Source organism: Polyodon spathula, chromosome 9 (genome assembly GCF_017654505.1).
Source record: "Polyodon spathula isolate WHYD16114869_AA chromosome 9, ASM1765450v1, whole genome shotgun sequence".
In the NCBI taxonomy this organism is placed as follows: Eukaryota; Metazoa; Chordata; class Actinopteri; order Acipenseriformes; family Polyodontidae; genus Polyodon; species Polyodon spathula.
The window spans coordinates 22010187-22154365 of record NC_054542.1 but is presented as its reverse complement, the minus strand read 5'-3'; the positions used below and the strand labels follow the sequence as shown (position 1 = coordinate 22154365).

At 37.5% G+C, this 144179-nt stretch overlaps 5 protein-coding genes across 9 annotated transcripts in view; 3 read left to right on the top strand and 2 right to left on the bottom strand.

Annotated features, from left to right (window-relative positions):
- Positions 1 to 56950, top strand: part of LOC121320506 (CRACD-like protein) — a 57146-nt gene extending 196 nt beyond the window's left edge. Inside the window, exons 1-12 of one of the 5 annotated variants that reach the window (XM_041258895.1) lie at positions 22352 to 22383; positions 22507 to 22647; positions 32331 to 32407; positions 35163 to 35334; positions 35448 to 35583; positions 36714 to 36875; positions 42108 to 42176; positions 44178 to 44411; positions 44858 to 46430; positions 51777 to 51964; positions 53443 to 53590; positions 54428 to 56949. In XM_041258895.1, coding sequence (XP_041114829.1) covers positions 32359 to 32407; positions 35163 to 35334; positions 35448 to 35583; positions 36714 to 36875; positions 42108 to 42176; positions 44178 to 44411; positions 44858 to 46430; positions 51777 to 51964; positions 53443 to 53590; positions 54428 to 54588 — 2892 coding nt within the window. In that variant the 5' untranslated portion in view covers positions 22352 to 22383; positions 22507 to 22647; positions 32331 to 32358 and the 3' untranslated portion in view covers positions 54589 to 56949. Of the gene's footprint in view, positions 2 to 12257; positions 12580 to 22339; positions 22648 to 32330; positions 32408 to 35162; positions 35335 to 35447; positions 35584 to 36713; positions 36876 to 42107; positions 42177 to 44177; positions 44412 to 44857; positions 46431 to 51776; positions 51965 to 53442; positions 53591 to 54427 lie in introns of those variants that run through there. The other 4 variants (XM_041258892.1, XM_041258896.1, XM_041258894.1 and 1 more) reach the window with 4 other exon arrangements.
- A 5244-nt stretch (positions 56951 to 62194) lies between these two features.
- On the top strand, positions 62195 to 106187 carry mgat4a (alpha-1,3-mannosyl-glycoprotein 4-beta-N-acetylglucosaminyltransferase A). Its single transcript, XM_041258891.1, has 16 exons — positions 62195 to 62325; positions 63004 to 63278; positions 74528 to 74695; positions 75098 to 75238; positions 80643 to 80776; positions 82112 to 82158; positions 83026 to 83139; positions 87127 to 87202; positions 89316 to 89430; positions 91935 to 92065; positions 95589 to 95696; positions 97677 to 97870; positions 100169 to 100247; positions 101206 to 101266; positions 103743 to 103855; positions 104675 to 106187. Exons 2-16 carry the CDS (start codon positions 63185 to 63187, stop codon positions 104699 to 104701), a joined length of 1602 nt encoding a protein of 533 aa, XP_041114825.1. The 5' UTR covers positions 62195 to 62325; positions 63004 to 63184; the 3' UTR covers positions 104702 to 106187.
- A 1468-nt stretch (positions 106188 to 107655) lies between these two features.
- Positions 107656 to 121969, bottom strand: LOC121320503 (protein unc-50 homolog). The gene is made up of 6 exons (XM_041258888.1): positions 121843 to 121969; positions 116546 to 116829; positions 112678 to 112798; positions 109424 to 109560; positions 108920 to 109027; positions 107656 to 107904 (listed from the first exon to the last, which is right to left on the bottom strand). Exons 2-6 carry the CDS (start codon positions 116823 to 116825, stop codon positions 107768 to 107770), a joined length of 783 nt encoding a protein of 260 aa, XP_041114822.1. The 5' UTR covers positions 116826 to 116829; positions 121843 to 121969; the 3' UTR covers positions 107656 to 107767.
- An 83-nt stretch (positions 121970 to 122052) lies between these two features.
- On the top strand, positions 122053 to 125921 carry LOC121320504 (cytochrome c oxidase assembly factor 5). The gene is made up of 3 exons (XM_041258890.1): positions 122053 to 122319; positions 124371 to 124454; positions 125535 to 125921. Exons 1-3 carry the CDS (start codon positions 122218 to 122220, stop codon positions 125574 to 125576), a joined length of 228 nt encoding a protein of 75 aa, XP_041114824.1. The 5' UTR covers positions 122053 to 122217; the 3' UTR covers positions 125577 to 125921.
- Positions 125922 to 126916: 995 nt separating this feature from the next.
- Positions 126917 to 136333, bottom strand: LOC121320502 (inosine-uridine preferring nucleoside hydrolase-like). Its single transcript, XM_041258887.1, has 6 exons — positions 136203 to 136333; positions 135415 to 135605; positions 133446 to 133625; positions 130907 to 131018; positions 130465 to 130601; positions 126917 to 128720 (listed from the first exon to the last, which is right to left on the bottom strand). Exons 2-6 carry the CDS (start codon positions 135592 to 135594, stop codon positions 128373 to 128375), a joined length of 957 nt encoding a protein of 318 aa, XP_041114821.1. The 5' UTR covers positions 135595 to 135605; positions 136203 to 136333; the 3' UTR covers positions 126917 to 128372.
- Between the last annotated feature and the right edge of the window lie 7846 nt (positions 136334 to 144179).

Below are 144179 nucleotides of genomic sequence, written 5' to 3'. Positions count from 1 at the left end.
GGTAAATGAAATAACAAACTGAAATATGTCGTTATCTTTGCAATAGAATTATACTGGGAAGTCTATTGGGAAGTTTGAATTTTTTTCGGGTAACTTCAACGCAAAAGCCGAAATATTTGTGTAGCAAATTCAACAGTACAGCCGACATCTTATTTATTTATTTGTTTATTTATTACGTTAGATGTTTTAATGTTTACTGTGTGTAAACATTCTGCACTGTATTGTGTAATGAAACGTGACGTCTGTGTATGAATGAATGGCAAGTCATTGGCACACACACAGTATTGGAAAGCATTTCTTTTCTTCTGTACACTGTCTCAAAAGTAATACAATATTGTCAGTAGGCTACTCACTTTGCACCGTTGTTAACTGCATGTTTTTGACGACACTATCACAAAACTAGCAATACTGCCTAATGTAAAACCGAACGAAAGATATCGCCGTTGATTAATGTACTTTATATTATTATTATTATTATTATTATTTATATTATTATTATTATTATTATTATTAGTCGTAGTAGGTTTTTTTTTTTTTTTTTTTTTTTAGTTGTCGTTCCTTTTAATTTTTGTGAAAGTGGAGGTTTTTGAAATGTTGTATAGGGTATAGGATTATGTGGTTAAGTCAGATTACCAGAACATATCTAACCCCCAGGATCAAACATGAAAAATAGATGTATTCAAGATTTGGGGTTTTTACACATTTTTATTATGTGAAAGTACTGGAGCTCAGTTTTCAGTAGTCGTAGTCGTAGTCGTAGTATACACTGCATGTGTTCAGTTTCCAAATTTGTTTACGTTGAAGATGTTTAAGACGTTTAACTTTCTGTAAAACTTAAGAAATCAAGAATTGTAAACACTTTCCTCAAACAGACACTGGTAAAATGGTGATTATCTTCGTACAGCAGTGTACCGGGTAACGTGTTGGATCGATTCCAATTGCAGCTGTTGACTTTTGGTTAGGTGCTGCTGAAATAACAGGCGCATATAGCTTAAAACTGGTTTATTTATCGGTTAACATTCACATTTTGTGGAAATAAAAAGGCAACCAGTGACCAATAAAAATGGGGAGGTAGAAAAAAAGGCACAAAAGCAGATGGCTTGGGGTCCCCTTTAAACACATTTTCTACAATAGCCAGCAGCACTATTCTAATAAATGTAACTGTTACATTACAGTTGATTCTACCTGGCATAAAGTCCAGTACTTTAATGTGTGTGTTTGTGTGTGCAAAAGTGTATATTTAAACTTTAATTTTCATGTAATTAGTGCCTGCTCAATGAAACAACTAATTTCAAAGGTGTCAGGTTGAAGTAGTATAAAATAGCCAGTTTTGATAAATAAGAAAACGGTTTTAAACTTCACAGGTTTTGAAATACATATGGTTGTTGCTCTCCATCGCACTTATGTAAATAATGATATATAAGTAAAGAGAGAGAGAGAGAGAACTGATCTAGAGATTTTAGTGCAGGCTCACATCAGTTTGACTTTGCTCTTATAATTTGCAGGGCCAACAAACCAGTGATTTGTTAAAGAACACAATAAACATTTAGCTCATAGGCATGTGTGTACAGGCTTTACCACTGTTGGAATTTAGAACCCAAATGTTGACATTCTTGCTGTGTGACTCTGGGCAAGTCAGTTGATCTCCTTGTTTTACATATCCATCTAGTAGTAAGCAGGATCACCATCCAGTAAAAATGAACCATTTTGTAGAGACATTTATTTAACCTCTTGTCATATAGTGACTTCAAATTTCTGGACCTGGATTGCTGGTATTGTGTAATAAAAAGGAACTGTTTATTGACAGTCGATTTTGTAATTCACATATCAGAATCCTGCTTACGTTATTTAATTCATGTATACTTAGTCCTTACATTCCATTCATTTTTCCACATGTTAATTTAACTGTTTACACACCATTCTACCAGAGGTTGCTAGCATTCCCCTTACAGTGTTACCATAGTGATGATGTATGTTACTTAATCAATCCTGTTGACAAAACACTGAGCTGGCATGTTGTTTATCTTAGCTACCTACCTGCCTCTTCAGTACTGTGCCCCCTACCTACATTTTATTATTGCTTTCTTAAAAAAGAAAAAAAAAAAAAAAAAAAAAAAAAACTTGAACTGTTACACTGTGTCAAGTCTCAGCATTGTTGGTTTGTTTTTCTTTATGCTGTTGACTGAATGACTTTTATCAGTCACCTTATTCTGACCAGGTATGATGGGTACAAAATCTACCCTTCGTGTTGCACTAATATCCGACAATCACACATTTTATAATACATTTTCAGTTGTTAGACTATATGAACAATTATGGCTGGTTTTGCAGACACAGATTAGCGCTAGCATTGGACTGTCTAATGTTGTTTTAGGTAATGTTCGGTAGGTAGGTCAAGAAGTGCTAACTGAGGTCTGCGAAACTTATTTAAACGTATATCTGTATATTTTGGAAGCTTCTTGAGAGTATGTTTTTTCTCTTTCAAGAAACATCATCTAAATAATCTAAAAACTGAAACACCCAGAAGTCATTGCTAAAACAATCAAATTGAAATGCACATTCACCAAAAATGTAAGCCAATGAAGTGAAGAGAATTCATTTTAGGGAATATTTGTTATCTTTAAAGTATTTAGTTAACGCCACAGTGCCTAACAGTTAGTGGTATTTGCACATAACAGTTAAAACAGGCAAAATGTGATCAGTACCACCAGAAGCAGCAAAAGGTTATAAATGTAATTTGCAAAACAAAATAAGCAAATGCAATCAAGCTAGACTAAAGAAAACAAGTTGCTCTCAGGCTTGCCGGGTTCATCTTTTGAATTGAGCTGACGTGACACGGTAGAAATTACTAATTGCTTTGTTTAACCTGGGTTTTCTTTAATGGCTTTGGTCATGGGATTCACTTGCTTAAAACCAGCCCAATGTTGTTTGTGGTCTATATGCAAATGACATACCCTCACAGTGAAACAGCTGCCATAGTGTTCTGCAAGGGGCAAAGGTTGGTGTTGTGGAAGAGTTGTTAAGTAATATTACATAGTGTTCTCATCTTGAATATACAGTATCTTCAGACACAGTTATTTAAGGTGAAAGGTGACAGACAAGGCAGAGGCTCTGCAACTGTGCACGTGTGTGTATGTGTTTTGTGGCTGGCTCAGGCACAGAAGAACAGCCTGGGGCCAAGATGGATGCCTTTAACAGCCACCTAGTAACTGGAAATTGGATTATTGGAATGTTTAATTGTGTAATTATGAAAGAGTGGGATGTTGATTATTTTATTGGGAAATGTCTGGAACATGACCAGTTGGGATTTTCATTGATGATCAATTAACCCCTGGTCACACCCTATGAAAGAAACACAATAAATGGTGGTTTGGAGTATGTGTATGAGCGTGGAGAGAAGGCATTGCCCAGTCTGAAGAATGTAACAGAGGGCTTCCAAGTTGCACATCCAGTAAAGGTGCTCTGCGTGACTGCAGGATGCTCCCTATAGCCTGGACGTCGCCGATTCGAGTCAAGGCTATTCCACAGCCGACCATGGATGGGAGTTCACAGGAGGCGGTGCTCAATTGGCTGAGCGTCACCGGGGGGGGAGGGGCCTAGGTCGGCCAGGATATCCTCGGCTCACCGCGCACCAGCGACCCCTGTAGTCTGACCGGGCACCTGCGGGCTTACCTGTTAGCTGCCCGTGAGCTGAGTTGTCCTCCTATGCTGTAGCTCCTGGGCAGCTGCATGGTGAATCCGCAGTGTGTAAAGAAGCGGTCGGCTGACGGCACACGTTTCGGAGGACAGCGTGTGTTCCTCTTCACCGCTCCCGAGTCAGCACAGGGGTGGTAGCGGTGAGCTGAGCATAAATAAATAATAATTGGCCATTTCAAATTGGGAGAAAATCAAAAAAAATAATAATTGGCAACGACTACGTTTATAAAAAAAAAAAAAAAAAAAAAAAATGGATAAAGTTTTGTTTTGTTGTGTTATGGATTTATTTGGTTTTAACCTTTTTTGTTTGTTTTGTTTTGTTTTGTAAATAATAAAAGTGCACTGAAGCGCTAAACTGCAGTTCCTGACTCTGGGTTTGCTATTCCTGCAGCTGACCAGTCGCATAGGGTATTAACTGCTAAATAAGCCCTATGGTTTGGGGAATTTATAGCTGCTAGAGTGATAATACATTATTATAAAAGTTTTTTTGTTTTGTTTTGTTTATATACGAACAGTAGACCATTCCCATGACAACGAGGCGGGATTCTGTTTTCATATTTTTTGGTATTCCAATAACAGCAAAAACACCTCTGTGTTTGTGTTTTTTAAGCAAAGACTCTTGGAAATCTGTACATCTGCATATATGTGCTTTTTTATTTTTTTGCCCAGCAGCTTTCACACACACTACAGTACATCTTGCCGTCTCGATAAACAAGCCACGGATACTTCATCTCCCATTCAGAATTATAAGAACGGATTTTTCTTTTGTGTTTTTCTGTATTACTGCTGCTTGCAGCTGCTTCAGTCTCTGTGGTACTCATACAGTCAGAAGTAGATGGCTGACATGCAGATGGGTGATCTTCATGAGAATCCCCTGAAGATGCTGACTGCTCAGCAAAAAAACGGATTGACAACTGACTTGCTGTCAGTGTACACTCTTCATTTTTATGCATAAAAAAAAAATTGTCAGGACATTCCTAGTGGGAAAAATAACAAAAGCACAACCTTAAATCAGGCGACTGCAAAAATTAAATGCAAGTTAAAAGTAGGCTCAGGGATACAAAATTCACTTAATTTGTCAGCTCTGTTTGAAATAAAATAAAAAGGACCAGTTAGGCTCAGGCAAGATATGAGGGTAAAAGCAAAGATTGTTCTGTAATTAACAGCTTTTTTCTGATTCATTATGAAACAGAATCAGCTAGTGTGTGTGTTTGTGTGTGTGTGTGTGTGTGTGTGTGTGTTTACTTTTTCCAAAATACTGGTTTTATTTCTTAGCAATATGGACCTCTGTTAATATGGGGCATAACACATTTTTTTTAAAATAAAATACAGTGCTTGGTGGGATACTATCGTATTCATTTCCACTGTTCATTGCGCTTCTAGGATCTGTAACTAAACTATTTTAATAGTAATAGCATGTGTACGCATTACACCCGACTAAACATACTTCAATGTGGACGCTTTGAGCTGGATTAATTCAAACGTTTTTGGGTACAGTTCTTGAAATCGGATATCTAGTATGGACAGGGCCTAAAAGTAAATATCCTTAATATTACCGTGTAAACCAAATATGAGGCTTATTGCTGCCACCTACAGGACTGGAGTGTAACTTAATCAATGCTGTTATATTGCAGTTTTTTTTTTAAACAAGCATGTTTTTTATTGTCATTTTGGGCATGTCTGCGTCCCTTTCCCATTCTGTGCGTCCTGTGAATGCAAGACAAGATATTTTTTCCGTCCAATGGATTTATTTTGCGTCTAGAAAGCAACCTCTGTTGATTGCTTCATTGCCATTTCCCTTGAAACATGCTGTAATAAGTGGTATATACTTGAAGACACTGGCAGGGTTTCCACGATTTCCTAACACTATAGGAAGTGTGCGGCCAAAACATGGTACTGCTAACAAGGGTGGGTAAATCACATTTTCGCATTTAAAAACAGCGCAATTTAATAGTAATTAGGCCATTTGCATTTGGAAGGAGAATTTTTCTCCCAAAAAGAAAACTACATTGAAATCCAAATTACCTGAAAGGTACTGCCAATTTTTTTTGTTTTGTTTTTAATTTTTTCCATGGAAACCCCATCATTGAGAAAGATTGAAGTATTTGTTTTTGGATTTTATATGCTGCATTTACTATTAGTACATACACAACTATTTTATTGAGTTACATGCATGAATACTTGAACTTCAAAGTACTTCAGAAGTTGAGAAATTGAGTCATCAGGAAGTATAAGAGATCACAAAAAAACTAAGGTTTGAATAAGGGGTGGAACTCAATTCACCTTTGTTACCATAGAATTGAATATTGCAGACAAATAATACTACGTTGACAAAGTGAACAGGTTCATGGAACAAATCCTACTGTATAGCCTGGGAACTGGAGCTCTTATAAATGCCCCAGTTATCCCACCTACTGTAGTTGCATAGTCACATTGTACCTGGGAAAGAGCATCAGCATTATGTTACTAATTGTCTGTAAGTACAATGTAACATCTGAAAATATGGGTGTTTATTTGGCATGCGTTTCGTGTTGCTTCAAGAACATAGGACCTATTCACCTATTAACTTTGAACATCTTATGACTCCTCACAATATTGGTAATCATTACCAGATTAACAAGACATCATAAATAATGTATGACTATATGCTTTTTAATAAAAATAATGATGACATTTTTATATAGCCTGAAATATTTAAATGCCTTCCTGCAAAAGAACTATAACCCGCAGAGATGCCGTTTTGTCACAGTTCATGCTATTTGACTTCTGGTTGAGAAAAGGGATCCCACACTTCATGTGGTACATGAAGGGCTGCAATGCCAGATACCACCGAGTTATCCGGGCATTGCTATCCTTCATTGTGCTTAATCACTTGAGTGGGGCGTGGTCTGTGACGAAATCAAATGAATGCCCCAGCAGGTAGTAAAGTAAAGAGTGAGAAGCCCATTTAATGGCCCAGCACTCCTTTTCGACTACAGAGTCTTGGTGAAATCAGGTGTGATAAGGGTGGGGGCCTGGCAGTTTCCGCTTAATAGAATCAAACTCCCCCTGACACTCAGCTGACCATTTGATTACATTTGTAGCACTCTTTTTGGTGAGGTCAGCTAAAGGGTTAACCACTGTGGCGTACTCATGGATAAAGCAGTGGTAATAACTGGCTAATCCCAATAGTGACCTCACCTGAGTCTTGGTTTTGGGGATCGCTGCGTCAACCAAAGCCTGGATTTTGGTGATAACGGGTCTCACCCTTCCATTCCCCACCAAAAATCCCAAATATTGAGTCTCTGTTTTGGCAAAAGCACATTTTCTCAAGTTAGCCATTAGCCAGGCTTCCCTGCCGGGTTTCATGATCGATCAAGATCTCCTTGGGGATCCCTGCTCTAGCCATAATCTGTACTAACTCAGTGGCTATTGTGGCACTAGTGGATCTCAATGGAACTGCTTCCGGGTATCATGTTGCATAATCTACCACTACTAATGTATGCGTATACCCAGAGTCAGAAGATAGCAAGGGGCCCACTATGTCCATTGCAATGCATTCAAAAGGAGTAGAAATAATCGGCAGCGGAACCAAAGGGGTGAGGCTCACTTGACCCGGCTCTACTTGCTGACAGTCTGGGCATGTGGCTACATATCTCGACACATCAGTATGAAGACCTACCCAATAGAATCGAGCCAATATCCATTCCCTTGTCTTGTCAGCTCCGAGGTGCTCCGCAAAAGGGATATCACGTGCCAGCCTCATGACCTTAGTCTGACAACATGGGGGAAACAATAATTGTGTTACAGGCTGTCCAGTGCCCATGGCTAGATTTACCCTATACAGTAATTACCATTTATACTGAAGCGTGGATATACTAGCACCCCAGCGCCATCAACATCCTTACCTTTAATAGACTGGACCTACCCCCAAGTGTGCACTAGTGACGGGGTCATTATGTTGGCCCCCACACTATGTCCGCATGTGAGTAGTATCTGCACTGGATGGCCCAGTAACCTCGCCCTCTTGGTTAGACTGCGTTCCGACTCCATTTGACTGCATTCATTCTTTGAACTTTGGCCAGTCTCTGCCCAGAATAACTGGATGTGGCAACCTTTCCACCACCCCTGCTACCAGGTGCTACCAATAAATATAGTTTTAGGGTGGGGTATTACACCGTGTCTCCATGGATACAGGAGATGGCCACCTGACCTCATGGCCACCACGACACACCTCCCAAAAGAGCTGTTCTAATTAAGGTTTTCACACATCCAGTTTCCACTAATGCTTGGGTTTTCACCTCTAACCCAACTGGGGGCAAGGAGGCAAGGAGGCCGATTGGGGTATCTGCGCTGAACACATGGCAGAAATACTCCTCAACCACTGCTTCCCCCATTTGCAGGTTGGTTTTCTTTGCAGGTTGGTTTTCTTCTTGAGGGTCAGCCAGTGTACCATGTGTTCACACAACCACTCCGCAACCACCCTGGGGCGTGTCTCCGGGGATCTTCGGTACTCCCTGAACTATACCCGGTAGGTCTCTGCAGTTATATTGAGGCCGCGGAGAATGGCCAGCTTGACCATGTCGTAGCTGGCGACGTTGAGATCGCTCATAGCCTGGTAGGCTGCCTGAGCCTCCCCGATCAGGCAGGGTCCCAGCTGGCTTGCCCAGAACTCAGTGGCTGTGCCGCAGTGGTAGACAGCAGCTCAAATGCTATCAGGTACACCTCTGGGTCATCCTATGCTGACATCTTCATCGCCCGAGCCTTCGGTACCGCCATTGCTTTTGGTGCGGTAGGGACTGGCGCTGTGGGAAATGCCAGCCCTACCTGTTCAATGAGCGCAGTGATGCGCTCCTCTCTCCTTCTCTTCCTCTCTCCTCTGTGTCCCGTCTGCTATCCAGTGCCACCAACAGCTCCACTAGTGCATTGCAATCCATATCCCACCCTGACACCATGTGTGGCAAAGTAGCTGCTGATTGAAAACAGGTGCAGAGGTGATGCAGTGCAAGAACAAACACAGACAGGAAACTGTAATCCGTTTGTAAAAACGGTCTGTTATTTATAACTCCTAGTCTGGCGACCAAACAATAAGCTCTCGCCGCCTTCCAGACTGACGACTTCCCGACCCTGGGAAAGCACTGTCAGACCAGCCCGTCCAAAGGACTCTACTTTTGCTGCTTAGCGCCCTCACAGGTCAGGAGGGAGATTTACCACGAAGATTCGTTATATTTCTGTCACTAATACATTTCATACTTTTTTAATGGGAGGCAGGGCCAATGCTGGTTCTGTGTAACCAGCAAAACGAATTTCATACGATAGGTAAACTAGACAAACAAAACAATACATAACATATAATTAAGTACTATACTCGATAATTGTTTTAAATTTTAATTCTTACTGTGCATTGTCAACTTTCATCCTTGGGAAATGTGTTGTTGACAAGAAACACATTCATTACTTCTCAGTCATAAACATGCACACAGCTGCATGGTAAGTAAAAATAAACTGATTAATTAGTGTATTTACAACTACTATAAGTACACACAAATACACACAAAAAATGAAATATCAGATGAGAAGAGGGATATTTATTTATTTGCAGAAGATGCAGGGCAGGTTAACAAAACTACAGACCACGTTGACTTCATTTTACTGCGGAGAGTACCGCGCTGTATTTCAAATTGTTTTTAGCTGTTTTTGGCTTCCACGTAGCTGTAGACAGGTTTCTCTTGCTTCATACATTGTCGGATAGTAGTTTTTAGATCTGCCACTTTATAGATCAATTAAATAAATGTCATCAAGAGTACTGTAAATACCCACATCAAAATAAATAAATAAATAAAATAAACGAAAACATGAGAACTGCAAGTGATTCACGGGATTTGTAGCATGGAAAAATACCTGTTTCTTTAAATCTGCAACAAACTTTTTTAGGGAGTATAGTTATTGCAATTTGCAGCATGTAGTTACATTTTAGCAGTGGTTGATTAACTATAGCATGTGAATATTGTGTATGTTGTTAGGAGACAAAGGGCTTGTCTGTTGAGATGCTGTGTAAGGTGTAGTTTAAGAGACAGTTTTTGTGGCGGTGTCTGATTTTGAATTAGGGAATTTTATTAGGGACCATCTGGGATTTGCTCGCAGTTTATATTTCTGAGAAGACACATTAAATCAGTTTTTTTTTTTTTTTTTTTAATCAAAAATCCAACTGACAGGAACCTTTTTTTTTTTAAACTGAAACTGAGAGTCGATTAAAATGTAATCATAAGGCTGGTCTATCAGTGCCGGTTTTGTGAAAGGAAACTGAATCAGGTTGCAGAACAGTAAAAGTATTTAATTAGTCTTCCAAGTAGTTGGCTGCTGGACAGAATCCTTCTACTTCTGCACTGAGAGAAGCTATTCTTCTTGAGTTCTTTCTACCCAACAATGGCCGCAGTGTTACTTGGCCACTGAATCAGTGTTCTTGCCTGGTTCATTTTGGACCTTTGAGACCAGTGTTTGAGAGATTATTGGAGATATGAGATGTGACTTGTCTAAATAAATGTCTCTCAAGACATTTCTTTTCCCCCTTCTTATATACCAGTGGATTTAACATATTTCAAGATTAAGCTTTGGTTGCACATTGATTTTGTTTTATTTAGTGTGCACAATTATTTTACCACCAAATTTCTCCACAATTTAGCATGTCCAATAATTTTTTCCCCTCACCACACTAATTCCCCACATAGCTCAGAAGAACTGAAGGTTCAGTGTGTGTCATCTGATCCCATGACGAAACCAGCTTCCTCTTCTACTCAAGAGTGGATGGCAGCGAGCGACGAGTCTCTGAAGGACCAAGGCCAGTCCTGCATATGTCCACCTGAGCTCGCTGGGCGCCTGGCCGGTAGGGTCCGCTGTAGCATGATATGGAGAAAGTCTCTGCCAGTTTTGCCTCCGTAACCCGCAGGAGCACCAGAGCCAATCCGACGCTCCGGAATCCCCAGCGAAGACCGGCAACTTTGCACAGCCAGGAAGTGAACCTGCACGCGCCTGGCTGTATGACTTACCCTCCACACCATGCGGCTGTGCTTTTACCAGGTGAGTCACTCGAGGACCCCTGCACATGTTTTTTTTTTTTTTCCCAATATATAAAACTTGCTGAAAGCACTGTTCTAATACAAGTAGCACCTTTCCTCACCTACAGTAACAACACGTTTGTTTACACTGGATCTTTGTATACTGCAGAATCCAACAATACCAATGCTTATTCCTAGATTATGTAATACTGTAAATGCAGCGGTTGTCCTGAGTGTTGTTTTCCCCACAGTCATTTCCAAATAAACTGCCAGTGTAAAGCTTGATAGTTATGATACTTAGTTTATTGCTGTACCTGCTTCTTAAGCAAAACTGTGTAAAGTGGCTATAACACAAACAGCCAAACTATTGTCCCAACAGTGTAGACTGATAGGGTTTGAACAGTTTGTCACAATGTTACCAGTATATCTTTTTTTTTTCTCTTTTGATTATTTTTTATTACTACAAAAATATTAGCGATAAACACCACTGCTGCCTGTCTTTTCCTGTATGCAACCTACTTGTGTCCGAGTTCCAGTAGGTATAAAAATGGGTTATTTATAATTTAATTGAGCAAGGGAAATTATTTAAATTTGGTGAACAGTGGTATGGCTTATTTTAAAAGCAAAATTTTGTGTGTGTGTGTTTGTGAGAGAAATAATGTATAATAAATGTTATAATGTATATACATTAATAAATAATAAATGTTTTTACCAGTAACAGTACATTTAGAAATATTATTATTATTATTATTATTATTATTATTATTATTATTATATGTTCCTTAAGGTTTTATTCATTTATTTTTTTTAATTGTAATACTGCCAGCATTTTATAACCCTCTTTTGATTCAATGGTATGCAAACTGTGGTGGCAGTCTGGCATTGTAAACATGCACTGCATAGATTTCGTAATACACTAGTTAAGATAGCTGTGATTTCACACCCATATAAATTAGCTTTTTAAGTGCCAGCTGCCAGTTGTGTGGTTGGCAGCAAAAGATACCTACTATAGTGAACACATGTAAGCAAAAAGTGACCCTATTCATTGCCTTCTGCTGAAGGCTACTGCATGAGAACTTGTGCTGAGTGCTATGATATGCATCCAGCTGACGCATTGAGCATTACTATGCTGAGCAGAAGTTGATAGATAACGCTGTGTTTAAAAGTCCACTGTGTATCTAAAGGGAGGGGTGATAAGTTTGCAAACAATGACACACAAACAGCCCCTTTAGAAGGATTGTTAAACTCAGTTTCTCCTGAAAGCTGTTTTGTACTGTACAGCACTAGAGGATCTCACACTGATACCTTATCACTAGGTCATTATCCACAAAGGTCTTTACTGCTGTTTTAAAACCCTTAATGTGGTTCAGCCTGGTCTTTGACTACTGTCAAAGCCTTTAGTTCATTGCGAAATACAGAAGAAAAAAAGACAACATAGCTGGGCTTCCAGGGTAACACCAAACTTAGCTAAGAATTCAGGTCAGAAAAACAGTGTTTCCTAGCAACACATGGATAGCAGTGTTTTTTTCTCCCCCTTTCTCACTGGATCATCCAACGGCAGAAATGGGTTCGTTTGGTGCACAGCTCAAAGCAAAGTGAATATTCTTCACTCCCATTGAAGCTCTCTTGTATAGTGTCCAAATGAATTCAAAATTCATAAGGAGCTTAACCAGCCATTCATGTGCCTGCCGTTAACGTAACAGAATCTGTGTCGGGTCTGGATGCTTTACCACTTGGAGGCTGGCTACTCTCTTATACTTCAGATGCTGGGAAGCTGAGGGTTCTGTTTTAGGAACAGAAGGCCCTGTGAGGAGCTGAAGCTGGGAGAACAAGGCATTGTTGACAACTGGTAAGCCACCAGACTTTTTAGTGAAAATGTTACATTGTGTATGTACTTTTTAGTGGCTTTTTCAATTCTTCCTCTTTAGAATAGGATTTTCTTTGAATAATAGATACAACCAAAATGTGTGTTTCTCTCTATTTTGTATGTAATGTACATTGTTTACAGTATGTATGTACATTTTTTACAATGTGCTGTATGTTGCTATATCTTCTTAAACACTGATGTTAAAGTTATTATTTTCTCTTTCTCTGCTCTCTTTTCTATTATTGAATCATTTTGTCAGACAAAGGCCTTACCTACCTTACCTTTTGAATTTTAAAAGGTTAATCTGGTCATTGGTAATAGCCAAAGTGATCCTGTAGCAGGGCGTAGGAAAGCCCTGCTTAAATGTATTTTGTTTGTTTATGGTTTAGAACGGGGTTTCCCCCTCCGCCCCTGTACTATATTTTGTGTCTGTATTATGATTTGTTATTTATTATTTATATACATCAATGATGGCGAAAGCCATGTGGGTTGTTTATTATGATTTTGTGTATATGATGCGGTGGCTGTGTGTTTTGTTTTGTTATTGTTTTGTATATGTTTTGTAGCATGGATGGGAAGTCCCATCTACATTAAAAACCTGTGCAGAAGGTCACCTGTATAAATACCAGCTGCTCTCTGTACTCCGGGTGGGTGTTGGGAGGTGGAGAACAGGAGAGCGAGAGGAGAGAGATTAATATAAAAACTAAGAAAACTATAGGAACAGTGAAGGCGATCGCCCAGCCTGACCTATATGGTATTTTGTGTTTGTGGTTATTTTTGTTTAAATCTTTTATTTTCGCTCTGTGAGCAGTGTTATTTTTGTTTAACTATTTTATTTATTTTTGTTCTAAATAAAACGGTGCATACCTTGTCTTTGTTTAAACTGCAGTTACCTTACCTGAGTGTTCACTTCCTCCTTCTGGTCTGATGTCACCGCAAAGCCATTTCCTGCCACATTTCCATATACAATGTTATTAAGAAGGACGATTATTTGTTGCTGTTTGCTATGGGAATTAATGCTTTTCCACTGTGTTTGCAGTCCATGCTTTTATTCTAGAAATAACTTGTATTCAAAGTACAGTAATAGAATAAAATAGAATTGTAGTATCTACCACAGTGTGCTATATAAAAAAGTACAGTATATTAGTGTTGTATAATGTTTAGAATCTGTGAACACTTTTACCAGCAGATTTTTCAGGGACTAGTGAGTAAAATAGAAATTGAAATATGGGTTCAGCAGAGGACAAGTCGAAAAGCAGTCTAAGATTGAACCAAAACAATTGTTCAGCTTTGCCGCTTGCCTTTGAGACTTCTTTATTTAATGGAAAAGATTATTTGCAGATTGGAATTTGCTACCATCATTTTACAATTAAGAGTCTGAGGTTATTTTTTATTGCTGTCAGTTTGTCATTTAGGTGGAGTTAACTGGAATGTAATGATGATTATGCAGAATGATTTGAAACCATAAAACATTTATGCTGTCATCACTTATCTTATTTGTCATATTTTATCAACACAATTATTTATATAACCTTTGAGAAACGTCATCTAAAAGTCATTTCACTGTAGCTCTCTGGAACGGGTGGGAATTTACTATTGGAACAGTTGCTATGCTTTGCTTTACACAAGATGTTGGTACATCATCAAAGGTCATCGCTAAGGATCCCTAGCTGTACCCTCGAACCTAGTAAAAGATGGTGTTGACCGCAGTGCAGTGCATAGCAGTGTTTAACAGTGATATTTGGTTTTATACTAAAATACAATTAACAAGCCTTCTGTGTAGAAAGTTTCCAGTTTGTTTACATTTGTTCACATTACCCCTAAATCTGTTTGACACTCCAGCTATCTTTGAGCTAAGAAGGTATTCCTTGCTGCTGCGATTTAAAAGAAACATGTATTGGGGTGTTTTTACAGCTTGGCCTTATGTAAGAACAACTATTAAAAACGTACCCATCTCTAAACTGTTACACTGCATACAGTTGAGGTGTGAATCCAAACAAGTCAGGTTACAGATTTATCAGGCCGCTTTGGCGCATATCAGCTGGAGCTTATTGTTCAGTTCACAAACACTATTGTTTTCAGTGAAAAAATGGAGTAGGTAAACAGTGGCTCAAATACATACATGTACAATCAGGCTTAAGTTAAATTAAGCTCATATACCTATAAGGAAGGGCCCACAATTAATACTAAGTGGCATCTTTGCAGACTGTCTATCAGAGTTGCCACAAATGTGATGGGCATGGAGACTTAACCACTGTAACTAACATTTAGCAATTGTGTAATTAAACTACGTTGCTAAAATAATCCTCCACATTTAGCAAGGTATATAAAGTGAAATAAAGTGAACTGTTAATAATAAGCAAATTAATAGCTTACTGCATGAATTTAGGGGCTAATATTTCAATCTTTAGTATGGAGTAATGTTTAGTAGACGTAGTAAATGAAACTAAACTGAAATGTGACACCCCTAAAAATATAAATTCCTGTTGCATCCGTGTAGCACTACAGTTAACAATGAACATTTTACACATTCAAAATATATGAGCTTACAGGTAAGATTTGTAGAAATACTAAAAGAGACTATTAAAATGATTTGCTAAATTGTTTAAGTGTCTTCATGTAATATTCAGTAAATTATTCTTCACAGCATGATCAGTCAATTTTGAAAACTTTATTTATGAAGTGATATAATTATTTCAGAATGATTCTGAAAACCTGATTCATTAAGTGGTACAGTCAGATGCGAGCATTGCAACAAGCACTAGGCAGGAGATAAATCCCATCATTAGAAGGTTTATCAACATCTGGCTTATCCCATGTTGTTTGTAGGATAATTGCTTCCAACTGTTTATTTATTCAGATTTCCAACAAGTTTTAACATACCAATGGTATACTATGCAGGCTAGACCATCTACAGTATGGTGATATGAATAAGAAATGTTCAAAAGCTGAACCGCAATTGGGTTAAGTGTTTGAATGTTTTGTTTTTAGGTGGGAATAAATAGACTCAAACAAGAAGTGGTTCAAACAGTAGAAGTCCATTGTACTGGAGTACCTGTTTGCCTAATTTGTGTCTCCATGTGTATTGGTGTAATTAAATAAATGACATTTTATGAGAATGAAAGTGTTACTGGACAATGTAGTTTGTAGAGCAATCACATTATACTGTTATTTTTTTTTTTATCCTAACCCTGATTACTGTGATAATATTTATATACTTTGGGACCTTAATCAGCAATTGAATGTTTTACAAACAGTTTTATCAAGAGGTGCATGTAGGTATGTGACGGTATGGTGGGTGTGGTGGTGAAACAGATGTCACAATCCCTGGTACAGGTGCAAATAACCCCAATACCAACAATGATAGAGGGTGTGTTTTATTCACAGGAACACAGTCCAAAGCAACAAAAATACAAATCATATGTACCAATAGAGCGAGTCCCTCTCAGCCCTGTGGTGCACTTTCAGGGTGGTGGAAAGTGCAGGTGCTGACATGTCCAGTTCAGTTGTGCGGTGTGCGGTGTCCAAGGTGAAAGTGCTGGCAGTAGTGCGGCAGCTACTTGACGTGATAATTCACTCTGACCCCGGTCCTGATAAAAACAAGCAAAAGCCTAATTGTCACAGGTCACCTACGCATACAGAAAAGGTCAATCACAGGGGAGACACAGAACACACACAGGCTAGGATTACACAGACACAGAGGTAATGCAGAGCGGCAGAAATACAGAGCAGGAATCACAATAGAAACAGCAGGAATACAGAGAGGAAAACACAAACACACAGATCGCTACTATATATATATATGTATATATCAAGATTTGAAAGAGCAGTTTTTAAAACTGAAGATACAATGGGCTAGATTTGTATTTGGTGTTTTTTCAGTTCTGAAACACTTTCTCAATAGCTCAATAGCTAGTAAATAGTTTTGAGAATTGAGTCCATTGAAGTCTGCACTGGGAGTCTCTCATGTTTCTGTTGTGTGAAGACAAACAGTAGCACTACCAAATTAGTATTTAGACACTAAAATAATGTATTAGAAATTATTTTCTAAGGAGATCCGCTGGAGGATAGTGCTATACGTCATTATTTCTACCGTTTTTTTCTGTACCTCTGTTTTTCCCTCCAATTTGTGTATTTTCTAAAGCTGCAGAAAACACAATGGGAATGTATCTGCTAGTTTGGTCTATTAGTTGCTTTTTTTGGTGGAATATATAATGATCTATACACTTGTGTCTATTTTGCAAAGACCAAATTGGTGGATCATTTAAACTTCCACCAGTTAACTTTCCACCTGCTTCAGAATGGTCACTACAACAAAGCTGCAGTGTAAAGAGTGACAGCATTTCAAATCGATACAGGGGCACTGGAACAATTTTTATAATGGGGGTGCAGAAAGCCATTGAGCATAACTGTACCTATGTAGATGATGGAAACCATGCATTAGGTTGCTATAATGTTAAACAACTGAATAGTAAGTAAAAAAAAAAAAAAAAACTTTAAACACAGTCCTTGCTACAAAGTTTACAACATGTTTACCATAAACAAATAAAAATGTTGTGTATACTGTTATGACCCACTTAAATACTTCCATTTAGAAATGTCTTGTGTAGAAACAGGTTGAACAGTTGTATTTTAATTACAGTAGTTGGTGTATACAAGGACAGTCAGAAGGCTCCAATGGTTGACTTGCATTCATGGTGTCATGCATGTTGAAAATTTAGTCATGAGGGACTGCTAGCACGTCCAGAATGTCACTGTACGTGCGTCAGAAGCTTGTATACCAAGTACAGTAGAACAGTTATTGAAAATGTCCTAAAAAAGAATATCAAATTCTTTTGTAAATTCACAGTGGCACCACATGCTAAAATCAGCTTGTCAGAAATGCCGCTAACTAGAGATTCTGCTTTGTTATTAAAAGAAAGTTGGAATAAATACACCGTTTCTCATATGAAGAGATGTTTCAGACAAAAGTAGAGAGAGAGAGAAAAATATTCATATTTTTTAATTCTGTTGTTTTTAATATACACAGTTACTGATCCACAGCCCGGGGAGAGCGTATAGAGCCTATAAATAAATGTTTGGGATGCTCTATCAACCACAAAGTTGTAGTGAAATATGTATTTCTGCATATTTTATATTTTATATTTTTTTATTTAGTGAATAAAGTAAAAACCATTACTTTTTTTGTTCTTGGTACATCTAAATAAATAAGTTAACCATTTTTCGAACACGGTATAGTTTTGATAGGAATGAGTGAAAGCAGCTGCTTACGATTGCACTTTTAATTTTAAATATGCACGGTTTATTGTTCCCTTTTCATGAATACGGCACTGTGACAGAAGGATAATGAGTTCTGATTGTAAATCTCTCTCCCGACCTGTGAGGGTGCTAAGCAGTGAAAGGGGAAGTCCTTAGATGGCTGGCCTGACAGTTCATTTCCTGGGTCGGGAAGTCGGTCAGCCTGGAAGAAGGTGAGACTTAGTTGCAGGAATGTATTGAAGGTAAACAAGGTGGCAGCTGCAGGCAGTAGAGGCAGCTGCAATCATTTACCAAGGGATCATGCATGATAGCATAAAGGGGCCGGAGAATTGTAAATCTTTTTCTTCGCTTGGTTTTTATTGAGAGACTGGAAGGACTGTGAGAGACACAGAGAGTTGTGTGTTGTGTGTTAAGAGATGTTTGTTTGTTTTGTTTGTCATTGTTAGAAACTGTCTGTGTTTTTGAACCACCAGACGGCTAACATGAATCCGGAGCTGTCGCCTTGGGCCAGCACAAAACTGGATCACCATTGCACTAGAACTGTCACAAACTATAATAAATTGTTATCACCCACTCCGAGCACTACTGCACGCACCGGGACGGGTGACCGTGGCAAGTATTATTGTGGGGCAAATAACTTGTCTTTATTATTTAGGGCTGCAATCCCTGTTTTCTGTACTTCGTGTTTTACATATTGCTGTGTATTACCGCCGCTTATTATTTGGTCACCAGACCCGGATTATAAAACAAAATAAATCTTTTCAGACCGGATTACAATTGTCTGTGATTATTCCTGCACTGCATCACCTCTGCACCTGTTTACAATCAGCAGCCACTCTGCCACAGGCCCTGACACATATCAGTATAAAATATGTATTATAATAATACCAGGTTAAAAGTATTGTCTGTTAAGAAAATCATTTTAAAAACCTGGGTTTTATCCAAATCCCCTGGATTATTCTACAAGTAACTGTTCCTGTAACTGGATATGGATTCCCTCTGTCATGTCCTTGTGGGAGTGTAATTTGCTTGTTAGTAATTTCAAAGTATTTATCTCACAAAAAAGTATTCAACCTTCAATGCTGGTGAGGTATTTGTTGCCCATTTTACCACAGTTATAACAACCACCAAGGCATTCTGCATTGACAGGAACAGGGTAACATTTTGGGTGTCACTGCACTTGTGAGACATCTTCCTTCTAACAATATGTTGTTGTTCGTGAGATACTGCTGTTCGTACAAGACTGTATGCTCATTGAAATCACTACAACGTTTTTAAAGAGTGGAAGATTATGTAATTCAAGAACACCAATTAAAAATAAAAAAATGTGCTGAATGAGTGTATGTACTGTACTAGTATAACCATAAGAGACCTTTGAAAGATGACAATTATCACCTTAGTTGTAACTACTGTAATAATGAGCTTGGGGCTGATTAGTATAAATAGTTATGTTTTTAATTTTACATATTACGTAACTGTCTACTGGGAATGTATTCTCTATTTACCTATCACCGCACTTACATGGGTGAGTGATTCCCTACAGATGGTTTCTTAGGAAATGCTTCTAATTAATCAGCAGCCAGAATATGTTTACTCTGAATGTAATTCTATTTGCTGAGACGTGGAAAATATATTTTCAACGAAACAAGATATCACCATTTAATATGTGTAACAGAAGCATACATTGCGATACCTTTGACAAACAACTGTGGATATCGGCCAATTGCAATATACACTGAGCCCTCTGGAATACTCACTCAGATAAACATGTGAATGCACAATTAAAATAATAATAATAATAATAATAATAATAATAATAATAATAATAAATAATAATAATAATAAAAGCTTCTGCTTGGAAGTCAGATGGAAAAATTGGACCAAGCTCGGTGATGTCGTAACTCTGTTATGAGTAGTCGCTGTAATGTCTGTCGCTGTGATGTTGTAGCGCTGTTATGGGTAGTCACTGTACAGTGCACAATTTATTTTGGCCACAAGGTGGCACTGTTGTTACCAGCAATGTTATAAACGACTAACAGATCACCTTCAGTGCACACGCAGGTGCATAAAATAATAATCAAAAACAGAAGGTACAAAGAAAAGGAGGAAATAAAACACTAGTAATCAAAACTACAAAATAAAGGTGCTGCACTCTGCAGTGTTACCCCGACCGTCGCTATCCGCACGGCCCAGGTCTCCGTCTACGCTCACAAGTTCCTTCAACCTGTTATCCTTTCCGGGAGTCTGCCCAAGTTTTTCCCCGCTACAAAAAAAAACATTTTTCTTTCTTTTTATTTTGTTTTGTTCTCATTCCTCTCCGACTGTGCTTGGTCCAGCCGCAGTGCTTCCGTTGGCTCGTTTTTCGTCTTAAAGGGGCAGGTCTGAAGGAATGACAGAGCATTATTTTATAGACCCAGCAATACTCCAAGGTCCGCCTTTCAGCCACTGAGAGAGAGGTAAAGCCAACACACCCTCTTCCCTACCTCTACATATCATCAGCATGACTGGTGACAGGCAGATCTTACAAGGCTGCTGCCCTCTTCCTGCAGAACTATGCGTACGTCAGACAGTCAGCACAGATTTCCAGCCATGGGTGTGTTGACAAAAAACAACAAAAAAAAAATGTTTACAATGCTGAAAAAAAAGTTAACCTTAAATATTCTTCAATAAAACTGACAATTGAAAGAGAGAAAGAATGAAAGACTTACAATGTATCCCCCAAAAAAGTTAGCAATTAAGTAAATTACAGTTCTTTTTTGTGCTTAACACATCAATGGCCATACATGGAATTAGTGACCGATAGGTGGAGAATGATGCAGAGGAATATCACTTCTACAAAGTGGCTATCAAAGCAATGACCACAGCCATGGATAGGGAATTCTTAATATAAAAACAAAACGTTTTTTTTGTCCTTTTTCAGCTATAGGAGTGTCATTCATAACTAGTGAAAGCTCCTGCTCTTGATGGCCTATGAGGTCATTTTGAATATATTTAGCATCTCGCTCACACTTGCCCCTAATGTGTTGATACTATCTTCATAATTTGCATGTGGATCTGATAATCTGTTGTCTTAATAGGTGATGTTAGTAATCGTAGCAGCATGAAAGCACATTATATAAATGTCCATTTGTTACTGTAAAGGTTGTGCTAAAAAGAACAAGGGAGTATATTAGGTCATTTTCTTTTTGAAAAAAAAGAAAATGAAAAGGGAAAATTGCAATGTCAGACCTGGTCTGACATAGGACCGCAAAGGGTTAACACACTTGAACACTTTGCATCGGCATCAAACAATGATCTACTACTGCTTCTTTGGAGAGGTTAAAGGTCATGTGTTTGCTTAACTGTTGTATGCTTCAAACTCCATGGGCTGGAAAACCTTCCTTTCACTGCTGAAGATGGGCAGGTCAGGCTAGCTGAGTTAATAGCCAGACTCATTCTAATCTCAGTGCTGGACCTCAGACTTGTCACACTGGAACGCAGACGGTGGAGGCAATACATTTCAATGTCCACATGATAATTGCAAAGCTTTAGTAACAGAAATATCACCTACTGATATTGAAGCTATTGAGAAAGGCTTCTAGTTGGAATGTCAAAAAAATGTACTAATTAGATCTAGTATTACTACTGATATACTAGTGGTGATATAATAGTAAGACAACTTACTCCTTAATTGTTTTTTTTGTATGTGTGTTTTTTTTAGTTTTTATTTTTTTAGATATTTGCCATTTTTTTAGCTGCATGTACTTTGGCAATTCCTCTGTAGATTTTGTGCTGCTTACGGTATATATCAGGCTGGAGACTGGAGGAAAAAACGGCGACCATTCACACTGCAAGTAAGTGTCAGTATGCTAGTCTGCAGGTGTGGTTTTGTAGCTTTTTACCTCATCTCAATAGCGGGTCAGCATCCATAATGGTAGTAGTGCATTACGTACTGTGTGTCGCACTTATTTGTATTTAAGTTTGCATATGTCTTTCAATATATTTAAAAAATACAGTTGCCTGAAACCCCTAAAATAGTAGGCATTTACTTGTCTTAGACAGTTGTCTGAAAAAAGTCACTTAAATGAATAAGGTTTTCATTTTGCAAATCCATGGCAGTCTAGAGAAGTCAGTAAAGAGTTAAGCTGGAGATGAAGGGTGAGATACAGAGATTGTGTGCTGAACACTGTGCTGTATTTCCCTTGAACTACAGCTCTGAAATTCTCAGCAAATGCAAATAATGTATAACCTAAATCATTTTTAAAAGGTGTTTATTCAATGATCTTGTTTGCTGAAATAAAATTGTCTAAGTGCACTGTGTAACTAGTTTTATGAGTAACACTGTTGCAACATTAAAGGCCAGCAGTTCTATCACCAGTGCAATGCAAACAGTGTACTCAGTGAAAACTGTTAAGCAGTGCTCACATGACAGATACCATTATCGTCACGCTTACAGCAGGAAGAACAGTCTGCTTAACAAACAGGCAGTGTTCACTGAACTGTTCATCACTGAGACTCCTTGTAGTTGAAAAGGCAGCATCTCTGAAAGTGAGTGGATGTGCTAACTGTCACATTTTTTTTTGGACTTGGTTCTGAAAAAATGCTTTCACTTGTATGTCCAGCCAGCATTGTTTAATGTACACAGTAACATAATCTGTGTGGTAATTACAGAGGAATGCAGAGGTCAATGTAAAATCGCTTTCTGAGAATGGAGAGCACTGTGTGATCCAGTCTGCCTTCTAGAGAAACCTCTTAGACAAGAATGAGAAGGGAATTGGATGGCAAACCATAGCTTATCACCAGAGACTCAAGGTGAGGACATTTATTTTGCTCTGGTTACAGAGGGAAAAGTCAGGTGAATTAATACATTAGGTAGATTAATTTATTTGTTTAAATGGGAGAAATGTGTTGGTAGTTCTATGTTAAAGTATTTACTCCCTAAATATTTAAAGTAATTGATATGAGCAAGATTCCCATCCCACAAGCTGTTTGTCTTGTTTGACCTACATTTATTTGTGCTTTACTGTATGGGATATTAGGTAGGGCTATAAGTTGCTGTGTTGTGAATTAACAAAGCACTGTTTGTAGGGAAAATGGTACATGTGAGTTTCTTGTTAAACCTTAAATACAATTGTCAGTTGCATTTTATGTGGTATGACCATATTTATTCAACATACCGTACATATAATTAGATAGTTCTTTGTCACTCTGAGTCACCACCAATAATTGTTTTCCAATAATTATTTAATAAAATAAATTAGTTAATACAAATGACAGTTTGTAAAAGATCTCTGCTCATCAATACAATAAGTGACAGGTGCACAGCAAGGCATAATTAAGGTCATTTTAATCTAAAACAAAACATTTTGAATGCTACCGGTGTCCTGGGAAAACGAGATTTCTCACAATTTACAATTAACCCATACTTGCTTCGTATTATCCGTCTATGAACTGTTTTTCATCTGGAACAGTACCTTTATAGGCTTCGAGTTTGTTTACGTTCCTTAAAGGTAGTTTTAGCGAAAGGCTCCCAATTTTTTTCCCTCTTTGAAGCCTTCTTTAAACAGGTATGCTCCTGAAATTCCCTGCAACAGCAGGAGTATTTATGTTATCTGCATACTCTGCTGCAGCTCAGGTAACAAAAACTAAATGTACAAAATGAAAAAGGGATCTCCCACCATCCTTCGTTTTAGGTTATACTGATAACCTTTAACAGGAAATACCAGTGCCTACCAGTCAGATTGCTTTTTGATCATGGGTTCATAAGGTATTACATTTCTGAAATGTATCCAGATATAATTAAAAAAACAAATCAGAAGCAAATGTAAAAGGACTATCCTAGGGGGAAAACTACAGTTAAATACAGTTGCGAATTAATTGTTCATGGAAAACTTGCAGTCGAGGTATTCTTTAATCTGCGCACATAGCAGGCATCCAGTAACACACACAGCTTAGTGTAGCTGCTGTGTTTGATCTCACATGAAGGGGTTAAAATGCTGCTGACATCTATGACAGCTTGGATAGGTGTACTTGAGAAGGATGTCTGAAACATGCCTGTCTTAAGTACTGAACTACTCTTGAAAGCATTTACTGTGTATGGGAAAATGTGAACTGTGAAATGATTCCTTTTTATTGTGGTTTAACTAGATTTCAAGAGCTGATAAATAAGTAGCCGAAAGCAGAAATTATCCTTGAAAATGCATTTTGGTTAGAAAGCACCACTCTGTTTACAGTCTGCTGGTCTTAAAGAGTAAGTAGCGAGGTTCTGAAAAATCTAGCATTATACTCCCCACATTTTGCTCTTTATAAATAATGCACCTGTCATTTTTCTTTTCATTTTAGCATCCTGACAACTTTTTACACTTCTGTAAAGTCTGTTTCAAAGCTATTTTAAAAATGGCTACTGGGGTTTGAGATCTGTCCTCTAAATCACTGCAGGAAGAGCAATAACATTTTTGTTAAAAAAAAAAAACATAACAAGTGCTCAGGCTTTTCTCTTCCATACCACACCATGGATTGTTATTGCGGTGTTTCACAGTGCACTAGAGCGTTAATTTTGAAAAGAGCTTTGAAACAGAGTTTAACATTATAAGTGTAAAAAGTTGTCAGGATGTTAACAATGAAAAGAATTACAGGTACGTTATTTAAACAGTTGTAGCAACACATGGGATGTACTATGCTATATTTTTCGGAACCCCACTACTTAGAATTTTAACCATGATTTTGCCATTGATTAGGGAATATTTTAGTTTTTTGTCTATTCAGGGAATGCTATTAATTTTTGGCAATAATATATTGTAGCGGGGTGCTCCCGCCCCTGTGTGTATTTTGTTTTATATGTTGTATGTGGCGTGTTATTGTTGGTGTAGGTATTGGTACACAGAGTATGGGTTATGTAACAGAGGTGTATAATTGTATTTAGGCACGGGGATTGCACAAACACTCCACGTGCAGATTAAAATTGGTATTTGTATGGAAGCACAGGGAGTACAATTAGTTCAAGTGCAGATGTACCGAGATTCCAGTTGAATGATTGATTAGCAATCAAGTCTCAGTAGAGCTGCATAAAGGTGAGTGCTTCACGCACGTGGGGTTGTGTGTTAGAGAGTGGAGAACAGGTTTGGAGAGGAGAGAATTAGTTAAGAAAAAAAAGAGCTAACAATTGGTAAGCCTGCTGCTTTTAAACCAGCACGATACTTGTTTGGTGTTAATCCCTTTTGTTTGCTGTCTGTTTGTCAAAGTGCCGTGTGCTGTTTTATTCAACTGTGTTTTTTTCTGTGTATTATTAAAACAAGCAAGCACATTCACATTTCACTTGCAGTGCTGTGTGTGTTTCTTCCAGGTCTGACGTCACCCCTATAGCCAGCCTGTTCACGTATATACATTTTTGTATATATGTCTGAACAGTTATACCCAATATGGCATCTAATGACAATATGTAGAACATTGGGGTTTTAGGAATCCACAAGAGGCGCCCAGATTTATTTACGATTATTTACAAACAGTAAATTTACAGCTGAGCAGTGCCGCCACTAGGGTACCAGCAATGGTATTACCGGTGCAGGGTTGCTTCAATGTAAATGACGTGGCCATATGTACAGTGGATCGGCGCGGATACACAAACAAAGTTTAAACAAATGTAAATATAAAGGAAAAACAAACCACAGTGGGGAACAATGTAGCAATTATTTACAAAAAACAAACAAAATACAAAACTGAGTCTTTCCATGTGCAGGGCCTTAGCCCTGCCAGATCTCCCTTTCTAGAAACCTAGGGTAGAGGTACATTAACTCTAAAGTTTACTTCATATTTAATATATATTCAGTTTTGTATTCACATCAATGTGGTAGTAATTCATAAAAGAATCCCTCGGATTCTAAAACTGTGGTGGTGAAAAGTGTCATGGCTATTTATTATTTATCCAAATATATTATGTGATGACTATGTTTTATATTTAAGGTATATTGATGTGCTTGTATGTGGCTTGTTATAAAATGTATACAATGTAGCTTAATAGCAGTTACATTTAAACTACCTTACACTGCTACTCTGTTTGTAACCATTTACAGTCGCTTCTTTTCAGGTTCCCTGGTGCTCTTATCATCCCGCTTGTTTTACACATATGCACATAATCGCTTATCTAGTTGTTACGAAACTTGGTTAGGACTTTCTTCAGCACAAATTATTGAGTGTCTGAGGGTTATGGAGGTGTCTGTCTGTCTGGTTTTTGATTCACGCCTGCAGCATTGGAAAGTATGTTCCTACAATTGTTTATTTTGATCAGATAAATAAAATGTCCATTTAATGTTTCTATTGCCCCTAAGACTACTTATCTTATTATTAAATACTTCTAAGCATTCATATTACATGTTGATTTTGCTACTTGCAGAGTTCTAAAGTTTAACGTTTTGTGAATCCGACATTTTGTGTTTTATTCCTCCTGCACAGGGAACAAGTTAACATTGCCCACACGTTTCTATTCTGTTAACAGGGACAAAGCATGGTTACCACATGGTCAAAGTGAAATGCCATGGTTGTCATAACAAAGCATTCCTTTCCACAAGTAATCATTGAGTTAACTTGTGGACAGACTGAATGCAAGACAGAAAGGATTCTCCCCACCTCCCAGCCTTGAATCTGTGAGGATTTGTGCTCATTCTTTTATGAAGTGCCTAGCTGCTAGAAGGGGAATTTACATGGACAACAAGAACCACTACAGCCCCAGGACATTTTTGGAGAAAATATACATTCAGACAGCACTGAAAAAAACTGTGTCCCTCCCCACAACAGCACTCCACTCTTTTAACACCCAGGATTTTGACAACGAATGCCAGTCAGTTTGTTTTACATTTAGTTTTCTTTTAGGCAGAGAAATTCTACTTCAAAATTGAAATGACCTAATTAATGAGAATATATTTAAATGTTTCTGTCAGTGTTCCCATTTGGCCTTGCAAGACTTCTGATATCATTCACCTCTTGTATACAGGGTTTACAGGAAGATTTCAGGTTTGCAGCCTGCCTAATTTGGCCACTGGGAAAAAAATATGCGAGGAAAAAAACAACAACCCCCAAGAGTTCGTGTATAGATTCATGGAGTTTACAGCTTGGTACATGTGTTCCAAAAATAAAACCCACAGTGTTATACAAATACACATGGAGGATAAATCATTCATTAACAACATTTTCTGTATATCACCCAAAAAAATACCAACATTCCATTAGAGAGTGCACTGTCCATGCAGTTTTTGCAAAACATTTTGACCATGAATATGCATGTATGTTTTGGACACTCATCAATGTGTGTGATTTGAGTTTCTAAACTGCAAGTAAACCAAGGGGAAGTGTCTTTGAATAATTCAGTTCCTGTGCCTAGTGGTCTATCACAGAAACACACATTTCTAGTTGCTGTATACTGTACTATGGAAAGCAATAAGCAAGCCTCAAGTATGGACCTTTTTGATGTATGTAGTCTCGTGTGTGTTAAGAACTGCTGCATAGGTTTAGTGCTTTGTTGTTGCCCAATTTAATCTGAAAGCAGGGTTTCATTGAAGAACAGTGACACTTGATGTGTGGCCCACACAGTAAGGTCATGCAGTAGAAACAAGCTCTGTGCTGAATCAGTGTTTAACACTGGCTGCATTCGGTAGGGTTTCTCAGAGCACAATGAGGTTTGATCCTCATAGCCTGCACCTGTCTAGAGTTCTTACTACATTTTTAAAATTATTTTCTTGGCTGACCATATACTGCTGAAGGTATACACAGAATGTTATCGGAGAAATATGACATATTTAATATAATTGTTTTCGGAATATACGTGCAGATTTTTTGAAATGTTTGTAACATTGTGGAATGCTATACACAGGATGCACGCAGTGTACCTGACTGCATTTTACAAGTCACAACCTAAATTTATTTTAAGCCATATTCTTCTATTTTTTTATTTATGTTTGAGGAAAAAAAACACAACTAAAGCCAAAGATTTTATTTTGGGACTGTCTATGTTAAGTGTACAGTTTATTCTTAAAGGATATCTTGAGGAGATATATATATAGATATATATCTATATATATATATATATATATATATATATATATATATATATATAAGCACAATTTAAAGTATGATTGGTCCTACTAAGTATTCTACTTTTATTCTCTACTTTTAGCACAAGAGAGGTGGGCATTTTACAAGGGCTGCACATTATACAAGGGATGTTAATTGAAACTGTTCAGTTATGTGCACAACGAACTTAGTTATATTGTGAAAATCAGGCTGCGATTTGTCAAGTTTCCATTGGGGGGGATAAAATACAGAAACAACAAAACAGTAGGCAAGCCTATAGTAAAGATACGTCACCTTGATGCATCACTCATGTGCCACCATCTGCCACTATGCAGGTGCAGTTTTTGTCATTTTAACTTATTTATTTATAATTGTTCTCAATAACTAAAAAGCAGTAACAACCGCTGCTACACTTACCCAATCTCAACAGAAATGATGGGCAACTGTTCTTCTGAGGCGGCTTCTGATACTCTAACCAATTCTTTTGGCTTTGAGAAGACTGTGTAAGGCTTTTTTGTTAAATGCTGATATACGGTAAGGGGGCTTGAAAACCTGTATTAGGAGAGTGCACAGTATGAGGAGGTGTGCAGAGCAAAAGGGATAGTGATGCTGTTTAGTTTTGCTTGGAAGTCTCACTTTTCTCACCCATTCTCACTTCCTGTATCCCCTACATAACCCCAATCAATATAAATACAAATGTGCATTAATTTAATCGTGTAGTTTAAAGATGTGGAAACACATTTCAAACAAAGTGTAACCAATACAAATTACATATTTCCTGCCCTACAAATGTTTAAAAAAATGATTTCTGGTTGCTTCTCTTCATTTTTCTAACTTTAGTATTTTTAAAAGATTCAGTGCTGTTCTATTTTTTCAGCAGGAATGATTGTGCTTCTTGGCACTTTCAAGAACTTGAAAAAAGAGCTAATAGCAACAACAACGGTCAGCGCATTGACATTTTACAAAGGTGTGCTGTGTCTTATTGGCTAACTCCCCTTAAAAACAGTGTCGTCAGTGTATTCGCTGGTTCCCTCTTGGTGTCCGTGTGGCAGAAAGTGTTTAGAGAAACACAATCAGAGCTAGAAAACAGTCCATAGAGATGCTGACAAGCAGTGAGGCAGTGCACTGCACCAGGTGCAGCATAAAGGTATTTGGGAATATCATCTGTATAATTGACATTTCCGTGCAAAATCTATTCTTGCTGCCGTCAAATTGCGGCCTCCCAAAAATGACTGTATCACTACGGGTACAGTATCTGGCAGCCTCTTAACCAGGTTGTTATTTTACATGACCACTACCTAGTCACAAGGAAACATGTTTAATTTGGGTTTAGCAGGCTACAAAGATTCATAACTGGCAGTAGCAGCAGTTTTTGGTATTGAATTGCTCCCTTGTTACTTTCAGGGTCCAGACACTCGGCTGACTGCCCATACTTTGAAAAGTTGAGCCGACCAATCAGAATATTACAACAGCAAGATAACATTCAAAGAGGAGGTTAAATGTCTAAGAGATACAAATGGCAAAATCATAGATGAAGAAAAAAAATAGCAAATATATTAAGTGATTACTTTTCACAAGTTTTTACAAAGGATGATACGGACAACATGCCCCACATGTCATCCAGTTCCTATCCAGTTTTAAATAACTTTAGCATAACCGAGGCAGAAGTGTTAAAGGGACCAGGAGCTCTTAAAATAAACAAATCCCCTGGGCTGGATGAGATCCTCCCAATAGTACTCAAAGAAATGAAATAAGTTATTTACAAACCGCTAACCAAGATCATGCAAGTCTCTTGACACACTGGTTGTACCGACAGACTGGAAAATTGCAAACGTGATACCGATCCACAAAAAGGGAAACAAAACTGAACCAGGTAACTACAGACCAATAAGCCTGACTTCTATTATATGAAAACTTATGGAAACTATAATAAGATCCAAAATGGAAAATTACCTATATGGTAACAGTATCCTGGGAGACAGTCAACATGGTTTTAGAAAAGGGAGATTGTGTCTAACTAACCTGCTTGATATTTTTGAGGATGCAACATCGATAATGGATAATTGCAAAGCATATGACATGGTTTATTTAGATTTCCAGAAAGCTTTTGACAAAGTCCCACATAAAAGATTAATTCTCAAACTGAATGCAGTAGAGATTCAAGGAAACACATGTACATGGATTAGGGAGTGGTAGAAAACAGAAAGTACTGATTAGAGGAGAAACCTCAAAATGGAGTGAAGTAACCAGTGGAGTACCACAGGGGTCAGTATTAGGTCCTCTGCTATTCCTAATCTACATTAATGATTTTGATTCTGGTATAGTAAGCAAACTTGTTAAATTTGCAGATGACACAAAAATAGGAGTGTTGCAGCAGCAAAGGTAATTCAAAATGATCTAGACAAGATTCAGAACTGGGCAGACACATGGCAAATGACATTTAATAGAGAAAAGTGTAAGGTACTGCACACAGGAAATAAAAATGTGCATTATAAATATCGTATGGGAGATACTGAAATTAAAGAAGAACTCTATGAAAAGACCTAGGAGTTTTTGTTGGCTTAGAAATGTCTTCATCTAGACAATGTGGGAAGGCTATTAAAAAGGCCAACAAGATGTTCGGAAACATTCTGAAAAGTGTTGAATTTAAATCAAGGGAAGTAACGTTAAAACAGTACAATGCATTAGTAAGACCTCATCTTGAATATAGTGTTCAGTTCTGGTCACCTCACTACAAAAAAGATATTGCTGCTCTAGAAAGAGTGCAAAGAAGAGCAACCAGAATTATTCTGGGTTTAAAAGGCATGTCATACGCAGACAGGCTAAAATAATTGAATCTATTCAATCTTGAACAAAGAAGACTATGCAGTGTCCTAATTCAAGTATTCAAAATTCTAAAAGGCATTCACAATGTCGACCCAAGGGACTTTTTCGACCTGAAAAAAGAAACAAGGACCAGGGGTCACAAATGGAGATTAGACAAAGGGGCATTCAGAACAGAAAATAGGAGGTACTTACTCAACTCCCCAGTAATGTTGTTGAAGCTTACACCCTGGTATTCTTCAAGAAGCTGCTTGATGAGATTCTGGGCTCCATAAGCTACTAACAACCAAACGAGCAAGATGGGCCGAATGGCCTCCTCACGTTTGTAAACTTTCTTATGTTGTTCTAATGCAATATTTTTTCAAAATTGTGTAAGACAGAATTCACATATGACCACCTACAGCAATCATATCATATTCTGCATTGCAGAATATTTAAATATTTTATTGTGCACATTAAATGCAAATTGGAAATCCAACGTGTAACGGCACATGCAAATAAAGCTTAACATACCTGATACTTGTATTGCAAACACAGCAACGTAGCAAAGGTCAAATACAGTGTTGCTAGGCAATGACTAATGCTTACAAGGTAAATAACTGACTTATAAACACTATTTGAGAGAGAAATACAATGGTCTATTTGTTGTCTGACTTTCATTATATCAGAATCTATTTCCATAACCTGTTTTTCAATTATTGGTTTGTGAGAAGGGAACTGAAATTCATCTAAATGCAATAGCCCCTAACCTCACCTTATAAGATATACCAAGTTTATAGCTTACTGCATGACGATATACTAACCAGGTGGGTACATTGTGGCGTAATAGCTGTTATTGGTTTTGTCTGAACAGCAATGTTCAAAAGTGTTTTATCTAAATTGGATAAGGGAGGACTGTACAACTCTGTTCTTAAAATTGATGAAACACATTTGAGAGACATGTTTTTGCCAAATGTTAGGCACTGCAAAATTGAATTAGATATTTTAAATATGACCTAAAGGTAAATTTATATTTTGGAGAAAGCATTGCTTGTAGAAACCAAACTTTGTTGTGAAATACAGTATCTGTCTTACAGATTTTAGTTATTGTCTTTTCAACTTAATTTGACCAACACATGAAGATCAGTTCCAATGTAGCCTTGGAGTATTACAGGTTGAAATTACTTTTGATTGATTGTAATTGATGGTTAACCAGTATATTTAAACTGGAAATACAAACTAATGTTAAGAGCAACAAAGTATCAGGTGGTCATATATGTTTTTTTTTAATGTTATGTTTGTTGAATTAAATATGTTTTAATATTAACAAATGTTTTCAAACCTGTTGTTGATTTTATTATGGTCACTCACAAAACAACCTGAAACTTGGTGGAAAGGCAGATAAAACAGTTGAAAATGAGTTGTATCACAAGTTTCTAAGTGGGTCAAATTTACCATAAAAACATGAACATCTGTTTAATGCCTCTTTTAAGCTGCCAATAAAAGCTTTGTGAATAGGGCCCATAATGCAATATGGATAGTTTAAGTAAAATTGTATTTATTGCTGTTGGACTATACTACTGTGTGTATAAAAATTTAGCTACCCTCAACATGTTTTTTTTTTGTTTCAGTGAGAACCATATTGTGGCTACAGGGCTAATGGACTCTAAAATGGAGGAAGCTGAAGGATGCAGTGAAGATATTACAGGTAGGAACCTTCCTCCAGAGGTTCTCAAGTCAAGTGTGTTGGTGGCCACCAACACTTACTGGTGGCCTGTGATGGTGCAGTGGGTGTGGGTGTGGAGCAGACATCACAGAGTCACTTGTGAATTTGCAAATACCCTACCACAATGGTAGGGTGAACTTTATTAACAAAAAAACACAGTTCAAAGCAACAAAAATATAAATCATAAGTTCCAACAGAGCGAGTCCCTCTCAGCTCCTTGGGTGCACTTCTGGGGTGGTGAAAAGTGTAAGTGTCCAGTTCTGTTGTCCGGGGTGTGTGGTGTCCAAGGTGAAAAGTGCTGCAGCAGCTCCTTGGCGTCAGGGATCATTCTGACAATAAACACAAACACGTAACACAAAAATAACCAAATAAACAAACACACAGCTCAGGAACCTACCTCAACAAGCCTTGCACTTACAAAATGACAGCCCTTATATACCAGGGGACTCCACCCCATGATCAGCGCGACTCAGCACACCTGCCAGTTGTCTAATGCAACACAGCTGATCACAGTGATCTTGTCCCCTAATATGGTCATTCCGCCCTGCACCAAGATGGCCGACTTCCTTTTCCACCCCTCTCTCCAAGCCGGCTCATCTCTGAACAGGCATGCAAATACCTCTGCTTAGTGCCCTCTTGGGTCGGGAGGGAGATTTGCAGCTCAGCTCCTCACGCTCCCTGTCACATGGCCGTACTGCTATGTTGTCCTAAAAATACAAAGCATTTTGTATGAAAAATAAATAAAATATAGAAATATGCATGTAACAGGGATTGTACTGTTACGGTGTGGGTATCCACTGAGAAATGTGAGAGACACAGAAGGTTTGTATTTGAAACATCGCTCAGGCGTCCAGGTTTTATTTATTTAAACAGTTGCAGTGTTGGTGCTGTGACTAGGGTACCAGCAATGGTATTGATATGATATGGTATGAGACAGGGTATTAATGCTTGTGACAGGGTGTGGGTGCGTCAATTCGCTGCTGAGTGACAGGCAGAAGATCGAGAAGTTAATACGCCTCCAGGTGAACAGGATTTATTTAAATGTCAACACACTGAACAGCTCACGTGACACTACCAGCAATGGTAGCGCATGGAGCACATACAACACAATGTACAAAAACTTTGGTCTTCTGATCTCTCTCTGAACTAATCTTCTCTATTTAATAATAAACTAACGTTGCTGAGGAGATTGATCATGCCAGATAAACAGTTAGGGTGGATATATGACACTCGGATACACGACAGATTACTGTATCCACTATGTCATTTCTGCAGACACATACATGGATTTTTGCCTTTGAATTTATGTGGAGCAATGTTTGTTTTAATATTTTTCTCAGCACTAAGAAAATATTATTCCATAGCGCTATTTTCACATTGGAGATTTGTGACACATGGCAAAATGAAATATCATCAGAAACTCGGCCAGTCAACATGGAGTGATTATACTGACGCTAATGCTGGCCAATAGCAGCTAACAGAAACAGAAGCAGAATGAGTAATTAGAAGGCAAGCCACATGGGCTGTGCTGAATGATAGCTGGATAGTGAGCTGCAAGATATATGTTGAATAAGAGAACCGATGGAGTGGGGGGTGGGGATTGCTTGCCAATGCTATTTGCATTGGTGAAGCTAAAACACTGGTGTTCCCTTCAAGAGGAGGCTTGGCTGCATTCCAGTAATTTAGGCACTGTACCAGTGATGAGCAATTAAGCCTGTGACCAGAGTGTTGACAAAAATGTAAACTCAGAACTATTGCAAAGAAGAATTGAAATCATTTTACTATATTATCAATAGAGGAATGTGAAAATATTCTCCTTACAGAAAAATACCAATAGGATATTAATATAATGCTGTATCACCATATTACCCTGAAGAAACCCAAGCAGAATGCTTACAGCAGACATGAGCTTTACCAGCATTGGTCAGTTTTCCATTTTCTCGTGCTATTTTGGTAATGCCTTTCATGTAGTTTTATTTTAGCCAGAGACATTCTCCATCCAAAAGGAAATAGCCTAATTTAATATAAAATACGGGAAGGTATATATAAATGTTTTTGTCAGGGCTACTTCCAGCAGATCTCGGATAACAAAGGATTGCTAGGTATGGCCTTTAGTTATAGAAGAAAGTTGCAAAAGGTTAAATCACAAACAGTCTTTTCACTGCCGAAGTCTCATGAGCATAAGGTACAACAAACTTGAGTTTTTGATCTATTGTAGCATGAGAATGTGATTTACCCAGTCTTTAAAGTCGTACAATGTTTTAGATGCACACTTCTTATAGCGTGAGGAATGTGCTTGTCATGTGTGTGCTATGTCACAAGTCATGACTGTGGAGATAGAATTTTGAGTTTGTAAACCCAGCCAATGACAACACAATGAATATGGAACCAATATAGGTTTGGTACCGCACTGGCACTGATAAGGTACTTTGATACTTCAATGGATTACCAGTGTGTATTTTCTAGCAGTGTAGCTGTCCTTGAGCTTCCACTGCACATTAGTCCAGAACTATTGCATTGTAATTGAAGTTAATTTGGAAAGGGCCTTGCCTAGTGTGACAAAATCATTACTTATATAGGAAATCAGTTTTAGATTTAGCAAATTCAATTGCTTTCTTTACAATTAAAAAGATAAGCCTTTAAGTGGAACTATTAGTGTGAGAAGAGTAAGTAGATTTTTTTCTTTCTTTTGAAACCTCAATTATTTTCCTTTAATCAAATGGAAATTCTTTCTCAGGAAAGAAGAAGTCGAAGTTCAAAGCCTTTAAAATCCGTCTGTTTGGTAAAAGAAAGAGGAAGGAGGGCGCCGCTTCTGCTTTGAAGTGTGGGCTGAAGCAGAGCCAGTCAGCTAGTGATGTCATGGCTCCAGAGTCCATGGCAGTTCTTTCTGACTCTGAAGATGAACTTGGGTAAAACTTCCTATTGTATTCTGGGGGCTTGAAGTTTGTAATGGGCTGGGTGAGAATTGATGGTTTCTAACAAATATATAACATATGTGTTTTATAACTATATATGGTTTCAGGTGTCCCAAAGGTGTTCTGGCTTCAAGAGCTTTGTCCCATGACAGTATCTTCATTCCTGAGGCCAAGCCTGAGTCCCCCGAACCAGCACGTGTGTTATCCCAGGAAAATGTATCTGGGAAGATAAAAGCTTTACAGGTATCTTTTGTTCAAAGAGAACATAATTCAGACAATGGGATCTATTTTAATGATCTAAATAAACCTTTTGACTCCACTTCAATTTGAGAAAGTTCTGAGATCAATCTACTAGGAACTGGGCAACCTTAGATGGGCCAAATGGCCTCCCCTCATTTTTTTGCTTCACTGACCACCATATATATACATCACTATAGACAATGAAGTCAATGGGGTTATACATTTAGATTGTTGAAATAGACCACAATATTTCCTCACTCCTCAATAAATACTGATTAAGAAAAAAAGGTAATAGTTACATCCCAAATTACTTTTTTGGAGTCTTTTTCTAAAAAGGCAAGAATGCCTTTTGGGGAAAAAAAAAACAGGAAAAACAGGAAATTACGATTAATGAATCGTAAACCAAATAATATATATATATATAATATATATATATATATATATATATATATATATATATATATTTTTTTTTTTTTTTTTTTTTTGACGCAATAGCATTGTTCAAGAAACAAGTCTTTTTGTTTTCAAACGTTGTTCTAAGAGGGGTTGGGTTGCAGATTACTTACTGCTTATTATGTAGTGTTTTACTTTTTCTTCTCCAAAATGAATGTGACTGGCCTATAAAATGATGGTCTTGTCTCAGCACAGAGAGGTGTCCACCTAGAAATCTCCTAGCTCTCTTTCTGTGAGCTAAAAGATTTTAATTATATTCAATTAAATTAAATTAATTTAGAAGCTAGTCCCTCTACGGTTTGAGGTACATTGACAAGATACTGTGAAGAAGCTCACTCGCTCCCAGAGCTGTCAAACCACCTTATTAAGCGTAGTGAAAATAGTTTTTATGAGAAAATATTAAACAGAATAGTTATTCAGTCTGTGTAATGTTTACTTCTGTAAATAATAAACATTATTTAGAAAGCAGCAGTGCACATGCAGAATAACCAGATAGATATGTTAAAATAAACTTTAATGCTACATTATTGTTTTCTTTCTTTGAATTTTTATAAAATAGGGATGCTGTTCCCATGTACTGTTCACAACTGTTCAGTAGACAGAATTGCATGGAAGTTTTGTATTTTGGGAATTAAATGTGATGGTAATTAAGGCCCTTTCATCCTGTTTCATGGTAAAAGTTAAAGCTACAGCAGAACATCAGACTTGGCCCACCTCCACTGGTGATCCCTGGCAAAAGGACTGAGGACACAGGCACCAGCTCCGAAGATGATGGACTGCCCAGGAGCCCTCCAGAAATATCTCCACTGCACGAAAGCCTGGCACATGGCAGCGCTGCACAGGTAAGTGCAATACATTGTACTGATATGACTTTCTTATTCCAATGGGCTTCATTTAAACCTGGCTTGAGAAAGCTCCAGTCTGTGTTTTAATGTCCAACACATGGTCATAAACTGCGAGGAAAGACAAGGTTAATTACCTGTGGAAGTTGTGCTCCCTTATGGCTCTTCCAGGTCTGAACCTTTTCTTACCAGGCCCTTAATTATTTAGTTGTAGCTAGCAGGTATATTTCAATAATGAAGGACCTGGTTGGAAGGAGACCCTGGAGTGGAATTGACTGGAATGTTAGTACCACTGAACTAAGTCATTCCCCACTGTCGTGGTGTATAATTTAGTTTGGGGGTGAAGGCAACAGCTAGTTAGGTTAGATTTCGATATCGCTTCACTGACAGTTGTATTTATTGTTTTAGTATAACAACGTCTCAACTGTGTTATGCTCTGATATTATTTGTATTAGTTTTGTATGATGTGCATGAAAGATTGAAAGTAAATGGTCAGATATCTCAACCACAGTGCTATCAGCGAAAGGCAAACAGTATTACACTTTGCGGCCTGCCTCAGACTAATGCTTAATTGTAATATGGTTATGTGAGAGCCATGAGGTTTATAAAGAAATTTGTTAACCCTCCTATTATGTTTAGAATTTAGGTACATGTGTTATGTTTCCAGTCATGTTGACATTATATTCTATTACACAGAAACCAAAATTGTGTTTTACCATAATATCTGGAGAAGCTTGAACATAGTGTAGAATTTCATAGTGTAAAAAAAACCTTTTTATAAAGTACTAATAATAACTGTGGTACATTCACTTGCAATAGCATTTCTTCATAAATATCCCAATAAATATGGATATACGCAAAAATAGGCCATAAAGGCCCATATTCCTTAAATTCACCATCTCCTTTATCGTTCCAGTAATAGTGTTTAACATGACAGTATTTCATCGGACGATTCATAAACGCTATTTACCGTCACAAAACTTCACAAAACACTCGTGGTGACATTAGAATAATATGCCCGTACAGACCAATTTTCCCTTACTTGTGCCCTTACTGGAATTCTAGTTAGCATGTGCCTCAGACCAGGCTGAGAATAAGATGTGTCTTAATGGTATCATTTCCTAGCATAATTTGAGCTGTGACTTGCTCTGTATTACTCTGATGATGTGATTCATAGCAGATATTGATTTAACAGGAGCACAATTGTTCACTTTTATGGAGAACTAACATGTACTGAAGTGTCGAATTGCTAGAAATAAGGCTGTTCGTGCATTAAGCGATAGAGCCTGCACTGAGAGGGCTCTATCACTATTAGAAAACTATTTCTTTATTTTCTCTTTAAAAAAAAACAACTTTAAAACCTAGATTTACCTTGAACTTCTGATATTTCGCCAGGTAACCTTCTGCTAAGGAAAACAGTACCTAAAATAATTAGTATAGAAAAATTACATACTCAAAACTTGTTGGAGGTGGGGCGTCATTCAAGCTGGCAGGGAGTGGATTGGTTAATGAATTGTGGACCAATCGTGTCTTAACTATTTATTTGCTATCCAGTAGCTGCGAATTGAGCCTTCATTACAGTGTCCTGTCACAGACATGATTTCCTTTGTCTCTTGGCCAGCGTCAGAAAGTATGTTTTTGTAGCTTTTATGTAATCAGATTAGTTGTAGATTAGAATGTTAACCCTTAGCAATCCATTTGTTCAGCGCCTGTCAGACGCATCAGGTCCAATTTATTTTCACACGCACTGTTTATTTTACACACACATTTTAAAACTATTTTTTTTCACAGTAAATCAGGTTTAAAAGGCTCTGCATATCAACAGGACACTCAGTACTACATCTCCAGCCAAGCCCCACTGGAAAGGGAAAATTGTAATGTCGGACCTGGTCCAAAATAGGACCACAAAGGGTTATGGGAAAAAGCCGGTATTTATGCGCAGATTGATTTAAAATGTAATTCACAGTTAAAGACTTCAATGTTCCAGTGGACATCTATGCAAAATAGAAGCCAGCTAGATCTGGAAGCTGATTGGTTGTTCGGACTCAGTCGTTTTCTAATGATTGTTATTGGCTCAGTGCATGATTAGGATTCTGATGTTGGTGAGTTTTGCAGGTAACAAAATAATCACTATTTTTCATTTCTACAGTCTATTAGTATAACAGTAGGTTACTTAGCTTTACATATTTTTTATAGCATTCCATCTATAGATAGAGGAGCTCATGTCATTTTAAAGTAAATTATATTTTATTATGACCCCCAACACTTACGTGTGTTTACCATTTACAGCTATGGCCAGAACTCTTGCATCACCCTATAGAATGAACAAATGTTGCTTCATAAAGTGTAGTTTGTAGTTTTCCATATGCTTAACAAAAAACTGACAAAAATAAAAGAAAATTAAAAATGTGACATTTTTAAATCTAACATGAAATACTGTACTATTATTATGGCTTCCTGTAGACTTTTGCGAGATAATTTTGTAGTTTCGTTGATTACATGATGTTAAATAAAAGATAAAAATGATGTTCATATAGTTTTTTTTTTTCTTTTTTTATTATCTCAATGCTAAAATTCTAGGTGATGTAAAACTTTTGGCCATGGCTGTATATTGAAAAATACATATTTGTGTAAAATGAGATTGCTAGTTAGTTCAAGAAATTGTAACTACAAATAAATTGCAAGAAATATGTAGCACTTTCTAATCCATTGTTGCTATGAAACTGAGTAGTATTGTGTGAGGGGCAGGTTTTTTCAGTCTAGCTTGTATTTATGTATTTTAATAAAATAAGCTGTTTGTATGGTGAGGAGTACTGTATGAGAAACAGATTTGAGATATTATTGTATGTATTGTATTTGCAAACTGAAGGAATACAGTAACAAATAAAAGCATAGGCAATGATTCTGCCATTTAACAATTCATTGTATTTTAATGTGCCTGTGGTGCTGTCTTTCTGTGCCATTTGCCATTCAAATGAAAGTTGTAAAAATAATATTATGCTGCCGCTGTAGTGTCTTCTATAATTTCTTGTGCACTGCAAAGGAAACGTGCTTTAATATTAGAGGATCCTTTTTATTGTTACCAAAATTAAAATATCATGAACTGTGACAACACATTACATTTCTGGTGATTACAGTGCTTTTTCAGGAAGGAATGTGCATATAAGCTATATTAAAAAAAGTATATTTTTTTAAATTAAAAAAGCATATACTGCACTTACCCTAACCTCGCACTCAAATGCAGCACCTGTGTCTACATCTATTATTATTTTCAACTTTATGTCTTAAGTAGGGGACACGGCTCATTTGTGTACTGACAATTGGTTAGATAAAATGCCTCGGTGACAGAAAATCACATCTAAAACCATAACTGGCTGGTAAAATAACCAGCCCATAGTTTTATAAATCACGTTTTAAATATTTTTACTGGCCGGAAATTACCGCCATCTTTTATGAATATGGGCCAAAGTGTTGTAGATACTTGTGATAAAACAAAACATAGTTTTTGTCCAGGATGAGTTATATAAAGAACGTTTTGTCCAGGGTGAATGACATGTACTCTCAGGTCCTTTGTAAATGCAGGACAGAACTGTGAGATCACATTGCACGTAACAGACATATGTTTTCACAGATAATTTCTGCATTTCACACAGGTGCACCTTGCACGGTTTTTGCAATGTCAGGCAGAGAAGCACCGGCTCATTTTGCCTGAACATTCTGGATAAGAGCAGTTGCTGCAGGTGCTCTAGGCATTCCTGATCTTCTTTGAAGGAAGGGGGTCAATAGTGCCTTGCCCAACATCTTTCAAAATTCTTCATTGAAACATCGTGCCAGCATTATAGAATGCATTGATATCAGTCCAAAGGACAAAGGCATTGTTTGCTGACACATCAACTATATTGTTGAAGATTTGCAGTGGACAGCAGGTAGTTATGCGTTAACAGGTGTAGGTTGCTGTCGGTTTATTTAGGTTGTCAACTCTCTCTTTGGACAAATTATAGTCCAGTATAATCTCTGGCTTCTTGTCATCCCTGGTACACGCTGTTGCATCTTTGTGCATTGTGCTCATCACATTAACTTTCTTGCTTTGAACAGTATGAAACAACTGTTGTGCTTTCTGTAAAAGAAAATGTTGAAGATTTCACAATTCAGTTCAGCATTTGTACAATCTCATTTGGAAGCTTAGGCTTGCTTTTTCTCACTGTTCTAAGCATGATAATTTTTCTTTTGAGTAGCTCAGTGCCAAGTCTGTAGGATGTGGTGTGACATTGTGATTTTGGGGTGGTTGAGTCATTTCCAACACTACTTGGATCTCTACACTCCAGCTAACAAAAGTAACCCAGGTCATAAATCACTTTTGACTAGCGTTCAGTTATGCTTTGGATCTTCCCATCAAAATGTCTTCTGAATTCTTGGAATTTCGTCATTTTTTGTAAGTTTGTAATTTCCAGTATTCTATTTTTGCTTGCTGGTAGTATGAACAGATCAAATGCTGATGCTACATCATGAATGTTCTAAAATAATAATAATAATAATAATAATAATAATAATAATAATAAGCATATCACAGTTCTTATTTTCTGTTTTTAAGTTTGTGAAACCAGCCTAGAAAATATTATATAGGGGGGAAAAAAGTTAAATTGATGGTCATTGGAAACCAGTGTCGGATCAAATAGACCCACAACATAATAGGAGGGTTAATTAAACGTGGCCTAGTTTTTTTTTGTTTGTTTTTTTAATCATTTTTTTACTCTTTATATTTAATGTTGCTGGTACAGCTGAATATAAATAATTTTCAACTGGTCTCTGCTAACTCATAATAGCTGTTTAGAATCCTGTTGCTCGGTTATCAATGTAGATGCAGTAATGAAAAAGACATGACTGAAATTTACTTTACGTTTCTTTACTTTGTTATGAGTGTAGTAGCAGTTTTACTATTGGTTTATGCCCACTGTGTGTAAACCATAATTTATTGGTGTAAACATTCAAAGTGTAATTACATGTCTGTATGATTTGCTATCCCTGTCACGTTGTGCATATACTCTTGCTGTTAAAATGCTTTTTAACATCTAATTATTTTCCTTTTCATACAAACCCTGCAAGCCAGTATATTTAACTGTGTTGTGTTTTTATGTTTACTAACCAACTTGAAATTGTACGTGATTTTGTGCTAGTAACCCATTGTTTTCGTTGTCACCTTTGACTGAAATTGTTCCTAATTCCATCCCACAGTTCAATGCAACTTACAGGCATCTTAGCTCTTTGAGTTTAGCTGGGACAGGCAGTGAAGACGAAGAGCAGGTAATTCTGATGGCATCCAGTACATACAAAAACAATGAAGAATACGAGTCAAACTAGTATATGTAAAAATGTGATCTGAAATTGAAAAGACTGCCCTCAAATTGAAATGACCTGTTTATCACCACTGACTTTAAGTGATTGTAACTAACAAAATGATTCCATAAAGCTTAAACACCATGTACATCCATTCACTATATACAGCTATAGCCAGCCAAAAGTCACCAAGGATTGTAGGATTGAGACATAAAATTATATATATATATATATATATATATATATATATATATATATATATATATATATATATATATATATATATATATAATTTCTTGCAATTTATTTGTAGTTACAACTTTTAGAACTACCAATCCCATTTGACATGAATATGTATTTTTCACAGCTATGGCCAAAAGTTTTACATCACCTAGTATTTTAGCACAGAGACAATTTAAAAAAAAAATTCTAAATAAATAATAATTTAGATATTTTATTTAACACCATGTACTCAAAGAATCTACAAATTGATATCGCAAAAGTGTACTGGAAGCCATAATAGTACTACAGTATTTCATTTTAGATTCAAAATGTCACATTTTTACATTTTTGTCAGTTTTTCTTAAGTATGTGGAAAACTACAAAGCGGTATATAATACAGTATGTTAACATGATTCAGCAGGTTTCATTCGACTTCATGAAGTAAAATGTGTTAATTCTATAAGGTGATGCAAAACGTTTGACCATAGCTGTAGGTGTCACATTTTTAGTTTTTAAGGAAATCTATGTTTTAGCAAAGAAAAACATATATATATGGTATTACAGTTAGGTTAAAAGTGTTGACAGGAAATATAGAATTAATCATGTTGCTTCTACAAGGTTGACTCTACTTTCATGGGACACTTTTCTACATCATACTACACTCTGTAGAAACTGTAAAATCAATGAGATGCTTGTATTCATGTTAATTCCACCAACAGCAGGTGACTCAGGCTGTACACTAATGTTACCACCTTTATCAGTGTTTAACAATATTCATTACAATGTACAGTAGGCCATTGTATTTGTGCATTCTGAAGTTATTTAATGTATTTCTCCATTTCTACAAGTCATGGTTTATTGGAAAAGCACAATTTACTATTCTTATTATTTATTTGGCAGACAAGAAAGCCAAGCACTGTTTTGCATTGTGTTCTGGAGTTCCCAGTTCTTGCCTGAATGTATTTGCTTAATACAAACACTCACACATGTACAAAAAAAAAAATCCACCACTGACTAAGTAGCTCCATTTTAAAGTGTCCCAATGGCTCTCCATTGTTTGTGTAATATGTCTTTTTTGGAAATGGTACACCAAAGAAATGAAAGGCATTATACAAACAGTATATCTGAATTTTTATACACGACTGAAACAATAGTGTAAAATAAATGTAATTTAAGATTAAACGGAATATTGGAAATACTTGTCATTGCAAAATATGCATATAGTATACATTTAAAAAGTAATTCCTAGTCATTACATCACAGTCAAAAATAGAACCTAAAGTTCCTTGGTACTAGTCTAATGTGACTTGTCCATTTTGAGTTATTCAGTAGTGGTGGACGAGTTATTCAGTAGTGGTGGACGAGTTATTCAATAGTGGTGGACGAGTTATTCAGTAGTGGTGGACGAGTTATTCAGTAGTGGTGGACGAGTTATTCAGTAGTGGTGGACGAGTTATTCAATAGTGGTGGACGAGTTATTCAGTAGTGGTGGACGAGTTATTCAATAGTGGTGGACGAGTTATTCAGTAGTGGTGGACGAGTTATTCAGTAGTGGTGGACGAGTTATTCAGTAGTGGTGGACGAGTTATTCAATAGTGATCGAAAGTTCTGTAATTGCAAAAGAAAAACGTGTTTTGCATCAGCTGCACTGTATAAAGCGTATATTTCAATAGACAAGGATGTGGTTATTGAGAAGAAATCTTTTTATTTATCATGCTTTTATTTTCTTTTTGTTGTTTATTTCAGGTCTCTTTGCAACCATCATCCAGAGCTCTCTCTCCAGTTGCTAAAACCAACTACAGGACTTCAAGCCCTCTGTCACCCACTGTTCAGCCCTCCAATACATGCACCTCCCCTATCGTGGACTTCAGCTCTCCTCCTGAGTTCTCTGCGTGTTTGGACAATTCTGCTGCCAAACACCGTCTTTCAGTAAAACCAAGAAACCAGAGAGCTGGGGCCAAAGGGAGACAACACCCCTCTGTAAGATCCCAGTCCATGCATCTATGAACAAACAAGTGTGAAGCCTGTCTTATTGGCTTCATGTTTTAAATGTCATGAAATGTCTTGACCTTTCAACTCTGTCTGCTTTATATGAGCCCACAAAGTGTAAAGGTCACAGAATCTTCAGACAACAGTAAACAAATCTGGCCTCTTTCTTTCTAACTCAAAATTAGATGGCCTACATGTTAGCAATGAAGAAAAAACAGCTGTATTGTGTAGTTTAGTGTAAAGTGCAAACAGCCATTTAAGTATGCAATAGCATAGCAGAATTAGGACATAGTGGAATCAGTACAAATCAATGGCAGTGTGATAAAAGCTAGCTTTACGAATGGCAGAACTGTTTAAAATAAATGCAAACAGCATGCAAAAAAGATATTATAGTTAATGTTTGATTTTAGCAGTAATTCGTTTTTTTGTCCTTGCAGAAGGTACACAGACCCCGTTGTGAAAGCCTGAATGAGTTGGACTATACAGTGTTAGAAAAAGAAGAGGAAGAAGAAAATGAGCCCCAAGAAATAATAAGATGCTATTCCTATTCCAGCCAAGTGCCCAGGACTGAGATTTTAACTGCTCTGCTCATTAACAAGCCCACAGTGGTCAAGGCATCTGACACTGTAAAGGAACAGCAGACTGAGAAGAGTACAGATCCAGCAGAAAAGGAGAATGCCCTTTGCTTGCTGCTTAATTCTTCAAGTTCTGACAATACCCAGGACTCTACCTTTAGCAAGACTTTATCCCCAGACACACAATATTCTAGTACAACATGGGATTTGAATCCTGTGACTGTGCATGCCAAAGTTGAAACAAACGTCTTAAAACTTGAGACAGATAAAACAGTACAGGTAAAACCTGTAAGCATACGAAAAACACAGAGTAAGAATTTGATTAAAGAGATCTTAAATACAGGTGCACATACTGGTACATTACAAGTAAGAGAGGACACTGAGAATTTCCAAATGCTAGATACGAATATTGGTGATAACACCTTAAGAGATGTTCCCAAATCAGAAGCAAGTAGTATGTTGGGTTCTGTGAACATCAGAGAAAGTATAACCAGGTTCACACAAGATGCATACAAGGTGGAACAATCTGTAACCCGTACCAAGGAGCTGCCTTCAGCTTCCTCAAGGACAGTTAATAACCTGCATTCAAAAGACTCAATAAAAAATCCCAAATTATCTCCCCTGAAAACTAAATCACTGCCTGGGGAATTGCCACAGAAAAAGCAATCTTCAGAACCTGCCAAAAAACCTATTGATAGTATTCCAACTGCTGAAAAAGAAGACGTCGTTACGGTACCTGCCGATGTAGGTAGGGGGGCTGATGTCAAACCCCTATCTCAGCAGTCATCATTTAAGAAAATGAATGCCGGGTTGTTCCAGTTTTCTATTTCGTCTGCCTGGGATCGTCCAAGAATGGGCAGCTTCACAGGGACAGATCAAACAGAGATTAAGAAAGATGATTCTTTTCAGGGCAGTACATCTTCCCATCCCAAACCCAATCCTGTTGTCAGAATAGAGAAGGAAGAAACACTTCCTAAAGTAGCAAAGGAGTCTTGTGAAATCACTAGCAAAAAGCCTGAGGACTCTGTCATTGCTGCAGTAGTGAAAGCCAGCCAAGGAGAGGATAATGAAGAGAAGTCTCCCTTTGGCATTAAACTTCGCTCTACTTCGTTATCCCTAAAATACAGAGAGGGATCTCATCCCGACTTCAATGTGAAACGTCACAGTACGGAGGTATGCACACTCATGGACTCAGATGACTTCACCGGGCTCCCTAATAGTGGGAAAGCAGGTGACCCAAAGCCATCGGATGTCCTTGGTAGCCCTTTTAAAGACAATGGGAATATCAAGGCCAAATCTTCTGAGCAGCTCAATGTAAAAACCCCCTTACTGAGGAAACCTATGTTGCAAAGTTCTGGCACGACAGATGCGTCTTCAGTTGCAACCAAGAGTGAAAATACAGAAGGGGAAAGATTGAGTTTTCATAAAAACAGTGGTAAGACCTGCTGTAATGTATGTTTTAACTAACCACAGAAAATTAACACTCATTATAATGAGTGGTGTAGTTTTTCTTCTGCGTAGTAGGAGCCCTTTATTAATTCCAAGAAGGGTTGGGCAAACTAGTGTAATAAAACAAGGTGGTTTGTCACTCTCTAAGTCCATTTGGAGAAAATGTAAGTGTAGAAAAGGTGTTGTAATACTTCATATATGGACTGGCTAACACTCCGTTGTGGCTAATCAGAACCTGAACCATTATCAGTTCTCCCTGTCTTAGTTGTATGAAATGCTGTATTATTTTCTTTGTTTAATAAGGAGGTGTCAGGATATGAGTGGTGCATGGATAAAAGGAACTATCTAAGCAGTGCTTTAAAGTGTAAAACGTTCTTGGTTTATTTCACACTTAAATAATAATAATAATTCAACCCTATACCAATAATGGTATAGGGCAAGTTTTGACATTTTATTTCAGTCCCAAATACAATTATAATACTCCAATAACCACAATCCTTTGTGCATGAAAACTGTGCTCTTCAGTGCAGGACATATATATGATTATATGAAGTCTGTCTGTCTTGTTACATATATCGAGAGAATGGCTTATCCTTTTGTAATGAAAATCAGTTTTTTGAGTGTATCAGCCTATGGAAGAACCTTTCTGTCTGTCTACTTATATGTCACACTAAGTTGTTGCATTTAAACCGAGAGAAATTCTTATTCAGCTGTGATGAAACTTTATATTTACAGCTTGGGTGGACAATGAATGTCACAGAAATTCTTGTTTCGGAATTGCAAAGTACATAAGAACATAACAAAAATTTGGGAATGAGAAGATGGCTTTTAAATGTTCCCAGTGTTTTAGTTTTACTCAGCTTCCATTTACTCTGTGCTAAATTTTAAGTAGTCTCATGGATTAACTTTATCTATACCAATTAGGATTTTAAGGTCCACCAATCTGATTTTACATGCCTGACAGTTGCTCTCATCTTTCTGTTTAACTGTTTGATTAAACAAAATAATCAATTATTGATCTTTCAATTTAGTATGCATGTAGTTGTGGCATACAAATGTATTAGATATATTTTAATTAGCTGGCCATATAAGTGAGGGTTATGAAAGGGACATTGGTCTTAAGTTACAATTAAAACTTAATGTCTTCAGTGCTTAGAGGGATTTAACTTTTTCCATTCTTTGTTTTCAATGCTAACCTGTTTAGTTTGATGCTGAAAAGAAAACATGTTAATGGTCATACAGTCTCAGTCCGAATAAAATAATAAAAAGGGGATAAAAAGGGGATGGCCACGGGCCAAACTCAGCAGTCACCAGGGGTGGCAAATTTAGGGGGGTTGGAAAAAAAACAAAAAATGAAGGCAAGAAATTGGCATTATGTGCGAAGCAGAGGAAATTGCTTCATGGAGAAGCCGTCAGAACAAAATCATTAATCATCTCAACTTATGTGAATTTATGGTATTTTGACAGTAAATAGCAATGCTAATAAAATGTGTTCAATTCCAATCTCTGAAGTCCTGAATCAATTGATACAAAAATAAAAAATATGAATTTTGCTTCTCACGTGACACTGGCAATATTACTAACCTGTAAATAGACATGAAATACAATTTAAATGATAGCCGTCCAGGACATGAGCTAAATTCAGCGGTAAAACTGCTTTGTTTTTAACTAACTAGCCAAGCTACTGTCATTTTCCTACTTACAGATGTCGTTATTAATGGGGTGACCAGGTGGCTCTGTGTCACCGGTGAGACTCCCATCCTCACCAATGTATTTAACAGACAGGTGTGTAGGGATATTCAATTGATTCCTGGTAAGCCATTTGTGTATCTCAATTACAATTAGGAAATGTAATAATAATAGTGATAAACTTGTGAAGTACTGTATTTCGTGTTTGTGTATTTGCTGCACATACAGATGGAGTTTGCTGCCTTCATGTTTAATTTTAGCCTAAGTGCTTGCCCCTAAGAAAAAAAAAGTATGGCTCGGGACTTGTGCAAGTACTGTAAAAGCATCAAGTTAGTGTAATTACAGTGCAGTGTGTAATTAGACTGACAGTATTGGGGAAGGTAGTAGTTGACATGACATTGTCTGTCTTGCCATTTCTGCTAAGTTTTTGTACAAGTTTATATTTTCAAAACACATGGTAAATTGGGGGTTTGTTTTTTTGATAATGTCATATAAACAGTTTCATTTTCATCTTAGATAAAAGTTTGCTTCCCAACACATTACTAGATCATTTGACGGCACAGATTAGTGTTAATTTCTGTGCTACATAACTTTAAAAAAAAATGATATTCTTTTCAGTCTGCTTAGCTTATTCTAACATTAGTATCTGCCCACAACCTACCGTTTTAAAAGGGTTGGCAATTTTCCCTGTAGTGCTGTGTTCAGCAAGAAAAGGCTATTTGCAGTATCAAAGGAACGTTACTACTTTCGCCAAAACATACATTTTGAATCAGTACATTTTGTTTCATATCACAATTTAAAATGATGAACAGTCCTTTCAAAATTCCATATAACTAAATAAAATAATAATTCCTTGACTGATATAAGCGTGCCATGCTAGACTTTGCCTAGGACGGTAAGTTGCCTAGCAGCAGCTCTGCTTGGACACAACTATTATTTGCAAATGTGCTTTTAACAAGCCAGGCCCCAACAAGTAACAGCCCCACAATAAAACAAGTTTCCCTCTGTGATGAACTTGTGTTTCAGATGGTTAGCACTGTGCTTCTACATGCTGGTAATCCCAGTGGAACACAGAATAGGGACCAAGGTCTATCTGCCTTTTGCGTCGTCAATCTTTGATAAAATACTCTTTTTTTTCTTTATTGGTTCACCAATGATTTGCAACGTCAAAGCAAACTTGTTTGAAGGCATTGTTCTTGGCTCAAGTTGATTTTTTAAATGTATTTATTTATTTTTTAAACAATATAGTAGGTGTGGTATAGCATAGTTTAAGAGAATTGTACTCCCTTGAAGGTCACTAGGTGGGCCACTTGTTATCAGGATTTAACCTTTCATCTTTAAGATAAGGGGACACTAACCTTCTCTGGGGAAGACGTCTCAGCCAGTTATTGTCAGGCTGTTAAATCTAAGTATTTCAAAATTCTCTTGGGCTGATTATTAAACTGTGAGGTAACACCTAATGAATATGGTACAATAAAACAATAACAAAATATTATTGTCTCAATTCATTAAGGTTCATTTCTGTGAGGCTTTGCATTCGAATCTCAGAAGTAACATAAATGCAATACCCATTTATAATGCCAGAAGATTTTAAGGGCAAAATACACAGTATTACTAATAAACAACAGAAAACCACTGTGGCCCAGATTGTATGCTCCGCTGCTGATTAGGCTACACTATAACTCATTTTAAAAACGTTTAACCATCATATTATCAATCAGCAGAACTCATTTGAAAGCGTTATATGACCTGTTTAGTCTAGTAAAAAAAAAACTCAACTATAAAAAATACATTTATTATTATTATTATTATTATTATTATTATTATTATTATTATTATTATTATTATTATTATTATTATATTATAAAAGTCCACATTTAATAATGGTCCACTTAATTACATTTAAAGACTCCCTACCAGGTTTTGAAAATAATTGTGTAACCATCTTGATCAGTCACATAAGTCACATAATATGTGTTAAACCCACCTTACAAGTTTTGAAATGTGTTACTTAGTATTGGTATGTGAGATGAATCGGATGCTTTTAGTTGTTTTGGTGGTCTGCTTATCTATTACATGAAATGATTCTGGAGTCTCATGAAAAATGAGTAAGAACATCAAGACCATGATGCTGATACAGTATCTCTGTGAATTCATTCTTTTTCTAAGAAAGTATTTTCCTTCTTGAAGTTTTTGGTCTTCCAAGAGATCAATTTATACAACCAGGTACACAAAATATATGATACAGTTGCCACCGCTTAGAACAGACAAGTTTGTTTTAACATGATTCTCCCGCAGTAAGCGATAGACATTATAAGCTCCCACAATAACCTGACATTCAAAATGTCCCCCAATCACCAGTACAGTAATCAAAACAAACAAGCGTGCATGCGGTTAAAAATCTTTATTAAGACACTCATTACACTAATAAAAAAAATAATAATTAAAACCTATGAATGTAATAAAAAGTATGTGCAAAAAGTAATATAAGTGCAGACATGTCCAGTACAGGTAGGCTATGTCAGCATTTTCTAAAAAATCCCAATTCGGCTTTATATCCCGATGCTGCTCCATAGCACGCCAGTGTTAAATGCACAGCACGCACATTTACGTCATCTGTGTCTGTTTCAGGCAAAGCACCCTGGTCGCCAAGGTGACACAGCTGAAAATTCTTCCTCTGACAGTCCCGCTGGTGTCAAAGTTTCAGTTTGGGTTGTATTTTCGTCAGCACTCTCCTCAGATACAGAAAACCCAGCATTTTTTAAGCAATTTGGCATTGTTTGGTGACTGACAGAGTTCCAAGCATGCTTTAGCAAGCGCAAAGCATCTGGAGACATTTTATTTACACTGCATTTTAGTGCTGATGCTCAATCCTTTTCTCTTTCCAGCCATGCTTGCTGTTGCAGTCAGTGTTGTTTTTTCAAACTGTAAACCCGACACTGCGTACAGGGATTAAATAGCCAAGGTACAGTACAGGGGTAATCGCTCAGTAATGAAGTGCAAGCAGCTGACGGATTGATCTGTCAAGCTTTTACTACAGTAAAGTGCTGCCTTTTGTATTGAATTTGTAGTTATGTTAATGGCAAGGTAACAAGGTGAAAACAGCTGATTAGTGGATTAGTAAGAACGGTTCCTACGGTATAAGCAGTGTGTTTGTTATTTAAATCTATGTGAATGGTACATAACGAGACCCGAAAAGCTGAGTTTGCCCAAAATATACAGGGTGCTTAACACGGTATAAACTATGCCTTTGTTAGTGAAATTAATGGGAATGGCAAATGGCAAACTGTATTTGGTCAATATAAATGGCAAAAAACCCTGGACGGTGTAAGTGGTGGATACTGTAGATACATTTGCTGCTTTTAAAGCCATGAAATAATTTCCTAATAGTCTTTATAAATGATCCTCTTTTACAGAACCTGATTAGTAGTAATCAGGGACTACCTTACCTAGGTTAACATGAGGTAGTTCAGGATTAGTGCTTTGGGGTCTTTGAAATCAGCATTAAACTTTCACTCTCAGGAAAATGAAGTAAAATGTTGTGAAATTCATGGTATAAATATATGAGTAAATCCCTGGCCCTTTCATACCATTGTATCTTGAATGTGTATTACATTCCATGTTTACTTCCTTTGGATTACAGAAAAAGGAACTCCTACAAAGAGCATGTCAGAGGTGACTAAAGAGACAGCTGACGCCAAGCCTGCATGGATCAACATGGCCAGACTGAAACAAAGAGGATACCAAGAGCAGCATCTTAGTACGAGCAAAGAAGAAAAATACCTGATCCCAGAAGTGAAGCCTGACAAAGTAAAACAAGGAGAGGCGAAGGTAGCAACTCCACGTGATGTCTGCTCTCTACAGGCAAAAACACTTGTCCAGTTGTGTTTATGTTGGTTTTTCAGTGCATTGTAGAAACACTGCTTTAAATTATGGGGCTAACAAAGAGGTTAGTCTGAACTCAGGGCACCATGTAGAAATCATGTTGTCTTAAAGAGTTTTATACACGTCTGCATTTTCTGAACATTTAATCACTTATTTGTTTAATAACCTATTATTTGTGTTTAGTATAATGTAATTACTGTCCTGCTTAGATAATACAAATTATGAATGTCAGAAATGTGGATAAATGTGGTTGTAAAAAGGAAACAGGTAAGAAAATAAATACAGTACTGCCATTATTTGTGCAAAATATGATTCAGTAGATGCAATAGCCTTTGCAGATGGATTTTTCCAGTCCTACATTGTGTCTAAAAGGATAATGATCAAGAAGAGTTTAATGAAATTGAGTAATTTATTGATTGATGCCAGGGTCTCCTAGTTCTTGTCAAGTGTCATTTGTCATTTGACAGTCACAAACAAGGACATCACTATGACACAGAACTGTATGTCCGTCAGTGTTTTAATACACATGCTGTTTAACCTCTGTGCTTTGACCCATTCCTTTAAATAAATGCATGCACACAAATTCATTACCTCACCTGGCCAACTGAAATTATAACCAGTCAGGGTTGCCTTGGCAGTACTAGGACTTTTAATACACATTTACACACAGAAAACTACCTTATATGGTCATTTTTATAAACCCATATTACAATTTGTGTACGTTTGTCTGGGGGAAGGGTTGTTCTCAATCCACTTTTAGTAGAGAGAAATTTTTATCACAAATTAATAATTAATCTAACTATTTATTCAACATTATTAAAACCAGGGTATTACTCAGAGTCAATAATAATGACTGGGGAGTGGACTTGGCAAGTTACAGGATGCAAAATAAACAATAAAATGAAATTAAAATGATGAGAAACAAAACGACATTGTTAAATTATAGAATACAACAATAGTATCACCATCATCTCTCACTGCTACTTGTCATTTATCAGATAGAGCACTTACTACCAAATGCCAACATGATAGTTTGCCGCCCCCATCAACATACAACATTCACTTAAAATATATTGGGATGGTTTTTAAGCATACTCCAGTGTGAATGGTAAAAAACTAATGAGAAACACCTTGGTTGCAGGAAGGAACACTTGAATTATAGCGCTGAGTTGTTTTTTGCTAGTTTTATATGGTTACAAATATTTCAAAGGTTGTGATGCAAATTTACTATACCAATACATGCATAAAACAGTACCTACATTTACTTAATGTGACCCTAGAGGGCCATGGTCACAGCTGTGGTGCTGGATTATTATTATTATTATTATTATTATTATTATTATTATTATTATTATTATTATTATTATTTTTTTATTTATTTATTTATTTATTTTCATGCTTGCATTTCTTCATTTATTTTTTAGCATGAAACATTAAGGCCTCAATCTGAAGTCTGGGTCGACAGAGTTCCTTCTCCCACCCAGCGGAGAGCCACGCTGGATCACAGGCAGGACGTCAAGATGGATTGGAAACATCCTCCGCCCACTCAAACCACTGCACTACCCACAGCAGGTACTGTATGACACAACACCAGACAGTTATACATATTACAACACAACATTTATTGCTAGGGGTTCATTATTAAACAACCTAGGTTTTTTCATGCAAGGCTGTAGATACTTTTTTCTTTATATACAGTATACTTGCATCCCAGCACTGGTATACAAGCACTTGTTAAGAAACTACACAATGCGCCTGACCAGACTTGGTCTACAGTGCATCTGACCAGACTTAACTTTATGTTTAATATCCAATTGAAAGGTAACATTTTTTTTTTTTTTTTTTTTGGTTATGTTTTTAATGAATGTAATATATTAATTGAATATGAATCGTTTAAACAGCTGTTCAGTTTACTGCAGGAGTTTACATGTTTACAAAGAAGTGTTGCAGCCGTACCAGTGAGGCACCCTTCTACCAATGTCTCATACTATTGTAGCAACCCTAGTGTCATTGCAATTATCATTACTAAGTACTGAACAATTGCATTAGGATAAACGCCCAGAGCCTCCAGTTATGATTCGCCTGTCTTTTAAACAGATTAAAATTGTTTTATTTTTGTGTTCTGCAAGTTTGTTGACATGTAGTACCAATCCTTTGAGAACCAACTCTTGACTAAATCTTGGTGTCAATCTGCTAATAGGAAGCGGGCTAGCATCAATGAGCCAATGGCCTCCTCTCTTTGTTAACGTTGCCTTGATAAGGTCCAAGGTTAGGGCTAATTGGTGTCTGTGAAACCAGACAATCAGTTTTAAAGTTATAATACATTTTGAGTAGTTACATGAAAAACATATAATTTGCTATCTTTCTATTCAGCATGAAGGATTAACTGGAATGTGTTTTGATGTGCAGAGGCGGTTCCATCAACAATCATATTAATAAGCACAGACAAAGAAGAAAAACCGCAGCTGAGCAAGGACCTGCCAGTACCTACTGCAGGAGCTGGTCAGCCACCATGGATGGAGCTTGCGAAGAAGAAGTCCCAGGCATGGAATGACATATCTATGGATTAATAGATCCACAACCCCACCTATTATACATGGCACAGAGACGCACAATGCTGTATCACAACCATTTCATTGGTGAACAGTTTAATGTCACGAGCATGTGGAGAACCGATTCCATTGAATGAACTGCTTCTTAGAGGGTGAAGTGCAATAGTTTTGCCGTATGTTAACCAATTTTTTTAAAATGTTCTCTAAAAAGATGAAAACAAAATAGGCATCATTCTTAATGACACTCCTAAAATTGATTTTATTATTATGCTTTGATATATATATATTTTTTTTTCATAATTGAATTTGTGTATTGTAATTTAGTGGTCTAAAGTTTAATGAAACCGCACAAAATTGTAGATGAAGAAATATTTTAATCAGGATCGTATATTATAGTAGAAATTAAAACGAATAATACTGCGTCTTTATGTGGGACAGCTCTGTTTATAACACCGCCTTTATTATATTCCATCTCCGATGGTTGTAACACTTGCAGCTGAATCATTTTTATCCTTGTAAATAGTCCCTATAATCACATATAAATTAGGGAAACATTAGGACATGTAAATGGGTCTGTCATTATTTTCAAAAGCAACGTCAAATTACCTTTTTAAAACATTCTTTGACCTTTTTATGAGTAGTGCAGAGAGACATTGTGTTTTTAACTTTTTTTAAACCCCTGCAACTTATCAAAGTTCAGTAGTGACATTACAGGTAGTGATATAAAATAGCTTCACTGACTCTTCAGTGACTTCATTCTTAAAATCCATAACAATCAGCTTATGCCAGTTGCTGCAGTATCTGAGCTAACAAGTACAATGCAGACTGTACACTAAATTAGATTGTATAAACATAGTATTATGATAGCACAAATTAAATTGACATGTCTGAGTATTCTCAAATAAACCCACAGTAAAAAATGCAGTCCAACTAAATGGAGACTAATGCTTGCCATGCACAGTCACTAAGCAGGTTGAGGAAGTGCAAGAGGAATGTGAAGTTCAAACTTCAAAGTTGCTTGGATTTTCAAAATATTTGAAAACACTGCCCCAGGTAATAGGAAAAAAATCAATACAACTTGATCAACGGCACTTCTCAGATTGCAAATATCATACAAAAACTGTACTAACTTTTCCAGAGCCAATGTCTCTAGGTTTGTGTCTACTATAATACATAACATAGTCATTTTTAGAGAAATGTGAAGTTGCACGACAGCCTCCCTGCCGGTTGTTAACGATTACTTGGCTGTACCAGGGAGGGACAACCCTAACCGGTCAAAGGTTTTGCTAGCATTTCAATGTATATATTGCTTTAAAATCTGAATACAGGTACATACTTCAAAATGTCCTTTCTAGACTGAATTCATTGCTCTGGTAAAGAAATAGCTAGGAAATCGATATTGTATCTTCTATCTAAGCATTAGGGGAGTAGGGTTACAGTGATATAACTCTCACATAGCACAGGTTGCAAGTTCAAAATACTTTATAATCTCATACGCACACCTTTGCAACATAACATAAAGGGCTGTGTCTTCATTTTAAAATATATTAAAAACATATTTTAGGGGATTTTTAAAAATTTTTTTGAGGCTTAGGGTCATCATATAATGGCCAATAAAACTATTGATTAATGATTGGGTTAAGTTATGTTTTGGGGGTTTTGAATAGTATAGTAAGATAATACACAATAACTTGGTAATATCTAATAACAACTGTTATTATTAGTAACTACCCAGTTAACACTTTAAATGTTGTGTATTTGTAAAATGTGTTTTGCCACAAACATGATTATAAACAGTTTAGGGATATCAGCTATCTGTTTTAACACAAATCTTTACTATTAATGGGTCAATATGTTAGAATGATTAAAGCGTTCATGACAGTTCCTCTTTTTTTTTTCTTTTTTGTCAAGCAGTCTACTTTTCTTACCTGCCTCACAATTTTTCTGTCTCTTCCTACACCTTTTATAATGTGGGGATGTTACTTTAAAAAGAACTTTGAATGTTCTAAACATGACAACAAAAATACATATAAATAACCATTTTCACATCTCATTGGCTCCCATGTTTTATTATTCAACGAACAATTCTCAGAAATATTTTCTGTAACATAATAGATTTTAAGATTCATCTCCCCTATATAATTACATGTATACTATATATTATCTGCATATATAATATGTTATTATGTGTACTGTTTAGTATTGTTTTAGATCATCATTTCATATGCTACCTAACTGTTCCAGTAGTTCTGAAAAGACTGCTGGGGTCCATGTCAGTGTTGTACAAGCTTCAGTGCTCAGTGTTCAGCTAAGATGTCTTCGTCATTATGGCTGCAACGTGTGCGTGTGTGCGTGTGTGCGTGTGTGCGTGTGTGCGTGTGTGTGTGTGTGTGTGTGTGTGTGTGTGTGTGTGTGTGTGTGTGTGTGTGTACACAATGCCCTCCATAAGTATTTGGACAGTCTAGTCAAAACCGCTATTTTTGCTGTACACTCAAGCAATATGAAAATACTAGTAAAAGATGAATATGAGGCAAAAGTTCAGAATGTCGCCTTTTATTTCTGCCGCTTTCAATACATACATGTTTTACCAACTAAGAATAACGGCACTTTTAGAGTTCCATCCCCCCATTTTATGTTAGCACAAGTATTGGGACAATTCAACTTAAAGCAAATATAAGAAGTATAAAAGTTAGTATTTAGTCCCAAATCCCTTGCATGCAATAACAGCAGCGAGTCTGCTTTGCCAAGCCTTTACTGCAGCCATTTTCAGCTGTTGCTTGTTTTGGGGAGTTTCTGACTTCAGTCTCCTCTTCAGCATGTGAAATGCATATTTAATCGGATTTAAATCAGGAGATTGATTTGGCCAGTCTAAAACTTTCCACTTTTTACCCCTGATGAACTCCTTGGTTGCGTTGGCAGTGTGTTTTGGGTCATTGACCTGTTGCATTGTGAAGCGCCACCCAATGAGTCTGATGGCATTTCCTTGTATATTGGTAGCCAAGATGCTTCTGTACACTTCTGAAGTCATTTGCTGCTGCCACCATTCGTTACATCATCAATAAAGATGAGTGAGCCCGTTCCAGAGGCAACCATGCATGCTCATGCCATGACACCACCTCCACCATGCTTCACAGATGAGGTGGTATTCTTTGGATCATCTGCAGTCCCTTTTTTTTCTCCACACGTTTGCCTTCCCATCACTTTGATAAGATTTGAAGATAAGATTAATCTTCATTTCAACTGCTCATAAAAATCTGTTCCAGAACTGTAGTAAATTCTAATCCGACCTTTCTGTGTGTAGCCTTTGTAATTCTGCTGCCAAAGTCTTCTGCAAACAATAGATTGTGACACTTTCACCCCAGCATTCTGGAGGTTGTTGGTGATTTCACTGACACTTGTTTGAGGGTTTTTTTCACAGCTCTGGTCATTGCTCTTCATCAACTGCTGTTGTTTTCCTTGGCCGACCTGGTCGTTGCCGATTGCTGAAGACACCAGTGGTTTCTTTCTTTTTCCGGACCTTCCAAACTGTTGATTTGTCTATGCCCAACTGTTGTGCTATGGTTCTAATTGAGTTCCTCTTTTCTTTTAGTCTTGATGTTGGATTATGCCTACTGACACCAAACTCTGACTCCAAAGGCAAAAGCAAAGGTTAAAACTGAGACTACACATTCACAGAAACACCTGATCAATTAGAAACACCTGTGAGCCAAATATCCCAATACTTATGCTCACATAAAATGGGGGGATGGAACTCTGAAAGTGCTGTTATTCTTAGTTGGTAAAACATAAGTGTGCTGAAACAGCCAGAAATGAAAGGTGACATTCTGCACTTTTGCCTCATATTCATCTTTTAATCATATTTTCATATTGCTTGAGTGTACAGCAAAAATAACAATTTTGACTTCACTGTCCCAATACCTATGGAGGGCACTGTGTGTCCGAGTGTGTGTGTGTGTGTGTGTGTGTGTGCGTGTGTGTGTGTGTGTATATATATATATATATATATATATATATATATATATATATATATATATATATATATATATATATATATATAGAGAGAGAGAGAGAGAGAGAGAGAGAGAGAGAGAGAGAGAGAGAGAGAGAGAGAGAGAGAGAGAGAGAGAGAGAGAGAGAGAGAGAGAGAGAGAGAGAGAGAGAGATATGGAGTGCAGTTTGTAGTTGAATATATTATAGTTGTTTAAAATGAAACAGAATGAAAAGAACTGTAGATAGCCCTACCATTTTTTTAATTATTATTTTTACTATCAAGTCTCACCAGATAAACTAACAATCAATTACTTCAATGTTACATGTACTTATATATAAGACAAACTATATATTTATTCTAATAATATCATGTCCTTAATTCCAGTGTAATTCTTATAGCCCATGAGAAAAAATAAATAAATACAAAGGACATGTCAAAGCTGAAGCTCACATGATTCACTGTAAACAAATGCTTTCCATATCTTACATGAATTAAATTACATATGCATTTTATAGTACTGGAAGTTGTTTATTTCAATAAGAATCCATTATCTCTGGGGTATATCTACTGAATTCTGCTGTTTTGTCTTGTAACAGGAACACAAACACGTCAGAAGTAATTACTAATTAGCAACCGTGCACACGAGGTATTGTAACTGTACCATGAATCACTAGTACAACAGCACCACCTAGTGGTTTTAGAAGTAGACAAATCCTGAATCTTCTGTGCATAGAACAGGGATATCACAATTCTTACTGGGCATTCCACAATAGCCCACAAGGAGGTTGCCTTGGAGGGTCCGTCTTAGTGGGAGAGGGAGCAGTTCAGTCCACTGACGGCTGAATTGAGAATATCATCCAACATTTCATACTTGTGACATAAAGGAGATTTAAACGCAGGTCTCCAGAGGCAAAAGGCTAGTGGATTGACCCAAATCTTTGTTGTTTAGCCACAGTACATTATGCTATTATACCTTAAGATCAGCTTTTTATGAGGGTGCTTACAACCCCAAACAATAAACAAACAGCAACAGAAATTGTATTCCATGGTGCACGAAATTGTGCTCTTTAGATCCCGAGGGTGGCGGTGCGTGTTTGTGCTGTGCAGTGAAGGTAGTGCTCAGGGGTAAATGCTGGCTCTGTGGCACCAGCGCCTCTGTAACACACAACACAACACATAACATAAAACAAAGCAAAGCAAAGCTCCAGCCGTATGTTACGTGTTCAGCGCAAGGGGCCGTACTCGCGTAGCTGTGTCCCCTTTGTACTACCCAACTCGTCCCTGCAATCAGCCCCGTGCCAGGGTTTCTCCAATCGCTGCCTGCCCCGCAGCTGATCACAAAGGAGTCGTTTCGACTACATGCAGCTATGCACTTCCATCTAAAAGGCAGACTTCTGGTTTCTGCCTACTGTCAAGTCGACCTATCTAGGGGGAAGCATACCACCAACCTTACACAGCGCCCTTTCTGGTGAGGAGGGAGATATACAGCTTAAATTAGCACCCCCTGCCATTGCATGGCTTCCATCACAGGGGTTACAGTTTTGTTAAATGGTTTTCAGCACCCACACCCCCAAAACTGTTCCAGTGCCACTGGCTGTGATGTGCTTTTGTACACCCAGGCAGATGGCATGGTATCAAGCTACTGACCTTAATGAGTGGCTGCCCCATGCCTTTTCCTGTAAACATGATGGCAGTCAGGACTGCTGTGCTGTTTTATAATATTCTAAATAAGAGGTTATAATCGTTCTAATCTAATGGATTATATAGCAAAACTGATTCCGGCAATGAAAAAATGTATTCATATATGAGGCCCCATTCACACTGTGCTGATATTCTGTTTCCCGGTACGGTTCGTTTGAGTTTGGAACGTTTGCCCTTCAGTGTGAAAGCTCCAAAAGTTCCCGGGAACGAGTAAAACGAACCGTCACATGAAAGAGATGAAAAACGCCACATTTAAAGCAATTGAGAATTAAGAATATTTAACTATGTCATATATGTTATATTAGGCGGGCCTATATAATAAACAAGTGATAACTTGAGATTTGTTTTCGTAGTAGTGCCAGTAGCTGAGAGACTACAAACTCCGGGTGAGATTGTGCAAAATAGCAGATCCCACAAGAAGATAGTCTGGACACGAAGTAGGCTATATTAATAATAATAATAATAATAATAATAATAATAATAATAATACGGGGTTTTATGTCATTCACGCTTCTCTCATACACTGGTTTCATTTGAATGGTAGTTTTACTTTCATTTGTAAATTATGTGACGTGAATATATTTGTCCCAGTGCTATAAAGAAAACAATTGCTTTGTGTTCGGTTTTGCCAAGATCGTAATATTGCTACTGCATCATATAGATCAGCTGCATAAGGACCTTTCTACCACAGAACAGAATGTTAAAAAAAAATGCATGAGATAAGTGGCTAATGAACAGTAAGTGCAAAACGTTTTATTATTATAAATCATATTGTATTAAATTAATGCTGCCAAATGTTAAATTCATATGTTTTTACCTATCATGTATCAGACTGTACCGAGTTTTGTTTTATTTGCTATTTATTAGCTATTAGCTGTTTTTTTTAGTGTTCTCGGTACAACTGCAGATGTGTAATGTGAAAGGTAAGTGTTCTCAAGGTACACTTGAAATGATGGAAGTGAACTCAGTACATTTCCAAGTGTACTCGGCACACATCCAGTGTGAAAGAGAAACGATCTGAGGAGGTTTCCACTGAAAAGCGCCGAGCACACTTGGTAAGTGTACCGTACTCGGTACACTTACAAGTGTTGCCAGTGTGAAAAGGGGGTGAGAATACCAAGAGGAACATACCAAAATATAATTGATATTTGAGCTGCGATGTGCGTGCTGCGGATGTACTGGTGCAAGGGTTATAACGCCTGCACTACGTTATTGTCTAGCAGCTCAAAATATAGTTATACCGTGTAACCACTTTAATTTGACTCGTCTCCCAGGATTGTTTTTGCCCCCGAGGTAGGAAGCTGAATGCATTTAAAACTTCATCCACAAGGCGTACCGCTGTCCTTTTTTGGCTTTCTACAACTGCAAGATTATAGAGATCTTCACAGAGCATTCGTGATTTTACAGAAACACGTTTTTGGCTATCCTCGATCAATAATTGTGTAGAAGATATTAATGTATGAATGCTGTTGCACGTTTAATATATACCTATTATAAATGATATTCACATCATCCTTCAACGTGACAGTGAAAACCACTGAAATACAGACTCGCGGGAAGACTAGTCTTGTGCTGCGCACTGAGACCGGGAACGTACAGTTTTTATGTATGCATTGACCACAAACATTTATTATCTTTTCTACTTTTGACATATGCGACAGAGAACAAAAAAATACCAAAATATGTACAAAAAGCGACTGCCTGCACGGGCAAGCCCAATCCGGTAGTTTTAAGCAGAACTGTCAATCATGACTTTGAGGTGAAAGTTGATCGACAGCACCTCGCCTTAACATAACACAGACGGAGCCTGGTAACGTCTCGTATTGAAGCTCGTATTGGTTAAAGGGAGCTATTATTAGCCAATAGCTGGGTTTGGTGGGCGGTGTACAGACGCAGTGTAGTTTGATAGAGAATGCAGAGTGTGGAATGAAATGTTACCAGAAAGTGAGTGGCACTGACACGAAGAAACGTTTTGTACGGCGTGGACACCTTCACAGCAAGGCTATTGGTTGATAACACGCTAACGTTAATATTTGTTTGGAGCATAGATATCGTAACACAAAGTAAGTAACATACTAACATTAAAATATATGAATAACTCAGTTGCATGGTGAAAAGTATTTGGAAAGCAGACAACTGTAGTTGCTGAGACCAGTGGCACTGGAACCGTTTTTAAAGTGGAGGTGCTGAAAGCAATTGAACAAAACCGTACCCCTGATGGAAGTCATGCAAAGCCAAGGGGGTGCTACCGCACCCCTAGTTCCAGCGCCCTTCGCTGAGAAATGGAAATGTGTGTTGTGTTTTTCATTTTCATTGTGACAGTATTTTCCCTCGTATTGTGTACTTTCTGATATTTGCATATAAGACTTATATTATTCTCCTTATAATATTTTTCTCTGTTTCGCAAAACAATTCGTAGATTTCATGTTTGAGTAACCAAGATGTTCTCAATGCCAACGTGTAACATTTCACTTATAATTTCCTAATCCATCTGTTACAGTCACCAGAATTTATGTGTGTTTTTTTTTTTTTAATTTATCTAGGTTAGCCAGTACTGCACGTTCAATTCGAGGCTATTAAGTTTTGATGTCTGAAATAAGCCCAAATAAACGATCAAAACAGACAAATATGGCCCTTCTGTGTTGTATCTAAAAAAGAACAAAACAAAACAAAACAAAAACAGTGTACTGTATTGTGTTTCTAATGGAAACGTTTGTTCTTATCTGCATAAAACAACACAGGACGGATTTACTCTTACTGGATTGGAATAGTCGTGCTGCTTTGTTTCCACGAGTGTCCCCTGTCCAGGCTGAGAATGATATGAGCCCTGTACAGAACAAGACGCCCCTTCTTACCGTTCCACGAGTACTCTGCTGTGGGGCTGTTGAACTGCCGCGATACCTACTGTGATGATGAAATGAAATGAGGCTCAGAAATGCAACTGTGGCCACAGCGTTAATCTTCATAACCTCCTTTATGAGCCTGTCCTGGTATACAACATGGCAAAATGGAAAAGGTAAGGCACATATGAAATAAAGTTTCTGTAAGTGAAGTAATTACTAAATTCGATATTTATGGGCAACTTTCAGTCAGTGGAAGTGGAAAATGCATCCCACAGTAAAAATCTTCTTTTAAAATTGCTTATAGTTGTGGTCAGGTAATTTATGTTATGTTAAGTCTTTTTGTCTTAATCTTGCCTCCAAGGTATCAGCCTCTCAAATACTGTTCACATCAACTTGAAATTCATGATTCAGTTGGTGCTGCCAAGCAGCCTGTAAAGATAGCTTTTAATGTCACAGGACAGGTATTGTATGATCATATTAATGTCCTATTACTTGTAATGCGTCTTATGTTATATATATATAATATATATATATATATAATATACTTGGAATTATATATATATATATATATATATATATATATATATATATATATATATATATATATATATATATATGTATGTGTGTATGTTGCCTGAAGAAATTTGCTTCACCTCATTGCAACTGGAAAACAAAATCAACAGCAGAACATTGAGGGACTTAAATTGTTGTTGCGTTAAAAAGAGGTAAACAATGTTTTAAGTTGACTGGATAATTGAACATGGTCTAGATATGCCAGGTCTTTATCAGAACTTGAGTTGCAGTGGTGACTGGTCAACTGTAGGCTTTTTGTTAAATAGGCACGTCTTTGCCACAACAGGCTATTTGGGGAAGTGAACTGTAAGTCTTAAACAAATCACTTCTGTCTCTTCTTGCTAAGTAGGGCAGTCACAAAGTTGTGTTTTCCCAACTGCTTGAGGAAGTGATAGAACGTGTTGCATAAGCTAAAAATGCTGTGTAAGAGTGGATACTGTGTGCTATGTTAGGTTTCTTGGAGCCCTCTTTCTGTCTGATTCTGCAGAGATGGGGAATCAACAATATTTTTACATGCACTAAATGTTGCGCATATTATAAGAACATAAAAACATAAAGTTTACAAATGAGAGGAGGCCATTTGGCCCATCTTGCTCGTTTGGTTGTTAGTAGCTTATTCATCCCAGAATCTCATGAAACAGCTTCTTGAAGGATCCCAGGGTGTTAGCTTCAACAACATTACTGGGGAGTTGATTCTAGACCCTTACAATTCTCTGTGTAAAAAAGTGCATCCTACTTTCTGTTGTGAATGCCCCTTTGTCTAGTCCTTGTTTCTTTTTTCAGGTCGAAAAAGTTCCTTGGGTCGACATTGTCAATACCTTTTAGAATTTAGAATTTTGAAGAATTTTGAGCCTGTCTGCATATGACATACCTTTTAAACCTGGAATAATTCTGGTCGCTCTTCTTTGCACTCTTTCTATTGCAGCAATATCTTTTTTATAGCGAGGTGACCAGGACTGAACACAATATTCAAGATGAGGTTAAAACAATAGTACAGATAAATGTACAATATTTTAAAAAGCAGTTTGCAAATGTATTTAAAGAAATATCTTAATCATTTATTTATTTAGTTGATTTTGTGGATGCGCTTTGCTTCAAGGATATTTTTGATCAACTACAAATACTATACTGTACATTTTAAGTAGAATTTTTGTTTTGTTTTCACATCGATTTGAAATGTCCAATGTGAATGTAACCTCACCCATTTGCAACCCTCATACTGGCTCAGGAGGACGGAAGATCAATCCTTTCCCACTGTCTAGCTGATAACCCCATTTTACCCGGCACACCGAATCTGCAGAAGTTGCTAAAGTACTGAATGAACAGAGCTCAGACAGTCTAGTTTGGCCTTGCCTGGCGCCTGACCAGTAGGAGTCTCTATGAAATGGTGAGGCGAACCAACGGCAGACGATTTTCATCCCAAGCAGTGAACAGCAAATTGACATAACATCATAACAGCATTGCCATTTACAATCACAGAGCATGTGATACAAAATGTGGGAGTAAGAAAAGGGGTGCTACTGTAGCTGCTGATCTACTGGAGGATAACGGCTCAATAAACATGTGACAGGTGGTAGAGGATCAATATTATGCTGCTTGAAGGGCAGAACAGTAACGGTTGTTGTCAAAAATTGCCAAGTGATAGATCACTTACTAGATCAGTTCACAGCTGATTCGTCAATGTGTTTAGCCTGCAGGGTATTCTGATGAACGATTGTTCTGCTGGTAGCTGGAGGACTGTTTTTTTTTAAAAAGCACCTACAGTATGTGCAAATCAGACTGGCATAACAATTTGGTATAATAATTATGTAAAAAGTGCTTGGTAAAGTTTTATAAGCTCAAATATAAATTTGTCAAGTAGATAATTTAGTAGTAATGTTAAAAATAGCTATACAGGGATCTTCGTTCTAAGGTAAGGTAGACTTGTATGCAGACTGGTAAAACTATAAATATGATGGCATGTCTTGTATGCAACAATAGAAAGGCAGACATTTGAGGTTGAATCATTTGTCTGATTTTAAGCTGCTGAACATTCAAATTTGGAACACATGTATATATAATACAGCTTGTATATTAAACACAGTGAATGTGTGTATGCTTCCTGGACCTCCTGGTGAGCTTTGATTAATAAACCCAAATTCTACTCCTGGTTATAATCCTCGTTAGTTGTAGTTTATGATGGCCTTATAATTTTCTCCAAGTGTTTTTACAAAAAACGTGCAGTAAATGTTAGCAGAGCCAATAGAAGCTGAAGGGGGCTGCTACAATGCCCACACAGCACTTTAACAGATAGGAAATAAGAGTTCAGTCAGATGTTGCACTAAAAAGAACTTGCCAGAAAAAATGAGAACAGGGCAGTTAATATATTAATTTAGAGGAATGTGTCCAAGTAAGCAACAAGCAGCGACACAGTTGGAGTAAATCATTTGTAAATGAAATATGAGTTAAGCCTGATATCGGCCAAAAAGTTATTTGTTTTTACAAGTCATTGCGGCAAGGTGGTTCTTATAGGCAGAGTTGAGGTTTATAGTGGTTTCTAAACTGCTGTCTTGGTTTTTTCAAAAGCGATTATAAAGATGTTTACATGTTTAAAGGTGGCACAGACACACACTCACTGAAGGAATCATTGTAGTTTCATCATTTTTAATAACTCCCATTCATGACTTTTTGTATGTATATATTTAGAGATGGAGGGGCCCTGGGTACATTTGTATATCCAGCACATTCTAATAGGATCAGGTCTTTTTTTTCTTCTAAAGGCAGACTCATTGCTATCTATCATCAGAACATGCCTTTAGCGACTGATCAGTGCAGTAGAATCCATTTTCTCAGTTAATATTGTGTACTAATTAGCAAGGCACAGCCTCTTTGATGTGAGAGCAAACCTTTGGGCCTTGGTTCTCTAACAGAATCAATAATTGAGTGAAATCGTGTGAAGAAAAGCTATTTTTACAGCACCATCGGTTTATGTTGTTTTTGCAGCTGTACGGCAACTGGAAATTTCCAATTTCTGTTTAAGTGGCTCCTCTTCCATCGTCGTTGTGCATCACAAAACTAACCTTGATCATTGTCTGCGTTACAGAGAATGCTGGTTTGTGAATGGTAATACATGGTAAGCATGTTATTGAGGTGGAGGAAGACAGTAATGGGTTTAGTCTGTCCAAACCTTTGTATCTGATTTTAATTCAGAATTGCTGTAACTTTTACACATTATTGTGCTGTGGTGTCACAGGATATAATAGTCTTTCCAGGCACCATTCAGCACAAAACGAATTACAGCCACAGCTGAGAGTCATTTTAGTAGGCTTACTAGGCTAATGGGTTTTGATCAGCGCTATACAGTGTTGCAGTAGCTTGTTACATACAGCCTGTGAAGTAGATGCAGTATGGCTGCACAATAAGATTAAATGCGAACTTGAATTACTGAAGAGTCTTTCATTGTGCAGGGGGTATTGATTGTTTTGTTTTGTTTTAAACAGTTACACTCTCCTAACTCCTTTCTCCGCCTTTTTATACAGATGGCCATTCTCCAGTTACCACTCAACTACCTAATTGTGGAATGGTCACACCTGTGATTGCTGGCAGGGACAGATTTAACCCCATCCCTGCCAACCTTAAATTCCCCCACACACAATTCACAGCAGTAGGGCTTCCCTGCCACAAGGTCTCATAATGTACCTATTCAGTGCCAAATTCGAGATGCTGCCCTCCCATTGTGTTTGCAGTAACGAGGCATATTAAAAATATATCAAGTCCAATAAATGAGGCAATTAAATTGTTACAGAACCCCCTGCAGTGTTTACAAGGGGCACATTACTTTTGGTGTGTCCTGTGTTGTCCATATCGTGACACTGCTCTCCATCCCCCCACACACAAGCGCTGCTGTTTTAAGTCCTGTAACTATCATATCATTGGTTGACAGAAAACAGAAAGGGTAAGCTACAGTAGATAATGTTAGGGGGGGTTCTTGTTACCAAACAATACAGTAACACCACACGGTACCTCTCAGCAGAATAAAGTCATTGCATTTATTTTGTTTCATATGATACTTTTAATTGTAGGATCAACTCTTGAGGAGATTTGTTTTAAAAATGTCCATTTACACAGTAAAGAGAGCCAATGAGTCTGGATGCAATTTTGTAGTCTGACAGTAATCATGCATGTTTGGCTACAGTACAGTATCTGGATATAATCCAATTGAAAAATATGGCAGCTATACACTGCATTGATGATTTTGTCTTTACTACTATTATATGCAGATCAGCTTTGAAATGTGTCTTTATTTCCCCATTCATCTTATTCCTAATGTAAACTGATGAACACTGATTCATGTGGTGTACAGCAAGCTGAGGAAGCCATTTGGTTTTGCTGTCCAATTTGTTGCTGTGCAACAAACTCTAATTAGGATTTACTGTAATCCTACTCCATTCTTTACTGGGTTAACATTATCGTATAAAGATAACAAGATTAGAGAGTTGTGCTGTAACTAATCTATTAATCTAGTTAGCTCTCTGGTCCTGGCGTATGAGTGGAACTTTAATTCAAACAGCTTGTGCCTTAGCCAAGTCAAAACAAAATGACTGTAGAGTTTATGCCAACAGGGTGTGTTTCTGAATAATTTAAACTGTAACTATGGATGCAACGGTTATGATTTTCCCAAACCGAAACCGACTTGCATAAAATTCCAAACTGAACGACACCGACGAAAGAGAAAAACAGAACCAAAAAACTGCTGGTAGTTTCAGCACTGCACTGTTGGGTATTTTCCAGAGCTCATCACACATTTTGCTGCATATAGGCGATTCATGTCAACATCCCTTAGTCATTTTAATATGGTAACATAAATTAAAAGTTTTGACATGACTTGATTTAATCTGACAGTCCTCAGTAGGGATCACTGCAGCTTTGTACTTGGTCTGAGTGTTCAGATGTCTAGGGCTGTTTTTCATACACAAACCTTTTATTAACAAAAGTGCACCCTAAGAAGTCACAAACTGAAACTGGAAGTTTTTGAGTTTGAAAAAATATAAAATAAAATTTAAAAAAATACCTGAGTCTCTCTTTTAAAATGTAATAATGCTAAACTGACAACAAACGCAAATACATATATATTGGAAGAGAATGCATGCATTGAAATGAGTTTGATTACTTTGTTGCTGCATTCTGTCAGCATATTGTCACTATAAAACACTGTGAATGTAGAAGCCTTTTGGCACTTTCACGTGATTGGATTGGCTCTTGTAATGCTTGAAATTTGTGCATCCAATTATCCATAATTCTTATAGGTACTGCTTTCTCTCAACTTATATATGTATATAAGTTGTACTACTCAGACGTGATTTGCCACTTACAAAAACACAATCCTATAAGCTGTGTTCTACTTTTTTGTGTGTTATGTGTGACAGGAGGAGGCAAGTATATTTTTCTAGCATTTTGTCCCTTGGACAGGAAGTAAGTATTTTATTTATTTATTTATTTATTTATTTTCCAAAATCTTCCCATAACCTAGAGTGGTGTAATGTGTGTATGATGGAGTGAAGAGGCTCCATCAACATGTAGTCCAACCTTCTGATCTAGAGGGTTCTCCTCGCCGTAAGATGGACGGTAGCAGCTCAACAATAAGGCTGAAAAAACAGCAAAACAATAAAGGACTGTTGCTGTGTTTTTTAAAGTATCCTTTCAAGAGTTCAAAATGCAAAGTTATTTTTTTTAGTATGTATTTGGCAGTAAGATGTGAAACTCAGCGTGACAATAGTCCTGGTCTACTAGACACAGTAAATCTGAATTCTGTACAGATTTGATCTGGTGTGGCCCATTATGCAGCTGAGCCAGTTGTAGCCGCGCTTGTTCTAGCTGTGCTTCGTCTGAGAGTCCCTGGTCTGCTTGCTGTATAAATGGTCCACTTGAAAAGCAAGCTGCATCTCAGAGTAAATCCTTGAAGCATTTCTGTTTCATTCTGAAAGTGCCAATGTGTTACAGAGAATTAATTAAGTGCACAACAAGTCCCTTGTAGTGTGTGTGTGTGTTTTTTTTTTTTTCTTGAGCATGGCAAACGCAACATTACGGTCGCTGAACAAATTCCTTCAAATAACATGCATTTGTATTTCATACAGAAGTTGGAGACTTAACAGGCCTGTCGGCTCCCCAGTGAAAGAGGTTATTTTTGAGGGGTTTCAACAGGCCCCTGCTTTGCTTGCTGAGCGTGTCCACTCTGGGGGGGAAGTGGGGGAGGGGAGGGAACAACTCCACATCTTGTCACTGAAAAAAATAAAAATAAACTCCAGATCTCAGCACATGAAGGCTCTGGTTTCATAAAGGATATATCAATGAGATACTGAGCATGACTGAGTGCTGGAGCATAGGCCAGATTCTCTGCTTTTTCACAAAGCAACATAATTATCTTTGAAAAGCCAGCGCTGGAATTAATTATTGCTCTATTGACTCAGTCAACAGTATTATCAACTCTAGGACCGATTCTTTATACTGTACATTGCAACAGCTGGGGGTTGATAGGTCCCTTCACCTGGGTTGATCTCAAACCACTATCGGGTTGGCTTCTTTTGGACTGAAAGGTTGAGATCCTTATTCATTCTCGCTTTTGGAACCCTGCATATTTCAGAGACCATTTTATGCTGTGATTTCATGTTTCCAGGCTTATAAGCCCTGAATGCTAAATGGGTCAGTGAACAAAACAATATAAGTAAATTGTGTTGCCAGACTAGTCATATCCCCAAGTGTTTTTAATTTAACTGTAGCTGTTTGTACTTTATGAGAAACTAAATGTTAAATGTGGGCAGGAATGAAGGAATCTATGTCAAAGGTGAGAGAGAGAAAAACAATATTCTGGCTTCTTTTGGTTTTGTTTTTTTAAATTTAGTTGTTGCCAATTATTATTTTTATTTTCTCCCAATTTGAAAATGGCCAATTATTATTTAGGCTTGGCTCACTGCTGCCACCCCTGTGCTGACGAAAACTTGGGAATGGTGAAGACGAACACACACAGTCCTTCAAAGTGTGGGCTGTCAGCTGACTGCTTCTTTACACACTGCGGATTCACCATGCAGCTGCCCAGGAGCTACAGCGTAGGAGGACAACGCAGCTCCTGGGCAGCTAACAGGCAAGCCCACAGGCACCTGGCCAGACTGCAGGGGTAGATGGTGTGCGGTGAATGGAGGACACCCTGGCCGACCTAGACACCCCCCCTGGCAATGCTCAGCCAGTTGAATGGTGCCTCCTGGGAAGTCCCATCCATGGTTGGCTGTGGAATAGCCCAGACTCGAACCGGTGACGTCCAGGCTATAGGGCACAGCCTGCACTCATGCAGAGTGCCTTTACTGGATGCACCACTTGGGAGCCCCAATCTTCCCAAAATTCTTTCTCAAAGAATGTTTTCTATGGGGATTACTGCTGATGTTTCTGTTCTGAGGTTTCCTTAAATATTATATACTTGATGGAAAAAATTGTAAGTTAATTGTCAAATGTCCAATCCATGGTTTAACCCTTTTTCAGTCAGTTTATTCAGCGCTTGTCAGGCACCTCAGGTCCAGTTTATTTTCACATGCGCTGTTTATTTTACACCGGCTGTTTTAATTTTTTTATTTTTTTTCAGAGTAAAATAGGTTTAAAAGGCAGTGCATGGCAAAAGGACATCAGTACTGCCTTTCCAGCCAAGCCCTACCCCTTGTTCGCTGTATTTTTCACATACCGCTTTATAAACGTGCATACTGAGAAATCCTCTCCTGATCACTCGTTTTATCACCAAACGTCTCAATGATGCGATCCAATTCATTATTTTATTACTATAACATCTCTGTGGTGCATGGGGCTACTGTATTGCTCAGATACGCCCTTTTTTTTGGCTCCTGTCGGTCTCACTTGGCCATTAAAAGGTTTTCTCTGCTTTTTCCGGAGAAAAAGCGACTAGAGACCTGTGCTTTATGTGTTTTTCATGATGTCGGACTGGAAAGGGAAATTGTAATGTCATAGGACATAGGGTCCTAGAGCACATCAGTGTTCTTTTAACTAGGAAAATGCGCTGCAACTAGAAATTGGTAAATGCTGAACCAAAGTTAACATTTTAAGAAAAAATAATATTTAATGTGGGACAAGCCAGAACTGCTTGTCGAGGAAGATGTGGCTGAACACTGGACCCAAGCCACATATTAAAATAAACTGCTGACTAGTATGTTAGTCCAGTTAAAACACTACAATTAAGTGTGTACTGTCTGAGACCATAATATTAAAATCGATCAACCCTAAATTATCTTCAGTATCTGTTTTACTTTTCATTTTTCAGTAGTAGAGAAAACGTAATTGAAAATGGATTTTCACTGCTCCATTTGTCAGTGTTTAGTGCAACTTTTCCTTGTTAAAGGTGTTGTTGCGAAGTTTTTTTTAAATACGTTTTCAGTGTTATATTGTGTGTTCTATAAAGGTAACATAATCCATTAGTAGTCATGGCTAAGCTACATTATGTTACTTGTCACTGAGTGTAAATAACTGCAAAAGAGCAAGAAAGAACCAGGGAGAAAACCTGGATGACTTTCTGTACCTAAGATCTGTATATATGCTACACACTTGTATTTTTTGGAACAGCTTACAAAAGCAAGATAAAATAAAAGCATAGACAATGCACATTGCAAAGCTGCTGTACACAACATGCAATAGTCAGTCAATCATGACATGAAAAATTTAATTCGCTTTAGAGACATGATGAATTTGAAGACAAATCATTCAGGTGATTGCCCAGTAAGGACGACACAGTCTGGTTGCTGGGATGCTACATACTGGGGTTATGATACTCGTTCCGCTCAATTTATTTTCAAATTAATTAAGTTTAAATCACATAAGTTGTGGAATAGTTTCCTTTCTGCATATACACTGTGACTATGTACATTTCTGCATATATTCTGTTTTGTATTTGTAATTAATTTAGAACAATTTGTAGATTTTATTTTTCACTTTGACATTATGGACTTTTTTTTGTGTTGATCAGTGGCACAAACTCCTAATTAAATCCATTTTGATTCCGTGTTGTAACACTAAAATGTGGAAAAGTCCAAGGGGGGGGTGAATACTTTTGAGCAGAGCTTCACAAGAGCTGTCTTGCAGTTGAGGGGTTCCATACTAGTTGTCCTGCAGAGTGAACACTCTTCTTCTCGATGTAAACAAAGGGCCCCTCTGTGTAGCATCACGGTGCAGTCACCTCGAGCTGTGGCGCTGCCTCCCCGGGCACGCCCCCCAGCCAATCCAGACCTGATCAGCTCAGCACCGGACCAGCCTACCTGCTCAATTAGTTGCCTAGCAAAACGTCTCCTGTTCCGTGTCTCGGCTGCACACGTTTGAGCAAGAACCAGTGACAGGGCTCGCCGTGTCACAGGGACCCAACCTTGAATTCACAGTGTCACCACTGGAGTGAGGAGAAACTATTAACTAAAATAAATATATAAAAGCCTGTCACGTATTACTGTACACCTTTTTTCAGGAGCATATCCTTTGCATTTGTTCCTGCTTTTAGACATGAACTTGTCCTTTTTAGATGTCACCTTTTATCTTTTTTGCATGATTTACTGTAGGATTAGAATTCTGTTGAACTGTATTGTAGCCTATATTGTATCGAAAACCAGCTGTGGTGAACAGTGATCTGAGTAGAGTAATAATATGCTACAGAAACTGAAGTAGTGCCAGAGGCGTTTTAGTAAAGTTAGACAATGGAACCCAATTACTCGCAGATCATATGACAGTCATTTCATCCTCATGCTTCATGTCACATTGCTGAGTGATTTGTCATAAGATTGCTACAAAAGGCTGTTTTGCCTAAAAACAGTTGGCCAAGCGAAACCTCAGTTCTTCCAGGGATTTGTGTAGCAAAGAGTGACAAAAGCATTTTGATGTATTTTAAAGGGTCTCCATATCTGGTAGTGTTGTAGGGCATATCTAATGAGATAGAGGAATGTCATGCTTTGGTAGGATAACTAATTCTGACACACTGACAACTATTTGCTGAATTATTAAACGGAAAGGGAATTCCACAAAGGGTACAGTAGTGACTAAAGGAGGGCCCTCCCAAGTTGTAGCATCAAGTTACTATAGAGACCAGGAGCTGTGCAATACAAGCTTATATATACTAAATTTATTCAGCATGATATTAATTTGCTTTGTTATTACTTTAATGGTTTATTGCTGTATCCCTTACTGTTCAACACTCCAATAGCGCTACATTCAGAAAGAAGGTTAGTAAATTCAATGACAAACATTTGGACTACAAGTCTAGCTCAGTGTCTCAACATTTAAATGTTTGTCATTGAATTTATTACATTTTTTTTAGTATTTCTAAATGGGGGAATTCATTTATTTACCCAATTGCTGAATAGTGTTTCTTTGTGGTTTTGGCACAGTACATTAGTTTTAATGGTACAGTTTTAGTTTACTGCTATATGTATTTATGTTTTGCAAGTACAATATAAAATGATCTGAGGCTGAGGAGTGTAGGGCATTGACAGTTGAGAGAGAACTTTGTTTAAGAAAGTGGCCTACAGTAGGTTTATAATTGGCACATACAATTTATGTTGTGTGTCAGGTTAATAATACAATTCTTAAACATTATTTTCAGACTTTAACCCTAATTTTTTTTTATTCTGTTTGTTGGTAGAAAGCTGGCTAAAATCAGCTCCCCTTACTTACTTTCAACAGCCCCAATCTGCACTAGTTGTATGATTTTTATTAAGTTAATACACAAAGGGCCCTATACTGTTCATCTAACCTGTGGTAGTATTTAGAGCACCGCTGTTTAGATCAACTGAATAGCTCTTTTATTCATTCAAATGTTTTCCCTTTTTATTTCATAAAGAAAAGCTAATTGCCTATCAGCGAGAGTTCCATACCTTAAAAGAGCGCCTCCGTGTGGCCGAACATCGCACCCTGCAGCGCTCGTCTGAGCTCAACATCATCCTGGAGCAGTTTAGACGGGCCATTGCAGAAACCAACGGGAGCAAAGACGCACTTGGACATTTTTCAGGTACCAGTTTACTTTCTAGACAATGGCATGTTTTTTTGATGCTGTTGTTGTTGTCTATTTTGATGGAGGACAGGGGGTGTTGCAGTAATCCTGGTTAGATCTGAATGTATGTTGGGATTGTAACTGAGGACTTTACAATTTTATGATTACTGTCACATTTATTGTTCAATTAACATGATCTTAAACACCAAACCTGTCTTTTCTGATTTAAGGTCAGAAACCAGAGAAATCCCTTTATGGCTCTTATTTGCTTGGCAAATGTGGCTGAGCAGTATTGCAGCTTTACTAATTACTTTATAGGCACCATTTTGTATGTTGTGATACCTACAAAATGAAATACAATGTTTATATAGATACTAAAATTGTTGACCCATTGCCAGTGATATATATTTTTTTTTATAGATGAAACTAAGAAGCTATTGAAGGAACTGGCACACAGAAAACCGCTGCAGGTGCCAAATATCTACTACCACTTGCCTCACTTATTAAACAGTGAAGGAAGCCTTCAGCCTGCTGTGAAGGTTGGTCTCGGCAGAACAAAAGGTGAGTTCTTAAAGGACCAATTTCTGCAGCTTGCAGTACAGTTTAATGATATGTAGGGTCAAAATGAACAAATTCACAAATATTCCTTCAGTTTTGAAGGATTATAGCAATTCCTACCCAAAATCAAAATATTTGCAACTGGATGCACAGTAATAATACAGTGAGCACTCACATATCCGTCCCCATGAAATGTTGACTTCAGTGACGGTTAAACGCGTGTGACGCATATCTGATTATTTCATTTTGGCAGTTCCAACCCTTGTCCGTTTTTCAGGGAACACAGAAAAGATACAATGTCAAAAATACATAGCTGCAAGGACTGTGTTTTAAAATAACTAGGCTTCCATTTAGATGTACTGTAGTTGTTTTTTTTGGTAAAGTACTATATTTTCAACAGAAGTATTTCAGAACGATACAAATCTAAAAATGTCACTTGCCAAATTAGTCGACACATGGACTGTAATACAGTACATAAATCCGGTATTGTAGCAGTACATACAATTCCCAATTTAATGACCCAACAATAAAATTAAATCAAAATGTTATCCATGCACAGAACTGTATAAATCGTAAAGGGCAATGCAATTTAGCAAAAGGTTTAAAAAAAAAAGTTTCCAGAATTAAAACAGTATCCAAAGTCAGTATTCAAAATTGCAGAATATAGTGCTCGATAAGGCCCTAATGTCACAATTCCCTTGCAAATGAAAATGCACAAAAGCAACTAAATATCACAGTATCTAAAACAGTTCAATGGTTAACTGTTTTACATTACCATAGCTTGTCTCGTTCGCTTTGTTGTTGCTGGATTTTCATGAGGTGACATTGGAGGAAATGCTGTGTAACTGCACAGTAAAGACAGACTGATTTGGCATGAGAGGAAAATAAACAAAAAATAATAGCACAGGCTGTGACAGATAATCAAATATTTGTAACATTGAAGAGATGGGCTTTGTATCAGAAAATCTGCGATGGAGTCGGAAATCGAGTGTGATGAAATGGAACAATCACAATGTTCTATATTGAAATGGACCAATCAGAAGCGATGTCAGTAATACCAGTAAACTTGACACGGGTCATAACAAATGCACCATGAACATAAGAATGGAGAAAGTGCAACGGCAGCCTGGGCTCTACAATTGTTCATTAAACTCATACAAAGAACAGTAAAAAGGTCAATGCCTGGCAGAGCATTTCAGCCATTATTACTGGTATGTCTGGTGAGTGAATTTAATGAATATACAGTGGGGGTGGGGGGGCTTTTACGCTGGAAAAATCAAGTTGTGTACCTCTGTGTGGTACTGTGCGCTTTTGTCTTTTTCACAATCTGACTCAATAGGTCTGATATTATGCTATGGCTTCCTTTTACTAACATGGAATTTATTTTACAGTTTTATTTCAAGAGGTGTTCGGTCGAAATTTTAAATTAAATTAAAATGAAAAATATTATTTTCATGTATTCATTTCTTGCTGTTGCTGAACAGTAGCTGCCATAAAAAAAAAATTAAAAAGATGACGCAGGAGAAGTATTTCAGCAGCACTGCATCTGTAAATATCCACGTTTGTACTAGCTGTCAATAAAAAAAAAATATGGGAACTATATACAGATAGGGTTATGTAAAATGTCTGCCATTGTAGGTAGGTACAAAATTTGCTCCAGTCACTCGCATTACTCGAGATTCTAGTGACAGGGTATCTAATTTTGTGCCAACAACGTTAAATTGTGGTGCCAGTGGACATGTTTTATTTTATTTTTTTCTCAGCAACCATACATAGTGATAGTTTCTTATTGGGTCTGGAGCAATCACATGACCACTGGCGCCCACAGCTGTATGCATGTTACGCACTGCGCACATTGGTTTACAAAATGTCTGCTTCATAATGTGGACTCGCGTGTAATCTTGTGCAGTCGGTTGACACAAAACAGACATTTTAGGCTTATAGAATCATGCTATTTATTTAGTGGTAGTAATGAGCAAACAGAAGCAGATACGTTTGGTTGAAGTTTCAAAATGGTGGTGGGGCTTCATCCAGAGGTGGGGTCAATTCCATTTTTTCAATTCCATTTCTAATCCCAATTCTCTTTTAAGCAATTCAAATTCCTATTCCAATCTTTTTACAACAAAGGCTTTATTGAGTAAACATATACTGTGTACACCTTAATGAACTTGTCAGGTAACCTGATAGAGCCTATGGTGTAAACCTCAGTAAAGATTATGCCCTAGAACAGAATAGGAATTGGAATTGTATAAAAGGGAATTGACCCCAACTCATTTGATCATTTAGCTCCAGCAGGCTCTCTGGTAAACAGTTTAGCTCCAGTTTTCAGAAAGATTTGCACCCCTGTTACTGGATGTGTTGACTACACTCCAGTGAAGTCTATTGTTTCCTCCATGGATTTAAATGTAATCTCTGTATAAATTGCATGTTAGTGTCACGCATGATCCATCTACCCATTGAAATGTGTGTGTCAATACCGTAGTGGAAAACAATGAGGATGGCAGTAAGCTGTGTTCACAATCCAGTCAGAATTCTTAGGGCTGTTTTGTATGGCAATCCAAATATTTGTCTTTACTCAATCATTTCCATAACATAATTCCATTGTTTTTTTTCAATTCAAACTGTGTGAATGAATCAAACGTTTTGACTGAATAAAATAACGGTTATATTAGCCGTTATATTGGTCCACAGATGTAAAATACACTTTTTCTCTGTAGACCAGTGGATAAGGTCATGATTGTTCACTTGGAATGCAGGTACTTTTGAGTATGCTGGTCCACATAAAAAACCCAGTTTTTAATAACACTGTAGAGACTCTAAAGACAACACCAAAAGGTAACACCAAAGAAGCACCTGCTTTAAAAACCTAGTTTGTTTTCATGTTTAAGTTGAATTGTAAGAACAAAATATACACAGCAATATAAAGTGCTTGACTGCATAAGGTAGAATCACTGGCTGCATGCAAATGCATGGATATAAGAACTATTGACATAAATGTGACTAAAAAAAGTTGAACTGTTTTAAATGGCGTGGGGTGAGACCCCTTTCCATGTTCTGAACATCACATGATTTATTTTATATATATTTTTTTTTTGTTTTGTTTTTTTTAATGGGTCGTCTAATCTGATAGTGGCGTTTAAGGTAAAGCCATTATTATGGGAATTGCTTTCAAGAAATGTAACTGTGTTAGTTCTTTTTGTGTGAAGGACACTGTGGTTTTTGATAAACCAATTGTGTACCCTTTCAGAGGAATCTCCTTAAACCAGTAATTCACTTGTAGAAAAAAATCTGGTACTTTTGCAACACTAGTTTTGGTACCAAAGATCACAAAACAGTACTGGCTTTGTACTATATTTGTTCATAACTGAAGAGTTTGTAGCTCACACAAGTGAGAGTTATACCATTGAATGTATTTTAGTTGTAACTACCTTTGTCACTGAAATATAAAATATCCAAGCCTACTTGCTGGCTCAGATAAAATGTAAAGCATAATAAATGCATGTATGTAAAGTACACATGTACAGCACTTTTTATTTAGTGTAACAGTTTTATTTTTTATAATATTTTTTATCTGACCGACTTTTAGTTTTGTGATTTTTTTATTTATCTTTTTTGCTACAAGATGGATTATAAATTTGTATTATACCTGTAAATTGATGTAAATAATAAAGAAATGTAATACTTATATGGGTATGTGAAACAAACATGGTTCAGTGCTTTTTGTACTGGTTACCACCCATGTAAATATTTTTGTAATACAACACTTGATTACTAAGTAATCATACAAGAAGGGATAGTTAACGATTAGTTGCATCTGTTAAAATGCTTTTGTTTCTAGATGTAAGTCATGCTGGTTACAGTGTAGCCAACTTTACCCACACACTCGAATATATTATTCATTGGATTCATCTAGGCTATTACGTTTGTTTATTGAAGTTCAGTTCTCTTATTGGTCGTTCTCTGTTCCTACCCAAAAATACTCGACAGGATCTGTCCACTAGTTTTTGCTGCATGTTTCATATCACTGAGCCAATGATGCTCCGCTGTTTGACAAGCCTGTTTGAGTGACAGACGGTGAATCAGCTCCCTGTGGCCTTGCCATAAATATTAATCCTACACAGATCGTCAAACTATATTAAACAATTTCCGATTTTATAAAAGTAATGGGCATTAAAAAAAAAAAAAAAAAAAAATCTTTGAGCAGCAGAATCTTATTTTTTTCAGAAAGGAACACCACAACACCCAATAGAGTTACCAAACAGAAATGAACAACTGACAATTTAATGTAATGATTTGCAGTCTTACGTTGTTTCTAATTTGTTTTGGCATTGTAATTGATGTTTTCCCTTCATGAAAATATTGTGCTAATAATGATTTGGAGTAAATGGCATTGAGATTCTAGCCCATTGTTTTATATTATATTATTTGTCATTTTAAAGGAGTATATGCATTTTTGTATTGCTTCCTATCATAGGTACAGCCATGCCTTGAGGTTAGGGAGCTTTCATTTATTAATATTTAAGGGTATAATTTTACACAATTTTGCAGAAAATAATATGCACCGTTTCTGTAGAGAAATTAAGTAAAATTACGTTTTGATGTACACTGCTGTGCAAAAGACATAGACATGTTGCATTTTTCTACTCTGATGCATTATGAGCATCAACAATTTACTCAAAGCCTCCACTAGTGTTTTCTACTATTTATAACAACCTTGACTTGCATAAAGAAGGAAAAACATTGAGTGAAATAGCTCGCATCACTCGATTTTCAAGGTGTGGTATCCGAAGCAACATCATCTGTAATTGACAAACCCAGGACTGGAAGACCCAAAAAGCTGTCTAACAAGGATGAGCAATACTTGAAGATAATATCCTTTAGGAATAGAAAGAAGATTGATAACAGAACTGGCAGAAGGCACAGGTGGTGTTGTCTATCAAATCAGCAGTACGAAGGTCACCCTTAAAATCAGGACTTAAAGGATATGTTGCAGTAAGAATACATCCGTTAAGAAAGGGGAACAAGACTAAAAGGTTGAAATATGCACAAGAACACAGATTGGAAATTGGATTATGGAACAATGGTCCAAGGTGCTTTGGACTGTTGATGGATGGATGGACAATGACACCTGTGCCTTTTTGCCAGTTCTGTTGCCAAGTCAAGGTTTTTATAATAGTAGAAAACACTAGTGGATGCTTTCAGAAATCGATGCTCATAATGCATCAGAGTAGAAAAATGCATCATGTCTAAGGCTTTTGCACAGCAGTGTATGTTTTTTGTCTTGTGATTGTCAAGGATATTCAAATTATATTAACATCAAAAAACAATGTTCTCTTAGAATAATCATGCATAAAATGTTTAATACACGACAAAAGGAAGATGAATGCTTGTTTTTTGTGTGTTCCAGTGTCTATTGTAATGGGAATACCAACAGTGAAGAGGAAAGTCAAGTCCTATCTCGCAGAGACCCTTCATTCGTTAATAAACAAGCTATCTCCTGAAGAGAAATTGGATTGTGTTATTATAGTCTTTGTAGGAGAGGTAAGCAAACAACTTGACCGAATGTGGATATGTACTTTCTCATTAGGAATGTGTAATACTGTATATTCATGTACAAAAAAGAAAGAATACGAATGAGGTCAAACACTTGCATCTCCATCAACCATGAGTGTGTGATTCTTCTTTTATTTCTTTTTTTTAATGTAGTAGTCAACAATTATTTATTTTTTAAAATTATTTTCTTCCAATTTAGAATGTCCAGTTATTTTTAGGCTCAGCTCACCGCTACCACCCCTGCGCTGACTCGGGAGGGGCGAAGATGAACACACGCTGTCCACCGAAGCGTGTGCCATCAGCCGCCCGCTTTTTTACACATTGCAGACTCACCATGCAGCCACCTCAGAGCTACAGCTCTGGGCAGCTTACAGGCAAGCCCAGCTAGCTTACAGGAGTCGATGGTGAGCGGTGAGCCGAGGACACCCTGGCAGACCTAAGCCCCCCCCCCCCCCCCCCCCCCCCCCTGCCCCCCCCCCCCCCCCCCGGCCAGGTGGGCTCGGCCAGTTGTGCGACACCCCCTGGGAGCTCCCGTCCATGGTCGGCAATGGAATAGCCTGGACTCGAACCGGTGACATCCAGGCTATAGAGCGCATCCTGCACTCCACGTGGATCACGTTTAATGGATGCTCCACTCAGAAGCCCCTGAGTGTGTGATCTCTTTATGCAGAAAGTGGAATACTACTTAGGACCCAGTGACCACAAGCTGTCAATTCACTGTATTTGTGAAGAGAATGCTGCTAATGGTGTGCATGTACAATCAATAGCTATGTGGCATTAAACCCCAAAAAACAGACAAATATATTGATAAAGTGTGAGAACCTGGGAGAGATTGAATTATTTGTGAAATGATTAATGTGGGAATATCCCAAAGAGATACCAATATTTATCTTTATGCATGTATAATAACATGTATAATTAACAAGCAGGAATTTTGTTGAAGGGTTTTTAAATGACTCATCAGACTCGATTCTCTCCATTGAATTAATTCCACCACACTGTTCACAGTAAGCAATCTCTAGAAATGACATGTCCTTCACATATTGCTCACAGTAGAACCGCTTGCCTCCAGCTACAAGGACCTCACGTTGTGTGGTGTCAGTTCAGTGACATGAATGATAACTTTTTTTTTTTTTAAATGTAGCATTTTAAATGAACTGGAGATAGTTTTTAATAAGCATTTATGCTAACATCTATTAAACCACCAGCTGCAAAGATTAGGGCTTTTTTATCATTCTTTGCAGCTGCAGTATATTCGTTCTGCTTTTGCCAAAAGTGTTTGTTTAGAATGGTATCTTTCTTTGTAATGCTTTGTCTCTGCAGACAGATATTGATTATGTCCATAGTGTTGTGGAGAGCCTGGAAAAAGAGTTAAGTGCTGTTTACTTATTACAAGATTACTGCTACATATTGTTTTTCATGAACAAAATAGCTGCATGTGTTATGGTATATAGCTACATGTCTTGGTGTATGAAAGTTTCATAAGTTTAACTTCACTGCCAGTTTTTCCTAGCTAGTTTTAATTTAAGAATAGTAGCCACAGTATATCAGTAGATATGATTTAATATATTGCACATTTTAAATTAACATTAATAGTAGAGTCTGCACCACCCCAACCTGGTCTTTTATTTAAAATAAAAGCTTAATAAATAAATATATAAATAGCTACTATGCTTTTTTTGCAGGAATTGGTGAAGTACATTGATCATTTGTCTATACTTTTAATGTGTATTGTGTGTCCAACATGCTAATTTAAAGCATATTGAGGCTAATTTGCATACATATTTTTAGAAAACTGGTAACAAACACCTTGATCATATCTTAATTGACTGCATTGCTTGTTTCTGATTTTGTAAGAGTTTGAATTTCCTAAGAAACTGGTGCAAACTGAATTTTGGGATATAGACCTTGATAAATCACGTAATTTGAACAGATACTATTAAATAGTTTTAACATAGAGCTAACCAACATTATTATTATTATTATTATTATTATTATTATTATTATTATTATGTAGGTCTTATCAATACTAATAAGAAGTCCAGTGTCCTAGTTTTAAAATGAGCTAAAACTGATGAAATATGTAATTAATATACAGTAACAACTGTTAGCCATCAATCACATGGAACAATATTTTGTTGACTAGCATTCAATAAAATCCCCAAAATGTTCTTGCAGCTGTGCGTTTTTCTGCAAAAATGAAACCGTTATGAATTGCTTTCTCTCTGACCTGACAGGTTTTCTACAGAAATCAATTCAGGCCTTTTGGAAGTGATATCTCCCCCTGCTAGTTACTATCCTGACTTGACAAGCTTGAAGGAGACCTTTGGTGACACAAAGGAAAGAGTCAGGTAAGCGCCTTTCTTTCTCCCACTATTGCAGCACCTGTCCATATGTACTTGCATGTCAGAATGAGACAGCTAACAGAAGATTTTAAATTGCAGTGGTTCTCTTTTCTCTTTCTTGGCTATGTGATGGTTTTATCAAATGTAGACATAGGTTTTAAAAGTAGAATGGAAAATCAATAGTGACGCCAAAGGAGACACCTTCCGTACAAACTTTAGAATTTACTGACCGCCATTGAAAACGAACAATTACTTTGTACTTCTTGTTTTAAAAAAAAAGCTAATGTTTTGCTGCTGTTTTTCCCCAAGATAAGTTTTCTTTATTAAAGTGAGTGTTTATAAGGTTGGAAGTTTAATAAAACTGAGCTTACCTTTGTTTTGTGTAATTTTCCTTTTCGTTTGATTCATTATTTTAGGCTCATCTATACATTATTATTAGAACTACATTAAATGTAAGGGTCCCAGAGTGGCTTATCTGGTAAAACACTGCTGAATGGTATACAGTCATGGGAGTGCAGATTTGCATGCTGTGTGCGAAGTGGCAGGTCCTCGTAGGGGGGAGTGTCGTTGTATTGGCTGGCACTCCCACGGGTTAGGGAGGCTAGAACCACAGGAACTGTTCCTCTTCATCGCACTACGGCATACCTTACTGGCCTGGCGCCTAGTGAGCTCAGCTGGACACCTGCAAGGCTGGCCTTTGTCCTCCAGAGGCCGTTAGCTTGCTGACATCCATTCTCGAGTTTCTGGGTGTAGAAGAAGAAATTGGCTTGGTTGTGGAATTGGAGGGTGACCACTGAACTATCTGGAGAATTGCTGTGGTGAGGGAAAATAATTGGACATTGTAAATCTGGGAGAAAATTGTGAGTAAAAATAATTGGGCACTCTGAAAGAAAAAAAAAAAAAAAGGTAAGCACCTTCCCTCAAAATGTAAAAGCATGGCAGTGCTTCTAAAACAACCTAAATATAAATATGTTAATGTGTAACTTTTTAAAATTATTTTAATAATTAATTAATCTGATGCTAAGGCCTGCCAAAGATGCTTGAATAAAAGTTAAGGTTTATCAACTTGCCTGTGTATTACTGTAAGATGGTGTTATTACCTGCAGGGTGTTGTCAAATAACCTTGTTAATAATCACTGTATTTTTAAGCACTTACCTTTTATGAAGTACTTAAATCAATAAATGTATTTACTGACCAAGTTGTGAAGTACAAGTGGAAGCATGCCAGTCATTTCTGCTGTCGGCACGGCACAGAATAAAATGTTGAAAATATATTTAAAAACAACAGTGTGCCACCAATGTGATCAAGTGTACACCAAAATATAATGTATTTGTTAGGTTTCATACATTTTGTCTTTGTTTCAGCCTTTTTTCATTTATGCGTCAATAAGCAGATCATGTTGATTGTCCAGTTTGTTTGTTGTGGCTGGTGAATCGGCGGATGCCAAATGGTCCGTAAAAAGCACGTCAAGTGTTTAAGTAGGTTAACCCTCCGTTACGTGAGTGGTCTGTGCATGTACATGTGTCTCCATAAATTGTGGAACTAAGAAAATGGCAAAGAAACACACAGTTTATAATTGGATAGATAAAAAGATTAGGATAAAAAATAAAATAAATAAATTGATAAAATGACCTACTAAAAATGAAAACGGCAACTGCAGTACTTCCTGACACCTTTTATTAACACATTCCCAGAGACTGGAAACATCTGACATACACAGTGTTACTCCATTTATCCAGTTTTGTTCTATATTGTAACGTGGTGTAATACAATGTATTACATGCATTACACTGGTGGCAGCTGGCCTCACATATAAAAGCATGTTATTATGTTATCAGTTTGTCAACCAGCCGTAGTCAATTTCTAAACTCTGTTTTTTTCCAGGTATTAAGGTAATCTAATAGCTTACAAATACAAATAATTTCATATAGGTTCTATATTTTGTACAACATTATAATAAATAGAATATTGTATAGGTCAGACTGCAGTATATTATCACACGATATTATATGGCTTGAATTGGTTTGTGGCAGTAACGCCAGGTTGTTTTTGTTTTGTTTTTTTAAACTTCCACACCTATAAACCACTCCCTTTTAAGAATATTTACAGAACAATTCGATACGTTATTGATATTTGATCCACTTTTTTATGCTGCAATGAGTGACAATTTTAGATCAGCTATGATTGTAATATGTACCATAATTCATGTACCTTGTTTAGTTATTGTTTTATATCTTTAAAAATAAACATCTGTAAATGTTTTACACAGTTATCCGGTGGTTATGATATTAAAGATTGGGTTCTATAGCTAGCGTTATGATTATGATGACACTGTCGGCATTATAGGTATGAATCTGCCGTACTAAAATATGATCCCTGAATGACTTTTTGCTACATCATTGGTAGCCAAAACCAGCTATAAAAATGGCAAAATATGGTGCGGTACTCTCCGCAATAAAAGGTCAACGCCATATGTAGTTATAGTTAACCTGTCCTGCATCTTGCATGCTAGAGGGTGATACCTGACTAGAAACTGGTTTGTCACAGATTACTGCAGAAACAGTGTTTCACCAGCAGGTGTCGCATGCTGAAGCTTGTGAATACCAAAAGTTAGTAATTTGTATTCTGTACTGTACATCACGGTAACCGCTAGAATATGCCGAAGCCTGCAGTTTATCAAGACGTTAAGCAGTGCTTTAGTTGAAGAGATGGAGAAATGCAGCATGCTACAGGCCAAATTAAAATGTTTATGGTGATGTTATATAAATAAACCATAGAGGCGGAGTCAGTGGGTGTGCTGTGGCCAGAGCATGCACAGGAAGAAATAGGGGGTGAGGAGCACCCGGCAGGAATTAACGTGCGTTCAACAGCAATCGATTCGGGTAATTGTCAGTTGCTGTGCCCTGCAGTTTACAGGAATCAGCTATAGCTGGTAGAGCTGGTACAGTGCTCACCCGTTATAATGTGCCTCGTTGTAGTGCAAAATCTATTATTACACGTTAGGGTCGTGGCTCCCATTTGCTCCATAATGTCACTACAGTAGCCCTTTTATACTCGTTGTAAGGCAAAACCAAATAGCACAGTCTTGTAACTATGGCTCCCCACTGTAGCATTATAAAGGATGAGCACTGTATTTTTAATATGGACTTTTAGTGAAAATCTCTTAAATATGTAAACACTACTTTTAAATTGGGCATTAGCCTATGCCTTCCTTACAGTTTAGATTCTTAAGTAGAATTAGTTTGTTGTGGTATTTTTATTATCCCCCCACAGGGAATAACATATTTTCAAGAATACTATTAAAGAAAAATATTAAGTAAATGAGGGGCCTGAGTTGGGTTAATGGTAAATAATGTTTACTCCCAGTCTTTTGTCATTCTAACAAAATAGATAACATTTTCAGGTAACTATATCTTGTCAGACAGGTTGCTCATTCAAAACCATTTGCATAGCAAGGATGATCTTCTATAGAGAGATATGTATATGGAAACAAATGTCCCATTAACCAAAAAGGGGTGTTCCAGCAATTTTTGTAGCCATTATGCATTTCTTGCTTCATCTTGCGTGTCGCTCGTTTGATTGTAATTTAAAGAATGTAGAAGCTCCTGATCAGAACCCATTCCATAGTGACCTACCTTTGTATGTGTTCAGGCTTGTGATTTTCTAGAACAAATGTTGTGCTAATTAGCACAAGTTGTTTTTCTAATTACTTTGAAAGTTTCAACAGTTTTTGCAGAATGTTAACACACACTCACACACAGTATAGTACAATAAACCTCATATGCAGCTAGCCTGGGGCTGTTTCTTTTAACAGTTTTTAATTCAACATAAAATGGTGTTAACAGTGTCAGTGCTTATCAAGCTCTTCTTTCTTGTTTCCATGAAGGCACTATTAACAGTTAATTCCCTGCTTCAACATGCAACTCTAAAGAAAGTGAAAGGTGCCACAGTTTGATGACCAATCACCTTTCTTTATGATTTGTGATTTTCAGGTGGCGAACAAAACAGAATTTGGATTACAGCTTCCTTATGATGTATGCTCTAAATAAGGGTACTTATTATGTCCAGGTAAGTGGCTGACCTATGTGGTGGCTAATTTACGGTAACTCTTTCAGCCCTGACGAGGTCCCGTCTTATCTTATTTTAACACATGTTGTCGGAAATCATGTTGGAACCTCACAGGAGTCCTAGGTCCCTGTCTGAGGTACAGTAGTGTCTAAATATATGTAATATATTTCTTGTCCTGGTCTCCTGTATACTCAATAAAGGAGTTCCTCTGTGAATTATATAACTTAATTTCAACAAAATCGTTCACAACTAAAAGGGTTAAAATGATATTTTCAAGCTAAAAGTGTACTACTGTATGGTATATGTATAGAACTCCAAAGGGTCCCACAGTACCTTAAAGCATGAGGCTATTGTGGACAGGCAGGGGGAGTTCATATACCTCTCAGGTTATATGGCATGAACAGGGGGTGATGACTTTTGTCAGCAAGCAAAGTGTTCTAATAGCCGACCTGTTTTCTAAGACAGCCATAAATACATTTGTATTACTTGTCATGACGCACGTGCATCAACATATGAAATGAACTGAATAAGTAAAAGCAAAACAATAGGCAAGTGTATGTTAATAAACTAGAATAAAAAAGTAATAGACAAACTAACATTAATAAAACTAAGCAAAACAACATGTTCAAAAAGCTTAAGTACTATGAAATTAGCCGACGGGTGTGTTTCGGGCTATCGCAATGGCAGAGGCAAAAATAATGGCCATTAGGGTTAACTTAACGTTAATAAACTAACTGTCAAACTAAATTAACACAGCACCTCTACACACGTTACAAAATGCAACAGCACAATACAAGACATGCACATTATTTAACAGAATGGTGGAGCATCTCACCAGGATAGGAAACACCAAATTGCTCAGCGACTTGTGCCCGATTCAGGTTTTTTTCAAGAGCTCGAATAATTTCCAACTTTGAGTAGCAAGAGAAACAGCGGCACAATTTGCCTTTTGTTTGCATGCCATGTTGTAGCGATGAGATGCATTTGTGGAAATCAGAATACAAAGCAATTCAGTGATATGACGGCGGTTCTGGAAATATTTAATAAACCAATCAGTGTCCATCAAGACACTCACTTTTTTACAAAACAATACTGTATCCATTGTGAACGAGTACAATAGGTTCCATCGCCAAGCCAGGCAGCAGGCCTTGGGGTTTTTTAGGGAGCCATCTGGAGTACTGACAAGTGCACCTAGGACATCTCGGTGCTTACTACCGTTCTGACCATTCTACTCTCTGCAGTTCAAGCACGGTCCCTCTCCCTTTACGGGTGTGACTGTAACACATTAAAGGTCTATCTTCCAGCCATTTGGCTTGCCATGTCAAAACTGACTCGGCCTTCCGGGAGCTAAGCTTCCTGGCGGGACAGTTTTTGAAAGGGGTTTTGCGGCTTCAGCTGAGCTGAAATATATATCTGTTTGCTTGCTATCACCTCTGCAAAGGAGGTGAATGAGATGCAGGCATTCTCCACAGGTAAAGCCTGCTTAATTTGTAAAGAAGCCAGGACAAAAGTTGCGCTCCGTACCAATCCTGCCTTCTGCTAAAGACAATCTCTGCATTCCATGTCAACCAGTCTGTGGAATTGGAGGCTTCTTTCTACCTCCTTTCCAGTCTGACACAGAGGTCTGTGACCACAGTGGTTTAATGTCCTCAGGGGCGGGCCATGACTATGTCACAGGTTCGTCGAGCAGCTTTGATACATCTTAATCAGGTTTCGGGTCTTTTAAGAGGTAAGTACTGTTCGGTAATGGTTACTTTTCTATTTCAGAGAACCAGGGTTATGATAATAACCTAACGTTTTATTTGCATTGTTGTTCCAGCATGGTAAATCTTTAATTGTTCTCCTATAGTTTTTAATTGGTTGAATGTTTTTAATAGTGTTTAGTCACTGCCAAAATGTAGAAAGCTTCTTCGAAGTCAATCACATAAACATTTGAACTCCTGAATGTCCAGATGTTAAATATTTGTTAAGTAAATTAAGTACCGGTAGATTACTTTTGTATATTTAAATTTGAAAAAAATAAATAAAAAAACATTGAAAAGTTCAGCAAACCTGTCTTGCGTTAGCTGCATATTGTTTTGTTTGTAAATTGTAAATGGATTTTTATCCACAGCTTGAAGATGACATTGTTGCCAAACCAAACTACTTCATCACCATGAAAAACTTTGCACTTCAACTCTCTTCAGAAGACTGGATGATTTTAGAGTTCTCACAGCTAGGATTTATAGGTAGGGAGATGCTTTTTTGTGTGGCTTAAAACTAATAATAAGAAGTCACTGAGACCCTTAGCAAGAGTGTTACACATATCTAAAATACAGCAGATAACATTACAGTATGTTCTGCTGGTTCTGGAAAACAAAGCAATAACACTGTCAATCAAAAATCATGACCTCATAAGCTTCCACCACATGCAGAACCACTGAATGCACTGCTAGTTGTCTTGTATGACTTGCCATTTTTAAATAAATCCACAATTGTCATTATAGAAAATGTGTAGTTGTGAAGTAGTTGGTATTAATTATAGTCATTATAAAAATTAGATTGTTTTTTCTGTGTTGAATGTTAAATTCTGATGCCAGTCATTTTCTTGTTGATTATCAAGACTTGAAAGTACAGATATACATTAATATAGATACAGTATTCTTACCCATTTTGTTATTTGAGAGAGCACATTTAAGTGAGCATTTGATGCTGTATGTCTTTGTTACAGTTGCTAGCTAAAGTGACTAAGGGCTACTTAGTATTTAACATTAAACAAATGTAAGACTGGCATGGAATATATAATGAAAATGTAAAATTTGTCAAGGTAATAAAATGTATATAATTAAATCATTATGAATTCACACACACCACACATATACAGTGCCTATAGTAAGTATTCACCCCCCTTGGATGTTTTCGTAGTTTATTGTGTTACAACCTGAAATCTTGATGTATTTAAATGGGATTTTTTACACAACCTATTCAACACTTTGAAGAGGCATAATAATTTTTATTGTGAAACAACAGTTAATGGGGAAAAAAAAAAAACACTGAAATGTCTTGTTTAGATACGTATTCACCCCCCTGAGTCAATACTTGGTAGAACCATCTTTGGCAGCAATTACAGCTGTGTGTCATTTGGGGTAAGGCTCTACCAGGTTTGTACATCTGGATCTTGCAATATTCGCCCATTCTTCTTGGCAAAATTGTTCAGACTGTCAAATTGGATGGAGATCATTGGTTGACAGCAATCTTCAAGTCTTGCCACAGATCCTTAATTGGATTCAAGTCCAGGCTTTGACTGGGCTGCTCTAGGACATTCACTTTCTTGTTTTTAAGTCACTCCAGTGTCGCTTTGGCTGTGTGCTTGGGAGTCATTGTCCTGCTGAAAGGTGAATCTCCATCCCAGTCTTAGGTCTTTTGCAGACTGAAGCAGGTTTTCCTCAAGGATTTGCCTGTATTTAGCTCCATCCATTTTGCCCTCTACCCTGACAAGCTTCTCAGTCCCTGTCGATGAAAAGCATCTCCATAGTATGATGTTGCCACCACCGTGCTTCACAGTATTGATGATCTTACTTGGGTGATGTGCTGCGTTGAGTCTGTACCAGACATAACGCTTTGCATTTAGGCCAAATAGTTCAATTTTTGTTTCATCGGACCACAGAATGTTTTGCCACATCTTTTCAGAGTCTCCCACATGCCTTTTTGCAAATTCCAAGCAGGATTTTACTTGGGCTTTTTTCAGAAATGGCTTCCTTCTTGCCACTTCCATACAGCAAGATTTGTGGAGTACCTCAGCTACTGTTGACACTTGGACAGTTTCTCCCATCTTAGCCAAGGAACACTGTACGTCTTTCAGAGTTGCCATTGACCTCTTGGTGGCTTCTCTGACCAATGCCCTTCTTACCCGGCTGCTCAGTTTGGGAGGACGGCCTGCACTAAGTAGATTCTGGGTGGTGCCGTATACCTTCCACTTCTTAATGATCGACTTGCCTGTGCGCCAAGGGATATTCAGTGCCTTTGAAATCTTTTTATACCCCTCCCCTGATCTTTGCCTTTCCACAACTTTATCCCGGAGTTGTTTTGAAAGCTCCTTGGTCTTCTTGGTAGTATCTTTGCTTTGAATGCACTACCCAACTGTGGGACCTTACAGACAGGTGTATTTAATCTGAAATCATGTGAACCCCTTTTATTGCACACAGATGGACTCCATTTAACTTATTGTGTGAATTCTGAAGGCAATTGGTTGCACCTGAGCTTATTTAAGAGTGTCATAGCAAAGGAGGTGAATACTTATCTAATGAAGACTTTTCAGGTTTTTTTTTTTAATTGATTTGTTTTTTCAACCCCCCAATTTTTCACACATTGAAAGTGATGAGTAGGTTGTGTAAATCAAAGGAAAAAAAATCCCATTTAAGTGCATCAAGATTTTGGGTTGTAACACGACAAACTGTGAAAACGTCCAAGGGGGGTGAATACTTACTATAGGCACTGTATATCATTGAGGCATTTTTTAAGTACTTTAAAGGTAAAAACATTTTATTTAGTCTCCAGAGGTTAGTACTGCCAGACATTGCTTTAGGCCACCAATGTAAAGCACCCCTCCAAGTTTACATCAACCATTAAAAGTCTGTGCTAAACTTGAAACAGAAACCTAGACAGGAGTTCACTGGGTTTGAGTACCGCTAAATTACATTGTAATAACACCATTGTGATGTCATTGCAATAGTGACTGCCTGTTTCTTTACAGGGAAGATGTTTCAGGCTCCTGATTTGAACCTGATTGTGGAGTTCATATTCATGTTCTATAAGGAGAAGCCCATTGATTGGCTCCTTGATCATATCCTCTGGGTAAAAGCCTGCAGTCCGGAGAAGGATGCGGTAGGTATTTGGTTCCCTGACACGCAGAATATGGAGAACCCAGAATTGAGTCGTTTTTGCTATTCCTTGATAAATGGGTCAAGGAGTGAAAGTTGCTAGCCAGTATAGGTTTGATCCTCAGTTGTCAAACTGAGCAGATTGTAACTATACTTAGATACAAAATAAGGTTTCTAAAGAAACTGATGTTTCATCTAACAGACCATCTGTTATTGCCCCACTCTGGCAATGTTGTGGAAGTGATCGGCCATCCTTATGGATGTCTGTATGTTGCTATTTAGTCTTTAATGTATATCTAGATAACTTTATCCAAAGCAGTGAAACTTGCTAAGCACATACTTTTGCACAAGTAAGTGAGAGTGTCAGAATCTGGGGTTGTATGAGGCATCTTTTTGTGTGTCAGGTCTACATTTTGCACACGGTGGACAGTGGATACATATTGTGTATTTACAGCCCTGGTGCAGTATCTATGTCACCGACATACCGATCGTTATTGATTTAGACATCAAGTTGGTCAATTTATATTAATAGTAAGGAAAGATTTACAGTTTCAAATTGTGACTACCACTTTTTTTTCTGGGCCATAACAATACAATTAGTTGTACAGTAAATCACCTCTGGCAAACATTCATGCCTTAATGAGCTATTTGTAAACCAGTGACCTCAAATATCAGGTGCTGCAGGAAGTGGTTTTGGTGACTCAGTTTAGGGGCACTCTGCCCTAATAGGAATACATTCAATCAGTATTCCGGCATGTTAGGAGACGTTAAGAAGGTCTGACGCAAGGACATTAAGATCCCATGACACCATAACGTATCGCCAGACACCTTTGATGCAGGAATCCGACAAAGGAGAAAACTCTCTGCTCCGATGCACGTGTCATTTGGATGCCGGCAGAATTGGTTATGAGATGTGAGGCAAAACCAAGGCTGTGTGAATTCAATTACAGATGGACATGAGTCTAGAGAGTGTAGCCAAACAATGAGATCAGATGATCTCTTATTACTGATAGCTCCCTGGCTGTTAACCAACTCGGCCACACAGTGTTTGTGTGCACATCCTGCTCGTAACTGGAATCGGCTGTGCTGTGAAGACACTGTCATCACCTTTAGTAAATGGTCCAGATGTAGAGGTTGTTGTGCATAGTTGTCTTCAACAAAATAAATGGTACCTGGTAAATAGGTCAGAGATTCTGATGTCCAGGCCCTTATTGCCCCCATGCAGTGATCATGGCAAGTAGACCGACCAGAGTCACAGAAGCAATTAGTGTGATATTTCAGATATTTTTGTTGCGTTGAACATTTTTTAATAGTTTCTAAGTGGGCCTGAGAAGGTGAATGCATTGAATTCTGTTGATTATGAATGATTATATTTCACTATTGTTTAAGAACAGTCCAACTACATTTTGAAATTAAAGTTTAAGAATAACTATAAAATGTAAGATGATGGCAAGTTAGTGTGTTTCCGTGCTACAGCAGTGTGTTTCCGTGCTACAGCAGTGTGTTTCCGTGCTACAGCAGTGTGTTTCCGTGCTACAGCAGTGTGTTTCTGTGCTACAGCAGTGTGTTTCCGTGCTACAGCAGTCTTCCCATCCTAGGAAAAGATCTAAATCTAAACTGACTTTTTTCTAGTGAAATAATATATATTATTGACAATTTAGGCAATGCATTATTCTGGTAAACCAAACACAAACAAACATGATTTTGAATTAGCTTAGTCTCTTATTCTTCTGTGGCATTCGTATTTAGCATCAATCTTATTTAATATGCTAACTGTCAACATATACCAACATGTTCTGTAGTTGTTGCTAAGAAATAATAATAAAAAAAATAATAATTTGATTTAATTACTGTAAAGTGATAATTGTAATTATAATTGTGTACTGGTAGAAATAATTGCCATATAGTAAAATAAATACATAAATTCCGTGTTTTTAACTGTTTAAAACTGAAGCATATGCTGTTTATGTTTATGGCAAATCTTTTTTAGACAGTACAATTTTTTTGTAGATTGGTCCATTATCTTTGAAATGTTGCTACTATAAATACGTAATCATTATTCTTGTAGAGCATTCTTGCTTACCATCATATGTGCAAGTATCAAAATGATTTTTGTTGATTTAATGAGATTGATTTAATGATTTAATAAGATTGCCAATCCATCAGTTCTAAATTGGGATTTCCACCATACACAATAAAACAATGTAAAATAAAAACTAGCAGAAAACCTCATTGGTGAATGGAACAGATTCTAAACATCTAAATGTAATTTTTGTTTTAAAACAATTATTTTTATTCATTTTCCAGTATTTATCTAAATTTTTGGAATATCCCATTATTATTCAACCTAACTCACCGCTGCAACCCCCAAACTAACCTGGGAGAGACGAGGACGAGCACTCGTGTTCCGAAACGAGTGCTGTCAGATTTTTTTGGCTCTGCAAGTCTGCCATGCAGTCATATTCAGAACTTACAGCGTCGGAGGACCACGTAGTTCTGAATTGCGTACAAGCCGACCTGCAGGCGCCCAGCCAGCCACAGGGGTCGCTGGTGTGCAGTGAGCCAAGGACTCCCCAGCCAACCTAACCCCTACCCCACCTGTGCAGTGCTTGGCCAATTGTGTGCCACCCCCTGGGAACTCCCGTCTACGGTCGGCAGTGGCATAGCTTGGATTCGAACTGGCGATCTCCAAGCTATAGGGCACACCCTGCACTCCAGGCGGAGTGCCTTTACCAGATGCACCACTTGGGAGACCCTAAATATAATTTTAAACAATATTTTTATTATGTTAAACCAGTTCCATTGTCCCTTATACAGTATCGAAGAACATATTTCATGCAAATAACATTTCCATGCTATGTAGATTATAGATATCCCACGGCTCTGTGTTTTGATAAATGAGGGGGTTGCTTAACACCAAACAAATGCAGAGATTGTATTTGACTACATACCAATATAAACCAATTGCTCTTCAGTCTTTCAATCATTGCTGCATTTAGCAGGACTTATAGATTCCCGAATCCCATTGCATTGAGTCTTTTTCACTACATTTTATAAGGTAACAAGCGTATATGTTTAAATAAACTCTTAATTTAATTGTCTAAGTATAGGGGCTAGTCAGTAAAGAGGGTTAATTCACTGGTTATTTATTCATTTTTTCTCTGGAGGACTAATTGGGCTTGGGAAATAAGTCGACATCACACACAAAACTACTAAGCTTTCTTCTCAATTAACAGTGTCGGCTTTGGAAGAGGTCCACAATGGCGCAAGTTTTATGTCCACCCCTGAGATAGTAACTAAACTAGAGATTCTCCACTTCTTGAATAAAATACTTATGAAAGGCCTGTCTGGTTTTATGAAGCTTTACACTGGGATACCGAGCTTAATGCTACTCCTGTTAATGAAGCCTGTTATTCCCCATCCCTGTCTGTTCAAACTGCTCTGTTCTAAGCAGGGTCCTTCCCCATCACCATCTGTTCAAACTGTGCTCTGTTCTAAGCAGTGATCTCTCGCTTTTCTTTACTTAGAAACATTGTGAGCGACAGAAGTCCAGTCTGCGAGTTCGATTCAGGCCGTCGCTGTTCCAGCACGTGGGGCTTCATTCCTCTCTGGCTGGGAAGATCCAGAAGCTTACTGTAAGATGGCCCCAACTTATGTTGCAATAACACATGGTTACACTTTCTTGCAATATAACAATTATTGTGTGTTTTACCAATATGCTTAAGTTTGGCAATGTTCTATTTTTGCCTAATCTACAGTTATTTGAACCCTACTATTGTTTTTGCTTTAATAAACATGTCCTGTAAATTAATTTATCTCACCATGTTTGTCTGTTTGTCCACTCTTTTGTCTGTCTGTTTAGTGTTAGTACGTTTTGTTTGTATATTTATTTTGACTAAAGTGCCGTGTCCTGTTTTGGTGTCAGTGTTTTTGTAACAACTTTTTTATTTTCCGTCTGTTTGACTATTAAACTGCGCATCAGCGCCTTCACCATTTCAAAACCTGCGTTCTGTGTTGGTTCCTTTTTCTGGTCTGACATCACCCACTGCAGCCAGCTGTCTTTGTGACACCCTCCTATAAAGTTTACATCAAACGATGAGGTCAAAATCAACTTTGTTCAGTCCAGCATCTTGAAAATGTACTTAACATACTTCATTTGTATATCATATCAATTATAGAGATGCGTCTGGCCTTTCCCTACCTCTCTAATTTGTCTGTGCTTTTACCATTATATAACACAGTAAACTATTGTTTTGGGAGACAACGAACATCAGATTAAATGACTTATCTGACTCTTAGGAGTTGCCTCGTAAAACAGTCTGTACATTATAAGGGAATTCCTTATCCATTTATTCAACAATAAAGTTTACACATAATGCTTTGGCACATTTGACAAACTGTGCTTGGTAGAGGCTCATGAATGAATAAGGATAGGTGATGCTTTCGACCAAACAACGACTCATGAACACAATGATGAACCATATGTGCCAACAACAAAACCGTGCTCGACGATACTTGTTTCTATGACTAGACTTTCCCAACCTGTATACAGAATAGGTTAATGAAGGAGAGAGATACAATTTATAAAACTATTCCTCTTTTTTTGTTTCTGTTACCACACAACTAGTACCGTATTACTTAAATTCAGCTTTATAATAGAGGCCGCCCTTGAATAAATGCCGCTATCAATAAAGAAACATTAAGGTATTTTTTTCTCCCCTTACTAAAAAAACACACACGATACACAAAAATGCACAACACTGACTATGTACATGTAACGCCTATACAAGAGACGGGAGCCTCAATCTAGCACGTAAAGTACAAACTAATGTACACACACATAGTAAGCACATTTTATGGTAATACAGTTCTGAAAGAAAGATAAACTACGTACAGAACAGAAGTCCTTCTGAAGTTCTTACAGGTGGTTTTGTTTTTAGTTAAATTGTAATTCCTGTACTCAATCCCGTGCAAATAAAAAAAAATGAGCTTACTATCTAATAGAAGGTTTAGTTTGGTTTCTCTTGCAGAGAAATTACAAACAAGCAAGTTAGTGAGGTGAAAAAAAAACGAGTAGGATATATTGCAATTCTTGCAGAAATAAAACTGATATTCTGAGGTAATTTTTGGTGCAGAAAAACATCTACGATACGCTCTTGGATTTAACTGCCACACCAGCATTGCCCCGCCCCTTAACAACCAATACACACTCCTGATTCGCTAATACAGTACTCCCTGGCCTTCCAACTCTCACCTAATAGGCTCTCAGTAACTGTCACCCATAAATGTACTGTAGTCAAAGTAGTTTAGCCACACACGCTGCTACAGACAGGAAGGCTACCGTATTACAGAAAATAAGCAACCGTGATACTTCTAAAAAGTCATAAATCATATAATAAAATATTATAGTGTTTGAAAATCGTAGTATTAATAAAGGTCGGCCTTGTATAAAGGCCGCCCTCTTTTAAGTGCCGCAGTCATTTTGATCAATTTAAAATAAACGCTGCAGCGCCAAATTGAAATAATACGGTATTTAAATTAGTAATTTGTTTAATTTTGTATATCCCTAATTTCATGTCGAATTCATTACTCGTCATTCTTTTATTTTCTTTTAGGACAAAGATTTTCTGAAGCCGTTGCTTCACAAGATCCATGTGAACCCACCAGCTGAGGTTTCAACCTCCCTCAAAATGTACCAGGGACACACCTTGGAGAAAACCTACTTGGGGGAAGACTTCTTTTGGGCCATCACTCCTACCGCTGGGGACTACATCCTCTTAAAATTCGACAGGCCAGTCAGTATTGAAAGGTGAGAGATCAAAATGAATCTTAGGCTGCCATCCACATGGGTTTGTAGACAGCAGAGCTTCCTGACAGTCATCTCAGTCTCAGAGTGTTTATGCTAGCTGACCACTGGAGTCTTTTAAACTTGGTTTGAGTGAAGAAAGGAACCAGGGTGTAGAAATCTTATTAGGCAACAATGCATTTGATCAACATAAACTCCCCCTCCCAGTTCAATATTGAAACACCTGTCCCCCCCCCCCCCCCCCACCCCCCCCCCCCCCCCCCCCCCCCCCCCCCCCCCTTCTCTTTATGTAAAAATATACATTGAGTGTAGAGAGAACTGAAAAGATCAAGTATGATATAACCTCTTTGTAGTTCCTATGGTTTCCTGATTAGGCCTGTGTCAGTAACATGTTTTCAGCCTATCTCTGGTGACTGGAAGTGATCCAGCAATGTAACCAAAAGTTCCTTTCCTACTCGCCTCACGCCCTCCCCACTTTTTTGACTTTTCGTGCAGACACCCTGCTCTTATTCATCTTGCTATTGTAAGTGTTACAAACTGTATCCTGTGTTGTCTGGTATGCAGCAATAAACTTAACATAGTCAAAAGTCGGCCAGGGTGTCCTCTGTTCACCGAGCACCAGTGACCCCTGTAGTCTGGCTGGGCTACTGCGGGCCTGCCTGTAAGCTGCCTAGAGCTGTGTTGTCCTCTGATGCTGTAGCTCTGAGGTGGTTGCATGGTGAGTCTCAAGTGTGAAAAAAAGCGTGTGTTCATCTTTGCCCTCCCGAGTCAGCGCGGAGGTGGTATTGGTGAGCTGAGCCTAAAAATAATTGGATATTCTAAATTAGGGAGAAAATGAGAAAAAAAAAATAACTACAAAATAAAAAAGACAGAGTATCAGGCATAAGAAGTAGGCTATCATAGTTTTCCTTCTGTGCAGTCAGGAATTGTATGTTCGTAAAAAAAAATTGAATTTGATCCAAGGTGTTTCTGCTTGCTCTCAAAGCAATTGAACGTTAAATACCATGTCTGTTATTTGTCATGGTTTCAGAAAATTAAAAAAAATTAGCTTGGAACAACAAGGGAAGACTGACAGCATGCTTTAAAAACAGTCGAGTGGCACAACTTGTATTGAAATAGTATTTGTAGAACAATCATAATGTGTTTTGCAAAGAGAGTAATTACAGGAAAGCATCTAGCAATAATGTTCTGGGGAGCCATAATGCTTGAATCAATTAGCCATTGTTTCCAAACAAAGTGCCATCTGACTGCTGGATGTTGGAAAAGGAAAGCTGCAGCACCTGCTAGTGGCTGGATGATAAACCACAGGCAGGGTAACAGAAGAATAATTTTAAACAGTAGGCCACTGGAGAGAGATGTAATAGAAGACAGAATAGAAGTTGGTTACTTTCAGTAACAGTTATTTCCCAAGATTTTTCCCAAGACAATAAGGAGTGTAAATAGTATGCGGTTGTGTTGGTATGGCGAGGGAGAAAAAAAAAAAAAAAAAAAAAAAGCAGATGTTGACAGATGATACCAGTAGATGCCTTGAATAGTTCTCTATTATTGACCAGTACTGTCATTTTATTATCCCCTGCTAGTGATGCAGATCCCCAGTGACAAGGATACAGCGGAGAAAGTGTGCACAACACTCCCCTTATAAAAGTTGACCCTAGTAAAAGCATAGCAAAGTGTAATAAACACAGTGAACACATGTTAAAGGATAGGTAAGCACTGGAAGGAACAGTGAGGTATGGTAATGCATATTAATAAACATGGCAAACCAGGGTGAACTGGTAAAACATGTTTAGGATACCAATTATTTATTTAACCAGGTGCAAGAAGTCATTTGAGAACAAATCTTCCTAATCAATTGCATCTTGATTTGTCACATTTCCCTGCATAGTTTACAAACTAGTTTACATTCATTGAATCATTACAGTTGACATCCACTAATTGCAAGCTGGGACTGAGAAGCACTATGTAAATAATGCCTACAGATTCCTGTATCAAAACATAGTATTTACATGACAAGCCCAGCGACTGCTGTCTGCAGTAGATGTGGGGATGTTGTACTGTATATAACCTTGTATTTTTCCGAACAGTCATCTCATCTTGCAGTGTGAGGTGCTGCCATCTAGTGGTAGTAGTTTTGTTAAGAAAACAAGATTTTTTGCTGAGAATTGTTTGAATTACTGATGAGTCATTGCAAACCTCAAATATAACACTGGCTGTACCACCATACATGCTAAGTGATCACCTGTGGTTTGATCCTTGGATTTGCCAGTATGTTTAATGCTCCTGTCTCTCTTTGATTTCCAGATACCTATTTCGTAGTGGTAACTCTGAGCATCCAGGAGACAAATTACAGAATACGACTGTTGAGGTTCTGCCTTTTTCGGTAAGAATACCAATGCGCTTCACAAACAAAACCTTGAGAGGGCTTGTACATACTTGTAACAGGACAGTCACTTTATTAAAACAGCCCACTGTCTTGGAAGGGGTTGTGTTCCTTCCTCCTGTGCCAAGGTCATTGGGCACACCCTTTTAAAACGTAGAAAACATCTACCCTGTCTGCTGAGGGGCAGATGTTTTGAGAAACGTTGATATTCTCAGTCACCAGTATAAAAAACCATCTGTTTGCATATTGTAACTTTTTGTGGTTGAAATGAGAAAAAAAAGTGATGTCCTTGATTAAAAATAACACTAACAACTTTGGCTAAAGTACTAGGTAACTACTAATGAAGCAGGAGCATTGTGTTAGAAGGAGGTTGAATGGTACAGTATCTACAAGGTAGAAAATAAAGCTGTCATATCATGAAAAGGAACTAAATCGCATGATTTATAAGACCTGGACCAGTTAGATGTTAGTTAGTTGGATGTAAAATGATCAGCAATCACTGTTCAAAACTTGCAGCTAACAAATTATAGTAATATTATTTGCAATTAGTTATTTAGCAGACACTTTTATCCAAAGCAATTTACAGAGACTAGTGGGTGAACTGTGCATCAACAACTGCTGCTACAGAGTCAATTACAATAGGAACTCTTTTTTTATCTGAATGGTGTCACTCAATATGCATAACCAGCCTATGGCTGAATGCAGTAAGCAAACTGTATTGGCCAAAACAGTGTATCATTTCTAAATTAATAACTCTCTTCCCAATAAATAACCATGCCCTGTAGAAAGGCGTTGAATGCAATATTGCTGCTTCTTCCATTATGTTTCCAATAGAATAATACTTTATCATGGTCCAAAACAATGGAATTGAAGTATAGACTATTAAGCGCTGACAGAATTTCAATGCATTACTTTGTGAGAATAATGCTATTTATTGAATCCCATAATACTTTTTCAGGAAACTGGACTGAAAACCAAAGATAAATATAAACGCACAGATGATGGCTTTTACATAATAGGTAAATAGTTTTATCTTTTGTTACATCATTGTTTTTGTTTCCTGGTGTTCTATCAATACAGTTACAATTACTGCATCTGGTATAGTACTGTTAAACAATATATCCATCAGCAGTAGTGTCATAGTGACATCTAGTCACCGTAAAGCTGGGTAGGGATTTTCTGCCAGTCAAGGACTGGATACAGGGCATTTATTCTTAATTGCCTTTTGACACAAGGTCAATTTCATATCAAGAAACAAAAATGAAAAAATACATTTTGAAAAAGCACTTTTATCTATTCCTTTTTATAATGCTAAACAGTAAACAATTGCACCATGACAATTATGTTCACATACAGTATTGTTTTTGTCAGTTTCTGTGTAGCATACTACTGTACATGACAATTAAAATGTAAAATGTGCAGGTCCTTTAAATTTTTAAGTACAGGTAACACTTTAAGGGAGAAATTGATAACCCTAAATTTGAAGTTGGGCAAAGGTGTTAATGGAGAGTTCAACAGTATTCTGGGCATAACCCAGTGTGTTAAAGTCCTTTGTTCCTCCAGCCCCTTTTAGAATATGTTTTACGCGTGTTGCAGGAAAAGTTAAATCCATTTAATGTTTTATGCAACTGTGATTCTGGGCCTTGCTTCAGTCGCCTTAACAACTGTTTTATAATATATATATATATATATATATATATATATATATATATATATATATATACACACACACAGTACCAGTCAAAAGTTTGAGTACACCTGCTTGAAACCAGGTTTTTCATGATTATCTATGCTTTTAACTGTATAAACTTGTCTATAAACACTTAATATTTCATTATATGATACGTGTACTTATATAAGCTGATAATCATAAGTGAATTGTATTCAAAAATTAAATTTTTAAATGAAAATGTAAATCTTGTCAATTTCAATGAAATGGTCACCCAAAGCAACGAGATTTCAGTCTGAAGCCCAAGTCAGTTAAAAGTCTGAAATGTGTATAACACGGTGTTAGAACACTGGCCTAAGTATAAAAGTGTCTTTGTTAGATGTTCTCTGAGTTAACTAGCATGTTACCTAATTAACCTTTTGTCACCAATTATTGTTATCAGGTGAGGGTCCATGATTACTATAAATATAGGTAGCATAGGCACAAGTTTGTCATTCCTGAATGTAAGGGAGCAGAAAATGGCAAAATACGCTCAGTTAAGCAAAGAAAAAAGTCTGTAATTACTTTAAGAAATGAAGGTCAATCTTTAAGACAAATCACAAGAACTTTGCAAGTGTCTGTAACTGCTGTGGCCAAGACCCTCAAACGATTTGAATAAACAGGCACTCATGAGGACTGAACAAGGTCAGGAAGGCCAAGGGTGACCTCAGAATCAAAGAACAAGTTCATTCGAGTCACAAGTCTGCGAAACTGGCGATTTTAACTGCCCCTGAAATACAAGCTCAGCTAAATGCTACTAGAAGTACAGATGTTTCAACATCAACTGTTCAGAGGAGATTGCGTGAAGCTGGCCTAACTGGAAGAATTGCTGCAAAGAAACCATTGTTAAGAGTGCAGAATAAAAGGAAGAGACTTGCCTGGGCCAAAAAACACGGAAACTGGACGTTTGAGGAGTGGAAGTTGGTCTTATGGACCGATGAGTCAAAAATTGAAACATTTGGGTCTAACCGAGTGTTTGTAAGACGCAGAGAGGGTGAGCACATGAGTTCTGCATGTGTGGTTCCCACTGCCAAGCATGGAGGAGGCAGTGTCATGGTCTGGGGTTGCTTTGCTGGTGACAGAGTTGGTGATCTTTACCAAGTCCATGGCAAGCTCAACCAGCATGGCTATCATAGCATACTTCAGAGGCATGCCATTCCATCAGGATTACGATTAGGTGGGCAGTTAAGATAATGACCCGAAACACACCTCAAAGTTGTGCAAGAACTATCTAGCGAAGAAGGAAAGTGAAGGACAACTCAATTTAATGACCTGGCCTGCCCAGTCTCCAGACCTTAATCCCATAGAACTTGTATGGGACAAACTGGACAGAAGAGTCAAAGCAAAGCTACCCACAAGTGCCTTACATCTCTGGGAATTGCTGCAGAAGAGCTGGGAAGACATGTCGGGTGATTTCCTGCTGAAACTAGTTAACCGAATGCCTCGTGTTTATGAGGATGTTATTAAGGCAAAGAGTGGCTATTTTGAGGAATCCAAGATTTAGAGACAATTTTCAATTTTTTTGAGCATTGCTTTAATACTCCTTGTTTTGTTTTGTATATTGTAACATGTTTTCATTTTCAAGTATTTATAGAAACGTATACGACGTAAAACATTGTCAATTATGAAAAAAACCTAGTTTCCAGCAAGTGTACTCAAACTTTTGACTGGTATATATATATATATATATATATATATATATATATATATATATATATATATATGATATATATATATATATAGCACAATGACTTTAATTTTTTTCTTTCCTTTTTCGTGCCATGAAGGAAAATTTGAAAATGGAGTATCAGAGTCTGCAGTTGATCCCGTCTTCAATCCCATTTCTGCACTGCGGCTTTCAGTCCTGCAGGACTCTGCCGTGTGGGCGATACTCAGCGAGGTGAGGGTTTCATAGCGCTCCAACCCACAATAGGTCAGGCTATCATTCCATAGGATTTAGCTACTAAACCAGAAAATCCATGGAAGCAGCATACTGTACATATCTCTGCAATGGATATACCTATTACATTAAAAAAAAAAAGTGACCCTGGACACTGATCTTAATGGACAGAGTGACACGTAACTAGAATTGAAGTACTTGCATGCTCTTGTAGGAGGGCATGCTGTTTCTTCCTGACAGCAGTGACCTCTTGGGCATACATGCCAAATTTTACCATTGCATCATTTCAGAACACCGTTAAGAATAACGGTCACTTCCAGAAAGTGGCTTTACAGCCTTGAGCTGCAAATCACTATGCAAATTTAGCCAGCTTATGTAAAATAAACAAGCTTGTTTCTTATGGAAACAAACCAAATTTAAAGCTAAAATACAAACCGTGGCTATACACCTACTATATCTCTCTTAAAGAGATATAGTATTTTACAAAACATATACTGAAAATTATATATTTAAAAATGTTTTTATATTTGTCAAAAAGTGTCATCATTTACATCCTATCTAAATACAATGTACAATGCTGTTTTCTATTTTAATTGTTTGAAAATATGTATCCTTAATTTAACTGATGCATCATGCCATTAATATGTACAAAACTTTTTATGAACAATATGCTGGGTATTTATAGACTAACTTATTGTCGCTGTAGATTGATTGGCTCTAACCAAGTAGCTATGGTATAATGGCTAGAGGTTAAAGAGTTTTAATCTGGGTGTAAACAGTCTTTCAGAAATCATAAGTGTTTTCAATGTTTACCTTTAGATGCACATTAAAAAAGCTGCAAGATAACCAGCAATAGAGAGAATGACATCTTCACAACAGATCACGCACACAGAATCTCAACACTGAGGACTGCAGAGCTTGTAGAAAACATGCCTGATACTTTCATTTGGATCTGTTTGGATACGTTTCATGCTTTTCATTCTACCTCTTGTGAATACTACTGTAGAATTTAAACTAGACCCTATTAGACAAGAAAATATTCCTAGAGTGCTTCAAAAAGCCCTAAAACAAACAAAGAGCAATGCCATATGAATGGGACCCCTACAATCCATTTATATTATAATGTAGAAAATTGAGAGTTGTACATTTTGTCATTTGTAGAACGATTGTACCTTTATTTGCCAGTATCTCTGTGTTGAAGCAGCCTTTGTCTAGGTTTATATTTTGTTTCTGTAAAGCCTCTAATTTATGTTATGAAAAGTGATGGTGATTAAATGTATTTATAAAATGAGGTGTACGTAAATGTTCTCTGAGTGGATTATTAAATCAGTAAATGTTTGTTTGTAAACACATCTAAATTTGATATTAATTATTTCTAGTTGACTGAAACTCGGTGTGTATTCTTTCAGATACCCTTTGATGTATTTACTTGTTCATTTTGTATAGTGTTTTTCAGTCTTTAAGAAGGCAGATTTGAAAACGTGCTTTAATTGTCATTGTTCTTGAACACATTGAAGTTGCTGGCACAGAGTCACACACTTGTAATCAAGATCTCAACTGCTTTGTTTGTCAAAACTGCAAGAATATTTGATTTCAGCACAGTTGTGCTCGTAATTTTTCAAATTACATAGATTTAACTGTCTAAGTCAGACAAATTGCTTGTTTGATATTGGCTGTTGCACAGAATATTAGTAATTTTTTTTTTTCTTTTTCACAAAATAACTCTTGCATTCTGTTTTAAAGACCAGTCATACAATACTCAAACTAGGTAATCATAAGAATGACTAGTAGAGTGTTGTTTACTTGTGACATTGATACTTTCTACACTCCTTGGCAACAGTTTGTCCCAATGAGATTCAGTTATACACACTTTTTCCCCCAAATACACTTTTTTTGTTGTCTTTTCTCTATTTTAAAACCTGGGACCAGCGTTTTATGCCATCCTTCTAAATATGTTCCTTTTTATTTTGACCAGGTGAATATAAAACAATGGAAACAATGTCATAGCTAGTTTATCCTAAATCAAAACATGTTACATGTTTTATAGGGTTATCAAAAAAAGTGAACTCCATCTGATATTCTGGAGTCATTTGTAAAATAATTTACAGCTATACTTTACATACATTTTTTTTTTAATACATATTTTGGTTGTTTACATAGATGACTTTCATGAAGAACTTTTCACTGTGTTATTATATTGTGCTTTTGTAGGCAGAGATTCTTTATTTTAACAATTGCTGCTACAATTATAAACATGTATGGGTTATGTGCCTTTCATCTATATGTTTCTTGTATGTGCCACAAATATTTATATGTGTACTATTGAAATAAAATTGACCTTGATATAAAGTTATTGCAATGCTTGATATTTACTGTATTCCTTTGAATTTAAGAGGCCGATCAAATTTTCCTCCATCAATTTGAGAAAAAAATAAAGCACATAAAATAAATGTGCATTTACAAAAGGTACAAATTAAATTATGCATATAGCGGCTGTCTGCTATCGCTCAGAGCATTAGTTATGACTACACCTGTTTTTCTCCCAATTTGTCAAATACAGGGATCTGATCAGCATTTCTGATCTGTCCAAGCTGGTCCGGTTTGTTAGAAATGCCGAAATTGTAAAAACTTCTCTTTGAATTCCTCAGGAAGCAAATGACAGTTCTTTGAAAATGGTTGCCTGTATGTCATGGATGATTCAAGACTGGGCAGGAACGTGTTTTTGGTTAATCTTTTCTCGTCAGTCAGTCACATTGCTGTTCGTGTACTTGGGTAGTCTTTTGTTGCTGATTTCAATACACTCATCACTACCATACCCCTATTTTTGAGAAGAAAAAAATTGTTTAAAAATTCTAAGTAATAGGGAAATAAAGCTCAATATAGACCAGAGACCAGATTTCTTGTTCCTAACCGTTACTGATTTATGATAGTCTTTTTGCTTCTTTAGAACAATGTGGGAGTTAAATAAGGCATCCATCTGAAATAACTATTTCAGTACTCAGAATAATCTGGTATGACACTTTTTATTTTAATTTTTTTTTAAATAAATTTAGTTGTCACCAATGTTTTTTTTTTTTTACCAATTTGGAATGCCCAATTGTTATTTGTATCCCGGTTCACCGCTGCAACCCCCTGGCGACTCAGGAAAAGTAGGCTAGAATACGCGTCCTCCGAAACGTGCTCCCCTCCAATCTGTCATTTTTCACACTGTGGATCTACAGTGAGGCCACCACACCTATAGTGCCACAGGACAACACAGATCTGATTTCTCCACTGTAGGACCGCAGGTGCCCTATCTGCCACAGGGATCACTGGTGCATGGTGAACCATGGATTCCCCTGCCGACCTAAGCCCTCCCTACCCGGGCGGTGCTCAGACAGTTGAGGGCGCATCCTGCACTCCACACAGAGCTAGATATAATCCATTTGTATTGCCAGCTCAGGTACAGCAGCCAATAACATATGGGATTTGTTTCCCCAAAGCAAAGAAGTGGACCAGATTTTACAGAGTTCTGCCCAGTATTTGCGTAACTGCATTCTGAAGACTTCTCTGTCATTTTCTTAGTGACGCCGAAAACAGACCCCAAAAATTCCCCAATGTGAAGAGGGAAAATGGGAGCAGCGGACCCCATTAAAAACAGTGGTAAAAAAAATATATATTGTAAAAAGAAACCTTAAAAAGTCAGAACCAGAACAAAATAATACAGTGTTGTCCTCATTTGAAATAGCTATGCTGATTTTAAATGCTGTGAAATGTCTGTTCATCAAAATAATAAAAAGAAACACTTCATAAAACAGGATTCCAACTTTTATTTACAGGTTTTACAAAAAAAAAAAAAAAATCTTATGCTGCAACACAGCAAAAACAAAATGCTTATTATAGTGTCCTTTTAAAATAAGTCATTTCAGACTTTCACTGTACCCTGAACTTGTAGAACCAGCACAGTCCTTTGGTGAAGTTCCAGCCCAATCCCAATGACAACATGTACAGTAAAACCAGGAGTGCAAATGGATACAGCATAATTACTGTGTTCTTCAGAAAGGGCAATGCTGTAGAAGAAAAAAATAATTAGAGCAGTATTCAATAGAAAATATTAAAGAATGGCACATTGCCTACTTAAACCATCTTTAATTGTTGTCTTCTACCTGGTCTCAGATACTAATATAGCACTAAATTATTGACCAGCCACAAACCTAGGGTACACCACTAAATATTAGTTCCTCTATGTGAATCAGTAGTGGTGTCTGTTCACGTGTAGAATATTCTTGCACAGTGGAACCTGGCATAGACAATTTAATTGGTCCCAGGGGTCCATCAGATATGTAAAAATATCACCTCTCAAGAGAGAGTCGATGTACTACATTGTAGTTGCTTTATTAACGCGCATTATAAATGAATACTGGTCAGGTAGAACAGTAGATCTAAAAACACCAAAAGTATGGTACTGTACAAATACTATTCAATGAAAATCTGTGAAAAACAAAAGCATTTAGCAATTTACAAAACATTCCAAAAAACAGTTTCCACTGTGCTTTCTCAGTGTATCAATCTGCCATGTTTGGCGTTTTATTTTATTTTTTTTTTTAATTTGCATTGTGCACGTTAACTCGATACAATACTGTTGGTGTTTTAGACACACCGGTGTACCTAACATCGTAGTTGCATTATTAACATCATTATAAAATTTGCAATGTCGTATAACAACTTCCTCTGGAACCAACTCAATCGGATATAACAGGTTCTACTCTATTTGCAACACAAACACCATAAATACCTTGCTGACATACACTAATTTGATTTCTTATAAATCCAGTACACAATACTACATATATTAACATTAGAAACCAACATAAAAATCCTGAAAGGTATATTATACTAAACATTTATGCGAAAAATAGCTTGAAGATTTTAGACTGACATTTACTGTACATTTTCAACACCAGGCATAATATACAGGTCGCGTACAAAAGTATTGGCACCCTATGCTTATACCAAAACTATAAACCAGTAAGAAAAAAACAAACAAAAAAAAACACTGGAAACTTACTGAAAAATATGACTTACCACTATATCCAAGAAAAGTAATATAGATGTAATAGCCAACTGCAATTACCCACAGTGTATTCCCAAAAAAGCGACCGACGAACCAATCATGGTTGATAAATACAATATCTAACAAAGAAAAAAAAAGTTGGACATTAACAGAAGGCTGGGTAACTGAGGTAACAAACTCAGATGTTCTTTAACTCTCGTCGCCAGATTAAAAGGGCACGTCATGCAAAGACTGGAATGATTTTGCTGGATATACCACATTGAAAAGTTAAGGGCACTGTCCTAATATGTCCCTCTGCCCAGGATATTCAATCCCACCCATCACAGAAATTAAACCCCCACAGAAGCGCACTGCATTTCCTCAAAGATTACCTCCACTGCCAGGAGAATCATACAGTACATTACTGTAATGGAGATGACTGCAGCTCTGTGAGCTACAGTACCAGGACTGTTAGTGATCTATTTAAATAAGATATTCCTCCAGAATTCATGCATCGGTATCAAAATGTCACTTACGGTTAATAAAAAACAACTGAATGAAATGCAGAATGACCAGCAGTGGGTAGAAGGCATTGAGATGCACGTCGAATGCATAACCCCACTCCACATCGTAGTCTTTGCCCTGTTTCATTAAATATTTGTTGGAGATAACCCTGGAAAAGATTTAGATGAGAGACACGTTTTAAATCACAAGAGACAAACATACCACCAATTCCTTATTAACAGCGATATCTTTACAGGCATTGTTACACGCTGCTAAAGTAATGTATCTGTGAAAATAACACACTGTCTATTGTTACCATAGAGAGTGAAAGAGATATTTGCTGTGGTTCATATTTAAACAAAGCCCTTGGTGTTCCTTTTTACCCATTTTGAGTTCTAGTAACAGCCAGAATCATTTATCATGCCGAGCTCATGCAGCGTGAATCTAACATTCACATTGTAGTTTGCACATAAAGTGCTCATTTTAGCTGAAAAAGAATTTACTTTGCTTCCAGTTAAGATCTTAAACGGTATATGCTGTATGCTTATTACAATCTGATGAACATCATACTAAACATCAGTTAATTAACTGTTGGTTGCACATCAAAATGGTTCAAGACTAAACACCTACACAAGCTAATGCAGGCTCATTCAACACAACACACTAAATACAAGGCTGTCTTGTATTTACTGTATGTTACACAATGTCAGTTAGTGTTGGGCGATTCCAAACATTTGCATCACAATAGGATACCAATTCTGGTAATTCTGGTATGATGATATTATCAATCGCATTAAAGTCCTCTAGAAAAGAAAGTAAAGGAGTAAGCAAAGGAACAGTAAAAACTGCAGTTCCTGTTTTAACACATAAATCAAAGAGCAGATACAATACTCTTAACACCACTGTTATAACAGAACAATTTAATCAACGAAAAAACACTCAAAGCAGGCTCCTCACGATTGCATTACTGCAGTTTAAACGTTAAGTTTTAAGCAAATCTGTTCATTCGTAAATGTACAGTGATTGGCACTGCCAAAAAATGTGTTTACTGGTTCATTAGTCTGAGAATACACTGACTGAAAACAGAGCCAACGATCAAGAGCAGAGAATTTAAAATAAAGCAGGCTATTTCTCCAAGTAATGTAGCGGGCTAACACCAAATATTCAAGAAACACATTGAAGAAATGACCACCTGTGCCACACGAGCACAGCTGCACTTCCAATGTATTTTAAATGAGTACACCCCTCTCCCCCCGGCGAAATTGGTAGGTATACCAAATAATTTGGTAGGCATTTACGTAAATTATTTATTTATTTTTCTGTTTATGTGTAATGTGACATGACATTGAATCACAGGTGTAGTGTTAGCTTTTTTTTTTTTTTTTTTTTTTTTTTTTTTTAAACAATACATATTTCAAAACAATGTTAATTCAATAATTGGTTTATATATGAATATAAACCAACGTTGTGCTGTTTTTGTGCTTTGAATAACAAGTTAACTGCTTTTACGTACTGGTATGTGGGATGCATTTGCCACGGACAAAGGGTATTTACAAGAGCTGACATTTGCATTTGAATCGTTATTAGTTTGATTTGAATCCTCAATCTATAACCACAACTTGCATAACCAAGAATGTTAGGATTGAGACACAATAAAATAAACTATATTAACATCCTTTAGATCTTTTATTTAAGAGACAGTGCCCATCGATGACGGCTCTACTGCAACGGGAGTTATGCGTCCAGAGCCGAAGGCGCTAACGAAAGTCAAGGTCTAGCATCACGCGGTACAGCCATCATCGAGTAGGCACTATCGCTATAGATGTTCTAAGAAGTTAGTCCTGAACATTTTTTAAAAATAAAATAAAAGAACAAGAATGACACACATATACAAAGAAAAACAAATGAGTTTCTCTCAAATCTCTCATTAAATAGTCTGAACTACCAATACAATCTTTCATTAAATACCACTCTAGCTCACCATGTTTCTACCTTCAGTCAAAGCCTCTCTCCTGAATCTGTATATGAATGGTGCAACATTACTGAACTCTCCGCGTCTCGCTTTACTGTTGTTGAAAGATGCTGTGTCAATGCTCCAGTCGAGCAGACAGTCTCTGATTGGCTCTCAGCAGTTGCAGGTACAGGATTGGCTGCTTTCATCGATGCCAAGTATTGGTTTACTGGTTTTGGTGGAAAATAAAATTTGGACCAATTGTACCTCTGTTTGGTATTTACTGTCCAATAGATGTGAATTACGCTTAAATACAGAAAGCATTTGCTTGGATTGATTTTAAATTTGATTCACAGTTATGGTGCTGAGACGTTCCAGCGGGTGTCTGTCTACTAGAGCCCGCTAGAACTGGCTGACTGAATCGTTTTCTAATTAACATCATGTAATCAAAGAAGCTACAAAATGATATTGCAAAGAGTCTACGGGAAGCCATAAAAACAGTACAGTATTTCATGTCAGATTTTGAAATGTCACATTTTTCAATTTGTCAGTTGCTGGAAACCTACAAAGCGGTATGTAAATTCAATATGTTAACGTAACAGTCAGCAAGTTTCATTCGACTTTATGAATCAGTTAATTATATAGAGGGATGATTTTAACCATAGCTGTACATTGTTGACAGAAGGCAGGGTTACTGAATGAATTATTGAACAAGCTTTACTGTATATAATTATGTGAATCCAACAAAGTTTTGGAGTTCTGTTTTTTCACAAGCAACACTTCGTTCAGCTGTGTTAAGTGCCTGCCATGTTTAAAGCACAAACACAACAAATCAAGGTGGTATCGTCTTCCAAGTTATTATGGTGGCAGACAAAGGCATAGGAGTGTTAGATTCATTTTACTAAAGTGAAAAACTTCAGTATTCAACACATTTAAAATTTTAGCATTTGTAGTATTTTTACAAAAAAAAAATCATAAAATCCATCGAGAAGCTATTCATGCTGCTCACTGAATCAGTGACATGCACCCCCTGATGTGTCTCAATTCTAAATGAGAGCCTTCAGCAACATGAAAATACATGATCAATATGACTCATTTCCACTGCAAGTTCATGTATAAATGCAACTTTGACAATAAAAACAGTGCGCCTCCATATCCTCAAGATTATTATTATAAACTGCTGGTTTAGTTGAATACATTTTTATTTCATATTTTATTTTCTGTTCCTGTATACAACGTGGGTTGTTTTGATTTTTTTTTATGGGTGAAATATATTTATGTAGTTACATTTAGCTGTAACAAAGATCTTGTTCAGACAAAGTTGCCGTTTCTTACCACATTAAGGTTGAGATCAGAAGTCCTACACCTATGCAGTCAATAAAGACGACCCACAAAAGCAGCTTAATCATTTCCAGGAATCCCATTCCCAACACGAAAGCAAACCCTAAAGTGGAGACTGAAAAAAAAAAATTCAAGTTATATTCCTACTGTAGTAAACATAAAAATCATTAACAAGAACGGTTTATAACTTAACAGGTCTTTTGGTCAATTATGAATGACCAGCAAATGCTGCCTGCTGTGTTATACATACTGTGACGCTATATACAAGGGGGAGGTATCTGTAGCGTGTTCTGAAAAATTAATTTACAGCAAACGTGGCCACAATATTGGACCATACCAAAAATCAAGTGACTGAATGATAGGGCTGAACATGAAAGCAATAGTTGCAAGTACAAGTAAGGTCACCGACACATTTTATCTGAGGTTTCATTTAATTGTAAATGTAAAATTAATGAAACTGCTTTAAAAAAAATTCTCAAATTGTCTGGGCTATCAAGGTCTTTGTTCCAACTATGTTCTCAGAAATCACGAACTAAATGATCCAATGCCCACATACAACCTGGAATAGATTTAATTGGAAGTCTATTTTCCATTCTCTGCCATTAACTAGTACTCGAATGTTATAAGAACTGACCTACATTAAGTATGTCGTGGAGCAGTGAGGACTGATCTATTTTTACTACCAAAAACATGCTTTCAAGTCACACGCCTTAAGGGGAGATAATTCTTCCCCTGTTCAGTGGGTTTTGTTTCTGATAATCTCACATTGCTGCTAGGATTGCTGAAATCTAATTCAAAAGCACTTCAAGAAGGGACAGTTGACATTTTTGCTTTCTTTTTCGGATTATGAATTAATATAAACAACTTAATTATTCAACATGCCAGCTACTTCTATTGCTATATACAAGTTGTTTAATAAAATACATGTTCCAACCCATTTCACTCGTGCAAGTGGTAAGCAACAAGTTGGCTTTCCATTAAAAAAAAAAAAAAATTATATATACACACACACACACCACATTATAGCTGTGCATAATACATGTGTTTGCAAGTATAATGTCAATATCTTAACCTTTATTTATGGAACAATTTGCTGTGCATGTGGGTCAAAGTCAGGTCATGAAACTGTGTAGACTGGAGTAGGGATGTTACTCGCAATTTAGGAATGAGCATGTTTCAATTTTAAACATCTGGAATACTCAGAAAAAATTTAAAATATAACAAGCATGTCAGTGACATTCTTCCTTCACTTGTAAATTCTAAATTTGAGTCATCAGCAGCACTATGAAGATGATCCCTATGAACTCATTTCACTTTGTTCCTGCAAGCATGTTTGACATGCTCACAAACAAACAGGGTGCATCCAAATCCCCATAGATTGACACTAAAGTCGTCCTTGGAAATGTGTAAGCAAAGCTCTAAAAATGACAAACAGCACCCATATGCCCAAACAATGTTTTTTTTTTTTTTTTTTTTTTTCTTAAAATTGTGCTAAAGAAGATTCATTAGCAAGTTTTGTGGCAACTGAACAAGTGGTTTTAAATCTATATGTACCCCTGCCTAGACTACTGTGTATTCCCTGGTTGGGATATAGTACAGGATACAATGAAGATTGTTCTCTCCTCATGCATTCTTCCGAGTAGAATTTATACTACACACACCTTTGAATTATATATATGTGACAAGTGCTTTGTTCTTACCTGTTTGTGTTTTCGAAGTTGCTTCTGCTCATGCAAGGGTCAAAATGAAATTCAGTGTCCTGTGCACTCTGCCTTGCCTTTCTATTACACTGGTAGCTATGGTACATAATCTGTATAACTAGGGCTGGGGGATTCTCAATTAAGTCTGTTTAGTTTTTTGGGGGAAAATTAAGATTTATTTATTTTTTAAAATATAAAACCTTCAAGGGAGTATATAAAATCTGTGTTCAGCAAAGATCCGGTAAAACTACAATCCGCAAATTCTTTCACGTTGAACGAAAGACAGGGAGGGTGGAAGCGGTTTGGCTGGTCTACTGTACAGAACGCCTCCACACATGCACTGTAATGTGACAATTACAGTAATACACGAATGCTTGCTGTGACGTGAAATGTGGCGTTGTTTACAAACATTACAGTCCCCGGGATAGTTGCCGGGAGATCAGTGTTTAAAAGTGCATTTGAATGAAGTGTAAGAAAAAAAAAAAAAAAAAAAAAATCAGGATTGATGGTTTTCTTCATCGTACGAATACAATACAGGTTCACTCATTTCAGCAGTGCTGCTGCAGATACACTGTACACAGAACTGAATTAGTGGAAAGGAACTAGCAGTGAAACTGCAGGGGAGTTAGTCAAGAATAAAAAGTGTATTGTGCAGGGATTTGCAATGCAATAGAAACGTCAACAGGATGTGCACAAATAGAAATAAAAACAGTGTATGTTCTACCTGACGTTATGGAGGTATCGCTGGCACTGCACTGGGGAAAATCTACTTAACTAGGAAACATTCACCAGTCAAATGTTTAAAAAAAATAAAATAAAAATCTACAAACTCCCAGGACCTAACTATTTCTATTTCTATAAATTAAGGTGCTTGAGAAAATGTTCAAATTAGTATCTGTCAACCTTACCTAACATTTTAATACAATTATGCAGACTGACAGATAGCCTAAAGAAATCTGCTTTCTCTTATGCCTTAAAGTTACTGCACATAAAATGTGATAAACACCTTACTGAAAAATGGTAGTTTGCTGATTGATGTGAAGGAAGCTTCATGTTCAAGTAAACTTATAGTGTGTGTGTGTGTGTGTGTGTGTGTGTGTGTATATATAAAAAAATACACATATACATACAAAATCTCCAATATAAAAATTTAACTTTAAGAAGCCATTTCTGTCATTTCAAAACAAACCTTTCACCCCTACACAAGTGATATTTTAAATACCCAGTACATATTTTATGTTATACTGAATTACCTGCTCAAATTTTGTGTTTACAATTACAGTAACTTGAGCCACAGATTGAACAGCAACAGTGAGATTGCCTTGGCCTTGCAGAGCTTCATAAAGACATTTCCAGACCCCCAGCCCTAACTTCTTACCACTTCTATCTCCTTGCAATTCCTTGCGGTTTGAAATCTTAAACTACATTCCTGTCATGTAATTCATTTAGGTGGATATGGAAAAGTGCTACAAATATAATAGAACCTGTCCTTTTGATAGGGACTTTTCACATGCCATGCTACGCAATAGGAGACAACAAAGGTAACAATGGAGCGATGCAAAATACATAGGATTTAATGGAGTTCTCAAAGAATGGGCACTACCAGGAAACAACAAAATCTAAAAAAGTAAGTCAAATAAAATACTACATTTCAAATTACTTTGAGCTACATGACAAGCCATTCAAATTCAAGTTTAATTTTTGTACCAAGATTGTCATTGATTGAAGTAATCTCTTGTATCAACGCTACAACACATTTTTCTTGGATAAGTAGTTTACAAGAAACCACACATGCATGCTCTGTTATACACATAAACAAAATATTCCACTAACCATGTAAACACAGAATTTAAGGGGTATGAAATTCCTTATAAAATGTACAGTAGACAGGATATTTTGAATAAATATTCAATTTTCTAGTATTCCAGGATACTACATATTCAGAATACTGAAGAATGGACACATATCCTGAACAATTTGAACGCTTTGTCAAATCAGTGCCATCCTTGCTGCTTGCAATGGACCTTACAGCCTATTGATAGAGTAGTGTTATGACAGGCCTTATGCCTGTATGTATTGGTTTTTGGATTATCCTTAAGCACCACTACAATCCATCAAATCTTTTTGGATGCACAGTATGAATTACAATTAAGTAAACTTACCACACAGCCAGATACTGAGCAGAACAAGAAACGCTGGGTCGTCTCTGGCCCACTGATCCTTTGTCTGCTTCCTGTAGTGAAAGTTCCGGTACACCTTCTGTGGAGATGTGAACAAGTACAGCATCTGCCATGTTGCAAACTCGAAATCCATCGCTCTAAATCGGAAGAGCCTACGCAGGTATTTGTGCCGTTTTGCTCCAGCTGTGTGGCGCGCAGCATCTCTGGAATTCAAACCTCCGTTTCCCTGGGTTTGGGGAGAATACGCTGTGGTCGGTAACATTTTGCTAAAGGAGAAAGGAGAAATAGTTTTCCATTTGTGAAGGGTTACACAGATCTTCTGCACACAGCTGGAAATAGGGGAATAAATGTCACTTATTTTCAACAAATACAAAATAAGTCATGGTTTGTTAAGTTTTAATTTCAGCCACTGACCACCTATGGAAAAGTTCATGCTAGTATACAAGTATTACTCAATTCACAGCAAACTATTTTCTGTACCTCTTATAATTTTCCCTGTGCAATTCTAACAGAGTGGGTATTTCTGTATCTTTTCTGTCTGTTCCCTGGCCTCTCTTGCCCTCTATGTACTGTAATGAAGTGGACCCTTGTCCGTAGTGTTTCAGGTAGTAGATCTCACCAGCCCCGTCTTCTTGTGAGAAATAAAGCACTCAAAATAACTAGTTGCAGTGAAAACAGGACAGCGGTTGTGTATTTATTTTTTCCCCCCACGAACAAAATGTCTAACACCTCTCAGGAACTCGAACTAAACTTGTAAACAAAGTTTTAACTATACCGGGGCAGCTAGTCCGTTTACTGGTAGCAACAAAATCCTTTCTTGTTTTAACTCTGTTTTCTCTTTTACACCAGCTCTCTAACACCAGGGTTCTCCCAAGGCCTTTTCAGCCGGACGGGCCACCAGGCAAAGAGGCGGTCGCCGCCCAGTTGAAAAAACCTGCTCCGCCTGTCTTGCAGATTCTACTGTGCCTTTAACAGTAAGGATTGATTGCGCTTCTAGCAGACGAGATCAGTTGCACGTTTTCTACCAGCAGGGGGTCAAGCAGTTCTGGGTCATGCCATTTGGGCTCTGCAATGCTCCTGCCACCTTTGTGCGGTTGATGAAGAAAGTCCTGGTTGACGTTCCACCCAAACAGTGTCCAGTCTGCTTGGATGACCTCCTCGTACGTGGAGCCTCCTTCAACTCTGCCCTAGACGCACTCATGAGAGTGCTGGTACGCATGGCTTCAGCTGGGCTGAAGCTAACTCGAGAAGTGCCGGTTCATGCAGTGAGAAGTCACCTTTCTGGGCCTTTCTGAGTCGGAGGAGAGGGGGATGAGCACAGAACCTGATAAAGGTGACTGCAGTCCGGGAATGGCCCAGACCCACTGACCAGAGACAACTGCGAGGGTTCCTAGGCCTTGCCTCCCATTACACAGCTGCGAGAGCCTTGTGGTCCTACTGGAAGGGACTGAGCCTCTGATACAGTCTTGCAGCGCCAGTGGAAGGAGACAGCTACTGGTGAAGCAAGGTAGCAGATAGTGGTTCCCCAAGCTCTGAAGGAAACAGTGCTGAAGGCGCACCATGGAGCTCCAGGTACCGAACACTTTGGGATCACCAAGACCCTGCGTCAGCTGTGGCAGGGATTCTACAATGTATGTAGTATAAAGGTTTATTACATTATGGCAATCTGGATGCTCTAACACTGTTGGGCTAAGGTTCAGGTAAATTGGTTTTGAACTCAGTTGTCAATTTTTTTTTTTTTTTGCTCTAATGTGGACAGGGCCTTAACAACTGCCTCAGCGAATGCTTTTTAAACTTGAGCTCTTTGACAACATAATTCTGACTGCTTTCGTCAATTTAAGATCTCTCCAATAACGTAGTTTGTCCTTAAGTGTAATTGACGATTGTTTGGCGCTGGCCATGTTAATACTGCAAAAATTACAGTAATCGAGAGCAAGGTCATTCAAACAGCAAGAAGTAGGCCTATGAGTATACAACATGCGCAGCACAGACCACTGCGTGCCACCGCAGTGCGTGTGTAATAACAGGAAGTATGCAGTATCCGAGTATGTACTAAAAAGGAGAATTTAAACAGGATTTAATACGATTTTATTCGGTTCCATGATACTGGTTCTTTATATCAGTGTGTACGTTATATCCCAGGTACACTGTAAATGGGTTTGACTGTATATATGTATGGATTTCCCGTTTGTGGCACCGATCCCTGAACAGTAGCGTCATTCAATGTATTGGAATCTGCATTCCACAGATTCTGTAACATATGCAGCTGTGTTTTTTTATTATTACTTTTGTTCTTTTGATATAATGTGAAAAAAAAAAAAAAAAAAAAAAATTGTTTGTTATTCATTTTGTGCCCACAAGGCCAGCACAGGTAGTGCAGTACAAATAAAAAAGAGAAATATTTACTCAGACACAAATAATAATACAAATGCTTTTAGAAAGATCAAATTCCCATTTATTAACAATGTGCACAGACAAACCTACCAGTTAATCAACCAATACCACAAATTAACTCAAAAATTTGAATCATGTGACAGCTCTGATTTCAAAATATACTTTGATGTGTACGCTTAACTAATTTTTTTTCTTTGTAGTTAAGTCTTTACGATGTTCAAAAGTTATTTGCTTATTTAGGGTTTCTTTACTTAGAAATTACTAACCAGGGCTGTCAGTATGCATCAGAATTTAATATAAAAGAGTGTGTGTGTGTAGCAGTATCGTAGCCACGGGTGGGCCTGGGTGGGCCATGGCCCACCCAGTTCGCACATATGCCCACCCAAATCTGCGCCTATGTGAACACCAAGTTTAAGTACATTCATAAAAATAAAATAAACATCAATTGTGTGCCCAGAAGGCGAGTGTTTAAGTTCAGGTCAAATAGACTATTTTTTTAAATGCCACAGGCTTTAGCCAATCAAAGCAAAGCAGTCATTGTGATGCAATATTTGGGTGTGATCTTCCTCTCACACAACGAATCACGTGCAAGCCAAGTTTGATTAGCAGCTTGCGAGGCAGCTGGTGCAGACTTGTTGAAAAGTCTCAGAAGTTTTTTTTTTGTTTTGTTTTTTTAAATGTGCATTTTTAAAGTAAGTTATTAGTAGTGCGGCAGTCAACATGACAAAACAAATATGCACATACTTTTAAGAGTTTAGTTTAGTAGAAATGCTCGAGTGATCAGGATTTAGACAGCTGGCCGAATGCTGACAAATAGCTTAAAACTGCTGTTGTTTGAAGACATATGTTCGATTTTTTGGAGTGTCATGACCATATGACTGCAAGCCCCCTTGCTTTATCCTGTGTAAGGTGGAGCGGAGACGAGAGGAAACAGATTACTAGGCAGTGGTAATTGGCTGCCTTTCATTGTACTGTATTCAGTAATTGCTTAAAATGTAACACTGTGTTCTTGCTGGTTTGGTGATGCAGCCTGTTTGACTTTTTAAAGTGCATTCACTGCAAATATATGCAAGTACATTTATTATTTGTCTAGTTCAAACATTTTAAATGGTTTACATGGGAGACAGAGTGGTTGGGAGTGTTCCCTCTATATACAGTTTTCCATCTTAAATATTCTGGGTACTGTAAAAAATTAGTGTGTGTTTGGAATGTGTTGTGTAGCAATGTCAGGCACTGGCTTATCTAAAGCTGATTTCCTAAGCAAAAAATAAGTTGATTTCAGTTTCTTGCAATGTACCGTGAAAAAATAGGCTTTTTATTTTCCTTACAGTAATTCACACTGTGAATTAATACTTTGATCAGCGCCGTGTATTTGGTAACTATGGCAACGTAGTCAAACAAACACCATCTTTTTCACATTTGTGTATTGTCAGGGGCCGCCAGTGGCCCGCCGGCCTTGCAATGAAGAACACTGACCTAGCGTATCAGTGGCATGTATGAAGTTACAATTTATCAATTATTTGATGGTATCTGTGGTTTTAAAAATTCATATTTATTTTTTTGTTTAAGGTTTGCCGCTCACTTTTCTACCATGTATAACATTTTTTTTACCTGATAAATTGCAGTGAAAACGAAAGCAGCCATATTTACCTGGAAACGAGGTATTCTCAGCACAGCTAAGATTTTAGTTTTGGTTTGAAGGCAGCAGGAGTTTAGCCTGATTTTTAATTTTTGCTTGACAGACGCCCTTATGCAAGGTGAGTTACAGAGGTAACAAGTTATTACAATATAGCTAAGGAAAAAAAAGCAGTACCACCTTTTTGTTTGGGGAATTTTAAAATTATTGTTTGCACTTTTTTTGTCAAATGAAACGGTTCTTACTGTGCAGTGTGTTTGTTTCTGTAAGTTGTATGCATATGTGATTTGTATTTGTAGTGTATACGGCACTGTACATTTTCAGTCTTGGCTACTTTGCTCTGCTCAAGCCCCTGGGAGATATTTGACGAATTCAGAGTTTTAATTGATTTAAATCATTTCTGTAATGTAAACTATTTCCTGTGACGTCAGACCTTTGGTACTTGCCCGTCCACCCGAATTTTCATTTCATTTCATTTTCATTCCTACCTAGCTACGCCCCTGGTATGTAGATATGGTTAAAAGCCGACACCTGCACAGCAGTTAAACGTTGATAAATTTCCCAAAAGCACATCCATACCAGTAAGTACAAAAATTAAACAAACTATAGACGATTTCTAAATTGTTATTTTTGGTACGATATAGATATACATACACACACTATAACTATAGAATTTTACCGACGTTTATCTTACATACATTTATTTCAGTTAAATTCGACGTTTAACTAGCTTTACATATTCATATCGAAATGTAGCAAGCCTAGCTATAGTAGCTCTTCTCTAGTAGCAACAGAGAACTTTACTGTCCTACAGTTTAAACAAAACTGCTTTCAATCATGGTGTCAACACAGCAAATATGTTGCACTTTTTTCAAGAAAACCTGATCTAATAGTAACTAGTACAGAAGATGACACTGTCGAAGCTATATATTTAATTAACCCTTAGCTAACAACTGATGTTTGGCTGGCACTATTACAGCCGTCCAGTGAGAACAATATTGACTTACCTCTTAAAAGTCTAAATCACAAAATTACGTTTAAAAGGCCGGTTTTGGACACCATCTTTTTTTTTTAATTAACTGATTCATTTATTTTTTATTGGCTGTATGTTACAGAAGTAAACAGTTTGCATAGTAGGTCCCTTCTACTAAACAGGCCTTGCTCTCCTTTTGCTGGCACAGCCAAATGCACATATGCAAAACAATTAATTTGCACTGAAATACAACAACAAAAAATCGTCGAATCATACCTGCAAAAACAGCAATCAACAATGAATCTCCCAGAACTGTAATACACTATATTCCACAGCAAACTCCAAACCTAATCCCGAGTTCCTGTAACAAACCTAACACGTAGTAGCGTTCTGTACAGACAGAACCACGCCTCTTCCTGATGTATTATGGGAATAGTAGTTATCTCTTCCTATAGATGGCTGGGTCTCTTTTTTGAAATTACCACGTTTCCCATAATACCTTCGTAAAGGGCAGGTTTCAATTGCACGTCTGTTTTACATGGCTGCCCTCACAACAATTAGTGAATTGTATGCAGTAGAGAACGCGTTAGTTAACCATTTTGATTTTGTAGGTATTTCTTTAATAATAGAGAACATCTTGTTTTAGCGGGGATGCCGAAATATTATGAAGATAAAGAGGACGACAATAAAGCGTGCTCCGGCGTAAGAGAGGATTTGAAGTCGTGTTTGCTTCAACATGATTGCGTTCTCAAGGTGGGTTAAGTTTGTTATTGCAGCAGATCACGAGTGATCCCTGCTTTGTATATCTATATCTGCAAACACATAACAGATTTGTCTTAGGGGTGTATTATTGTGCAGAGCGACCTCCAGGCTGCACCAACCTATCTTGGCTGAAGAAAAAGCAGGAGTCAAGTTTCTGCATTTCGGTCATCTAGCCCGGCAGTAGTGCGCACTTTTTATAGGACCGCCGACAACGACACCCTTGCCTTCTGCCAGTTCTGTTGTCAGTTCAACGCTTGTCTTCTTTCTATTCCTTAAGGATATTATCTTCAAGTATTGCTCATCCTTGTTAGACAGCTTTTTGGGTCTTCCAGTCCTGGGTTTGCCAATTACAGATTGATTTTAAAAAAAGCTATACATTACTAGCGTGAAATACAATTAAAGCACGTAACAAACTACCTATAACCCGTATACACAGCGATGCAGTCTAACACGTTTGCCTAGAGAGATCATTTACATTATGTATTGATATAGAACTTCTGACGGACATGTAGGTTAGTCAGTGTTATGTACATAACCAAACAGTTGGTTCATACTAACTGCTGCGACTACATTTTCAACCTCAGCATGTTTAATGACCGGGTCCGTTTTTGCGTTATGGTCACGTGCACAGGTTCTTGGTCAAAGGTTCTACTGAAGCCAAAACACGAAACCTTATTTTTAAGGGCAAGGTAAAAAGTTGTACGCAGAGAACCGCAATTGCTCGCGCATGTCTAAACAACTTACGGTTTGAAAACACGAAAGTGCCCGTTCAAATCTGGTACATTATGCTGTTTTCGGTCTTTTTTTTTTTATATATATATATATATATATATATATATATATATATATATATATATATATATATATATATATATATGTTTACCATAGTAATTCTTTTATCATAAAAAAAATGATTACGTTTTGCACTTGAATTTTACAAAAGAACAGATTTTGTTGTGATTTTTTTTTTCCTGTTTCTGGTTTAAGTTTGGAAAAAAAAGTATAATTTAACGGTTTGCAAAAAATCACATCATAATTGACTGCACTTGTACCAAAATTTCACAGCGTACCACTTTCTAATATTACGCAGGTCAAGTTTTGGTATGCGTACCTCATTGTGACTATCTACTACTTTATAACACTACACCTATGTAGGGTCAGAAAATGGTACACTGTCAATGCTGTGATTGACTACTGCACAAATCACTACTAAGACAACTGTAGTTAACCCACAAAATCGTATGGGGTTACAATTTTAAGTAACCCATTAAATGTTGCTCATCAGTTAGACACATTCATCTGTAAGAATTGTAATTACTTAATAATTAATATATATATATATATATATATATATATATATATATATATATATATATATATATATAATATCTATATAGAAATTTTTGAAATTCCCGGGTTTGAGTCATATCGTACTCTTTTCAGGACCGGAACAAAGACCTTGTTTTTCTGAGTAAAACGTCATTTGCACATACCCGTTTGCGTCAGCACAAGTATAGTGTATTTTCTCACCATGTTAAAGAGTGGTACGCAGCGCACTGCCCATGCCTAAACATTGTTTTACTTGTGCAACTTTACAGTGACTTATTTTGTCTAAATTGTGAATTGATTTTTGTTTTAACAGAAATTGGTCTGTTTCCAATTTAAGTTTGCAAAAAAATGATGTGTAATTGACTTTAGCATTTACTTTAAGTAAGTTTCTAACACTACACTGGATCCTAGAATGAATGAATAAAGAGGGATAGGATTCCATATATGTCTTATTTTCTCATCTGCTTGTGGATTAGTGTTTCGTGTATTATTGTTGGGAGCTCCATGCCGACCTTTACCTGGCATGTTTAACACACTGTTCAGGTTTGAACAATACCAATTGGTACCAACTATTTAAATCTCCTGAGCATGAGCGATGACACTACTGTTTGAGAGCTTTTCGTGTGTGTGTGTGGTGTGTAAAAAACAAGTAACTTACTCATTGATGTAGCATCCTAAAATATAAACACTTTTTTTTTGTTTTACTCTGATAGGAAGGGAAGAGTCCGAGAGAGTGCTTAAAGGGAGGAGTATGTAAAGCGTTACAAGTTTCTTTTTTTGAATGTAAAAGATCAATGGTAAGTATTTGATATGTAGCTAATATTTAAGTAAGTGTTTATATATATATATATATATTATATATAAATATATATATATATATATATATATATATATATATATATATATATATATATATATACACATACACATATATATATATATATATATATGAGAGGGAGAGAGAGAGAGATATGGATAGATAGATATACAGGCAGTCCTCGCATTTACAACACAATTGGTTTCTGAAAGTCGCGTTCTAAGTCGAAGCACATTTTCCGATAGGAGCAATGTTATAAATTGGGGTTACGTTCCTGACTCTTCAGCCAGATAATAGTTTTACAAAACATGACCCGTTATACCGTACTCATGCAAATATTTACACTCAGCCCCGTGGTTATGCACATATTTCTCAGACACCTTCCTGGCTTGTTTACAAGTACAGACTTGGGCTTTCCAATTATGTATTCGGTGTGTATGTGGTACTCATAGCAGGAAATACGATCGCCTGAAGTAAGCCCCTCATCATGTGGCAGAGTTCACAGTTTAGGTTTCGTTTTGAGCCATATGCTCTTATCGGACATTGTTAACGGCAAAAAAAAAAAAAAAAGTTAACATGCATAAAAGAAAAAAAACCCGCTAGACTCAGTCAAAGCGACCACGGCAGGTACTGCAGTTCGGACACCGAGCATGCGCACATGACGCATGGCTCAGGTCTTGCCGTTTCGTAAATGCCGTATCAATGTCATAAAGTCGAAGTAGGGTAATAATGCAAAAGCCGTGCGTCGTAAGTCGAGGATCGCCCGTGTATAACTTATCTGTAGTCCACCATCATGTCATTTACTTGTATCTGTCTGCAGAAATCCCAAATGACCAGAGAAGACAGCTAAGCCTCAGTTATAAAGGTTTACTCGCTTTTGTTTCTTAGTGTTTAAGCTATACTCTGATTCTTATTTAATTCCGGGGTAGTTTGTGTTATGGCTACTTAATTGCCCACAGCTGATTTAAAAAAAATAAACTCCTTAGTCTTGAATCCTTACAAAGCATGTGTCCTTATCAATAAACTAACCTGGTTTTATTTTCTCCGTTTTATTGTATAGCTGGATAACAGATCAAGATTCAGAGGAAGAAAGGGTTATTGAAATGTACGTACATCAGAGGAACATGGAAAATGTGATATTCATGAACCCTAGTTCCACACAACTATGACTGTATATAATAAAGACCTGGAGTAACAACTTGATTGTCTGAATAGTTACCATAACATGTTTTATATGAATATTCACTGTTAATACATGTTGTTCCAATTATTAATTTGTATTGCATGCCATATTCTTTAAAATTGAATTGCTGGTGACAAATGCCAGTCTGTAACCTTTAGTCTATAAACAGCTTGTAAAAGTGAAAAACCCATAAAGAAATGGAAATGTCTTTAGAAATTAATCAGAAGCTGTGGATTTTGCAATTAAAGAAGAGCCATTACGTGACCCAAATTATGGTGTTTTTGAGCAATATGCTGGAAACTGAGAATGCCATAAAACTTTTAATAAAAAAGGACACTGAACTAGAAAACGTTCCTATTATCCCACCTTTTAAAGTAACCCATGGCCTCTAAAACCAAAAAAAACTGGACCGCTCAAATTTGTTGAATATTTCATTAGCAAAGCCATGCTCAGACATAAAAGTAGAAACAAACCGATATGCAAAGAAAGTGATTGACCACAAAATGATTTTAAGATCCATTGCTAGTTGCAGCCTCTGGACTCTTGTGACACTGAAAGAGCAGAGGCTATTTTTATTTTCCATTGTAGTGTTGTCAGGAAGAAAGAGCTCTATTACTGGTCCACAAATCCGGTCCTATACGGTACATTTGCAGCTCGACTTTTGAAAAGGGACAGGTTCAGGTCTCTAATGATGATACTCCAAGTTAGCAACAATGTGAGTTTATATTCTGAAGAGGAGGGCTATGACCCACTTTATAAAATCCAACCTTTTTGACCTCATGAGCGGCTTCCAGTTTGCACATGTGCCAGAACAGCAGACGAGTATAAAGCTGCTTGCCCCTGGAAAGGGAAGCCATCAGCTCTTCAAGTGGGCCTTTATAATGTATGCCTTGCACGAACTGTTAAGTGGCTACATACCGGTGTGCAATTTAGAAGTTTTCGCATCTGCACAGGAAAACAGCAGTAAGATGACTAAGCCTGTTGATCTGCTATTAGACAAATGCTATCTCACATATGCAGACGCTGTTTTCTCATCACCTCAACTGTTTCTTGAATTAAGACAAGGTAAGCCCCTACAACAGAAGAGAAACTGCATACTGGTGCGTAGATTGCCAAACCCCTCTTTGCCTGAAGCCTTGCTTTAAGATTTAGCAAAAAAACAGGACATTACTAAAAAAAAAAATTAAAAAAAAAACATTTCTTCATGTTACTGATTTTCTTAACAATTAAACAACAAAACAGAAACCAGAGTTTCCAGATAGTTTTCATATTTAATAAGCACTACAAATACAGTAAAAACTGAAGTAAGCAGTCCTTTGCTCCTACTAGTCAGTAAATACAAATAAAATGACATGTCACTGAAACATCCTACAAGAAACAACTTCAGGGTCAGGCTGACATTTCTCAGATTAAATGGAAGAAAAACAGGTAAAAATGGTAAAGTGTACATCCAAACATTGCATAATAACTTGTCTTTCTCTAGAACGGAGACCTAAGGGTAAGCTGCTTTTACACTGCATTTTAATAACCTTTTTATTTACAGTACTTATTTGTATAAAGGTCTGTCATATAACATACATCAATGTTAACGATGGTCAGTAATTCTGAGGCTAGAGGATTATAATCTATTTAGCATTTTTCATAAAACATCCTATTATATAATGTGTACTACATTTCATGAAAATCTAAAAGGGGGTGATGCAAGTCTTTCAGAAATCTAAAAATGGACCACTCCATGGTATCTCTGTTACAAGTTGCTGATTAATCTTTTAGTCTTTCAGCAGTGGATCTTAAATTATTCCTCATGTCTCTAAAAAGACAAGCATATTTATATGTACCAAGCAGAGAGCAAAAGACAAAAAAAATATTTTTAAAAATGTATATTAAAATATTTCAACTGGCCCACATATGCAAATAAGTGATCCCTTTGCTAAAATGTTTCAGGGTACATTGTAAGCGACTGCTATAGCGCAATTACAAGCAGTTCTTTAATCTTAAACTGGTTCTTTCATAGACCATAATATGAAACATGAAAGTAGAACACTTCAAAATATACTTGCCAATATAAAAGGCAAAGGGCCCTGTCCTATTAAAACGAGAATTACACAAAATTGGAGTACTTGTACATTAAACATATTAGGTCCTAATATATATATGTCTTTCATTTCCAAGTTTTGCATTTTACAATTTATGAACTGTCATAATAAATGTGTAGTTATGAAAGAAACATTGCAGCAAACATTTTAAATTCAAAACATGATATCTGGTACTTCACTAGATTGAAGAAAACTGTTTAGTAACCATGCTTTGTCTAGTACTTCCTTAGACTGTGTTGTTGCCACTCCTTCACAGGCTTCTTTTCTGTCAATAAACAAACAGCTCTTCCCCTACTGAATGACATGCTTTCAGTAACATGCTGTGACCTAGAAGACACTGCTGGGGTGAAATGGCCCCAGTACAAGCATAAACTGATAACCTGAGAGTAAGGCATAGAAAAGAAAAGCTTCCTGTAACAAAGTAATATACCATGTTTTTTTTTTTTTTTTAAACTGCACCAATGTAGCTAATGGAAGTACACACATACAATTACTTTGATACACTAGATACCCAAATACAAAAGAAAACAATCTGTTAAATAAGTTTTGAATTCAAATCTGATATTACTTTTCATGCATCCTTACAAAAGGACTAGATGGAGAATTTGATAAAAACTGGTTATTTAAGGGCTGCCATTAGTAAACATTGGAACTTTTCTAAATTACATGTTTTCATAACAAAGGCTTTGTGCTTCTTCTTAAGTAGATCCAGGGTATCTAGGACCATCATCCCTCTGGTTAATTTTCCTGACAGCTCCACAGATACTGCACACTCGATGTATTCTGCAACAACTTTTTCATCAATAGCTGCAGCCATGGCATAGGAGTCACAAGACAAAAACCCATCAGCACCAACCGTCTCGTTTTTAATCCTATCGCTTTTTGTCATCTCCATACTGTAGGCAAAGATGTTCTTCATGAATCTGGCTTTTTCTGTGTTCTGGTCCATCCAACTATGACAGAAATCCTAAAGGATGTTAAATAGATTTTGTAAAGTATTAACAATATACATTATATAATAAGTTACATTATTATTACAGTATTAACAATATACAATTGTATCTCTTATCTCTATCCCCTTCAGTCTCTATGAGCCCACTGTCTTGTGTTTTAAGAAATCAGTAATGATAATAATAATACATTTTTATATAGCGCCTTTCATAGTGGACCACCCTCAAAGTGCTTTACAGAGGTAGGCTGTGAACTGTGCATTATATGCAGAGTCACTTACAAGGACACTGATTTAACATCCTGATAGACTTGCTTGTTTGTTTTGGATCATTGTCTTGCTGCATGACCCAGCTGCGCTTCAGCTTCAGCTCACGGATGGATGGCCTGACATTCTCCTGTAGAATTCTTTGATACAGAGCAAAATTCATGGTTCCTTCAATGATGGCAAGTCATCCAGGTCCTGATGCAGCAAATCATCCCCAAATGATGACACTACCACCACCATGCTTGACCGTTGGTATGAGGTTCTTACTGTGGAATGCAGCATTTGGTTTTCGCAAGCACTGGGCCCATGTTGGCCAAGAAGTTCCACTTTTGACTCATCTGTCCATAGAACATTGTTCCAGAACTCTTGAGGATCATTCAGGTGCTTTTTGGCAAACCTGAGACAAGCATTCATATTGTTCTTAGTAAGCAGTGGTTTCCACCTTGCTACACTGCCATGAATCCCATTTTTGCCCAGTGTCTTTGATGGTGGAGTCATAAACACTTCTTAGCCGTGGTGAGAGAGGTCTGCAGATCCCTGGATGTTGTTCTAGGGTTCTTAGTGACTTCCTGGATGATGTTACGCCTTGCTCTTTTAGAGATTTTGGCAGGACGGCCACTCCTGGGAAGCTCCACTACTGTCCCAAACTTTCTCAATTTGGACAATATGGCTGATTGTGGTTTGGTGGAGCCCCAGAGCCTTAGAAATTGATTTGTAACCCTTTCCAGACTGATAGGCATCAACAGCTTTTTTCTGGAGGTCTTCAGGAATTTCTTTTGATTGTGGCATGATGTGCCTCTAGAACCTGTGTGCTGACAACTTTACTCTGATGGTAAGGGCCAAAGTTAGATTTATATTGGGCAGGGCTGGCCCAAATAAGGCCTGACTAGTAACCAAAGTATTCAAACAGCTAACCCTAATTATCCCTTTAATTGGGTTGCGTTACCTAGGGGGGCAATAACTTTTTCGCACCTGAAGATTGCATGTTTGATTACCTTGTACACCAAACTCCTCTATATATACTCCCTCTATATACTACCACAACCCACAAAACGATCTGACCAAATTCAATGTGAAAAATGCAGAAAATCAGACGGGGCAAATACTGTTTCACGGCACTGTAGCCGCATGATCAACTCCAAATAATAATCCCACAGGCCCTACATATTCATGCCGTGATAAATGTGTTCAGTTCAGAACAGATTTATTAGCACTTGGTCATTGTAATAATATACCTAAACAAAGGGGGTTCTGAAACCCAGGACTGAGTGGAAGGTAAGTGTAAGTTTCTAACCCTGTCATCTGAGCTTATTACATATCCTAAATACAAAATAACCAATCAAGTCCATAACATATACCACGATACACATCACACTGCACATTGTGATATGGATTGAATGGTGGCTTCAGTCTTCAAACCCCTTCCTTTAAGTTATTTTGCACAGAAGGTAACAAACTGAAGTATTTCTAGTGGCTAAGCCTGTTAGATCCTCACCCAGGGGAGTTTGTGATAAGACGTGTATTCCCACGTGGCAATGTATGTAGGGCACGTGTAATCTTTCAAGACAACGTAGGCCGCTTCTGGATCTGCAGCAAAGTTAAACTCTCCACAGACTGTCGTGTTTCCTCTCGCTACACATAGAAAAAAAAAACAAAGGTGTCACTGATAATTTAAAAATGAAATGAAGTTAACGCATTAAAAAAATGATACATTAAAAAAAACAACAAACATCCCCAATCATTATTATTTTGAAATGCTAATAGTGATATTGGAGTCTAACCTGCAAACCATGCAGGTCTCCTGATCAGAATTTTGCTCCAGTCTGCATTTGCCTTTAGGTTGCTGACATGTATGATTAATGCCCATTTTTCATAAGGTATACCACATCAAACTATTGATCTAACTCAAAAAAATTCATACAGCAACAAAAACTTACATTCCATGTTTCCTCCCATAATAAAAAGACTCTTCAGTTTCTCAGGAAAACTTGGATCAATTTTTACTGCCAGAGCAAGGTTAGTCAACGGTGCAGTAGCAACAAGACAGACCTATAAAATAATAAAGAGCACATTACACCTTAGGGCTATGTGACAGGAGTGAAAGGAGTCCCTCTTGTAATTCGCCCTCCCAACTACTGGCAGCGCTGTGCAGGAAGGATTGAGACCGAGGAGAAAAGCGGAGTCAGGGTTGGGGCAGAAGCCGCAGTTGTAGCGGCCATCTTAACTTGGGGCAGGACCTCATGGTCGAGCCCCATTATTGCAATCAACAATTGGCTGAGGTGGGGCAGTGCACTGATTGCAGGGGTGGGGCTCTGCCAGTCGGTCTCCCTGTCCTGAACTGAGACGGTCGTGCTGCGGGAGCTCTGCGAGTTTGTTTGTTTTGTTGTGCTTGTATACCCAGACTGAGGATTCCCAGGCCAGCTGCCTTCGAGCCCAGACTTCACCTGTGATCTTAGGCATCTCCAAGAACTACTATTCCTGCTTGGGAGAGGGAGCCCAAGCCACCTGCTGTTCTTTGTGGATTGTTTGTTTTTCATTGCAAGCCTCAGAGGCAGTTTTTTTTTTTTGTTTGTTCACTGCAATCGTGTGGAAACCCACCGATCGGGACTTTGTACTTATGGGTGTGCTGTAAATAAAAATCCAACCCCAACTACGTGTTTCCTGCCTCCATCACTTCCGGGTCACATCACTTCCTCCCATAACCCACCACAGGCTACTACAAACAAGTCACAGAAAAATTGTTTCATTCAGTTTATCTGGGTATTCTTTTGTTTGTTATATGACTTGGACACATTTTAACATACATTTTCCTTAAAGTATATTACAGTACAATCATCTGTAATAAACATATAGTCTGGATATAATAAAAGTTAATCTGTGGTTTTACATTGCTATGGTCTGTCTGGAGATCAGTCCTACAGTCAACAGATTTCAGCCTTAAAATGAACCAATAATAATAACAACAATCAATCATAACAATAATAATTTAACATATTTAGAATATGATAATAAACAAGATTGAAAATGCTCTTCAGAGGGACTTCCATGACTTTTTTTTTTAACAGCACATGTTTACAACAAAAATAAAGGAAGCATGCTATGACAGCATGTTCCTGAAATTTAAAAAAAAAAAAAACACTACCCTGTTCTTTTTATTATAACATGGGTTTACAACAAACATCAAAGTGCCATGTCAGTAGGTGTGATTTAATGTTAATTAAGGAGGGGCTATGCCAATTCAGATGTCACCATAACTGTACTTGCATCTTTTAATTAAAAAGGTTGTTTACAACAACTTTGTAAGATTTTAGAATATTACAGAAACTTTACACATCATGGTCACCTGGATTTACAGCAGATTCCAGTTGAGAGCATTCTACTTGCCAGCTCTGTTCTTTTTTCCTACTCCGAGGATATTTTTGGAACTTCCATTTCCAAAATCTAGGAAAGTATAGTACGATGTGACGGTACAGACCTAGTCACACGGGCAACTTCTGTCGACGGCAACAACAGGAACACATTTGTTGCCTGCGTGTTGCTTTGCATTTTGCAGAGATCACATGGGAGACAAGCCTGCAGTCGACAAGCTTGCAACACACAGGCAAAAACGTAATACACGCTTTTGTCACAAGACATAAGCATGCTGTGAAGCTACGATATAAAAATGTACCAATTAATTACATTAACAAACCTGTACTTCCTTCCTAAATACAAAGGTGTACCTTAGAATTATTTAGTTAGCAGGTCTACATATTTAATATGCCAAACATAATAAATATATCCGTATTCTTAAACAATGTTTTCAATACAGTACTTTTAATTCTAGGCTTTCGAGAGCAAGAAGGCAGACCTCAGATTTTTTACAACAAATTTCACTTTGTTTACTGGTAAAAAGAAAGATGTTATGATTGGGGAGTAATGTAGGCATGACAGGCATACATGGCAAAATAATTTAAAATAAAACATTTTTTAAAATACGCTACACATGGCACACTATTCTAAAATACATTTGTAGCTTAAATATATTATTGTAATTGTGGACATTAACATTCGCTTATCCACATACACACTGTATTGCAGATCTGCATGCACATAAAGTTGCCAAGAATTTGATTAATCAGGCACCTGTTAAATCTAATTACCCTAAATGCCTGCCTAAATAACCAATTAATAACCTCCAGACTCAAGTGACACTAATTTCTATATGAACATTGCTGTTAAAAGCATCAGTTCCGAGCAAATTCCTGGCACCTAATTGTGCTTATATATATATATAAATAAATAAATAAACAGGACTATATCGAATCCTTGTGCAAGTTTCTAACAGCGCAACTAAGCAGTCTGGTTTGATTTATGCATCAAGTCATAGGAATCTGTTGGCTGTCAGACTGAACTGCAGTCAAGCCAGGGAGAACCCTGGTAATAAACAGATTTTGACTAAAAAAAGAAGCGTACACGTCATTAATTCCACCTCACCTCCCCCTCATGTTCAGTGACGATCCTTATCATCGCCTCCACTGCTCGTTCCTTGTGGATCAGGTCCAATCCCGGTGCTTCCGGGTCTGGACAGTCACCCAAGCCATCCTCCCCATGGAAATGGCTGGCATTCAGGGAGTCCGAAAGAATCGGTCCAGAAGAACCGCGAAACACAGGAATCTACAAGGAAATTAAAAAAAAAAAAAAAAAACCTTCTTTAACTACAGAGTGGCTGAAATGATGCTGCACCTGGGTTATTGATCTTTACACCAAGTCATTTTGCTCCAAATTGTTTCAAGTAAAACAAGCACATCAATAACAAACACCCCCTCCTACGGCTGTAAATTAAAAATTATCGGTACAGCTGTACTACGATGAAAAAAAAAGTGCAAAACCTTGACATGTATTAACAGAATACCATATAGTTAGACTCCCAGAATATGATACTCTAGAACTTAAGCTAAATAATATTAAAATTGTTTAATGGCAATTGGATAAGCAGTTCTCCCCATATATGAAAAAAATGTAGGTGTGACATACAACAATACATATACAGCTGTGCAGGTGAATGTGCTGCAGGTGTCAACTACCATTTATTAATTTTTGGCATTAATATACTTGTGTACTTATTTTTCCTTTCTTCACATTTATATAATCACTGTGCAATAAGTATTACTATGATTTACATGTGTTTTATGTATGATTTGTTTTAGTTTTTCTTTTCTTCACTAAGGTAAATGTGATATTCACCTGGACTTCATTCCTCAATTGACTAATGTGCTAATTATACAGGACAGTCTGCCATTGCGAAGGGGCTTTAAAAACAGCAGAGCGAGCACAGAATGGGAGACACAGCTTGCAACAGTTGTGGGAGACAAAGACAGAGACGGAGCACAGAGGCGAGGGGAGGCGCAGTGCAGCTTGCAGCAGTAAAGGCAGACAGACAGAGACACAGAGCACCGCAGCAACTGTGGCCGACAGAGACAGACAAGTGTCTTGCACAACAGGGGGAGGCGCAGTGCAGCTTGCAGCAGTAAAGGCAGACAGACAGAGACACAGAGCACCGCAGCAACTGTGGCCGACAGAGACAGACAAGTGTCTTGCACAACAGGGAGAGAACCGGACAGAGCAACACAGCAGAGGAGAGCTGCAGAGACGTGCAGGAAAATAGCTGAGCGTGGATGTGGCTTAAGGCAGATTCAGCATTTAGAGAGGGAAGAGACGAATTTATCTCTCTCTCACAGAAGTGCTTTATTTTTATTGGTTTTGTTTTCACTGTACTTATACATTTTAACTGTCTGTAATTATTGCTTAGTAGTTTTACTTTCTTTTAGAAATCCCTCCTCCTGTTTTTTTTTTTTATTTTAAAAATTAGACGCTTCCCACCAGCCCTGCCCTTCAATTTTAGAGAACTGAGCTTGGACACTATTAGGCCACAGAGAAGGGGCTGTGATTAGATCGCTTGTTCTGTGCTCCTTGAATGCACTGCTTCCCCAATATTAAAAGAACCATTTCAGTTTTGCTGTAGTTGATAGCTACCAGGTGACATGACTGCCTCCACTATATCCCCTTCGCACAGGATAAAAAAAATGGTTATTGTTACAAACAACTCATTAGGCACATTTTATGAACTAAAAGGGTGCTACAACCACCAAAACAGGCCGTAATGGAAGAGTACCAGCTTCAAATGTTATTACTGTCTTTATGTTTTCAATTTATCTGCAATTTCCTTTACCACTGCTGTATCTAGTGTCCTGCTACATTGCTCTTATACAGAACTCACAATTCCCAATTTTGCCTCTCCACGTGTCTTTTGCTTTGATAATTTCATCCAAATAGAATGTGTGCTTTTCAGTGAATCACATCACTGCTGTTTGAAAATGTTAAAAGTCTTATCTAAAATTGCTTGCAGGCCACAGCGTATTGCAACGTTGTAATTTCACTGCAATTTACCCTTATTAATGATTACCTCAAGCCTCTTGCAAACTTTGAGAACTCTGAGCACATTTTTGCAGACATTGTCTATGGAAGTGTTTCCATAAACACAGGTTATCCCCAAGACCTGCACATCAGGAGCTGCCAGGGCAATCATTATCGCCTGTGCGTCATCCACACCGCAGTCAACATCAATCAGCAGTTTCTTTGTCATCTTATGCTTTCCTGGATAAATGAAGACAGACAGTTGAGAACAATATATGAAGTCATGCAAGTTGTAAAACACACTTCCGTGTGAATGCTTTAAGCAAATGAAACACCTTATTTAAAAGCTGCAAATTAGTCACAAATGACCAAATGGAACTTAGTAATATAGCCAAGGTACAAATCTCAACACTCATGACTGCATGCATGCATGCTCTGCTTCAAAATTCAGACAATTCTGAGGTTGGTCTAAACACAGTCTTGATTTACTTTGCCACATTTAGATTATTCTTTTCATTTGGTGACTCGTACTGTACTGGTGTCTTCTTGCACTGTTCAGACTGCCCTTTCGCACGCGGCCACTCACGTGACACATGCACGTTTCGTTACTCTAACAAAGAGCCTTTAACTTAGCATCTGCAATTTCAAATTCGAATTTCTAAAGGATACGTAAAAGGCTTATACTTTATCCAATAGCATTTGTTTTACTTAATACTGGAAAACAATATACAGAAAAACACTCTACAGAAAACGTGAAAGATTACGCGTACAAAAACACACAAAGCATTACACATGAACTACATACATTCCCTTTATGTAATTATTTAAATATTTTACCTCTGTTGTGATTTTGAGACAGGCTGTTGCAAATAGTGTCTGCAAATGCTGGATTAGCTATTCCCTATTCTCAACAATAGAGTATTACTGCGGCCAGGAGCGGCTGTTTCACAGCGGAAGTTGAAGTTGTCACATGGTATGTATGCAGTGGGCGTATGCAATGTCATTTATAACCAACCAAATGCTTCCATCGTCACGCTAATTCGAAAATAGTGTCATGTTAAAATTCTGTTGCACTTCAGCGCGAATATGAGTGGGTTATTTAACGGGGTAATGATATGTGATATGTGATTTTTCAAACGCCTGCCCTGGTATTTCATGTAACTGCTTTTATGTTGTTGTTTGTTTGTTTGTTTTTTTTTTTAATCTAAATACCTTTTGTCCCATGTATTGTTTGTTTTTATTTATTTGAACTGCGTTTAGCTGAGTTGAGAAATACCTGAGTTAACAATATAAGAGTTGAGCCCAAGGATTATATATATATATATATATATATATATATATATATATATATATATATATATATATATATATGTGTGTGTGTGTGTGTGTGTGTGATAGGGAGCATCACGTTAATTCGTCATAGGGATAATTTATTAGGGGCTGTTTAACCATGTTTGAGTAGATAAGCTGTACGATATGATAACTAGTAGTAAGCACTTGTACTGCCCTTACTCATGAGTAAATCCTTTGGAAAAACGTAACTTTGCGATCACATTTGTCCATGCATGTTTAGGCTAGTCTTTAAACATGTTGTTAAATGCTGTTTGTTTTAAAATCTATATTTTTTTGGTTGTACCATTAATTTACTAAGAGTATACAAACAACAACAAACAAGTCTCATTCGTATGACACACTTGGACAAATTGTCACTAGTACATGGAAATAAAAGACCACAGTCATGGAGAAAGCTTCAAGGCGACCCAGCGTTGCAGTACCAAGAATTATCATGTGATTAGAAATTATCACGTAATTACGTGATATATATATATATATATATATAAAAAGCAATAAGACCCAACACAGATAGCATTACCAAGGATAATTATCCTTTGGCTTTACCAGGCATGGAATATAATGAGTTTTGTTTGTGATAACTACATTTTTGATGACGCGCGTTTGTTGACAAAAATAGCTAAAATGCAGGTAATTGTCGTGCGATCTCAGTAACTGTAACCACTATAGCTGGCTACCAGTGCTTGAGCGATTGATAGCAGAAACCATGCATGCATGACGGTGCGCACGCAGAGTTCAAGGACTGTTTAAGTTGAGCACGCACACACTAGCTTGCTTTGGTTTGATAACTACCTCAAGGATATGAACTCCGGTAAGATATGATAGTGAAATTAATTTACTAACATAAGTAATTGTCGTTTTAACTTGGTCGATTGAACTTGATGTCTAACTAGTGCTAACTAATTCAAGTGTTCCTGCTATTGTATGTTAACACTAGCTAACTCATTGTTAATGTTAACGTGATTTGAATAAAATAAGAGTGCTCGAGTTATTACCACAACAAACTTTTCTGCTTACCTAAATGATAAATAGATCCAAATCCCCTACAGTAGCAAGCTCTTGCACCCCTCGGTCAGTCTCAGATTTAGCCAGCGTTACCTGAATTAACTTATTAATTGAAAAAAGTGACCAATGGTCTAAAATTAGGCCAAACATAGAATACACTTTTTAGAGATGTTGTTTATTCTCCCCCCCCTCCCCAAATCATGTGTTCATTGATAAGTCCAAACAACAATTACATAAGAAAAAAATATTTTGAAGATATGGCATATGGGTTAATCATTTGATTATCTATATCACTAAGATGGAGTCTTTTAATTTCAGAATTACCAGTAATTGAGGAGCAGAATGTCAGGAAGGCAGTGTAAATTTAAGGCATAGTGGAAGGAAGATCCTAAGTTCAAGGATTGGAAAGGAGAAGTGAAAGATGATGTGCACAGGGCATACTGCAAGTTTTGTAGAAAGTCTTTTGATGTCAGTAACATGGGCATCTCTGCTGTTAAGAGCCATGCACGATGCCAAGGACATCTTAAGGTTGCAGGGCAGTTAGGAGCCCCGTATAACACGTTTTATGAAAGAGCCAACAGCTTCAGCAGTTCAAACAACTAACTCACTGGAAGCTAGTGGCAGCGAAGGGTCAAGCACAGGACCTGCAGGTGGCAGCAAAGGGTCAAGCATAGGACCTGCAGGTGGCAGCGAAGGGTCAAGCACAGGACCTGCAGGTGGCAGCGAAGGGTCAAGCACAGGACCTGCAGGTGGCAGCGAAGGGTCAAGCACAGGACCTGCAGGTGGCAGCGAAGGGTCAAGCACAGGACCTGCAGGTGGCAGCGAAGGGTCAAGCACAGGACCTGCAGGTGGCAGCGAAGGGTCAAGCACAGGGCCTGCAGGTGGCAGCGAAGGGTCAAGCACAGGACCTGCAGGTGGCAGCGAAGGGTCAAGCACAGGACCTGCAGGTGGCAGCGAAGGGTCAAGCACAGGACCTGCAGGTGGCAGCGAAGGGTCAAGCACAGGACCTGCAGGTGGCAGCGAAGGGTCAAGCACAGGACCTGCAGGTGGCAGCGAAGGGTCAAGCACAGGACCTGCAGGTGGCAGCGAAGGGTCAAGCACAGGACCTGCAGGTGGCAGCGAAGGGTCAAGCACAGGACCTGCAGGTGGCAGCGAAGGGTCAAGCACAGGACCTGCAGGTGGCAACGAAGGGTCAAACACAGGACCTCAAGCATCTCTTCAGTATCAACTTTTTCTGCAAGTGAAAGTGTTCTTGAAGCAGAGGTCTGCTGGGTTATGAAATTAGTGATGTCACACTATTCATTTAACTCGTGCAAAGATGTGTCTGACCTTTTTGCAAAAATGTTTCCTGACAGTGAAGTAGCCAAGCGTTTTACCTGCTGTGCAACAAAAACTGCTTAATTCCTGTGCTTTGGCTTAGCTCTGTATTTCAGGGAAGAGCTAATCCAAGATGTTAGAAAGTCAAACTGCTATGTTCTCTCATTTGATGAGTGCCTGAACAAAGTGACCCAGACAGACAGAACAGATGGATGTGGTTGTTCGCTATTGGCGCGAGCAAGAGGGAAAGGTGATGGTTTGTTACTTCAACTCAAAATTTCTTGGTCACACTCGTGCAGAGCAGCTTCTGGAGAAACTGAAGACAAGCAAGTCACCACTCGATCCCAAGAAACTCAATGGATGGCCCGACAGTTAATAGGAAATTTTTGAAGAGAACAGGAAAACGATGGACCCAAATCTACCTAATCTGCTAAACCTGGGAAGCTGTGGCCTGCATGTTGTACATGGGAGTTTGCAAAAGGGAGAAACAATCTGGTTGGGAGACAAACTCACAGCCTTTTGGCAGCTCTTCCACGACACACCTACCAGACAAAATGATTTTGTTGAATTGACAAAAACAACCAAATTTCCTTTGAAGTTCTGTCCACACAGACTTCTGGAAGATTTGGAGGTTGCAGAGAGAGCCACTCGGTTATGGCCAGCTATACAGAAGTACATTGACAGCCACAAGAAACTACCAAAAATCAGTACCTACCTCCATGTCATACTCTTTGGTGAAGGAATCAACTGCTGACAGGCTTTTTGAAGCAAAATTGCATTTATTCGCTTTTGTTGCTGCAAAACTGAAACCATTTCTGGAAAAGTTTCACAGATGTGCCAATGGTGCCCTTTTTGGCACAGTAGTATCAGTCCACTCTGAGAAGCTTCCTGTCTTGCTTAATCAAGAAAGACATCCTGGACAAGGCAAATACAACTCTCAAAATACTGAAAGTTGACCATTGGACAACACTACATGTGCCACACAAACAACTTGACATTGGCTTTTCCACAAAGCAATCACTGGACAAAGTATCACTGAGTCTTCAGACAAGGGAACTCAGAGCAAGAGTTCAAGAAGGAATGCCTCACCTTTCTTGCCGCAACAAGCAAAAAGCTTATTGAGAGAAGCCCTCTCCTGTACCCTGCTGTAAGACACATGGCTGCCCTTGATCCAATACTGCTGGTGAACAAGGAGAAAACAGCAACACCCAAATTTGAAAACCTATTACAGCAGCTTTTCAATGCAAAATGGTACACTGCTGCACATTGTGACAAGCTACAAACATTACCTCTCACAGATGAGCCAGCACAGCAAAACAGAATTTGCTAATTTTGATGCTGTCAGAGTGGATGAGTTCCTTCGGATATATGCAAATGAAAGTCCCGAGGATGAGGACCTTTGGAATCTGTTCAAGTGCCTTTTCACACTCTCACGTGGACAAGCAGCTGTTGAGCGAGGATACTCTGTGAACAAAAAATGCTGGTGGAGAACCCAAGGGAGAAAACTCTCATTGCACTGCGCACAGCACAGGATGCTTTGGTGGGAAATTCACTTGACCATACCATTCCAAAGGCACATGTTCAGCATGTCAAGGCAGCCAGGATGTGATATGTCCAGTTCTTGGAGGATGAAAAGAAGAAGGTGGAATCTGAAAATGACCGGAAAAGGAAAGAGATTGCCACTGAAATTGAAAATGCGAAGCAGAAGCAGCAAAAGGTCTTACACAGCAATGAAATAATGCAAAAAGCAGATGAGATGGCAGAAAGGGCTGAAAAGAAGCAGGACTTCACTCTCCTCAGCAAGTCCAATGCCTACCGAAAAAGCTGAAAAAAATACTGAGGTAATTGACCTTGACAAGAGCCTCTCAGAATTGCATGAGAGAGTCAAAGGTTTCAAGTAGAAAGATGGTGAGGTTTCAGATTTGAAGCAATCAACAAGGAGTGAAAGGGAAACATAGCGGTTGTTTTATTTATTTATTTATTTTATTTTATTTTTTGCAAGAGCTGGCATACAGTACAACAGAAAACAGGGACATGTTTAGGCACATTTCTGTTGACAAAATCAAAAATCAGCCTAAAAGATACCAGGGTTGGAAAAATAAATAAAAAACAGAATAGTGTTAACTGAAGTAGTCATGACTGAGAGAAAGTCATTGAACTGTATGTTGTCAATCTGTTCAACAGTTAAGAGGAACTATTTTCATCTGTGTTGTCTTTACACTGTAACTTGCTTTCCAATGTGGGCAGAAAAATTTGCCACTAGCTATTCCATGTGAGTTATATATATATATATAAATACACACACATATATATATACACACACACACACACACACACACACACACACACACACACACACACACAGTAGGCTACATGAACAGAAAGTGGGGGCATTGAGAAAACCTGTGTGTGTGCGGGGATGTTGGGGTGGGGGGTATATACTTGTATATATATACTGTGATGACACTGAGATTATTTTGAGCGTTGCAACCGGAGATATATTAGATCAAATTAAGTAATTAAAAAAATATATTTCTTAAATAGCGGGGACACTGATTATTATTAGGCTTCCCAGAATGGCTGGGAAGTCTGTTGTTTCTGTTGGGATTTTTAGGCTCTTTTCGAGAATTTTTGACAATTTTAAAAAATCTTCTCAGAACCGGTTTACAGAAGAGATGTGAAAGTTGGTGCACATACTGCCCTCATGGCCTAGATTTACGATTGTTCTCAAGAAGTCGATCGGTATCGTTTGGCGGCCATATTGGATTTGTCAAATATTCACTCGTCTAATCTCAAACTATTATACGGATTGAATCACTTTGCATACATGGCCTTGGCAAGGTTGTCTATCAAGTTTGTTCAAAGGAAGTCGCTACATAAAAAACTCCAATCAAATTTCAGCTATGGTCAATTTGCACATATTACCTTGCTAAAGCTCAAATGCAAAACTTGTTTAGAAGTCCTTTGAGAGTTTAGACAGTGTCATAATTACTATAAAATACACAAATGAACCCATATATGCTCTCTTCAAAAACGAACTTGACCTTTGACCTCTCCTTAAGGTCAAATGCAAAGCTAGCTTATAACTCCTTACAGAGTGCAGATAGGGTCACGGTTACTATGGAACACATATACAAACCCACACGTGCTCTTTTCAAAAATTGCCTTGACCGTGACCTCTCCCTACAGTCAAATGCAAAACTAGCTTATAACTCCTTACAGAGGGCAGATGGGGTAATAGTTACTATGAAACTGTGACAGAAACACAATGATTCTTGGTTGTAAATCTTCCTCCTGACCTGTGAGGTCACTAAGTAACAAGAACAGTGTTCTTTGGACAGGCTGGTATTGTTTCCCAGGGTCGGGAAGTCGGCCAGTCTGGAAGAAGGCAAGACTCGGTTGCAAGAAGGCATTGACCCGGAAAGGAAACGACGTGGCAGCCACAGTTTGGAAAGGTGGTTGCATTTGTTTAGCAAGGGGTCATGTGTGACAGTATAAAAGGGGATGGAGAATCGTAATCTGTTCCTTCACTTTGGTTTACGTGTTATTAAACTGAGAAGGATACCGAGAGACCGCTGTACAAGAAAGCTGTTTCGTGAGTGTTTTGTACATTTGTACAACTATTAGATTATTAATATTAACCATATTGTGATAATAAACAAGTTATATTATGAAGAGCTTATCCCTAGTCACGTATATTCTGTCCAAGGCATTTCCATGTTGTAAATAACAAGCAGAGGGGGACATTAACATGAGGGATATTGAAATTGAATATTCAAAGTGTATGCAGTGTATCTTTTTCTGGGTAAAAGTCTTCATTATAAACACATAACCTAAGTGTTACAGGCTGTAGGTTAAACAAGATTCATTACTTTCACTAGTTTTCTGCTGTGCTGTCTGTATTCTTCAAATATTTTCTTTCAATATAATTGATTGTTTTGATATTTTTACTAACAAATTGCTAGACCTAAATCAATTTGCCCAGCTATTTTCGTTTCACATCAGTTATGCTTCGGGTCTTAATGTCAAAATGTCTTCTGAATTTACAACATCGACAAAAATCTTACCTGTTCAATCAGAAACATTTCATTGGTCCCCGGCTCTCCCAAAGTTCAGCATTTTGATTGGTCATCTGTCCTACCTGCTCGCTCCGGCACAGGTTCAGAGGGGCGTTACTGTATCACTACAGCACATACATAAAGTTAAAGGACAAGATGGGAATTTTGTCTGTGACGGCCAAAAATGAAATATTTACAGTGGAAGTTAACTAAGTTTAATAGAACTACCATAGGGTATATTTGCAGAAATTAACATCTATTGCCACATTCTTATTTTTCCCAGGTTTATTGAATCCTAAGTAGGCCGCTGGTGCAGTTTTGCTCATTCTAAGGTAATTTTTCCTTCTTTGCATCCTTTTCTTTAATGTGAACACCATCTTTCGACAACTTCAGTCTTTATGTTGTTGGCATTATAATATACATCAATGTTATGTTTAAAGATGGCATTAAAAAATTGTTGCAAAGTAGGAAAAATGGATGTGGTTTAAAGAGATTAAATATATATAGGATAGTAAGGTCCAGGATTCCAGTAATCATGGTGAATTTGCAAGTTTTTCTTTCCATGTGTTTCAGAGCTGAATTCTTAAAACACCATTTGGCGATTCTGTGTTCTGTGATGACAATATTGTGATTTAATCATATTCCTTTATAGTTGTCTCTAACAAGCTTTGGAAGGATTTTCCTTATTTCCAAATGCCATGTGATTTTGTATCATTTTTAATTATAAAACAATTCAAAAGATTCAAGCAACATAAGGTCAGTTTATGAAAAATAGTAGAAGTGTATGACTATACTAAATGTTCATTGCTATTAAATGCCAAAATGGCCTCATTTTACAGTTTGACAGTTAACAAAGAGCACAAAGGTAAGTTTAAAAGAAAGGACAGTAGATAAGCCAGTAGATAATATGCTCTCAACTCTTTTTAAAAACCTGGTGTAAAGGTATTTGTTTATTTTAGAACAGGGTTTATTTTGCCTGTTTTATTTTGTGTTTGTGTATGTATGTATGTATGTATGTATGTATGCATGTATATATATATATATATATATATACACACACACACACACACACACACACACA

Excerpts from the sequence above, each read along its gene's own strand:
- LOC121320503 (XM_041258888.1), bottom strand. The coding sequence starts at position 116,825 with ATGTTACCGACCACAGCGTATTCTCCCCAAACCCAGGGAAACGGAGGT. Across the intron at positions 109,561-112,677 it reads CTGATCTCAACCTTAATGTG|GGTTATCTCCAACAAATATT; the intron begins GTAAGAAACGGC and ends AATCTTTTCCAG. Across the intron at positions 107,905-108,919 it reads TACTTTTCTTGGATATAGTG|CATTGCCCTTTCTGAAGAAC; the intron begins GTAAGTCATATT and ends TTTCTTCTACAG.
- LOC121320502 (XM_041258887.1), bottom strand. The coding sequence starts at position 135,594 with ATGACAAAGAAACTGCTGATTGATGTTGACTGCGGTGTGGATGACGCA. Across the intron at positions 133,626-135,414 it reads AAGTTTGCAAGAGGCTTGAG|ATTCCTGTGTTTCGCGGTTC; the intron begins GTAATCATTAAT and ends ATTTCCTTGTAG. Across the intron at positions 128,721-130,464 it reads CTTATCACAAACTCCCCTGG|GATTTCTGTCATAGTTGGAT; the intron begins GTGAGGATCTAA and ends AACATCCTTTAG.
- LOC121320504 (XM_041258890.1), top strand. The coding sequence starts at position 122,218 with ATGCCGAAATATTATGAAGATAAAGAGGACGACAATAAAGCGTGCTCC. Across the intron at positions 122,320-124,370 it reads AACATGATTGCGTTCTCAAG|GAAGGGAAGAGTCCGAGAGA; the intron begins GTGGGTTAAGTT and ends TTACTCTGATAG. Across the intron at positions 124,455-125,534 it reads TTGAATGTAAAAGATCAATG|CTGGATAACAGATCAAGATT; the intron begins GTAAGTATTTGA and ends TTTATTGTATAG.
- mgat4a (XM_041258891.1), top strand. The coding sequence starts at position 63,185 with ATGAGGCTCAGAAATGCAACTGTGGCCACAGCGTTAATCTTCATAACC. Across the intron at positions 82,159-83,025 it reads GTGGAGAGCCTGGAAAAAGA|GTTTTCTACAGAAATCAATT; the intron begins GTTAAGTGCTGT and ends CTGACCTGACAG. Across the intron at positions 95,697-97,676 it reads GGAAGATCCAGAAGCTTACT|GACAAAGATTTTCTGAAGCC; the intron begins GTAAGATGGCCC and ends ATTTTCTTTTAG.